At 43.5% G+C, this 143,010-nt stretch overlaps 7 protein-coding genes and 1 non-coding gene across 20 annotated transcripts in view; 4 read left to right on the top strand and 4 right to left on the bottom strand.

The window, feature by feature from the left end:
• The window catches only part of LOC120046771 (PHD finger-like domain-containing protein 5A), a 12,934-nt gene extending 701 nt beyond the window's left edge, over positions 1–12,233 (bottom strand). The window contains exons 1-2 of the mRNA XM_038992270.1: positions 12,131–12,233; positions 159–182 (exon numbers count right to left, since the gene is read on the bottom strand). Coding sequence (XP_038848198.1) covers positions 159–182; positions 12,131–12,182 — 76 coding nt within the window. The 5' untranslated portion in view covers positions 12,183–12,233. The remainder of the gene's footprint in view (positions 1–158; positions 183–12,130) is intronic.
• Positions 12,234–12,632: 399 nt separating this feature from the next.
• LOC120046770 (aconitate hydratase, mitochondrial-like) lies at positions 12,633–28,256 on the top strand. The gene is made up of 17 exons (XM_038992269.1): positions 12,633–12,706; positions 14,117–14,259; positions 14,507–14,765; positions 15,120–15,212; positions 15,455–15,613; positions 15,726–15,876; positions 16,088–16,192; positions 16,430–16,521; positions 16,612–16,717; positions 16,937–17,094; positions 17,551–17,624; positions 17,852–17,963; positions 20,133–20,414; positions 20,552–20,743; positions 22,301–22,433; positions 26,095–26,216; positions 26,410–28,256. Exons 1-17 carry the CDS (start codon positions 12,671–12,673, stop codon positions 26,539–26,541), a joined length of 2,349 nt encoding a protein of 782 aa, XP_038848197.1. The 5' UTR covers positions 12,633–12,670; the 3' UTR covers positions 26,542–28,256.
• Positions 28,257–30,428: 2,172 nt separating this feature from the next.
• Positions 30,429–34,135, top strand: LOC120045986 (calcium-regulated heat-stable protein 1-like). The gene is made up of 3 exons (XM_038990905.1): positions 30,429–30,434; positions 32,522–32,688; positions 33,245–34,135. The coding sequence occupies exons 1-3, from the start codon at positions 30,429–30,431 to the stop codon at positions 33,405–33,407; spliced, it is 336 nt and encodes a 111-aa protein (XP_038846833.1). The 3' UTR covers positions 33,408–34,135.
• A 2,911-nt stretch (positions 34,136–37,046) lies between these two features.
• LOC120046769 (heat-stable enterotoxin receptor-like) lies at positions 37,047–61,579 on the top strand. Of its 4 annotated transcripts, none has more exons than XM_038992267.1 (28): positions 37,047–37,207; positions 37,560–37,841; positions 39,323–39,435; positions 39,533–39,600; positions 41,573–41,785; positions 42,033–42,154; positions 42,325–42,424; positions 42,760–42,874; positions 42,997–43,138; positions 45,523–45,605; positions 45,688–45,796; positions 46,281–46,362; positions 46,543–46,645; positions 46,738–46,800; positions 53,494–53,565; positions 53,733–53,837; positions 53,920–54,006; positions 54,225–54,357; positions 54,589–54,726; positions 54,957–55,042; positions 55,177–55,268; positions 58,501–58,659; positions 58,831–59,023; positions 59,429–59,603; positions 59,782–59,880; positions 59,991–60,085; positions 60,214–60,290; positions 60,493–61,579. In XM_038992267.1, the coding sequence occupies exons 2-28, from the start codon at positions 37,634–37,636 to the stop codon at positions 60,719–60,721; spliced, it is 3,261 nt and encodes a 1,086-aa protein (XP_038848195.1). In that variant the 5' UTR covers positions 37,047–37,207; positions 37,560–37,633; the 3' UTR covers positions 60,722–61,579. The 4 variants fall into 4 exon arrangements, 3 of the variants coding, with proteins under 3 accessions (XP_038848195.1, XP_038848194.1, XP_038848196.1); XM_038992266.1 differs by lacking the exon at positions 37,047–37,207 and adding an exon at positions 37,218–37,258 and having other exon boundaries at positions 60,493–60,721; XR_005476852.1 differs by lacking the exon at positions 59,991–60,085 and having other exon boundaries at positions 59,782–59,955; positions 60,493–60,529.
• Positions 61,580–72,078: 10,499 nt separating this feature from the next.
• Positions 72,079–84,377, bottom strand: LOC120046768 (BTB/POZ domain-containing protein KCTD5-like). Of its 9 annotated transcripts, none has more exons than XM_038992257.1 (7): positions 83,848–84,377; positions 77,805–77,913; positions 77,052–77,143; positions 76,492–76,638; positions 75,826–75,951; positions 74,391–74,450; positions 72,079–72,216 (listed from the first exon to the last, which is right to left on the bottom strand). In XM_038992257.1, exons 1-7 carry the CDS (start codon positions 84,187–84,189, stop codon positions 72,184–72,186), a joined length of 909 nt encoding a protein of 302 aa, XP_038848185.1. In that variant the 5' UTR covers positions 84,190–84,377; the 3' UTR covers positions 72,079–72,183. The 9 variants fall into 9 exon arrangements, 8 of the variants coding, with proteins under 8 accessions (XP_038848185.1, XP_038848186.1, XP_038848188.1 ...); XM_038992258.1 differs by having other exon boundaries at positions 76,492–76,635; positions 83,848–84,376; XM_038992260.1 differs by having other exon boundaries at positions 76,540–76,638; positions 83,848–84,375.
• Positions 84,378–85,982: 1,605 nt separating this feature from the next.
• Positions 85,983–113,500, bottom strand: LOC120045985 (phospholipase B-like 1). Its single transcript, XM_038990904.1, has 12 exons — positions 113,489–113,500; positions 111,636–111,657; positions 102,718–102,940; positions 102,472–102,555; positions 102,103–102,244; positions 101,735–101,869; positions 101,252–101,396; positions 95,002–95,202; positions 94,019–94,159; positions 92,997–93,182; positions 86,332–86,438; positions 85,983–86,165 (listed from the first exon to the last, which is right to left on the bottom strand). The coding sequence occupies exons 1-12, from the start codon at positions 113,498–113,500 to the stop codon at positions 85,983–85,985; spliced, it is 1,581 nt and encodes a 526-aa protein (XP_038846832.1).
• trnar-ccu lies at positions 106,579–106,651 on the bottom strand. Its single transcript has one exon. It is a non-coding gene; the product is annotated as a tRNA-Arg (tRNA).
• Positions 113,501–122,956: 9,456 nt separating the features above from the next.
• On the top strand, positions 122,957–129,668 carry LOC120046767 (28 kDa heat- and acid-stable phosphoprotein-like). Of its 2 annotated transcripts, none has more exons than XM_038992256.1 (6): positions 122,957–123,135; positions 123,789–123,871; positions 127,351–127,428; positions 127,622–127,746; positions 128,005–128,156; positions 128,368–129,668. In XM_038992256.1, exons 1-6 carry the CDS (start codon positions 123,123–123,125, stop codon positions 128,394–128,396), a joined length of 480 nt encoding a protein of 159 aa, XP_038848184.1. In that variant the 5' UTR covers positions 122,957–123,122; the 3' UTR covers positions 128,397–129,668. The 2 variants fall into 2 exon arrangements, with proteins under 2 accessions (XP_038848184.1, XP_038848183.1); XM_038992255.1 differs by having other exon boundaries at positions 128,362–129,668.
• The last annotated feature ends 13,342 nt before the right edge of the window (positions 129,669–143,010 follow it).

The following is a 143,010-nucleotide window of genomic DNA, read 5'->3' as shown; positions in this document are numbered from 1 at the left end:
CCGTGGCATTTTGAACTGGGGTAATTACATATAAAAATAAACCATGTGTTGATGATTACTGTCTCTACTCTAGGAGTTATGAGGGTAAATTAAAGGGCAGCAAATATACCCTGTATGGGAGAAAGGGACAACATTATGTAAAACATGTTGAAACTTACATTTCTCACACAATCTTCCAATAGCTGAAAAGTAAACAATAGAACAAACAGTGAGTGAACATGAATAAGGTAGCTAGCCAACAAAGCATTGCTCCATAAAGCTAAGGGTTATGCAATCAATAAGACATCTTACTAGCTCTCAAAAACTAGGGGCTTACTGCCTTCTCCCTACAGTTATTAGCGTCGCCCACAACTGCCTCATGTGAACTACAATCCCGACGCTGTGTTTTAACATTTAGAAACATCAATAATCATCGCTTTCGAAACATATAGCGCTTGCCTTTCATCAGTGAGAAAGAGTCGCTCAATTTTTTAAATAAAAACTGCTTGTTTTCACGTGTTTCACAGATCCATCCAACAAAACTACACTTCCCAATTCACGCTTACACACAGGTATTCGGAGGAGCATACTAGATAGCTAATTAGCACAGGTGGTGGCCTCGATAACATAAACAAGCGTGTAACATGGAGATATGGCAGTGTGGGAACACTAACCCTATCAAGGTGTGTATACTTTTTTTCTTCTTCATTATTTCTCGCTGATAAGTTCCTTATGCCATACCACAAGCGATGCATGTTAACTTAAATGTTCAGACCGAGCGTCGGGGATCTTAACAAAACTCCCCACTACAGAAGACGCCTTCGTCCAATGACTCATGTGTAATGGAACTGGGAGTCATGATCAAGAGCTATTATCTTACTAGCTAGTCTACTTAACCACCATCACATAGCTATAACGTTCAAATAAAATGTTTTGTCACATGCGCCGAACACAACAGGTGTAGACCTTACCGTGAAACGCTTACAAGCCCTTAACAATGCACTTCAAGAAATAGAGTTAATAAAATTTTGTAAATAAACAAAAATTTAAAAAATCCAATCAATAAAAAACAATACATTTACATAACAGTAACGAGGCCATATACAGGGAGTACTGGTACCGAGTCAATACTGGTACCGAGTCAATGTGCGGGGGTACAGGTTAGATGAGGTATGCATAGATAAATTCCCCAGGGTAGCTGTTTAGGCCCCTTGCTATTTTACATTTTTACTAACGACATGCCACTGACTGAGTAAAGCCAGAGTTTCATGTATGCGGATGACTCAACACTATACTCGTCAGCTACAACAACGACTGAAATGACTGCAACACTCAACAGAGATCTGCAGTTAGTTTCAGAGTGGGTGGCAAGGAATAAGTTAGCCCTAAACATTTCTAAAACTAAAAGCATTGTATTTGGAACAAAACACTCACTAAACCTCAACTAAATCTTGTAATAAATCATGTGGAAATTGAGCAAGTTGAGATGACTAAACTGCTTGGAGTAACACTAGATTGTAAACTGTCATGGTCAAAACATATTGATGCAGTAATAGCTAAGATGGGGAGAAATCTGTCTATAATAAAGTGATGCTCTGCCTTCTTAACAACACTATCAACAAGGTAGGTCCTACAGGCCCTAGTTGTCACACCTTGACTAATGTTCAGTTGTGTGGTCAGGTGCCAGAAAAAAGGACTTAGGAAAATTGCAATTGGCTCAGAACAGGGCAGCACAGCTGGCCCTTGGGTGTACACAGAGAGCTAATATAAAAAATATGCATGTCAATCTCTCCTGGCTCAAAGTGGAGGAGAGATTGACTTCATGACTACTTTTATTTATGAGAGGTATTGACATGTTGAATGCACCGAGCTGTCTGTCTAAACTACTGGCACACAGCTCGGACACCCATGCATACCCCACAAGACATGCCACAAGAGGTCTCTTCACAGTCCCCAAGTCCAGAACAGACTATGGGAAGCACACATCACTACATAGAGCTGTGTTCCATGACTACATGGAACTCTATTGTACTGCAGATATGTGGTAGTGGTGGAGTAGGGGCCTGAGGGCACACAGTGTGTTGTGAAATCTGTGAATGTATTGTACTGTTTTACAATTGTATAAACTGCCTTGATTTTGCTGGACCCCAGGAAGAGTACCTGCTGCTAATGGGGATCCATAATAAATACAAATAAACTCAGCAAAAAAAAAAAGAAACGTCCTCTCTGTCAACTGCGTTTAATTTCAGCAAACTTACCATGTGTAAATATTTGTATGAACATAAGATACAACAACTGAGACAAACTGAACAAGTTCCACAGACATGTGACTAACAGAAATGGAATAATGTGTCACTGAACAAAAGGGGGGGTCAAAATCAAAAGTAACAGTCAGTATTTGGTGTGGCCACCAGTTGCATTAAGTACTGCAGTGCATCTCCTCCTCATGGACTGCACCAGATTTGCCATTTCTTGCTGTGAGATGTTACCCCACTCTTCCACCAAGGCACCTGCAAGTTCCTGGATATTTCTGGGGGGAATGGCCCTAGCTCTCACCCTCCGATCCAACAGGTCCCAGACGTGCTCAATGGGATTGAAATCCGGGCTCTTCGCTGGCCATGGCAGAACACTGACATTCCTGTCTTGCAGGAAATCACGCACAGAACGAGCAGTATGGCTGGTGGCATTGTCATGCTGGAGGGTCATGTCAGGATGAGCCTGCAGGAAGGGTACCACATGACGGAGGAGGATGTCTTCCCTGTAATGCACAGCGTTGAGATTGCCTGCAATGACAACAAGCTCAGTCCGATGATGCTGTGACACACCGCCCCAGACCATGACGGAATCTCCACCTCCAAATCCATCCCGCTCCAGAGTACAGGCCTCGGTGTAACACTCATTCCTTCCACGATAAACCCGAACATCACCCCTGGTGAGACAAAACTGCGACTCGTCAGTGAAAAGCACTTTTTGCCAGTTCTGTCTGGTCCAGCGACGGTGGGTTTGTGCCCATAGGCGACGTTGTTGCCGGTGATGTCTGGTGAGGACCTGCCTTACAACAGGCTTACAAGCCCTCAGTCCAGCCTCGCTCAGCCTATTGCGGAAAGTCTGAGCACTGATGGAGTGATTGTGCATTCCTGGTGTAACTCGGGCAGTTGTTGTTGCCATCCTGTACCTGTCCTGCAGGTGTGATGTTTGGATGTACCGATCCTGTGCAGGTGTTGTGGTCTGCCACGCGAGGACGATCAGCTGTCCGTCCTGTCTCCCTGTTGCGCTGTCTTAGGCGTCTCACAGTACGGACATTGCAATTTATTGCCCTGGCCACATCTGCAGTCCTCATGCCTCCTTGCAGCATGCCTAAGACACGTTCACGCAGATGAGCAGGGGCCCTGGGCATCTTTCTTTTGGTGTTTTTCAGAGTCAGCAGAAAGGCCTCTTTAGTGTCCTAAGTTTTCAAAACTGTGACTTTAATTGCCTACCGTCTGTAAGCTGTTAGTGTCTTAATGACTGTTCCACAGGTGCATGTTCATTAATTGTTTATGGTTCATTGAACAAGCATGGAAAACAGTGTTTAAACCCTTTACAATGAAGATCTGTGAAGTTATTTGGATTGTTACGAATTATCTTTGAAAGACAGGGTCCTGAAAAAGGGACGTTTCTTTTTTTAATGCGTTTACAAATGTAAATAGTCCGGGTGGCCATTTGATTAGTTTAGTTGTTCAGTAGTCTTATTTTTTTGGTCCTAGACTTGGCGCTCCGGTACCGCTTGCCGTGCGGTAGCAGAGAGAACAGTCTATGACTTGGGTGACTGGAGTCTTTGACACCACCTAGTATATAGGTCCTGGATGTCAGGAAGCTTGGCCCCAAGTGATGTACTGGGCCATACGCACTACCTTCTGTAGCGCCTTACAGTCAGATGCCGAGCAGTTGCCATACCAGGCGGTGATGCAACCGGTCAGGATGCTCTCAATGGTGCAGCTGTATAACTTGAGGATCTGGGGACCCATGACAAATCTTTTCAGTCTCCTGAGGGGGAAAAGGTGTTGTCGTGCCTTCTTCACAACTGTCTTGATGTGTTTGGACCATGATAGTTTGTAGGTGATGTGGACACCAAGGAACTTGAAACTCTCAATCCGCTCCACTTCAGACCCGTCGGTTTAATGGAGGCCTGTTCAGCCCTCCTTTTCCTGTAGTCCACGATCAGCTTATTGGCCTTGCTCACATTGAAAGAGAGGTTGTTGTCCTGGCACCATAATGCCAGGTCTCTGACCTCCTCCCTATAAGCTGCCTCATCAGTGATCAGGCCTACCACTGTTGTGTCATCAGAAAACTTAATGATGGTGTTGGAGTCATGCTTGGCCACGCAGTCATGGGTGAACAGGGTGTACAGGAGCGGACTAAGCATGCACCCCTGAGGGGCCCTAGTATTGAGGATTAGCGTTGCAGATGTGTTGTTGTTGCCTACCCTTACCACCGGGGCCGGCCTGTCAGGAAGTCCAGGATCCAGTTGCAGAAGGAGGTGTTTATTCCCAGTAGGGCTGGGCGGTATACCGTATTTTATGATATACCGGTATTTATGCAGGGACCGGTTAGGGTTTTTACTTTACATTCTATACCGGTATTTGAATGTTTGATTTGTTAAATGTGATACGCCACGTGTAATGTCAATATAGTTTACTTCGCTACTTGAGTCATCTCTCTCCGCTCTTTCTCTCCGTGCCACTTTCCACACAGACCTAGCCACGCCCCGTCACTTAAGGAGCGCATTTGATGTTCCTCAACTACGAGACATTTGCGTTCAGTCTGCATGGTTAATGCAGCATATGCAACAATGTTGACGACAATGCTGTTTTCACTTTGCTTCTTAATATAAATCAACTAGTGTTCTATAATGATACTATTAGTTTGTGTTTCTTATATCAGCAAACAGCTAGTTTGTCTTTTTTTAGCAAGTTGCCCTAAATCTTGTGAGACCTTAATTGTTAGCCGCTAATGCTAATAGCTAGCTAATAAATGTACTGAGTAAGAGCAAACGTAGCTAGCTAATACAAGTGATGGTGTAGACCTAAATCAGCATGTTGTTTGTGCAACAGTATCTTCTAAATCAAAAGAGGAATATGCAAAGCAAGAATATGTTAGCAACATGAAGTAGCTAAGAGAAAACATGCAATGTAGCCAAAGCTTATAGGGTCCAGTAGGAAACACTTATCAACACTTTAGTTCCTACCCTGTCACAATAACTCCTCGTTGGCATTTTAATTTGTTGTCATCTCAAACAACACTGTATTCAAAGTGCCCACAATTATATTCTAACTATAGAATTAGAATGGTCATTCTATTTCCATGATTCCAACAGTTTTGCTCTAATTCGCAAGTCAAATCACAATTGCAACATTTGGTTAAAAATAAGTTCTACATTATTTGCCCATATCGTGCAGCCCTATGTGGCAGTGTGGAAATTCTCTCAATTGAGCAGTGGTGTAAAGTACTTAAGTATTGTTTTCAAATTGTTTGAAGTACTACTTAAGGCATGTTTTTTGGTATCTGTACTTTACTATTTTTGACAAATTGTATTTTTACTTCACTACATTCCTAAAGAAAATACTGTACTTTTTACTCCATACATTTTCCCTGACACCTAAAAGTACTCATTACATTTTGAATGCTTAGCAGGACAGGAAAATGGTCCAATTCACGCACTTGTCAAGAGAACATCTCTGGTCATCTACTGCCTCTGATCTGGAGGACTCACTAAACAAATGCTTTGTGCTTCTACACCTGCATTGCTTGCTGTTTGGGGTTTTAGGCTGGGTTTCTGTACAGCACTTTGAGATATCAGCTGATGTAAGAAGGGCTATATAAATAAATTGGATTTGATTTGTAAATTATGTCTGAGTGTTGGAGTGTGCCCCTGGCTATCCGTAAATTAAAAAAGAAAATGGTGCAATTTGGTTTGCTCAATATTAATTATTCATACTTTTTGATACTTAAATGTAATTTATATAATGTACTTACTTTTGATACTTAAGTATATTTAAAACCAAATACTTCTAGACTTTTACTCAAGTAGTATTTTACTGGGTGGCTTTCACTTTTACTTGAGTCATTTTCTATTAAGGTATCTTTACTCAAGTATGACAATTGGGTACTTTTTCCACCAGTGCAATTGAGTGCAGGAAATGCAGAAATGATAAAAGTGCTGAAATTTATTTTGGTTGAAGTTGAATCAGAATGGAGAAAGACTCATTGAAATCACTTAGAATGTATGTGTTGCCACCCTAGGGTCACGAACTACTCAAAGCAAATATAGAACGTTTATTATTCAGAAACTAAAAATACCGTCAAATAGTCTTAAAAAAAAACGTGATATAATGTTTTGGCCATTTCGCTCAGCCCTAAGTCCCAGGGTTCTTAGCTTAGTGATGAGCTTTGTGGGCACTATGGTGTTGAACGCTGAGCAGAAGTCAATGAACAGCATTCTCGCATAGGTGTTCCTTTTGTCCAGGTGGAAAAGGGTAGTGTGGAGTGCGATTGAGACTGCGTCATCTGTGGATCTGTTGGGGTGTTATGCAAATTGGAGTGGGTCTAGGGTTTCTGGCATGTTGTTGTTGATGTGAGCCATGACCAGCCGTTCAAAGCACTTTATGGCTACAGACGTGAGTGCTACGGGGCGGTAATCATTTAGGCAAATTACCTTCGCTTTCTTGGGCACAGGGACTATGGTGGTCTGTTTGAAAAATGTAGGTATTACAGACTCAATCAGGGAGAGATTGAAAATGTCAGTGAAGACACTTGCCAGTTGGTCTGCGCATGCTTTGAGTACAAGGTTTTGTTCACATCGGCTATGGAGAGCGTGATCACACAGTCGTACGGAACAGCTGGGGCTCTCATGCATGCTTCAGTTTTGCTTGCCTCACAGCAAGCATAAAAGGCATTTAGCTCGTCTGGTAGGCTCGCGTCACTGGGCAGCTGTGTGTGTCGAGGCTGTGTTTCCCTTTCTAGTGCGTAATAGATTTCAAGCCCTGCCACATTCCGACGACCGTTTGAATCATACTACATCGGCTCTATCTTAGTCCTGTATTGACACTTTGCCTGTTTTATGGTTTGTCTGAGGGCCTTGTGGGATTTCTTATTAGTGTCCGGATTAGTCTCTACGAAAGCCAGGTGAACAAACAGATCACCGACCATTTCGAATCCCACGTACCTTCTCCGCTATGCAATCTGGTTTCCGAGCTAGTCACGGGTGCACCTTAGCCACGCTCAAGGTCCTAAATGATGATATAACCGCCATCGATAAAAGACCGTACTGTGCAGCCGTCTTCATCGACCTGGCCAAGGCTTTCGACTCTGTCAATAATTGTATTCTAATCAGCAGACTCAACAGCCTTGGTTTCTCTAATGACTGCCTCGTCTGGTTCACCAACTACTTCTCAGATAGAGTTCAGTGTGTTATTCGGAGAGCCTGTTGTCCTGACCTCTGGCAGTCTATGGGGGTGCCACAGGGTTCAATTCTCGGGCCGACTCTTTTCTCTGTATATACCAATGATGTCGCTCTTGCTGTGGGTGATTCTTTGATCCACCTCTACGCAGACGACACCATTCTGTATACATCTGGCCCTTCTTTGGACACTATTAACAAACCTCCAAACGAGCTTCAACGCCATACAACACTCCTTCCGTGGCCTCCAACTGCTCTTAAATGCTAGTAAAACGAAATACATGCTCTTCAACCGATCGCTGCCCGCACCCGCCCGACCAACTAGCATCGTGTTAAAGGAATTTCATTCCTGTGTATATTAACCAATTCAATTAAAACACTCTGCCCATAAATAAGAATTTGTAAGATAATTATCAGCATAAAATGGACAGATACCAGTCTTAAAATCAATCAATCGCGTTTAGTCTCGAGAGTACTGATCATAATACATTTTACATCAGGTTATATAATAAAGATGATGTCATAGGTTTTAATGTCCATCCTCCTCTCGGATACAATGGCAGTACAGTACAGTTCTCATTACTGTCTGCCACCTGTTAAACTATCTACAACCAACCCAAGGTCTTTCCCCTCCCTGGGTAGAGACATCATTCTAGCCTGTCTGAAGATAAACACATTCTTTCTAACAAGGAACACATAACAGTCAACATTATGATTATAATAAGATTCATTCTTACAGTAATATAGTAGTATTCTGTTTAGTTATAATTCTAAGTCAAATGTATACATATTTTAGTCATTAAACACAAAAATCCCGTAACACATCACTACTCTGGACGGTTCTGACTTAGAATATGTGGACAACTATAAATACCTAGGTGTCTGGCTAGACTGTAAACTCTCCTTCCAGACTCACATTAAGCATCTCCAATCCAAAGTTAAATCTAGAATCGGCTTCCTATTTCGCAACAAAGCCTCCTTCACTCACGCTGCCAAACATACCCTCGTAAAACTGACTACCCTACCGATCCATGACTTTGGCAATGTAATTTACAAAATAGCCCCCAACACTCTACTCAGCAAATTGGATGCAGTCTATCACAGTGCCCACAAAACCCCATATAGTACCCACCACTGCGACCTGTATGCTCTCGTTGGCTGGTCCTCACTACATAGTCGTCGCCAAACCCACTGGCTCCAGGTCATCTATAAGTCTTTGCTAGGTAAAGCTCCGCCTTATCTCAGCTCACTGGTCACCATAGCAACACCCACCCGTAGCACGCGCCCCCAGCAGGTATATTTCACTGGTCATCCCCAAAGCCAACACCTCCTTTGGCCGCCTTTCCTTCCAGTTCTATGCTGCCAATGACTGGAACAAATTGCAAAAATCACTGAAGTTGGAGACTTATATCTCCCTCACTAACTTTAAGCATCAGCTGTCAGAGCAGCTTACCGATCGCTGCAGCTGTACACAGCCCATCTGTAAATAGCCCATCTAACCAACTACCTACCTCACCCCATGTGTTTTGTTTTTCTGCTCGTTTAAACACCAGTATTTCTACTTGCACATCCTCATCTGCACATACAGTGGGGAGAATAAGTATTTGATACACTACCGATTTTACAGGTTTTCATTTTTTATCATAGGTACACTTCAACTGTGAGAGACGGAATCTAAAACAAATCCAGAAAATCACATTGTATGATTTTTAAAGTAATTAATTTGCATTTTATTGCATGACATACGTATTTGATCACCTACCAACCAGTAAGAATTCCGGCTCTCACAGACCTGTTAGTTTTTCTTTAAGAAGCCCTCCAGTTCTCCACTCATTACCTGTATTAACTGCACCTGTTTGAACTCGTTACCTGTATAAAAGACCTGTCCACACACTCAATCAAACAGACTCCAACCTCTCCACAATGGCCAAGGCCAGAGAGCTGTGTAAGGACATCAGGGATAAAATTGTAGACCTGCACAAGGCTGGGATGGGCTACAGGACAATAGGCAAGCAGCTTGGTGAGAAGGCAACAATTGTTGGCGCAATTATTAGAAAATGGAAGAAGTTCAAGATGACGGTCAATCACCCTCGGTCTGGGGCTCCATGCAAGATCTCACCTCGTGGGGCATCAATGATCATGAGGAAGGTGAGGGATCCGCCCAGAACTATACGGCAGAACCTGGTCAATGACCTGAAGAGAGCTGGGACCACAGTCTCAAAGAAAACCATTAGTAACAGACTACGCCGTCATGGATTAAAATCCTGCAGCGCACGCAAGGTACCCCTGCTCAAGCCAGCGCATGTCCAGGCCCGTCTGAAGTTTGCCAATGACCATCTGGATGATCCAGAGGAGGAATGGGAGAAGGTCATGTGGTCTGATGAGACAAAAATAGAGCTTTTTGGTCTAAACTCCACTCGCCGTGTTTGGAGGAAGAAGAAGGATGAGTACAACCACAAGAACACCATCCCAACCGTGAAGCATGGAGGTGGAAACATCATTCTTTGGGGATGCTTTTCTGCAAAGGGGACAGGGCGACTGCACCGTATTGAGGGGAGGATGGATGGGCCATGTATCGCGAGATCTTGGCCAACAACCTCCTTCCCTCAGTAAGAGCATTGAAGATGGGTCGTGGCTGGGTCTTCCAGCATGACAACAACCCGAAACACACAGCCAGGGCAACTAAGGAGTGGCTCCGTAAGAAGCATCTCAAGGTCCTGGAGTGGCCTAGCCAGTCTCCAGACCTGAACCCAATAGAATATCTTTGGAGGGAGCTGAAAGTCCGTATTGCCCAGCGACAGCCCCGAAACCTGAAGGATCTGGAGAAGGTCTGTATGGAGGAGTGGGCCAAAATCCCTGCTGCAGTGTGTGCAAACCTGGTCAAGAACTACAGGAAACGTATGATCTCTGTAATTGCAAACAAAGGTTTCTGTACCAAATATTAAGTTCTGCCCTTTCTGATGTATCAAATACTTATGTCATGCAATAAAATGCAAATGAATTACTTAAAAATCATACAATGTGATTTTCTGGATTTGTGTTAGATTCGTCTCTCACAGTTGAAGTGTACCTATGATAAAAATTACAGACCTCTACATGCTTTGTAAGTAGGAAAACCTGCAAAATCGGCAGTGTATCAAATACTTGTTCTCCCCACTGTATATCACTACAGTGTAAATTGCTAAATTGTAATTACTTCGCCACTATTGGCCTATTTATTGCCTTACCTCCTTACTTAATTTGCACACACTGTATACAGATTTTTCTATTGTGTTATTGACTGTGTGCTTGTTTATTCCATGTGTAACTCTGTTTTTGTTGCACTGCTTTGCTTTGTCTTGGCGAGGTCGCAGTTGTAAATGAGAACTTGTTCTCAACTGGCCTACCTGGTTAAATAAAAGTGGGGGAAAAAGTGTCCTGCTCCGTGAAAGCGGCAGCTCTAGCCTTTAGCTCGGTGCGGATGTTGCCTGTAATCCATGGCTTCTGGTCGATGCACTTATTGACGAAGCCGGTGACTGAGGTGGTATACTCCTCAATGCCATTGGATGAATCCCGGGAACATCTTCCAGTCTGTTAGCAAAACAGTCCTGTAGTCCCTGGTACATCCTGCTATAGTTTTTTTTTTATTGTAAGCAGGATTCAGGAGGATAGAAATATGGTCAGATTTGCCAAATGGAGGGTGGGGGAAAGCTTTGTATGCATCTTTGTGTGTGGAGTAAAGGTGGTTTAGAGTTTTTTCCCCCTCTGGTTGCACATGTGACCGGTGATGCCAACTTAGCAATTTTGTTGCTAGATTTAGCAACTTTTTAGACTACCCTGGCAACTTTTTTTTTCAAACAGCACCTAGCAAGAAATTTAGCTACTTTAAAAAATGTATTTGGAACTTTTAGCAACTTTTGAAAAGTGACTTAAACGCTAAAATGCACGCATTTCCCCTCTAAATTACACAAAAACGATTTTCTCTGTCACACACACGTGCCTGGCTGCAAAAGTGCATTGTGAGTGACGTCAGCAGCAGGCGCTCAGCTCGTGCACGGCAGCAGAAGGCCTGCAGCAATTTCAGCAAATGGCCTACCTGGTGCAAATCATTGTTGGCTGACTGCAGCAGCAGTAGTACGGGTTCGACGAGCCAAACCCAATGAATATAGTTGGTCAAGAATGTTTGATATTGAACAGAACTTACAACATGTCTCAATCAAAATTGTACAGACAGAAGTACAGAAAAGAGTGGGAGTCTGTACCTGAACAAATGTCAAATCATATTTTTTGCCGAGATGGCCAGTCAATTTGAGTAACGTTATTGTGTGTCTACGTAATGACGCAGTTTTACGTTATCACGCAATGACATCACCACGTCATTTAGCAACTTTTAACAACAAGTCAACCTGCCTCTAGCAACTTACCCTGAAAATGAGTTGGCAACACTGCATGTGACATACTGGTAGCATGGGTTGATGCAATAAAGTTAATGGGTTGATGAAGAAGCAGGTTACGGTCATGAACACAAGCATTTCGCTACACCCGCAATAAAATATTCTAAATATGTGTATGCGACCAATACATTTAGCAAATGAATGTGCTAACTGTTCCTATCAAGCTATCTTATCTAGCCAGACACTTTCAACAAAGGGCAAGAGCTCAGCACTTATCATTGCTTATTAGAAGTAAGTACTAACGCAATGATATGCATCAAACATCAAATAAACACCTTACCAACACCAGCTTGTTTTCTACAAAAGATCAAATCTGGATGATGTTTAGCCATTCTCGCGAACGGAGGGAATACGATAGTTATTTTGAATTTTCAACTTTGACCCACAGATACACGTGACATTTGAACTTTGTATTTCATTTACGTTTAGTTTGTTTTTCGGATCATATCATTTTTGTTTATTTCACGTTAGTTAAAATTACTATTGCTATGGACATGTCAGTGAATTAATCCAGCTAAATTCAAGGAGTGAATATTACATATGAAACGCACAGAATTCATCCCGTGGTAATTTTAGCTACATATACAAAATATTAGATTAGACATTTCAGGGTTTCATTTGTGGCAGTCATATCGCATATTAGTTAAAAACAATATATTCTATATACATCTCTGAATTAAAAATTCGAGTAGAATCTATACCACCTCTATTTCTAAAACAACTTTACACGTCCGTTCTATTTTCCTCCAAAGACACGCGACTTTGACGGCTACGAAATCTGACGTCACCTCTGCTCGACACATCTTTGTCAGTGAACAAAATGGCGACCTACTGTCTTACCGTTGCTCGGCTCCAGGTAAGCGACAGTTTTTCACTAGTTTAATTGAATTTATGTGCCATCTATGTGTTAGAATTCACTCTCAAATACAAGTGAAAGCACATTGTATGTGAATCTTATGTATAGATCTGATGTTTGTTTGAGAGAGTACGATCAAATTCTTGTCAGTCACTGACCCAGGTCATCGTGTCCTGAGTTACCACGAAGCTCGCTAGCTAGCTTCGTGAAGGAGCTCAAGTTTGTCATTGACACACAAATATGGCTATTTAAAGACACTTGTAATGTGTACAATTTGATGAATATGCTCAACTTTAAGATGTTATCGCTCTCTATGTTATTTCAACCGAGGACACGTTTATTGATTGCAAGGTTAACGCAAGGTTAGGGTACATAGCAACCACACAGGGCGCTGGCAAGCACGACGCAGTCTGGCCAGTGACCAAAACAACACCGTTAGAATAGTGTCCCCCATAGAGGTGTCATTGAAACAGTTTGTCATACAACTGTCTAAACTGTTTTTGATATTTTGTGACTTTGCTCTCAAAGCCCAAAGGGAGGGATTGGCCTTATGCTAAACTTCTTCGGCTCTTTTTACTTCTATTTTGATATGTTATAGATATTTTATTTTTATTTCACCTTTATTTAACCAGGTAGGCAAGTTGAGAACAAGTTCTCATTTACAATTGCGACCTGGCCAAGATAAAGCAAAGCAGTTCGACACATACAACAACACAGAGTTACACATGGAGTAAAACAAACATACTGTCAATAATACAGTAGAAAAAATAAGTATAGATAGGTGAGATAAGGGAGGTAAAGGCAAAAAAAAAGGCCACGGTGGTGAAGTAAATACAATATAGCAAGTAAAACACTGGAATGGTAGATTTGCAGTGGAAGAATGTGCAAAGTAAAGATAGAAATAATGGGGTGCAAAGGAGCAAAATAAATAAATACAGTAGGGGGAGAGGTAGTTGTTTATATGTGTTTGCTGTTCCTAATATGGTTTCCTCCCCATACCTTTGAGTGACAGCACCTCCTTGTCGACATGGAAAGGCAAAATACAATTTCAATGATGTATATCTCGGCTGTTGTAGTCAGGGATTTTCATTGAAGGATCCATTTAGTGCTGATTATTGACTAAACATCTGCATTTGCCAGATACTTTTCTGCCTGATATTTTGTATTTCTAATCTGTTTCACCTTGAGTTAGAATCATTCTTTATGTGCTCAACAAGAAAATCTGTCAGTTTTTACTGACATTCGTACTTGACTTTTTTCTGTTAATAACTCTGACTTTGCTGATAGCTGCTTTATTGAGGAAAAATGTACTTACTGTGATTTTTGGTTGCCCCACCTAGCTAAATCTAGGCCCAAATGATTTTGATGTACAGGTAATTTTTTCCCATGTTGAATTAACTCTGTTGTCAGCTTGCCCTGGGCCAGGGTGTGCGGCGCCTGCACGTGTCTGCAGCCTTCAATGCCAAGGCCAAAGTTTCAATGAGCCGCTTTGAGCCCAGCAACTACGTCAGCTATGAGAAGCTCAATGAGAACGTCAACATTGTGCGCAAAAGGTCAGTCTACCCCTCCACCGTTTACATTAGCATGTGTCCCTGTTTCATTCCATGCTTACAGTGAGATGGCCTACAGGCCAGGGTGCCAGTCTGTTTCTGACTTAGCCAACTTCATTGTCTTGCCAAGGCAATGATGGGTCTGTAACCCAAGTTTTTTTCTGTTCAGTGTCAGCTGTACAATTAGAGCTATTTGTAGCACTTGGCCTTTATAGTAACTTAGCACATTCTCTGCCTTCCTCCCTTAAAGACTCAACCGTCCCCTCACTCTGTCTGAGAAGATTGTCTACGGCCATCTGGATGACCCTGTGGGGCAGGACATCGCCAGGGGGCATACGTACCTACGTCTGCGGCCGGACCGCGTGGCCATGCAGGATGCCACGGCCCAGATGGCCATGCTGCAGTTCATTAGCAGTGGCCTGCCTTGTGTGGCTGTGCCCTCCACTATCCACTGTGATCATCTGATCGAGGCTCAGATCGGAGGAGCCAAGGACCTAGCGAGAGCAAAGGTGAAAGGTCAGGGAAGGCCAGAGCAGGGGATGGATACAAAAATATTTATTTAACTAGGCAAGTCAGTTAAGAACAAACTCTTATTTACAATGACGGCCTACACCGGCCAAACCCGGACGGCGCTGGGTCAATTGTGCTCCGCCCTATGGGACTCCCAATTACGTCCGGTTGTGAAAACAGCCTGGATTCTAACCAGGGTTTCTGTGGTGTCGCCTCTAGCACTGAGATACAGTGCCTTAGACCGCTGCGCCACTCGGGAGCCCCAGGAGAAGGTCGTCAGTCCTGGTGGCTGGATACAAGAATAGGGAATAATGTACCCGTAATAATATTTGGCCTTTTCTCTTGGTCCTTAGGACATTAATGCAGAGGTGTATAACTTCCTGGCCAGTGCTGGAGCCAAATATGGAGTGGGATTCTGGAAACCAGGCTCTGGCATCATCCATCAGGTACTGTAACAAGGCTACTCTGAAATGACACTGAAGTCACACATTTCCCTAGTGTTAATTGCTGGCAGTGCACTCACTTGATAATAGATAAGCTGTCCTTATAGAATTAAGTTCCTATAAAATGTTGATATGAATTTCATTATATATTCACATAAGATATTGCACCTTTTTATAATGAAGAGCAGAGCTATCTGTTTACTGTGGTAAGTGCCATAACTGACTCTTATATCTCACCCATTCAGATAATCCTGGAGAACTATGCCTACCCAGGGGTGTTGCTGATTGGCACAGACTCTCACACACCCAATGGTGGTGGACTGGGCTCCATCTGCATTGGAGTGGGAGGGGCTGATGCTGTTGATGTCATGGCTGGCATCCCCTGGGAGCTCAAATGTCCCAAGGTAAGTGCGATTCCCAGTTTATATTGAACACATTCCTTTTTCCCCAGTCCTAGTAATATAGTACAGTATGATACTACATAAACCTCACTAAACCATGTTCTCCTCCTGTCAGGTGATTGGGGTGAAGCTGACAGGCAAGCTGTCAGGGTGGACGTCCCCCAAGGACGTGATCCTGAAGGTGGCTGGGATTCTGACCGTGAAGGGGGGTACTGGAGCCATTGTGGAGTACCACGGACCTGGGGTGGATTCCATCTCCTGCACAGGTCTACTGCACACTGTATTGCTGTCATTATCTAACTAGGATAGTGACCAGCTGACCGCCACTGCTCTTTGGTCTAATGTACTTCTGTTTTTCTATTTATGGTGTGAGGAGCACAATCATCAATCGGCAGTGTTTACTATCAAGCAACATTGTAGGACATTTTGTGTTTGTAGGAATGCCCATAGAAACCCCCAGCATATTGTGTGTTTTAGGAATGGCCACCATCTGCAACATGGGGGCTGAGATTGGAGCCACCACCTCTGTGTTCCCCTACAACCACCGCATGAAGACCTACCTGGAGAAGACTGGCCGCGGAGGTCAGTCCATGTCATCAAACAAGTTTGTCTGTGTGCGTGATGTGCAATTATCTGTCAGGTGATGTGCTGAATATGTTTGTGTGAAGTTCTGGGATTGCATCCCAAAAGGCACCCTACATAGTGCACTATAAAGGGAATAGGGTGCCATTTGGGACGCCCCCCTGGAAGGTTTGTCATTTCTTTATAAGAGATGCTTGATCCATTTATCCGACCCCGTTGCCCTCCCACTCCTCTCAGACATTGCTGCCCTGGCTGACGATTATGCTGACCTGCTGGTTCCAGACCCGGGCTGTGAATATGACTCGATTGTGGAAATCAACCTGGATGAGGTGAGTCCCCTCCCCTGCTCTTTCTCTCTCTCTCACACACACACACATACATCCAACCTGACCCGTGCTATCTTTCTCTGTCCTTCCTAGCTGAAACCCCACATCAACGGGCCCTTCACCCCCGACCTGGCTCACCCCATGGCAGACATTGGGGCCACGGCAGCGAAGAATGGCTGGCCCCTGGAGGTCAAAGTAGGTCAGTGCAGTCTTCAGATCTTTTTGACCTCACAGCTGGCCACTGCGTCTCACCACCATGTGTCTCTGTTCAGACCTTAATATTAATTGGCTATAACTGTGATATTACTGTATATACTTTATCTGTCTTTAGCCTTATACACAGATGTATAGCTGTTCTATTCAATATGAGAAAGTAGACGTGCAGTGGGTGGCTGCTTAATCTGTCCCCTCCCCTCAGGTCTGATTGGCAGCTGCACCAACTCCAGTTATGAGGACATGGGCCGTTCTGCCTCCGTGGCCAAACAGGCCTTAGACAAAGGGCTGAAGTGCAAGGCCGCATTTACCATCACCCCCGGGTCTGAACAGATCCGCGCCACCATCGAGAGAGACGGATATGTGAGTCCCTGGTACCAGTAGATGGGAAGGGGATATGACCAGGGTTCGAACTGTAGGGGTGTCTGGGGTGCTGATCACTCCACCCAACAAATCAGGGCAACAGGATAACAGTTGTAAAATATTGTTGACATCCTCCTAAGTATCAAGGATGTTAACATTGGCCCAGCTCTGCTCTCTATTTTAAGGGCATCGCAAGTAGAGGGTTTGTAATTGGAGCTCTGGATGTTGAGATCCTCAGCAGGAATACTACTGCTGTGTCCTGGGCTCCTCCTGACTGGCCTACTGTTTGCTCCTCCTGACTGGCCTACTGCTAGCTCCTCCTGACTGGCCTACTGCTAGCTCCTCCTGACTGGCCTACTGCTAGCTCCTCCTGACTGGCCTACTGCTAGCTCCTCCTGACTGGCCTACTGCTAGCTCCTCCTGACTGAAGATGTATGTATGTATGTTGTTCTGTAGTCCAAGATCCTCAGTGATGTTGGTGGAATGGTCCTGGCCAACGCCTGTGGACCCTGTATTGGACAGTGGGACAGGTAATAGTTGACTTACTCATTCATGTTCATTCTGTTGACATTAATTTTGAAGTTGAAAGTCTTCTATTAAAAGTGTCTTAAGATATTGCCTGCGTATCAAATGGCACCCTATTCCATATGTAGAGCAGTGCTTTTGACCATGGCCCAAGGGCTCTGGTCAAAAGTAATGCACTATATATGGAGTAGGGTGCTATTTGGGACAGTGGTAAGTTGATGTTTCTGTTCAGGCGTGACGTGAAGAAAGGAGAGAAGAACACCATCGTCACGTCTTACAACAGGAACTTCACCGCTAGGAATGATGCCAACCCAGCCACACACGCCTTCGTCGCCTCCCCTGAGGTACTGTTAAGACTGAATACACAAACACCAGGGTTTCCGTTAAGGAAATGTGGCACCGGACAATTGACTGGCAGCATTTTAATTTAATGGACATTTGAGAAATTTACCAGACGCATATGCATTGGGAGCGTAACCTGATTAGGGCATCAATTCATGGTGCTCAGAATGACAGAAATCACATTAAGATTAGGGTTATTCCCTAACATCGAACTCGAGAACGGAAGGGTGTGCGTCCTTCTTACCAAATTCCAATGCACACTTTTCCTCAGCCAAAATGAGTCAAAAAAAGACTAATGAACTGCAAAATCACTAGCCTATGTCAATCCCCCATAGTAGAAAAGTTGACATATTCTATTGGTCAGCTTATCATTCTGTGTGAGAAAGAAATAGCTTATTCCAAACACTCTGGGACATTTGTGGGATGATACAGTGCATTCTGAAAGTATTCAGACCTCTTGACTTTTTTCACATTTTATGTTACAGCCTTATTCTAAAATTGATTAAATAGTTTTTCCCTCAAAAAAAATCAAATTTACATAAGTATTTGACCCTTTACTCAGTACTTTGTTGAAGCAACTTTGGCAGCGATTACAGCCTCGAGTCTTCTTGGGTATGACGCTACAAGCTTGGCATGCCTGTATTTGGGGAGTTTCTCCCATTCTTCTCTGCAGATCCTCTCAAGCTTTCTCAGGTTGGACGGGGAGCGTCGCTGCACAGCTATTTTCAGGTCTCTACTGAGATGTTTGATCGGGTTCAAGTCCGGGCTCTGCCTGGGTCACTCAAGGACATTGAGACCTGTCCCGAAGCCACTCCTGCGTTGTCTTGGCTGTGTACATAGGGACGTTGTCCTGTTGGAAGGTGAACCTTCACCCCAGAATGAGGTCCTGAGTGCTCTGGAGCAGGTTTTCATCAAGGATCTCTCTGTAATTTGCTTCATTCTTCTTTCACTTGATCCTGACTAGTCTCCCAGTCCCTGCCGCTGAAAAACATCCCCACAGCATGATGCTGCCACCACCATGCTTCACCGTAGGGATGGTGCCAGGTTTCCTCCAGAAGGTTCTCCCATCCCCACAGAGGAATTCTGGAGCTCATGTCAGAGTGACCATCGGGTTCTTGGTCACCTCCCTGACCAAGGCCCTTCTCCCCCGTTTGCTCATGCGGCCAGCTCTAGGAAGAGTGGTTCCAAACTTCTTCTATTTAATAATGAATGAGGCCACTGTGCTCTTGGCCCTTCAATGCTGCAAAACTGTTTTGGTACCCATCCCCAGATCTGTGCCTTGACACAATCCTGTCTCGGAGCTCTACGGACAATTCCTGTAGGACCTTATATAGACAGGTGTGTGCCTTTTTCCAAATCATGTCCAATCAATTGAATTTACCACAAGTGGACTCCAATCAAGGATGATCAATGTAAACAGGATGCACCTGTGCTCAAATTTTTTTTCCTGTTTTTGCTTTGTCATTGTGGGGTATTGTGTGTAGAGTGAGGATTTTTATTTAATCCAAAATTTGGAAAAGGGAAGGGGTCTGAAATACTTCCCGAATGCACTGTTTTCAAAATGCATACCGTCTCCAGCTCATTGCAAAGTGGTGTGACGCTGAAGTCTGCCTACCTATATGCACTTGAATGGCGAATGGGAAGCATGCTTCAATTACCAGTTGAGAAATAAAAAAACAGCCGATTTGCATTTAGAATTGTTATGCAATGCTTATAAAAGCACAACAGCAGAAAGAAATGAGCTGTTTGAGAAGCTATAGCTGTCTGACAGATTTTCCACTCATAGGCTCTATATGTTTATGCTGTGCACGTGTGATAAACACAACCACTAACAAAAATAGACACGAGCCAATTTAATTCCACAAAATTATGCAACCTATAGACCGATAAGCATGACATGTTATATGTATTTCCATCAATGAATAGGCTAAAAAGCATTATTTTGCAATGCATTTCTTTTTTTTCTGGCCAGCGCCAGTTAGGGACGTTGTCCTGTTGTATTTATATTTTTTAATTTTTTTTACAGGCTAATAGAAACCTTGACACACACACCGCTTCTTTGCTGATTCGCCTTCATACTGTTCTCACTCACTCCCATGATAGATAATGTACACTTGCTCTCACTGGTAAACACTACACACCACCAACTACTTTGTTCTCTCCTCCTCCAGATCGTCACAGCCCTGGCAATAGCAGGAACCCTGGATTTCAACCCCGAGGTTGACTACCTCACGGCCGCCAACGGAGAGAAGTTCAAGCTGGAGCCTCCCAGCGCAGACGAGCTGCCCAAGTTGGACTTTGACCCGGGTCAGGACACCTACCAGCACCCCCCTGCAGAGGGTGGATCCAAGCTGAGGGTGGACGTCAGCCCCACTAGCACCCGGCTGCAGCTGCTGGAGCCCTTTGACAAGTGGGCCGGCGGAGATCTGGAGGACCTACAAGTCCTCATCAAGGTCAGGGGTCAAAGGGGGAAAACTAGGGTCTGTTCAGGAGGGTGCAAAGTTACAGAACTTTCTGATTTAAAAATATATTCCTGGTCAAACTTACTCTTTCTCGCATTCCACCATGCTCGCTCTCTCTGTCCATCCAGGTGAAGGGGAAGTGCACCACAGACCACATCAGTGCTGCCGGCCCCTGGCTAAAGTTCCGTGGTCACCTTGACAACATCTCTAACAACATGCTGATCGGAGCAGTCAACATAGAGAACGACGGCGTCAACAAGATCAAAAACCAGCTGACGGGAGAGTATGGCGGTGTTCCTGACGTCGCCCGCCATTACAAGGTTAGCTCCCCAGATGATGAACCTTGACCCCTGGCTCAAACAACATCCTCACTTGAGATTAAAAAGTGTACCCTCCTGAGTGGCGCAGTGGTGTAAGGCAGTGCTAGCTGTGCCATTAGAGATCCTGGTTCGAGTCCAGGCTCTGTCGTAGCCGGCCGCGACCGGGAGACCCATGGCCTAGCGTCGTCCGGGTTAGGGGAGGGTTTGGCTGGCAGGGACGTCCTTGTCCCATGGCGCTCTAGCGACTCCTGTGGCGGGCGCATGCACGCTGACACGGTCGCCAGGTGTATTGTGTTTCCTCCAACACATTGGTGCGGTTGGCTTCCAGGTTAAGCGGGTATTGTGTCAAAAAGTAGTGCGGCTTGACTGGGTCGTGTTTTGGAGGACGCACGGCTCTCGACCTTTGCAACTCCCGTACGGACTCGGCAGCGATGGGACAAGACTGTAACTACCAATTGGATACCACGAAATTAGGGCTAAAAAAAAGTGTACTTTTCGCTCAAATTTCCCTTTTGAAAGTATGCTGTGCGTGTCTCAGCCCTTTTTATAGATACAGAATACCCATAAACATTTGGCCATCAGTGTATGAAATGGCAGTGAGTGACTTTAACCCTCCTGTTGTTTGTTTCATGTTAATTCATTCTGTGTTTCCGCTCCAAAATGATCGCCCCTTATAGCTGATTATAAATCCATAATAATACATATATTATCACCTAATGTTGTGTTAGATATTTTTATCAACTTAAGTTCTTGTGAACATTACAAGTTTTGAACTTCTATTTATGGCCTGTAGGCCTCATTGACCTGAGCTTATACAACTTGTTTTTGAGTAAAAAAAAGTGTAATTTATGGATTATTTTGACTATAACAAATACTCAGATTAAATATATTGTGCTATTTATCACAGACTATTTTGTGTCAAAGTTTAACAAGGACTCTCTCCTCTTCACCAGTGTCATGATCAAAGATATGTTCAAGAGCCTCACATACAGTAAATTGTTTGGTCATTGTGCTGCCACAGAATGAATTTTGAGCAAGCCTTAAAAGCTTTATATACCTGAGCTGCGACAAAAGTTATATATATTATTAAAACAATGTTGCAATTATTTGTGAGAATGCCAACGTGTGGTTCCCGTGGGGGAAAGATTCTATTGGGGAAAGGTTAACGTGGGGGTTACCATGGAAGCCAAGAAGCGGAGTGTGTGTGTGCTCAAACACACATGCATGTGGGGGTCTGGGAGTGGAAGTGTGTCCATCTGATGAATGGGCATGTGCCTGAACTCAATTTTATACACTAAATGTAGTCTCACCCATTCATTTCTAATGACCGGTCATTTTTGACCAGGAACACCACAGGTGTACAAAAGTTAAATAATAAATAAAAATGAAAATCATAAACAAATTTTGTGTGTTCAGATGCCCTGCGTGAACAAAGTCATGGAACCTTATGACAATGAGATTAATTGAACTACATTTTTCAGAGAGAACTTCGGTCCAATTTGACCGGAACACAACAGGAGGGTTAATGGTTTCCCTGATGTGTTTGATCTCTCCCAGGCCAACGGTCTGTCGTGGGTGGTTGTGGGAGATGACAACTACGGTGAGGGATCCAGCAGAGAGCATGCCGCCCTGGAGCCCAGACACCTGGGAGGAAGATGCATTATCGTCAAAAGCTTCGCCAGGATCCACGGTAACTTTAAGCACAGGCCAAAAGGGACAGAGTGTGTGTTGTGTGCGTGTGCACGCCTTTAGAACATTGCAACTACATTGCTTCCTTCCCCAAATTCATTTTTAACATCCACCCAACTACAGGGATGCACAGTCATTGCTTTTTGCCGATATTCACCGGTTTGATCTCAAAATAGACCATCCATCGTATCGAAATCAATGACTGAGCCTCTGGGCTCGGCACAGAAAGTTAGATGTATGGAACATTAATTGTACCGTTTATCATAACTTAATGAATATAATGCATCAGCGATTCGTACTTCCTGCTACTTTCTGAAGTAATGCCTGTTTATTTGCACCTACAGTACCAGTCAAAAGTTTGGACACACCTACTCATTCAAGGATTTTTCTTTATTTTTACTATTTTTTACATTGTATAATAAGAGTGAAGACATCAAAACTATGAAATAACACGTGGAAGCATGTAGTAACCAAAAAAGTGTTAAACAAATCAAAATATGAGTTTCTTCAAAGTAGCACCCTTTGCCTTGATGACAGCTTTGCACACTCTTGGCATTCTCTCAACCAGCTTCATGAGGAATGCTTTTCCAATAGTCTTGAAGGAGTTCCCACATATGCTGAGCACTTTTTGGCTGCTTTTCCTTCACTCTGCGGTCCAAATCATCCCAAAACATCTCAATTGGGTTGAGGTTGGGTGATTGGACTCCAGGTCATCTGATGCAGCGCCATCACTCTCCTTGGTCAAATAGCCCTTACACAGGTGTTTTGGGTCATTGTCCTGTTGAAAAACAAATGATAGTCGCTACAGAATGCTGTGGTAGCCATGCTGGTTAAATGTGCCTTGAATTCTAAATAAATCACTGACAGTATCACCAGTAAAGCACCATCACACCTCCTCCTCCATGCGTCACAGTGGGAACCACACATGCAGAGATCATCTGTTCACCTACTCTGCGTCTCACAAAGACACGGCGGTTGGAACCAAAAATCTCAAATTTGGACTCACCAGACCAAAGGACAGCTTTCCACTGGTCTAATGTCCATTGCTTGTGTTTCTTGGCCCAAGCAAGTCTTTTCTTATTGGTGTCCTAGTAGTGGTTTCTTTGCAGCAATTCAACCATGAAGGCAGTCTCCTCTGAACAGTTGATGTGTCTGTTAATTGAACTCTGACACATTTATTTGGGTTGCAATTTCTGAGACTGGTAACTCTAATGAACCTATCCTCTGCAACAGAGGTAACTCTGGGTCTTCCTTTTCTGTGGTGGTCCTCATGAGAGCCAGTTTCCTCAAAGAGCTTGATGGTTTTTGTGACTGCACTTGAAGAAACGTTCAAAGTTCTTGACATTTTCCAGATTGACTGACCTTCATGTCTTAAAGTAATGATGGACTGTCGTTTCTCTTTGCTTATTTGAGCTGTTCTTGCCATAATATGGACTTGGTCTTTTACCAAATAGGGCTATCTTCTGTATACCACCCTACTTTGTCACAACACAACTGATTGGCTCAAACGCATTAACCTCTCTTGGGCACGTGAGACGGTAGCGTCCCACCTCTTCAACAGCCAGTGAAACTGGTGGGCGCCAAATTCATATACAGAAATACTCATTATAAAAATTCAGAAAACAAAACATATTTTACATAGGTTTAAAGATGAACTGCTTGTGAATCCAACCACGGTGTCAGATTTAAAAAATGCTTTACGGCGAAAGCATACATTACGATTATGAGAACATAGCCCACTAAACAAATCATTACAAACAGTAGCCAGCCAGCTAGAACAGTTACACAATTTAGAAATAGAGATAAAATTAATCCCTTACCTTTGATGATCTACATATGGTTGCAATCAGCAGACATTCATTTACTCAATAAATGTTCCTTTTGTTCGATAAAGTCTCTTTATACACAAAAACCTCCGTTTTGTTCGCACGTTTTCTTCAGTAATCCACAGGCTAAAACGCAGTAAAAACAGGAAGACAAAAAAATCCAAATTGTATCCGTAAAGTTCATAGAAACATGTCAAACGATATTTATATTCAAACCTCAGGTTGTTTTTAGCCTAAATAATCAATAATATTTCAACCGGACAATAACGTCGTCAATATAAAATGTAAACAAGAAACGCACTCTCTCGGTCTTGCGCAGGAAAAAGCTCTGTGACACGGCAGGGTCCACTCATTCAGACTGCTCTTACTTCTTCATTTTTCAGAATACAAGGCTGAAACATTTTCTGAAGACTGTTGACATCTAGTGGAAGGCATAGAAACTGCAATTTGAGTCCTAAGTCAATGTAATGGCATTGAATAGAAAACTACAAAACCAACAAAAAAAATACTTCCTGAATGGATTTTTCTCAGGTTTTTGCCTGCCAAATCAGTTCTGTTATACTCACAGACACTATTTTAGCAGTTTTGGAAACTTTAGAGTGTTTTCTATCCAAATCTACCAGTTATATGCATATCATATATTCTGGGCCCGAGATGCAGGCAGTTTAATTTGGGCATGCATTTCATCCAAAATTCCAAATGCTGCCCCCTACCCTAGAGAAGTTAAGAAGGAAAGAAATTCCACAAATTAACTTTTAACAAGGCACACCTGTTAATTGAAATGCATTCTGTTTGAGAGAATGCCAAGAGTGTACAAAGCTGTCAACTCAAAGGGTGGCTAATCTGAAGAATATTAAATATATTTTGATTTGTTTAACACTGTTTTGGTTACTACGTGATTCCATATGTGATATTTCATAGTTGTGATGTCTTCACTATTATTCTACAATGTATAAAATAGTAAAAATAAAGAAACCCTTGAATGAGTCGGTGTGTCCAAACTTTTGACTGGTACCGTATGATGTGTAAGCAGTTGGCATGCATAAAAAGTCATTTCTAAAGGCTTTTCCAGAACCTTCTCAATTAAATGTTGACTGCAAAGTAGGCCCTACCTGGCAGAATGATATCATTATGAATCTGGTGGGCTTTTGTTTTGTAGACTCTCCCATCCCCAGACCTCAAAATGTCTCCTGTTGTGGACTTATAACATCCAATTTAGTTTTTCTACCTTTTTTTTGTTTGTTTTGAAAACCTGAAGGGAAAAAAACTAATTTGGCAACAAAGATTTTATAGTTCCCTATGTCTTCCTGTCGGTGGAGACATTATAATTTCATGTCATGATAAACCTTAAGCGCCTAGGCCTCCTGAGTGGCACAGTGGTCGAAGGGACTATCGCAGTGCTAGCTGTGCCACTAGAGATACTGGATCGAGTCTAGGCTCTGTCGCAGCCGGCCGCAACCGGGAGATCCATGGGGCGACTCACAATTGGCGTTGTCCAGGTTAGGGGAGGGTTTGGCAGGTAGGGATGTCCTTGTCCCATCGTGCACTACCGACTCCTGTGCCGGGCGCAGTGCACGCTGACATGGTCGCCAGGTGTACGGTGTTTCCTCCGACACATTGGTGTGGCTGGCTTCTGGGTTAAGCGGGCATTGTGTCAAAAAGCTGTGCGGCTTGGCTGGGTTGTGTTTCGGAGGACACACGGCTCTCGACCTTCGCGGATTTTCTTGTACTTCACAATGAATTTGTTTCTGTACAGGGGAAAAAAATCAATTTTGGGGGGGATCCTTACCAGTTTGCTTTCCTGCAGCTAACCTTTTTTCTTTCTTCTATCTGCAGAGACTAATCTGAAGAAACAGGGTATGCTGCCCCTGACCTTCCAGAACCCTGCTGACTACGACAAGATCCGACCAGATGACAAGATCTCCATCAAAGGACTCGCAACCTTCACCCCAGGAAAGGTGAGTGGCATTTACACCAATCTGTAGGCTTTAGTTTCAGCCCATCATGATCACATCTGATTTAACTAATCATGGTCTAAATTAGACTGTCCAGGATCCGAACCAGCCAGCTCCAGTGTTTAGGCTTGAAGTTTGTTTCCAGATAAGGTTCACCATGTATGTCTGTCTAACTTTGTGTTGCTGCCCCCTCCAGCCCCTGTCTGCAGTAGTGAAGCACAGTGACGGCAGCAAAGATGACTTCCAGCTGAACCACACCTTCAACGAGACACAGATCGAGTGGTTCCAGGCCGGCTCCGCCCTCAACAGGATGAAGGAGCTCCAGTAACTGGAGAGGGAGGAGGAAGATCTACGGATACAGGGGGAGGAGTGGAGAGGATGAGGGACACGGGTTAGGCAGAGATGGGGGCAGGTTTGCAGTGTTTAAAGACATGGGATGTGTTTCAATCTTGAACGGCTTCCTTTCCTCCTCTCCTTATGTTCGTTACCCTGATCTGAAGGTAAATGTTAATATGACTATCTGCTCCATTTAACCAATCAGTGATAAGTAGGGAAAGGAGGAGAGGAAACCATTTAAAGAGTATTGAGACATGGCCATGGTAAAGAATAAAAGCCACACCCCCTCAGATTATATGAAGCTTCCGGTCCAGTCCAATCATCAACCACTGCATGTGTCATCCGCTGCCCACACTGTAGAGAGTCCAACACAACTTCTCATATGTAAGAGACATGTCTAACCTCGCAGTACAGACGACAGGAGTGCATAGACACAGACCAGTACTACTGTACAGTTTAAGGTAGTGTGAATTGCTGTAGTAGACTCAGATACTGTATACAAAGGAAGGCTTACCGCTTTTGAGACAAACACCAACACGTTCTTCTTTGAGTGGAACGGTAACCTAACACACTGCCAACTGCAGCTCCTCCAGTTATCACAGCTGTTCAAACAGTCCATCCAAACTGTAGTCGCTCACCTGGTCTCTGAGCTGCACCAGTCTAACGCTGTATCTGTCATGAGATATCTGCTTTAGTGATTGAGTGTTTGCTTTGTCCTTTCAGCTCCATCCACACCCTGTAAGCTGCTGTTCAATTTCTTGTAGAGTCTCAAAGACTAGAATACACAGAGACTGGTTAACACACAGCAAACGGACATCTGTGTATGTATGTGTTGTCTATATATTAAATAGTGTGTATGCGTTAACTCTTCGTAACAACAGCCCCTCTCCATAACACCCCTGTGCTTTTGGATCTTACTGAGTATTACCACACTGGTCAAAGCTTCCAATATTTTAGAGTGATTGCTTATGTATTTTTCCTCTAAAAGCTTGGATGTGCATTAAAGTGGAGTTTTGCTCCTGTTTTTGTATTTCGGTCTCTGCTGGAGAAACGTGTTATTTGGACTACCAGACTCTTTCGTGCTGTCCTGTGTATTTTTGAGTGCCTTTTTTTTATTTTTGGGGGGGGGGGGTTACGTTAGGGGGCAGAGTTTGTCCTGGTCAGGGAAACTCCAGGCCCTTGTTATGTGTTTTTCATTGTGTCTTTATCACAGAAGTGAACCCCTGTGTCAAAGCTAGATACTGCTGGACCAGTGGTTCCCAACCAGGGGTACTCCAGGCAGAGAGCGATTCAGTTGGTGGTACAGTAACCGAAAAAGGTTGGAAACCACTGCACTAGACAACTCCCATTGCTTGGCAGTGAATGGGAACTATCTCAAACACACTAACTCTGCCTAGAAACATTTCAACAATGAATTACACATTTTGTATGAGTTTCTGTAAAGTTATAAACCACATTGAAATATTGACTCCAGCAGCAACTTTCTGAGTCTGTTGTGGTGTGTTCTGCTTTGTAATAATCTCCATTGTATATCATCACCACTCCCCTCCTGTCTACAGTATGAAACGTGTCTGGATCATGTATATTTAAATATTTTTTGTTTTCCTGTTTTTTTTCTCTGATGTTGAATAAATTAGTGTTATTCAGTCACGATGGGTTGTAAAATAAACTGACATTTCAATGAATATAGACCACTGCTTCTGTGGGTTAAGTTGTGTTGTCTGGAGTTTTCCTTTGTTCATTTGTGTGTGTGGGGGAGCGAGAACCCAGCAAACCAACATTTGTTCTGCAAAAGTTCCCAGAACATTTGTTAGGTTGCGGCAAATGTTTTCATAACACCAAAACTGCCCAGTCGTGCTGATGATTATAGAATGTTTGTATAAAACTTTTGCCTGATGTTGCAAGAACGTTCCTAGAACACACACTGAGTATACAATTAAGTGATAATGCCTGAAGCCGGTGTTTGGAGGATATTGGCACGGGTAATTAGGCCCGAGACGAAGTCGAGGCATCGTTCTTATCCCTTGCTTGCTAGCTAGGCAACTACGGCTAACTTAGTCACGTCAAAAAGTTCAGCCAGAATAACAGCAAAGTAGCTGCATATGCAATTGTTTAAGCTGTTTTCTAGTGACATTTATTTGGATACATCCATAACAATGAGCTAATAAGGTGCGATTTCGCCTGGCATAGAGAATGTGCTCTCTCGTCAGAACGCTGTTGTTCAGAGGAGCTAGCCAACAACACAGCTACAGTAGCACAATCACTTCAAATTGAAGCTGGAAAGACTGCACATAAGCTGTGTTTCATTTCACCTTTTTTCAATTGACCTTTTTTTTTGTATATGTCCATATGTTTGTATGATTAAATGCTGGTCAAATGTCCTATGAATAAAATTAAAATGCAGTGTGTCTATATCACCCTGTAGTGGGCCTAGAATACTAGTCTGGGTAACACCTGCCTCTCTACATCCTTGACCCAATGTTCCCACAACCTAATGAAACATTCTGTGAACCTTTTAAGAACAGACTAAATGTGTTCTGGGAACGTTCTTGTAACATCAGATGAAGGTTTTTTGCACCCTAAAATAAACATTGCATAATCATCGGCACAACGGGACAGTTTATTTTTATTTTGGGAACATATCTTTTGTGATGTCTCCACCATGTTCTCACCAGACTGTTCCCACAACCCAATGAAACATTCTGGGAACCTTTAAAGAACAGACAAGATATGTTCTGGGAACATTCTTGCAACATCAAGTGAATGGTTTATACAAACATTGTATAATCATCAGCAGGACTGGACAGTTTTTGTGTTATGAGAACATTTGCCACAACCCAATGAAATATTTAAAGAACATACAATATCTGTTCTGGGAACACAAAAACAAAATCGAAACTGTATAAATGATAATGGACCTACATTCACAGTTTTTTTTTGGACTGTGTCCAGCTCGCTAATAATCACCATAATAAAAGCTAGACAGTCAGGGAGAATCGAACATTTAAAAACCGATGGAGGGCAATTTGTTTGCAGATTTTGATGGCGAGGAAATAGAACACATTGTCAGAGCGGCCCTCTGTCCGGCCCTCGTTGAAGACCGAATGCAACATTAATTTGACTCTCTGCTCTAGAAGTCCTTATGGTCTCTTAGAGCTATCATGTTTGATTTTTTTCACTCACAGTGACTATATCAGAATCTTATCTGACTGCTCTCATACAGTTGGATGTTGTTTTTCAACAATATTTATTTGATCAGAGCTCACCGATGTTCACAATTGTTAGCCTACTTCTTCTATGATTAGGACTACTAGGAATTTATAGCCGCCTGGCCTATTACAATATACAAAACATAAAAGCACCTGCAGTCTTCATTGTGTCGGCACAGGAACCCCTGTACCCTTCTCTCTTTTCTGCTCCCTTTTCATTTTGCTCCCTAATCATCCAGACAGACCAGCTTGTGCCGCGCAGCCAGACAGCCACAAGCAATAGGTATTCTTTCCACATGTCTGTGCAGGTTTATTTTTATTTCATTATATAATTATCGTTATATAACAGTTAAGAGTCAAGACATCTGCACGTTTGACCGAAAACAGCTTGACATTTTACGGTAAGAGCTCGATAAATCAATAGCCTTTAGTTTGATAGTGCGCTTTAGGCTATATATTTTCTTATCGGTCCTATTTATGTACAATTTACCACCCAGGTGAAATGTTTATATTCTATGTAAACTGTTATCTTGATGAATCTTTTATGATGAGTAGACTAGCCTTTAATTTTTTTTTTTTTTTGTGCCGCTTCTACCTTATTTTGAGCGATCAATGTATTCTCCTGTTGTCTCAGCTGGTATGCTACACATGAGAATGTTCTGGAATCAAGATGCCAGTGGGTTTAATTTTGGGAGCGAGTGAGAGCCTAGACAACATTATATTTGAAACCGCTATTTCACAAATTAAAAACGATTAGACAAATTAAAGGCGGCCAGAAAAGAAAAGAGCAGCGTCGTGAGTGTCACTGTCTGTGTGTGTAGTGTACTGAATATTTACGTGTCTCCCATGCTGATGATGCTAATGACACGCAGCCACAGTGTCCTTCTGATTTTGGGAGGCGCAAGGCGAGTTGGGACAGCCTTTCTGTCTAGTTGAAGCCACTCTGGTCCGCCCTGGGGTTTACAGTGCTCCAAAACCACCCAAATATCAGTGTACTGCCTATAATCCCATTATCTCTTTGATAGGTTTACAGTCACTCTCACTACTTTTACAAGCGGGAATATATTAAATGTTCCTCATGAGACACATACGATTATATAAACTTTATTGTTAGATTAAGGTAGTTGTTATCAATATATCATGATGTGTCATTTAGTAGCTAATAATTCAAGTCAATAATAGTTTTCAAACGGTGTCTTTTTTCTGTGCCAAATTGTGACAGATGTGTGTACACCTTCAAGTCCTTCAAGTCAACATTGCTATGTGATGTTGTCATCAGAATAAAACCTGCCATCTTTCTTTGACACATGAATGGGGGACATTTGATTAATCCCTTTGCCTTAAATGAGTTTTGGGATAAGACAGAACACCTCCTCTTACCAATAAAAAATAAAGGATGCCCATTCCTCGTTATTGGATCATTATTGATCCCTACCACACTAAACCCTCCTCCCTAAACCCTGGTATCCACCCTGTCTCCACCCTGTCTCCACCCTGGTATCCACCCTGTCTCCACCCTGATCCTCCAGTCAATAATGGGGCAGACTCTATTCCACCATGCAGGCAGCTATATTTAGATGGTGCCACTTGTCACATAGAAAGAGAGAAAGATGGAGAAGCCCTAGGGATGCTGTCTGCTACACATTTCACTCATCTTTTACATAGAGAGCACTGACAGACATCAGCATGCAGTCTCTAAGAGTGGAGGGCTATGGTAATACATCTCAAAATGACACAACAATGCTCCCAATGGTTAAATAATGTGATATTGTCTAGGGATTCTTCAGTCAAAGAATCTGCTGGTTGCGCTGCCTCAGTCTGTTCAAAGCGTTTGACGTCTGAATACAAAATACAGTATAAGAGCAGTAACGTAATGCTACCCAGCTCTATGTGACTATCTGGGGCGGATGGGAGGGGGGTTGGTATTATAATAATGTATTCAATATTGGAGCTAAGGCTCTACTCGGCAGGGCTGGGTTATATAGACAGATATTTTCAAAACATTGAGGTCAGTGTTGGTGCTTCAAACCAAATGACGGTGTTATTGTTATTTCACTGAGCGTGTTGTTGTGTTGTTGTCCCGCCTTGTTATTGTTTTGCAGTCTTTGAGGATTTATTCATATATTTATCTCTCTTTTTCTTACACTCTTTTTTTCTTTCTCTCTTCCTCTCTTCCTCTCTTTCCAGGAAACCACCAAGCTCCTCCATTGTCCCGCCTTCCAGACGCATCCTAACAGTAATACCACCACCTCCACCACCTCCACTACCACCACCACTTCCACTGACACACCACCACCACTGACACACCAACATCACCCTTATCATGCTGGCAGTCTAGGCCTGTCTCCCAAGCTGTGTCCCACCCGAGACTGAGGCAGCTTAATCTGTGGTGGTATAAGTAGTAGTGTGTGTGATTGTGTTAGGGAGGCCTGAGAATAGTCTGCAGGGGTTAATGTTAGGGAGGCCTGAGAATAGTCTGCAGGGGTTAATGTTAGGGAGGCCTGAGAATAGTCTGCAGGGGTTAATGTTAGGGAGGCCTGAGAATAGTCTGCAGGGGTTAATGTTAGGGAGGCCTGAGAATAGTCTGCAGGGGTTAATGTTAGGGAGGCCTGAGAATAGTCTGCAGGGGTTAATGTTTGGGAGGTCTGAGAATAGTCTGCAGGGGTTAATGTTAGAGAGGCCTGAGAATAGTCTGCAGGGGTTAATGTTAGGGAGGCCTGAGAATAGTCTGCAGGGGTTAATGTTAGGGAGGTCTGAGAATAGTCTGCATGGGTTAATGTTTGTTGTTTCTCTGCTGTGTGTCTCAGGACGGTGCGGGCCAGATCAGGCCCAGTGTATAAGGGCGTGTGCAGGACCTTCTACAGGTGCCAGGGTCATGGCTTTATAAAGCCCTCCAACGGTGGAGAGAACATCTTTGTACACATCTCTGAGTGAGTGGTTCTGAAGCATTAAGATTATAATTGTATGATAAAGCAATAAGGTATATTGTGATTATAATATATGATATTATGTACAACGCATAGCGGTATAACACTTGTCAGTCCTAAAGTGTTTTGGTGTAGATTATAATTGTCAGTCCTAAAGTGTTTTGCTGTAGATTATAATTGTCAGTCCTAAAGTGTTTTGCTGTAGATTATAATTGTCAGTCCTAAAGTGTTTTGCTGTAGATTATAATTGTCAGTCCTAAAGTGTTTTGCTGTAGATTATAATTGTCAGTCCTAAAGTGTTTTGCTGTAGATTATAATTGTCAGTCCTAAAGTGTTTTGCTGTAGATTATAATTGTCAGTCCTAAAGTGTTTTGCTGTAGATTATAATTGTCAGTCCTAAAGTGTTTTGCTGTAGATTATAATTGTCAGTCCTAAAGTGTTTTGCTGTAGATTATAATTGTCAGTCCTAAAGTGTTTTGGTGTAGATTATAATTGAACCTTGAATGTCCTAGACCTAGAGAGGTCTGCAGTCTCTCATAATAATTATCTCCCTCGTTAGTATCGATGGAGAATACGTTCCGATGGAAGGCGACGAGGTCACGTACAAAGTCTGTTCCATCCCCCCCAAGAACCAGAAGATGCAGGCGGTGGAGGTGGTCATCACCCACCTGGCCCCAGGAACCAAGCATGAGACCTGGTCTGGACAGATCATCAGCTCCTAGACCTCCACCTGCACCTGGAGAGAGGCGGTGTGGGGAAGAGTGGAGGGTGGGGTTGGGGAGGGAAGGTGGGAAGGAGCCTGAATAGGTAAAGGGGAGGGAAGAGGGAGAAGTGGAGTCCAGGGTAGGGAGAGAAGGTGGGGAAGGAAGGAGCCTAGAGAGGTAAACGGGCAAGGGGAGCAGAGGAAGGAGTGAATAAGTAAAGGGGTTGGAATGTGGTATAAGGCTTAAGATGGCTTTATGTAGGTTTCAGTTGGAATGAGGAAAGTAAATTATTTAATTTTAAGAAAAAATATCAAGGTTAACTTTGATTTAAGATTAAAGGTTGATGGTTTATTTAAGATGATTTAAAATAGCAGGAGTCGAGTAAGTTTAATAAATCACTGTTATAGGGAAAACGTGAAACAGAGCATCAAACCTTCCTAAATTATATTGTTTTTATTCATACTTTTGATTGATTGATTGACTTATTTATTTTCCATTTGTTATGACAGGTGAGGTAGATGTTGTAGATCAGATTGTTTATAAATGTGTGTTTTTGTGCCAATATATACCTGGTCTAACCCATTACACAATTCACTCTGATGATACTGCCCTGGTAACGCCTACTCCTTCAGTCTAATGTTGACCAATGACCATTTATTCATCTTTGTAACAGAGTTACTGATGATTACTATATGAGGTTCAAACCCCTTTTTTTATCATTAAAACCAATGCTATCCAGATTAACAGACACGTCTTTTTGTTTTTTAAATGGACATACGCTGTTGTCAATAGTCTCACTTTCATCATGCAGTGTCCTTGTTTTAGCCTTTTGTAAACATAATTAGGGTTCCATGCATGTTTAATTACATGTTTGATTGTGACAAAAAATATATAGTAGCTAGGGTACTACATAACGCTCTTCTTCTGTTGGGAAACTGAAGTTTCACTGTGTTCAAGAGCACTTTTTCTGTTGAATCACTGGGACTAGCGGCTTGTCATTCCTACTGTATTATTCACATACCTGTGTGAACATTTGTTGATTATTTGCATTAATAAGTTAACTTGTGGTCAAAAAAAGTTTATTAGCAAATAAAAAATTGCTTATTAGAATGGTATGTAATATCGATAGTCCATTAGAGGTCAGACAAGGACAAGTAATCCTCAACCAATTTCTGAGAAATTCAAAGGTATACACAACACAGTACTTCACAAAACAGGTGAACTCTGTTTGGTGTGTCAACCTCTTTAAAGTGGGGGTGAAGTAATGGTTAAACCTGACCTGTTTTAACCCCTAATGTCATGCATCATACAGTATTTTGGACGATCCACTTTTTGGCACTGTAAATCCAAGATAGATAAGCCATGAGGACACTGATTCGGTTGAAAACACGGTATAGATCAAAATCTTTCCAGTCATTTTTTATGATGATGTCAACTTTGCTTCTGTCTAATCTATCCTCCAAACTGTCAACTATCCTCCAAGCCAACATCAAAAAGAAAACAATATCTTAATTAATTAAATAATTAAATACATACAGTTGAAGTCAGAAGTTTACATACACGTAGGTTAGAGTCATTAAAACGTGTTTTTCAACCACTCCATAAACTTCTTGTTAACAAACTATAGTTTGGCAAGTCGGTTAGGACATCTACTTTGTGCATGACACAAGTCATTGTTTACAGACAGATTATTTCACTTATAATTCAATGTATCACAATTCCAGTGGGTCAGAAGTTTACATACACTAAGTTGACTGTGCCTTTAAACAGCTTGGAAAATTCTAGAAAATTATGTCATGGCTTTAGAAGCTTCTGATAGGCTAATTCACATCATTTGAGTCAATTGGAGGTGTACCTGTGGATGTATTTCAAGGCCTACCTTCAAACTCAGTGCCTCTTTGCTTGACATCATGGGAAAGTCAAAAGAAATCAGCCAAGACCTCAGAAAGAAAATTGTAGACCTCCACAAGTCTGGTTCATCCTTGGGAGCAATTTCCAAACACCTGAAGGTACCACATTCATCTGTACAAACAATAGTACGCAAGTGTAAACACCATGGGACCACGCAGCCGTCATACTGCTCAGGAAGGAGACGCGTTCTGTCTCCTAGAGTTGAACGTACTTTGGTGCGAAAAGTGCAAATCAATCCCAGAACAACAGCAAAGGACCTTGTTAAGATGCTGGAGGAAACAGGTACAAAAGTATCTATATCCACATTAAAACGAGTCCTATATCGACATAACCTGAAAGGCCGCTCAGCAAGGAAGAAGCCACTGCTCCAAAACCGCCATAAAAAAGCCAGACTACGGTTTGCAACTGCACATGGGGACAAAGATCGTACTTTTTGGAGAAATGTCCTCTGGTCTGATGAAACAAAAATAGAACTGTTTGGCCATAATGACCATCATTATGTTTGTAGGAAAAAGGGGGAGGCTTGCAAGCCGAAGAACACCATCCCAACCGTGAAGCATGGGGATGGCAGCATCATGTTGTGGGGGTGCTTTGCTGCAGGAGGGACTGGTGCACTTCACAAAATAGATGGCATCACGAGGCAGAAAAATTATGTGGATATATTGAAGCAACATCTCAAGACATCAGTCAGGAAGTTAAAGCTTGGTTGCAAATGGGTCTTCCAAAGAGACAATGACCCCAAGCATACTTCCAAAGTTGTGGCAAAATGGCTTAAGGACAACAAAGTCAAGGTATTTGAGTGGCCATCACAAAGCCCTGACCTCAATCCTATAGAAAATATGTGGGCAGAACTGAAAAAGCGTGTGCGAGCAAGGAGGCCTACAAACCTGACTCAGTTACACCAGCTCTGTCAGGAGGAATGGGCCAAAATTCACCCAATTTATTGTGGGAAACTTGTGGAAGGCTACCTGAAACGTTTGACCCAAGTTAAACAATTTAAAGACAATGCTACCAAATACTAATTGAGTCTATGTACACTTCTGACCCACTGAGAATGCAATGAAAGAAATAAAAGCTGAAATAAATCATTCTCTCTACCATTATTCTGACATTTCACGTTCTTAAAATAAAGTGGTGATCCTAATTGTTCTAAGAGAGGGAATTTTTACTAGGATTAAATGTCAGGAATTGTGAAAAACTGAGTTTAAATGTATTTGGCTAAGATGTATGTAAACTTCCGACTTCAACTGTACATACAGAGCCCAACAGAAACATGTGATCAGATTGCTGGTCAGTAACCAGACTTAGACTTTAAACCTGCTATTAAGCATTTGCCATGATAACAATGCATGTACTGACGCACTCACACACACACCCCTAGACACATGCTTGAATGAACGTACAAACGCGCCACACACACACACACACACACACACACACACACACACACACACACACACACACACACACACACACACACACACACACACACACACACACACACACACACACACACACACACACACACACAAGCTAACATATACACACAGAACTAAGTAAACCTAATGGTCTGTCCTCTTGACTTGCCATATTGATGAATGAGATGTTTGTGCAGGTAACGAGGGAGGGGGGGGGCGTGGGAAATAAGGCCATAGCCGGACATAATGTTTGTCTAGAGGTGTGTCCACAGACAGGATGATCTACAAGGTGAGCTGTTTTGGTGAAACTCAGCTGAGAACACCTTTTGATAATAGCCAGGCATTGGTGTGTTCTGTATCTGAGTAAAGTGAGTGTGTCCATCTGTTATGACTAGGTGTGCTAAACCTGACTATACTGCACGAGGCAGTATGATTATTGTCTGACCACCTCCCTCAGGCTGTGTGTTGATTCCAGTTGTTCATTAACAGGTGAGTTAGGAAAGCACACGTGAGTTGCCAAATCTAAGAGGAACAAAGCAGGTGTGTAAATCCACATATCTTTTTTTTAAAAACAAAGCAGTCAAGAGATTTCATAGTCATTACATTTAAGAAACATTGGGACATTCTGGGAACTACATTTTCAAACTGGAAAAAGTGTCTGGGCTGAATGGAACATATGAAAGGAATATAGCGTCAGAATATTGAGATATTTGGAATACAGAATCAAAAGGGGTGACAAGTAACAAGTTAGTTTTTACTTTTTGGAATTAGTAGAACATTTCTGGCAATTGGATTTTGCCAACCCACAGCTCAAATGTCTTGTAATTGAACATCTCAACAGAATTGACAAGAGAACAAGTCGTCGAGGCTGGAAAATCCAGACTCACTTTGTGAAAAGTTGGAACAGTCCTCAGAATGGCTTATAGAGGTTTGTCGCTGTGGGTCTGCTGGCTGGTGCTGATCGTAGGACGATGCGAGGCGACCTACCCACCCTGTCTGGATGGGATTATGATGAACGTGGTTCTGCTGGATGACGACATCTCTCCCTGGAGTATGAAGTTTGTCCGTGGTGCTGTGGAGCGTGCGATACAGCACAACGCTGAACTCACCTGCTGTCCAAATGGTAAATGGAATCATAGTTGTACAACTGTAAATGAATAGTGAGATTACACAAGGTTGCTGGTTCATGTCCAACCGCGGCTGATCCCCCTTAATTGGTAGTATGCAAGCACTTATAGGGCAGGCTATAAAACAACACCAACATAGGTTTGCAGGGGTATTCAACCAGGGTACTGCAGGGAGTCTGCTAAATACACTCACTGGAGCATAGCCGCTGGAGGTAGGGGTGCAGAGCCCTAATAAATCAGAATCATGAAAGAATAATAATATAATTTTCACAAAAGTAATGTAAAGGGGGCCTTTACATCAAAAAGTGCAAAGTTTTGGGCAAAGACACAAACATCTTGATCAAATAACATGGGAACAACCATTTTTTGTGCAGTATTAATTCACCATCCTTACAAACCACTTAATGTAAATGTACGTTACTGTATTGTACATAGGCTGGTCATCTAGGTTTGTACCTGTAGACTTTCTGTCACTAAAAACAATGCACAATACAGTACTTGAGTACATTGAGACATCAAGTGGTTTGTGATGTGATGTGATGTGATGGTGTGGCTCAGTTGGTAGAGCATGGTGCTTGCAATGTAAGGGTTGTGGGTTCCATTCCCACAGGGGACCAGCATGATAATGTTGCTCTGGTTGAATGAATAGACCATTTCAGTTTTCACATATAAATAAATTGCATTTGCAAAGAATTTCCACAAGGATTATCAGATTAACTGTTTTGTACAGATCATTTTCAGACTCAAGTTACAAATGATTCGTAAACACTCAAAAACATTTAGTAAATTTTTTTAAACACAAAAGTTTACTAGTCCTGTATTAGCGGCTTCAGTGCGGGCAAAAATCCCCCCCACCCCTCGCACCCCCACCCCAAACTACTTCCTGCAGCTATGCACTGAGGTATCTGACATGGTACCAGTCGCAGCAAGTGCCGCTGGCTGCTGGCAAGCTTTCTTGACTTAGACATTCATTTTTGCCAACACATTGCTAACCTTTGTTTTAACCAGCTAAACAGCTGCTATTAGTGAACATGTGTTTGGAGATACCGTTGTAGTTAAAAATAAAATAAAAAGATATTGGTCGCATACACATATTTTTAAATGCTATTAGTCTATGTTAGAGTTTACACTTCTTCCAATTATAATGTGGGGACTGGGGAGGTTGATTCCCAAATCTATTAATAAAAAAATGTTGATTACTTGTCCTTGCCATTATCATTCACCAGATGATAAGAGAAGACGTGGGGAAAAATACGTTTTGCTAACATATGGTAGGTGTTCCTGGGTTGCTGGTTTGCCAGTTAGCCTGGGCAGGGGTCCCTGAGCAAGAAAAGGTTGAAGAGCCCTGGTTTATAAGGATATCCTAGTCTGTGTTATAGCTGTCATCGAGTGTTGATGTTCTTTGGCTGAATCACTATCTGTGGGTCCACAATCTGTGTTTTCATCATTACGGTGTATTGCCGTTGTCTTTGCCAAGGAGTGAAGCGCAACCTGACTGCCAACTTTCGAGGGCTCGAGACTAGTTTGTACAGCAAGAAAGGCTGCCGAAGCAGCACCTGTGAGGGGGTGGAGACCGTGAAGAACCTAACTGTGAGTGTTAACCAACTCACACACGCACACAGAAACACACATACACACACTGTGTCGCTGAAATATTCACATATCTAAGCTGCTTCTCCTCCTTTAGAGGACAGGGGAGGTGGGCTGTGCTCTGCTGGGGCCCACCTGCACCTATGCAACGTTTCAGATGGTTGAGTAAGTGTTGATTTGATATGATTTGTGTTGTGTTGTCGTGACACCCTATCCCTTTCTATCCCTTTTACGTACCTCTATATACAGTGGGGAGAACAAGTATTGGATACACTGCCGATTCTGCATGTTTTCCTACTTACAAAGCATGTAGAGGTCTGTAATTTTTATCATAGGTACACTTCAACTGTGAGAGACGGAATCTAAAACAAAAATCCAGAAAATCACATTGTATGATTTTTAAGTAATTAATTTGCATTTTATTGCATGACATAAGTATTTGATACATCAGAAAAGCAGAACTTAATATTTGGTACAGAAACCTTTGTTTGCAATTACAGAGATCATACGTTTCCTGTAGTTCTTGACCAGGTTTGCACACACTGCAGCAGGGATTTTGGCCCACTCCTCCATACAGACCTTCTCCAGATCCTTCAGGTTTCGGGGCTGTCGCTGGGCAATACGGACTTTCAGCTCCCACCAAAGATTTTCTATTGGGTTCAGGTCTGGAGACTAGGCCACTCCAGGACCTTGAGATGCTTCTTACGGAGCCACTCCTTAGTTGCCCTGGCTGTGTGTTTCGGGTTGTTGTCATGCTGGAAGACCCAGCCACGACCCATCTTCAATGCTCTTACTGAGGGAAGGAGGTTGTTGGCCAAGATCTCGCGATACATGGCCCCATCCATCCTCCCCTCAATACGGTGCAGTCGTCCTGTTCCCTTTGCAGAAAAGCATCCCCAAAGAATGATGTTTCCACCTCCATGCTTCACGGTTGGGATGGTGTTCTTGGGGTTGTACTCATCCTTCTTCTTCCTCCAAACACGGCGAGTGGAGTTTAGACCAAAAAGCTCTATTTTTGTCTCATCAGACCACATGACCTTCTCCCATTCCTCCTCTGGATCATCCAGATGGTCATTGGCAAACTTCAGACGGGCCTGGACATGCGCTGGCTTGAGCAGGGGTACCTTGCGTGCGCTGCAGGATTTTAATCCATGACGGCGTAGTGTGTTACTAATGGTTTTCTTTGAGACTGTGGTCCCAGCTCTCTTCAGGTCATTGACCAGGTCCTGCCGTGTAGTTCTGGGCTTATCCCTCACCTTCCTCATGATCATTGATGCCCCACGAGGTGAGATCTTGCATGGAGCCCCAGACCAAGGGTGATTGACCGTCATCTTGAACTTCTTCCATTTTCTAATAATTGCGCCAACAGTTGTTGCCTTCTCTCCAAGCTGCTTGCCTATTGTCCTGTAGCCCATCCCAGCCTTGTGCAGGTCTACAATTTTATCCCTGATGTCCTTACACAGCTCTCTGGTCTTGGCCATTGTGGAGAGGTTGGAATCTGTTTGATTGAGTGTGTGGACAGGTGTATTTTATACAGGTAACAAGTTCAAACAGGTGCAGTTAATACAGGTAATGAGTGGAGAACAGGAGGGCTTCTTAAAGAAAAACTAACAGGTCTGTGAGAGCCGAAATTCAAAACTGGTTGGTAGGTGATCAAATACTTATGTCATGCAATAAAATGCAAATTAATTACTTAAAAATCATACAATGTGATTTTCTGGATTTTTGTTTTAGATTCCGTCTCTCACACTTGAAGTGTACCTATGATACAAATTACAGACCTCTACATGCTTTGTAAGTAGGAAAACCTGCAAAATTGTCAGTGTCTCAAATACTTGTTCTCCCCACTGTATCTCTCTCACTTGTATCCAAACCAATTACTCTTGTAGTCACATTCTAATAACAGAGAAATTCTTTAAAAAGTTATCCCACTCCCTGTCTGTCTGTCTGTCTGTCTGTCTGTCTGTCTGTCTGTCTGTCTCTCACTCTCTCGCTTTCTCTCTCTCTCGCTCGCTCTCCCTCCCTCCCTCCCTCCCTCCCTCCCTCCCTCCCTCCCTCCCTCCCTCCCTCCCTCCCTCCCTCCCTCCCTCCCTCCCTCCCTCCCTCCCTCACTCTCTCCCCTCTATCTATGTGTCAGTCTTGAGGTTGGTCTGGAACTCAAAATGCCCATCATCTCAGCAGGCAGCTTTGCTCTGTCCTGTGACTACAAAGAATACCTGACTCGCATACTTCCCCCCGCACGCAAGATCTCCACCTTCTTTACCAAGTTTTGGGACTTCAACAATGATATCAAACCCAAGTGGTCCACAGCCTCCCTCTATAAGAAGCAGAACACTGAGGACTGCTTCTGGTGAGTGAGTCACTTGTGAGTCGCCTGTGAGTTCCTTTTGAGTCACAGATGTCCTGACTTGTTTGTGAATTCTTTTAAGTGTAATTATGATGGAAAAGGGTGACGGTGGATATGAATTAGATATGTGATTCTGTATGCTAATTTAATGGACACTTAGATGACTTTGAGATGATTTATTTGTGTTTATTATATTTGCTTAGATGTGATGTTGATCCTGATGTCATGGTATCTGCCCATCCCTCTCCAGGTATATCAATGCACTGGGTACAGCTTCAGCCCACTTTTCCTTACACATCAAAAAAACAAACGTCATAAGCAAAGCAGAGGACCTTAGAAAGGAATTAAGCTCCAAAAATAGGACAAGCAATTGTAAGTAAGCCCACAACATCTAACAAATCGGGAGCATTTACACATACTGTAGATAGGGCAGTGAACAGATACCAACAGTCTCCATTTCTAACATACTGTAGATAGGGCAGTGAACAGATACCAACAGTCTCCATTTCTATTTCATTGACTCTCTCCTCTTCACTGTGCAGTGTTCATAGTGTGTGGGACACCAGAAGATATCGTGGACCTGAAGAATGGAACTATAGAGGCTGATCCTAGTGTTGTCTTCATCCTGATCAATCTTTACAAGTTAGTCCTCTCTCTCTCTCTGTGTCTCTGTGTCTCTCCCCCTCTCTCCCTCGTTGTCCTCACCACCTACAACGTGTTCGCTGCTGACTACTCGGTGGGTGGAGGGGTGTGTACGTGTGTGTGCACGTGTGTGTGAGAGCATTACAGCTCTTGATTTGGGTCTGGTGAACTGCAATGCTCTCTCACTCCCCAGTCTGTTATTTGTCTTTGTGTTTTAATTTTTTCCTTGTAAAAAGTTCAGAAAGGCTTAATATTGTAATCGCCATGCTTCAGGGAGTGTTTGAGAGCACCAGTGTTTTCAGTGTCATTGACAATGAACCCATGACTCCACACAGTGATAAGTACTACACCAATAAGTCCTCTATCCCTGCTATGAAGAACGTGTTGGTTCTCACCATGCCCAACACTAGGAACTATACTGTGGACACAGACCTGGGCAACAACGTGATGGTGAGACTCCCTGCTGGGTTGAGGCCCTGTCTATCAATGTACTCTGAGGTGTCCTATTCATCCTATTCCCGATATTGTGTACTACTTTTGACCAGGGCCCAATAAATCTGCCTTCTGTCCAGATGAATGACTACATGGCAGCGTACCATGATGCAGTGCTGATGTTTGGTCAGGTGATGAGGAAGCTCTGGAACAAGCCTGAGTCTGAGCTCAACCCCATGGAGGTAGTCAACATCAACCACTTCAGAAATGTCTCCTTTGACGGTAAGAGACCAAGAAGCAACACATCAAGCTGTGTGGTCTGGCCTGGAGATGTGGCCACCTGTGTGTGTGTGTTTTGTGTGTGTGTATATATGTGTGTATTAGTGGTGCGCTGGTCAGCTGTTTGTTCACCCACACGCACCCACAATTGGTAATATCCCATCCACAACCGCCTGATAAAGTGAAAAAAAGGAGGGTCCCCACCCGACCTTAACCCGCAAATATAGAAAATGCGTTGTAGGCCACAGTCAGACACGGCGGAACAATTTTTCGACAGTGGGTGCAGGACTTATCTTGCCTAATTTATATATGTTTCTGCTTATAATTTCCGGCATTTTGGTAGGCTATTTGTTAGTCAACTTAGCTATAATTAGATATATGCAGCTTCTCTTCTGTCATTATACTGTATGTTTCCCTAGAAGACTAAATAAACCCTTAATAATTGTAAATTGATAGAATGAATGCTTCAATCTAGTTGACATCGGTAACGTTTTCTCTGTCATCTCTCCTTTTTTGGCAGAGCAAAGACGCTTCAGGGCCGGGGAGAAAATACAATAACAAAAACAAATGGGAAAGATTTTCTGTGCAAGATGTTTGAATGGTTGTAAGAAAAAAGATAATTGAAAACGACCCAAGATTTCAGTTCGGCTTGGATGCATATTTTGTGTGGATGAAATACTATCAGCTTTTATGATGCTGATAAAGACAGCACCTCTACAGACGGTCCCTAACTGCACATTCACATTCTCTCAAGATGCTGATACAAAGAAATCATATATCCACTCCTGTTCCCAAGTCAAAATTTAGATTTGGTGTGTAATTTTGCTGCAAAAAATGCTTAATTCTGCAGGAATTAATATTAAGGCTATGTGAGAGGTTATAGACCTACGGTGTCCAGATTTTTGGGGGTTAAATTGATTCTACTGGGAGTTATCTTAACCCTCGAGAGAGTGATATGTGCCCTGGAGTTAGTGTTGATAACTGGAGTTCATTGGGATGGAGTACTTTTAACTCCATAAGAGAAACCAGAGACAGGGAGTTAAAACTATCAAGTTATCCATTGATCTGGGAGGGCCCTCATTGTCATATTTCCCAGCATGCTCTGTTGCACAAATTGTTTTGATATCTGTGGTTTTGAACATTGATTGCTTTTGATCTTATGTTACACAAAGATAAGAAATGTAAATCTGTACGTGGTTGGATTTCAAGCAACCGTTAGTGAGATAGTTGTTCCAGTTTACATGGTGTAGGTAGTCTCCATCATGTGTACTTTTGGTCATACTCTGACAGTTGTGAGTGATGCAAAAGTGCTGTCTGTCTTCCTGCAAGTTGGCTTCCAACATACTGTAGGTTGGATATCACATTTCCAACCACCATATGGTGATACATTAAGAAATATTCAAATAAGGCTTTAGACCCTTATAACTCAAAGGAAGTAAACTAAAAGAGAAATGTACTCTGTAGTTGACTGTTAATTCAAAAACACAGAAAATGTGTAAAATGGCAAGGGAGTTGATTAAAAACAACACGGAAAAGAGTAAATTGGCAATTGGAGTTAAATTTAAGCAACTCTGATAATGAAAGCAAAAACCTCAATGTAGCCTATAGAGATATAAATTGAATTTTTTTCTCTTTATTCAACCCGCCCGCCACCCACCCGCCTTTCATACACACAATATTTAATGAGTCAACCCACGCATCAATAGTGTGTGTGTTCCCAATCATGTCTGCACAGAAGCACGTGCCCCCTCAGATATTCCTGTTTAATTAACATTTATTATTGTACATTTTTGGTTACTGTTTCTCTGTAATACTATTAGCCACCTATCAGTTTTATGAAATTGGCTTTAGCTAGCCCAGATAGGTTCCCAATCTCCCAACTAGCTACCAAGAAGCCATTTCAGAGGTTCCACTAGATACCACAGCCACAAAGCCATATTGTAAAAATTCATATATATATATTTTTTTGGTCTTAATTTAAGATTAGGTATAAGGTTAGCAGTGTGGTTAAGGTTAGGGTTAAGTTTAGGTTTCGGTTTAAAATCAGATTTTAAGAACAGAAATTGTAGAAATAGGCAGGGTTTAGGACTTTGTGGCTGTAGTAACTAATGATGACCCCATTTCAGTTTATCAATGTAGACTGCAGGAAAAAGCTGTTTCAGGTGTTTGAAAAATGCAGAATTCTCCACCCCTCAGCCATCCTCACGTATTTTGTGCCCCCTCAGATTTTTGGGGTGCATGACGCCCCTGTGTGTGTGTGTGTGTGTGTGTGTGTGTGTGTGTGTGTGTGTGTGTGTGTGTGTGTGTGTGTGTGTGTGTGTGTGTGTGTGTGTGTGTGTGTGTGTGTAGTTCTGTGTAGTGTAAATTGTGTATGTGTTTCCATGCAGGCATTGCAGGCCACTACAAGCTGGATGACTATGGGGACAGAGATGTGAATTTTTCTGTCATTTACACCACCACTGACAACAAGGTAGGTCAGCTATCATGTATATCATATGATTCTATTGTGTCAAAGTTCATGTTTTAACATAAGTCCTCTCCTGTCTCCGCAGTATGAAACTTTATTTATTTTCAACACCGTCTACAACTACACCAAGGTCGTTAACAGTAACCCATCATTCATCTGGGGCAGAAGCCTCCCAGATGACGCTCCATCCCAGCGTATGTGCTCAACACACACACACACACACACACACACACACACACACACACACACACACACACACACACACACACACACACACACACACACACACACACACACACACACACACGACTCAACTTGTGCATCTGAGTCTGGCTTGTTTTTCCCTAATACATGAGCCACACCCATCGTGACTGGCTTAGTTGGCAGCATTAACGGATCATTAGCTGTCATTCCTGATAGATATGACAGATATGGGACAATCCAGTACAGAACCGGTGTGGAGGGATCAAACTCCAGATTCAATGTACACTAATACCAACTCAATTACCCCCTTGCCTGAACACTCATTGAGACATTTTACAGTTCTGACACAGTTCTTTTTATTGGTCTGCTCATTGTATCATAGACGTAGTAATGCCCGAGCGAAACAGTGTGTGTGTGTGTGTGTGTGTGTGCATGCGTGCCTAGGTCTAACTAGTGCGGTGTGCCCCCCCCCAGGTCTGAAGGTGCATAATATCATTGTCATTGTCTTAGCTGTCACTGTGGTGGGGGTGGCTACCATCGCTTTCATCTTCTACAGGTAAGAGTCAACAGATAGCAGCGCAGTGTGAGAGAGGTCTCGCTCATAAAAATATAATTACTAGAACAGGGATCTGGGGTTCCAGCCATCACATATAATTTACTTGAATGGGGATCTCCATTCTAGTAATTATATTTCAATGAGGGAGACCTCTCATACTTTGCTACTATTTGTTACCAGGCGGAACAAGAGAGAGCGCCGGCTGAGGAAGAGATGGTCACACATGCACTCTGACCTCATCACCCCGCTGGAGTACAACGAACGCAGCCTGGTCTCCCTCAAGGTCAGCTCGTCATCAGTGTGCGACGACCCCTGAAAGTTAAGTCACATACTCCAGTACGTCTTCTAACCTGTTTCTGTCCGTTTGTTTGTCAGATTGACGAAGACCACAGGAAAAACACAAGTTATAACATCCACCAAGGACGCTATGACAAAAAGGTAACTCAAACTTTTGCATAAAACCACCAGAGCCATAAATATACTATACAGTATACAGTACAAGTCAAAAGTTTGTAAACAATCTTGAAAGAGTTCCCACATATGCTGAGCACTTGTTGGCTGCTTGTCCTTCACTCTGTGGTCCAACTCATCCCAAACCATCTCAATTGGGTTGAGGTCGGGTGATTGTGGAGGCCAGGTCATCTGATGCAGCACTCCATCACTCTCCTTCTATATATGTTTGTTAAAGCAACAACCACAGCTCAGGGACTAATACAGAGTCATATACAGTGCATTCGGAAAGTATTCAGACCTTTTGACTTTTCCCACATTTTGTTACGTTACAGCCTTATTCTAGAATTTTTTATTTTTTATTATTCCCTCATCAATCTACACACAATACCCCATCATGACAAAGCAAAAACATGTTTTCAGATTTCTTTTGCAAATCTATTAAAAATAAAACTGAAATATCACATTTACATAAATATTCAGACCCTTTACTCAGTACTTTGTTGAAGCACCTTTGGCAGCGATTACAGCCTCGAGTCTTCTTGGGTATGACGCTACAAGCTTAGCACACCTGTATTTGGGGAGTTTCTCCCATTCTTCTCTGCAGATCCTCTCAAGCTCTGTCAGGTTGGATGGGAAGCATTGCTGCACAGCTATTTTCAGGTCTCTCCAGAGATGTTAGATCGGGTTCAAGTCCGGTATCTGGCTGGGCCACTCAAGGACAATCAGAGACTTGTCCCGAAGCCACTCCTGCGTTGTCTTGGCTGTGTGCTTAGGGTCGTTGTCCTGTTGGAAGGTGAACCTTTGCCCCCGTCTGAGGTCCTGAGTGCTCTGGAGCTGGTTTTCATCAAGGATCTCTCTGTACTTTGCTTCGTTCATCTTTCCCTTGATCCTGACTGGTCTCCCAGTCTCTGCCACTGAAAAACATCCCCACAGCATGATGCTGCTGCCCCCACCATGCTTCACCGTAAGGATGGTGCCAGGTTTCTTCCAGACGTGATGCTTTGCATTCAAGCCAAAGAGTTCAATCTTGGTTTCATCAGACCAGAGAATCTTGTTTCTCATGGTCTGAGAATCCTTTAGGTGCCTTTTGGCAAACTTCAAGCGGGCTGTTATGTGCCTTTTGCTGAGGAGTGGCTTCCGTCTGGCCCCTTTACCATAAAGACCTGATTGGTGGAGTGCTGCAGAGATGGTTGTCCTTCTGGAAGGTTCTACCATCTCAACAGAGGAACTCTGGAGCTCTGTCAGAGTGACCATCGGGTTCTTGGTTATCTCCCTGACCAAGGCCCTTCTCCCCTGATTGCTCAGTTTAGCCGGGCGGCGAGCTCTAGGAAGAATCTTGGTGGTTCCAAACTTCTTGGGGACCTTCAATGCTGCAGAAATGTTTTGCTACCCTTCCCCTATTTCTTTTTTTCCCGTATATATTTTTGGTATTTTACCCACTTTCCTCCGAATTTTGATCTTGTCTCATCGCTGCAACTACCCAACCGGCTTTGGAGGCGAAGGTTGAGTCATGCGTCTTCCAAAACATGACCCGCCAAACCACACTTCTTAACACCCGCCCGCTTAACCAGCCACACTGATTTGGAAGGGTTGGGTTAAATGTGGAAGACACATTTCAGTTGAATGCATTCAGTTGTACAACTGACTAGTTATCCCCTTTCCTTTCCCAATGTCAGAGGAAACATTGTTCAACTGACGACAAGGAGTTGCTAGAGCGCGATGAGCCATGTAAAGCCCCCCCAGGCCAAACCCTCCCCTATCCTGGACGACGCTGGGACAATTTTGTGCCGCCCTATGAGACTCCTGATCATGGCCAGTTGTGACACAGCCGGGGATCGAACCCAGTTCTGTAATGACGCCAGAAGCACTTTGATGCAGTGCCTTAGACCGCTGCGCCACTCGGGAGGCCCACAGTTTTTTATGTGTAATACATTTGCAAACATTTCTAAAAACCTGTTTTTGCTTTGTCATTATGGGGTATTGTGTATAGATTGATGCAGAAAAATATTTATTTAATCCATTTTAAATTAAGTCTGTAACGTAACAAAATGTGGGAAAAGTAAAGGGTTCTGAAAACTTTCAGAATGCACTGTATATGTAGGTTCAAGCAACAACCATGGCTCTGGGACTGCTACAGAACCATATACACTACCGGTCAAAAGTTTGGACACACATACTCATTCAAGGGTTTTTCTTTATTTTTACTATTTTCTACATTGTAGAATAATAGTGAAAACATCAAAACTATGAAATAACACATATGGAATCATGTAGTAACCAAAAAAGTGTTAAACAAATCATAATATTTGAGATTCTTCAAAGTAGCCACCCTTTGCCTTGATGACAGATTTGCACACTCTTGGCATTCTCTCAACCAGCTTCATGAGGTAGTCACCTGGAATGCATTTCAATTAACAGGTGTGCCTTCTTAAAAGTTAATTTGTGGAATTTTTGTTCCTTCTTAATGCGTTTGAGTCAATCAGTTGTGTTGTGACAAGGTAGGGGTGGTATACAGAAGATAGCCCTATTTGGTAAAAGACCAAGTCCATATTATGGCAAGAACAGCTCAAATAAGCAAGGAGAAACAACAGTCCATCAATACTTTAAGACATGAAGGTCAGTCAATACGGAACATTTCAAAAACTTTGAAAGTTTCTTCAAGTGCAGTCGCAAAAACCATTAAGCACTATGATGAAACTGGATCTCATGAGGACCGCCACAGGAAAGGAGGACCCAGAGTTACCCGCTGCTGCAGAGGATAAGTTCATTAGAGTTACCAGCCTCAGAAATTGCAGCCCAAATAAATGCTTCACAGAGTTCAAGAAACAGGCACATCTCAACATCAACTGTTCATAGGAGACTGCGTCAATCAGGCCTTTATGGTCGAATTGCTGCAAAGAAACCACTATTAAAGGACACTGATAAGAAGGAGAGACTTGCTTGGGCCAAGAAACACGAGCAATGGACATAAGACTGGTGGAAATGTGTCCTTTGGTCCAGGGTTCAAATTGGAGATTTTTGGTTCCAACGGCCGTGTCTTTGTGAGACGCGGTGTGGGTGAACGGATGATCTCCACATGTGTATTTCCCACCGTAAAGCATGGAGGAGGTGGTGTTATGGTGTGGGGGTGCTTTGCTGTTGATAAGGTCTGTAATTTATTTAGAACTGAAGGCACACTTAACCAGCATGGCTAACATAGCATTCGGCAGCGATACACCATGCCATCTGGTTTGGCCTTAGTGGGACTATCATTTGTTTTTCAAATCAAATCAAATCAAATTTGATTGGTCACATGGTTAGCAGATGTTAATGCGAGTGTAGCGAAATGCTTGTGCTTCTAGTTCCGACAGTGCTGTAATATCTAACAATTAATCTAACAATTCCCCAACAAGTACCAAATACACACAAATCTAAAGGGGTGAATGAGAATATGTACATAAGTATATGGATGACCGATGGCCGAGGGGCATAGGCAAGGTGCAGTAGATGGTATAAAATACAGTATATAAACTTAGCAAAAAAATAAACGTCCTCTCACTGTCAACTGTGTTTATTTTCAGCAAACTTAACATGTGTAAATATTTGTATGAACATAACAAGATTCTACATCTGAGACATAAACTGAACAAGTTCCACAGACATGTGACTAACAGAAATGGAATAATGTGTCCCTGACCAAAGGAGGGGTCAAAATCAAAAGTAACAGTCAGTATCTGGTGTGGCCACCAGCTGCATTAAGTACTGCAGTGCATCTCCTCCCCATGGACTGCACCAGATTTGCCAGTTCTTGCTGTGAGATGTTACCCCACTCTTCCACCAAGGCACCTGCAAGTTCCCAGACATTTCTGGGGTGAATGACCCTAGCCCTCACCCTCCGATCCAAAAGGTCCCAGACGTGCTCAATGGGATTGAGATCCGGGCTCTTCGTTGGCCATGGCAGAACACTGACATTCCTGTCTTCCAGGAAATCACGCACAGAACGAGCAGTATGGCTGGTGGCATTGTCATGCTGGAGGGTCATGTCAGGATGAGCCTGCAGGAAGGGTACCACATGAGGGAGGAGGATGTCTTCCCTGTAACGCACAGCGTTGAGATGACAACAAACTCAGTCCAATGATGCTGTGACACAACGCCCCAGACCATGACGGACCCTCCACCTCCAAATCCATCCCGCTCCAGAGTACAGGCCTCGGTGTAACGCTCATTCCTTCGACGATAAACGCGAATCCGACTATCAACCCTGGTGAGACAAAACCGCGACTCGTCATTGAAGAGCACTTTTTGCCAGGCCTGTATGGTCCAGCGACGGTGGGTTTGTGCCCATAGGCAACGTTGTTGCCGGTATTGTCTGGTGAGGACCTGCCTTACAACAGGCCTACAAGCCCTCAGTCCAGCCACTCTCAGCCTATGGTGGACAGTCTGAGCACTGATGGAGGGATTGTGCGTTCCTGGTGTAACAGTTGCTGTTGCCATCCTGTACCTGTCCCGCAAGTGTGATGTTTGGATGTACCAATCCTGTGCAGGTGTTGTTACACGTGGTCTGCCACTGCGAGGATGATCAGCTGTCCGTCCTGTCTCCCTGTAGCGCAGTCTTAGGCGTCTCACAGTACGGACATTGCAATTTATTGCCCTGGCCACATCTGCAGTCCTCATGCCTACTTGCAGCATGCCTAAGGCACATTCACGCAGATGAGCAGGGACCCTGGACATCTTTCTTTTGGTGTTTTTCAGAGTCAGTAGAAAGGCCTCTTTAGTGTCCTAAGTTTTCATAACTGTGACCTTAATTGCCTACCGTTTGTAAGCTGTTAGTGTCTTAACGACCGTTACAGAGGTGTATGTTCATGAATTGTTAATGGTTCATGGAACAAGCATGGAAAACAGTGTTTAAACCCTTTACAATGAAGAACTGTAAAGTTATTTGGATTTTTACAAATTATCTTTGAAAGACAGGGTCCTGAAAAAGTGACGTACATGTGATATGAGTAATGTAAGATATGTAAACAATATTAAAGTGGCATTATTTAAAGTGGCATTGTTTAAAGTGACTAGTGATCAATTTATTAAAGTGTCCAGTGATTGGGTCTCAATGTAGGCAGCAGCCTCTCTGAGTTAATGATTGCTGTTTAGCATTCTGATGGCCTTGAGATAGAAGCTGTTTTTCTCCCAGCTTTGATGCACCTGTACTGACCTCGACTTCTGGATGATAGCGGTGTGAACAGGCAGTGTCTCGGTTGGTTATTGTCCTTGATGATCTTTTTGGCTTTCCTGTGACATCGGGTGCTGTAGGTGTCATGGAGGGCAGGTAGTTTTCCCTCTGTGATGCGTTGTGCAGACCGCACCACCCTCTGGAGAGCCTTGTGGTTGAGGGCGGTACAGTTGCCGTACCAGGCTGTGATACAGCCCGACTCGATGGTGCATCTGTAAAAGTTTGTCAGTGTTTTCGGTGACAAGCCAAATTTCTTCAGCCTCCTGAGGTTGAAGAGGTGCTGTTGAGCCTTCTTTACGCTGTCTGTGTGGGTGGACCATTTCAGTTTGTCTGTGATGTGTACGCCCAGGAACTTAAAACTTTCCACCCTCTCCACTGCTTTCCCTTCGATGTGGATAAGGGGGTGCTCCCTCTGCCGTTTCCTGAAGTCCACGATCATCTCCTTTGCTTTGTTGACGTTGAGTGAGAGGTTGTTTTCCTGACACCACACTCCGAGTGCCCTCGCCTCCTCCCTGTAGGCTGTCTCGTCATTGTTGGTGATCAGGCCCACTACTGTTGTGTCATCTGCAAACTTGATGATTGAGTTAGAGGCGCGCATGGCCACGCAGTCGTGGGTGAACAGGACAATGACCTAACACACCTCCAGGCTGTGTACGGGCTATTTGACCAAGAAGGAGAGTGATGGAGTGCTGCATCAGATGACCTGGCCTCCACAATCTCCCGACCTCAACCAAATTGAGATGGTTTGGGATGAGTTGGGCCGCAGAGTGAAGGACAAGCAGCCAACAAGTGCTCAGCATATGTGTGAACTCCTTCAAGACTGTTGGAAAAGCATTCCAGGTGAAGCTGGTTGAGTATGCAAAGCTGTCATCAAGGCAAAGGGTGACTACTTTGAAGAATCTCAAATATAAAATATATTTTGATTTGTTTTACATTTATTTGGTTACTACATGATTCCATATGCTGTTTCTTTGTTTTGATGTCTTCACTAGTATTCTACAATGTAGAAAATATTAAAAATAAAGAAAAACCCTTGAATGAGTAGGTGTTCTAAAACTTTTGACTGATAGTGGATATATGTAGGTTAAAGCAACATCCACGGCTCCGGAACTGATACAGTGGTCTTGTCAGGTGTATTGTAGTCTCATGTTGCCAGACTCCGTAGACTCGTCAAGTCCTTCACTTTGACACTTGAAGCAGGATCTTGAGGGAGCTGGATATGGAAGTCAGATGCATTGAGCCTACTGTTGTTGTCATGGTGATGAAGGTCAGGTGTACTGAGGCTACTGTTGTTGTCTTGGTGATGAAGGTCAGGTGTACTGAGGCTACTGCTGTTGTCATGGTGATGGAGATCAGGTGTACTGAGTCTACTGATGTTGTCATGGTGATGGAGGTCAGGTGTACTAATTCTCCTGTTGTCATGGTGATGGAAGTCAGGTGTACTAAGGCTACTGTTGTTGTCATGGTTTCAGATTGTGATCCTGAAGGAGCTGAAGCATTCGGACTGGAACTTTAACGAGAGTCAGAGGATAGAACTCAACTCGGTGAGTCATCGATTACACAGCAAGTCTGTCAATGTAGAGTAGGCTACTCAAGGGTATCAAGTATGCATTTTTATGTGTGTTCATGTGGTATCTTTTTCTTTTCTTTTGTATATTTGATTTGATTATAACTCCTATTGCTTATCATACCTATCCTTCCTGATTTACAGCTTCTGCATATTGACTACTACAACCTGACTAAGTTCTATGGCACAGTCAAGTATGATCATGGTGTGTTTGGGGTGTTCGAGTACTGTGAGAGGGGATCCCTAAGGGTGAGAAACACACACGCAAACGGCCACATGTGTGCACACACGCATGCACACACACACTTTGACTTTTCACCCTCTTCCTCAGTATGTGCTGAATGACAAGATCTCGTACCCGGAGGAAACCTTCATGGACTGGGAGTTTAAGATCTCCGTCATGTACGACATCGCTAAGGTGAGCTGGCAACAACTCTAGTCTGCTGTTGGTTTGTATGAGCTCAGAAGAACTCAAGATGACCTGTGAGATGACCTGACCCCAAGCTGGAACCTTAGACAAGAATTTTGATCTAGTCAATATTGATATACATTTCTGAAAGTGCTTCGATCCGTTTGGCAACATTGAGTCATTGAAATACAGTAAGTTGAAAGATAAAACCTCCTTCACCTCCACAGGGTATGTCCTACCTCCACTCCAGTGACATCCAGGTCCACGGCCGTCTCAAGTCCACTAACTGTGTGGTGGACAATCGCATGGTGGTCAAGATCACTGATTTTGGCTGCAACACCATTCTAGACCCAGGCAGAGGTAGGAACTATTTCTTCTGTAGGTCTAGCTTGCTAGCATAGTTAGCATTCATGCCATACACATCCCTTGAGGTCTGTCTGTACTAGGATATGTCCCCTTATTTTTTTAGCTATTTTCTTGTACCTATCCTCCCCTATCCCGTATCCCCTCACTCCATCACTCTATTCTCCATCCTTCCACTCCCTTCTCTCCTACCCCCCTCTCCTTTATCTGGCCCTCTCTCTCCATCAGACCTGTGGACAGCTCCAGAGCACCTGCGTAGACAGGGGATCTCCCAGAAGGGGGATGTCTACAGCTTTGCCATCATCGCCCAGGAGATAGTTCTCAGGAGGAGCACCTTTTACACCCAGGCCTGCGCCGACCGCGCAGGTAAGACACATTCATATATAACACTTTATATAGAAACTTGCAACAGAATCAATGCATCAGTTTCGCTATACTGTAGTCACCCTTGTTTAGAATTTGTCACTTTGATGTGGTGCTGCATTTCATTCTGGGGAATTATCGACCCCTCCTGGCCAAATGTAGCATTGTTCAGTTGAGTGCCACATAGGGTAGCAGAAAAACAAGACACAGACATGTTGTTCTGTCTTCATCAGAAAAAATGGCCAGAGTGCAATACCCCAGCGAAACTTATTTCAGACCTGATCTGAATGTTGAGACTGCAGGAGAAAAAGATTTGGAGGTAAGATTACCATTTCTTTGTTTGTGTGTTAATCATAGAGAGAGAGAGAGGAAGGAAGAACAGGCTTACAGTATAGAGAAATATATGTATAGAGATTCTAAAATCCACTTGTGTTTTTTCTTTCATGCCCACAGATGTACATGCTGATGAAGATGTGCTGGGATGAGGACCCAGAGAGAAGGCCTGACTTTAAGAAGATAGAGAGCTCACTGGGGAAGATCTTCAGGTACCAGCTACCTACTTTTATCTCTTTTTTATTGGATAGAGCTAAACACTTGCCAGGCCATTTTATCAGAAAGATGAAGAATCAAATCAAATCAAATTTTATTGGTCACATACACATGGTTAGCAGATGTTAATGCGAGTGTAGCGAAATGCTTGTGCTTCTAGTTCCGACAGTGCAGTAATATCTAACAAGTAATCTAACAATTTCACAACAACTACCTTATATACACAAGTGTAAGGAATGAATAACAATATGTACTTAAAAATATATATGGATGAGCGATGGCCGTGCGGCATAGGCAAGATGCAGTAGATGGTATAGAGTACAGTATGTACATATGAGATGAGTAATGTAGGGTATGTAAACATGATATAAAGTGGCATGGTTTAAAGTGAGTAGTGATACATTTATTACATACAATTATTAATTATTAAAATGGCCAGTGATTTGAGTCTGTATTTTGGCAGCAGCCAATCAATGTTAGTTATGGCTGTTTAACAGTCTGATGGCCTTGAGATAGAAGCTGTTTTTCAGTCTCTCGGTCCCAGCTTTGATCCACCTGTACTGACCTCGCCTTCTGGATGATAGCGGGATGAACAGGCAGTTGCTCAGGTGGTTGTTGTCCTTGATGATCTTTTTGGCCTTCCTGTGACATTGGATGATGTTGGTGTCATGGAGGGTAGGTAGTTTGCCGCCGGTGATGCGTTGTGCAGACCGTACTACCCTCTGGAGAGTTTTACGGTTGTGGGCGGAGCAGTTGCCGTACCAGGCTGTTATACAGCCCGACAGGATGCTCTCGATTGTGCATCTGTAAAAGTTTGTCAGTGTTTTCGGTGACAAGCCAAATTTCTTCAGCCTCCTGAGGTTGAAGAGGTGCTGTTGAGCCTTCTTTACCACGCTGTCTGTGTGGGTGGACCATTTCAGTTTGTCCATGATGTGTACACCGAGGAATTTAAAACTTTCCACCTTCTCCACTGCTTTCCCTTCGATGTGGATAAAGGGGTGCTCCCTTTGCTGTTTCCTGAAGTCCACAATCATCTCCTTTGTTTTGTTGACGTTGAGTGTGAGGTTATTTCCCTGACACCACACTCCGAGGGCCCTCACCTCCCTGTAGGCTGTCTCGTTGCTGTTGGTAATCAAGCCTACCACTGTAGTGTCGTCTGCAAACTTGATGATTGAGTTGGAGGCATGCATGGGTGAACAGGGAGTACAGGAGAGGGCTGAGAACCCACCCTTGTGGGGCACCAGTGTTGAGGATCAGCGGGGTGGAGATGTTGTTTCCTACCCTCACCACCTGGGGCGGCCCGTCAGAAAGTCCAGGACCCAGTTCCACAGGGCGGGGTCGAGATCCAGGGTCTCGAACTTAATGACGAGTTTGGAGGGTACTATGGTGTTAAATGCTGAGCTGTAGTTGATGAACAGCATTCTTACATAGGTATTCCTCTTGTCCAGATGGGTTAGGGCAGTGTGATTGCGATTGCGTCGTCTATGGACCTATTGGGACGGTAAGCAAATTGGAGTGGGTCTAGGGTATCTGGTAGGGTGGAGGTGATATGATCCTTGACTAGTTCCTCAAGGCACTTCATGATGACAGAAGTGAGTGCTACGGGGCTATAGTCGTTTAGCTCAGTTACCTTAGCTTTCTTGGGAACAGGAACAATGGTGGCCATCTTGAAGCATGTGGGCACAGCAGACTGGGATAGGGATTGATTGAATATGTCCGTGAACGCACCAGCCACACCAGGACGTGGCTAGGGATGCCGTCTGGGCTGGCAGCCTTGCGAGGGTTAATACGTTTAAATGTTTTACTCGCATCGGCCACGCGTTGGCCACGAGCAAAGAAGTTGTTTAATTTGTTTGGGAGTGAGGCGTCGGTGTCCGCGACAGGGCTGGTTATCTTTTTGTAATCCGTGATTGACTGTAGACCCTGCCACATATGTCTCGTGTTTGAGCCATTGAATTGCTACTGTACTTTGTCTCTATACTGACGCTTTGCTTGTTTGATTGCCTTGCGGAGGGAATAGCTACACTGTTTGTATTCAGTCATGTTTCTGGTCGTCTTGCTATGATTAAAAGCAGTGGTTCGCGCTTTCAGTTTTGCGCAAATGCTGCCATCAATCCACAGTTTCTGGTTAGGGAAGGTTTCAATAGTCATCATGGGTACAACATCACCAATGCACTTGATAATAAACTCGCTCACCGAGTCAGCGTATGCATCAATGTTGTTTCCGGGGCTATCCAGAACATATCCCAGTCCACGTGAACGAAGCAATCTTGAAGCGTGGAATCCGATTGGTCGGACCAGCGTTGAACAGACCTGAGCATGGGCGTTTCCTGTTTTAGTTTCTGTCTATAGGCAGGGAGCAACAAAATGGAGTCATGGTCAGATTTCCCGAAAGGAGGGCGGGGGAGGGCTTTGTATGCGTCGCGGAAGTTAGAGTAGCAATGATCCAGAATGCTGCCAGCTCGAGTCGCGCATTCGATATGCTGATAAAATTTAGGGAGCCTTGTTTTCAGATTAGCTTTGTTGAAATCCCCAGCTACAATAAATGCAGCCTCAGGATATTTGGTTTCCAGTTTACATAGAGTTCAGTGAAGTTCTTTCAGGGCCGTCAAGGTATCTGCTTGGGGGGATATACACGGCCGTGACTATAATTTAAGAGAATTATATTGGAAGATAATGCGGTCGGCATTTGATTGTAAGGAATTCTAGGTCAGGTGAACAAAAGGACTTGAGTTCCTGTATGTTGTTATGATTACACCACAAATCGTTAATCATAAGGCATATACCCCCGCCCTTCTTCTTACCAGAGAGATGTTAGTTTCTGTCGGCACGATGCGTGAAGAAACCGGGTGGCTGTACCGACTCTGATAACATATCCTGAGTGAGCCATGTTTCCGTGAAACAGAGAATGTTACAATCTCTGATGTCTCTCTGGAAGGCAACACTTGCTCAAATTTTGTCTATCTTGTTGTCAAGAGACTGGACATTGTACAAAGATGGTAAAATATCTCTGTAACATGATAAATGGTCAAAATGGAGTTGTGGAGATGTGAGTGAGGGAGCATGGTTATGGTTTGCAGTGCTTCAAAATAACATTCATATTTAATTACTGTAGAGCTGCACCCTTCCCTTTATTTAAGAGACATTTGAGAAACATCTCACAAGGGCAACACCTACATTGAAAAGTTGTATGTGTGTGTGACTGATCCTTTCTTCTGTTCTCCACAGTAACCTGCACAACCAAGCTAATGAGAGTTACATGGACAACCTGATCCGTCGTCTACAGATGTACTCCAGGAACCTGGAGCATCTGGTGGAGGAGAGGACGGCGCTGTACAAGGCTGAGAGAGACAGGGCCGACTGCCTCAACTTTATGCTGCTGCCTGGGTCAGTCAACACAACAACAAAAATAAACATATCCAAACACAATTCAATGCTCCTGTTGTTTTATTAAGTGCAATGTTTTGACCAGAAGGTGTTTGCCAGACTGCACAACCAGAAAACCACTTTAAGACCAGCAAATGACTTCTCTCTATCTCTCTCTTCCTCTCGCTCCAGTCCTGTGGTGCGTTCTCTGAAGGAGACGGGCATTGTGGAGCCGGAGCTGTTTGAGGAGGTGACGGTGTACTTCAGCGACATCGTGGGCTTCACCACCCTGTGCCAGTACAGCACCCCCATGGAAGTGGTGAACATGCTCAATGACATCTACAAGGGATTCGACTGCATCCTCGACCACCACGACGTATACAAGGTTAGGTTAGGGATAGGGTTAGTGTTGTGGTTTAAGTTAGGGATAGGGTTAGTGTTGTGGGTTAGGGTTGTGGTTGAAGCTAGGGTTGAGGGTTAGGGTTGTGGTTTAGGTTAGGGTTGAGGGTTAGGGTTGTGGTTGAAGCTAGGGTTGAGGGTTCGGGTTGTGGTTTAGGTTAGAGTTGAAGGTTGTGGTTGAAGCTAGGGTTGAGGGTTAGGGTTGTGGTTTAGGTTAGGGTTGTGGTTTCGGGTTAGGGTTGTGGTTGAGGCTAGTGTTAGAGTTGAACTGGAATGTGGACATGAAGCTAGGGTTAGGGTTGTGGTTGAGGCTAGAATCAGGGTTGTGGTTGAGGCTAGGGTTAGGGTTGTGGTCCAACCTAGTCCAATCTTCCTTTTTGTCCTGTGTCAGGTGGAGACCATAGGTGATGCGTACATGGTGGCGTCGGGGTTGCCGCGGCGGAACGGTAACAGGCACGCGGTGGACATCTCACGCATGGCCCTGGACATTCTGGCATTTATGGGGACCTTCCAGCTCAGACACCTGCCAGGGCTACCTGTGTGGATCCGCATTGGGATGCACTCAGGTACCCCTAGCTCCCCAAGTCCCAATCCTGAATTCATGACACCTCCCTCTCTCTCTTCTCTATATTATCAAGCCTCCTTGGTCTCTGCTCTTTCCTTCTCCCTCCTTCCTGTAACTTCCCTCACTCTTTCCCTCTGTCTGTTATCAATGCCCCTTTATGCTTGCTATTTGTTCCCTAGGCCCCTGTGCAGCAGGAGTGGTGGGGATAAAGATGCCCAGATACTGCCTGTTTGGAGACACAGTCAACACTGCCTCTAGCATGGAGTCAACGGGACATCGTAAGCAGGCTACAGGAACACTAGAGATATCCATACCAACTCTATACAAACAATTCATATCAGCTGTCATGGCAGGTGAGTAGAATACAACTCTGTCTCTCTCCATCCAGCCTTGAGAATCCACGTCAGTCAGCCCACCATCAGCATCCTACAGAGGACAGACTGCAAGTTTGAGTACGAGAAGAGAGGGGAGACTTTCCTCAAAGTATGGACATGGCACATGCTACTTTGCCATTTGTCATGATAGAATCATACAGATTCATTTGTACTGTATAGTACTCTTGTCTACTGTGTTGAATATCATAGAAGATTGTGCATGTGTGTGTATCCCAGGGTAAAAGCACAGAGTTGACCTACTGGTTGACAGGTGAAACAGGAGAGGACTACAACCTGCCAACGCCACCGACAGTGTGAGTTAACCTGCTGCTACTGTAAATGCTCACCTATAACTGTACCTCACTAGAGCTACACGTCATATTTACATCTATATTATCAACTTCTACATTCTATGTCCTTCTTCCATTTGTAGGGTAAACAGAGGTCATTAGAGCTAGATATCTAAGTAGATCTATATACTGTAATCAACTCCTATGTCCTTGTCCCTCCCTGCAGGGAGAACTGCCAGCGTCTGCAGCAGGATCTGGCCAAGATGATCCAGGAATGTCTGGACAACCGTTCACTGGGGTCAGAGGTCATGGAGAAGAGGAATACCCTGTCCATGACGCAGAGGAGGGCGGGGAGGGCCGGAGGGGAGCAGGCGGAAGAGGAGGAGGAGGAGGAGGATGACCAGCCGGCGTACCTACATCTGGCTACCGTCGACAACTTCACTACTTTCTTGTAGTTATTTTGATCAGGAGAAATATGGTTATTATTCCAATGTACGTGACCTTAGTTTTCACACAATCAATCTACATACATACATATTCCTTTTAATTAATTGCAATATATATGAGAGACCATTGTTGATTATTTTTTAACCTGAAAAATAAAAACAAGACATGATTTCTCATTTAAAAACAAATTACATTGAAACTTTATTTCTTTATGTGGTTATATTTACAGTTGTTGGAATCATTCATGTACAGCATGTTACCAAAGTAGTTGACGGGACTGAAAACATTGATCCTGTACAGCATGTTACCAAAGTAGTTGACGGGACTGAAAACATTGATCCTGTACAGCATGTTACCAAAGTAGTTGACAGGACTGAAAACATTGATCCTGTACAGCAGATTACCAAAGTAGTTGACAGGACTGAAAACATTGATCCTGTACAGCAGGTTACCAAAGCAGTTGACGGGACTGAAAACATTGATCCTGTACAGCATGTTACCAAAGTAGTTGACAGGACTGAAAACATTGATCCTGTACAGCAGATTACCAAAGTAGTTGACAGGACTGAAAACATTGATCCTGTACAGCAGGTTACCAAAGCAGTTGACGGGACTGAAAACATTGATCCTGTACAGCAGGTTACCAAAGCAGTTGACGGGACTGAAAACATTGATCCTGTACAGCATGTTACCAAAGCAGTTGACGGGACTGAAAACATTGATCCTGTTTCATTGAACCTGTAATAGTTCATTGAAGCATTACAATTCCTATACGTCATGGATGTCTGAGATGTTATAGGTGTATCTGAGTACATTGAGGCTTTAGTTGAAGGGAAGGAAACTCACACACGCTGATTTTCTACAGTGAATTATAAATGACAATGTATAATTGTCTGAGATATTTACATACTGTATAAAAAATTAACATTTAGCATGACTGGAGTTACTGCTGTACCCATGAAAAATGTCTGTATAAAGATAATGCACTGAAAAACAAAATCAACCCTGGATATTGTAACAGCATTGTATCCCTAAGAAAAACAATTAAGATCTGATCTACTGTCTGGGACAAGTTGAAATTAACTACAGTGAACCCCACATGCATATATATATACACACTTAAAATCTGTAGGTATGCATGTCTCTATACGCACGCACGCACGCACGCACGCACGCACGCACGCACGCACGTACGCACGCACGCACGTACGCACGTACGCAGTCAAAGGTTTGGACACACCTACTCATTCCTTGGTTATTGTTTATTTTTACTATTTTCTACATTGTAGAACATAACAATATTATGAAATAACACATATCATGTAGTAACCAAAAAAGTGTTAAACAAATCAAAATATTTGTTATATCTTAGATTTGCCAAAGTAGCCACCCTTTGCCTTGATGACAGCTTTGCACACTGTTGACATTCTCTCAACCAGCTTCATGAGGACAGCAGAGTGAAGGAAAAGCAAAACACCAGTCTCAACGTCAACAGTGAAGAGGCGACTCCGGGATGCTGGCCTTCTAGGCAGAGTTGCAAAGAAAAAGCCATTTCTCAGACTGGCCAATAAAAACAAAAGATTAAGATGGGCAAAAGAACACAGACACTGGACAGAGATATGGCTTTTTCTTTGCAACTCTGCCTAGAAGGCCAGCATCCCGGAGTCACCTCTTCACTGTTGACGTTTTGCAGGGACTATTTAATGAAGCTGCCAGTTGAGGACTTGTGAGGCGTCTGTTTCTTAAACTAGACACTCTAATGTACTTGTCCTCTTGCTCAGTTGTGCACCGGGGCCTCCCACTCCTCTTTCTATTCTGGTTAGATCCAGTATGCGCTGTTCTGTGAAGGGAGTAGTACACAGTGTTGTACGAGATCTTCAGTTTCTTGGCAATTTCTCTCAAGGAATAGCCTTCATTTCTCAGCACAAGAATAGACTGACGAGTTTCAGAAGAAAGTTATTTGTTTCTGGACATTTTGAGCCTGTAATCGAACCCACAAATGCTGATGCTCCAGATACTCAACTAGTCTAAAGAAGGACAGTTTTTATTGCTTCTTTAAATCAGGACAACAGTTTTCAGCTGTGCTAACAAAATTGCAAAAGGGTTTTCTAATGATCAATTAGCCTTTTAAAATGATACACTTGGATTAGCTAACACATGCCATTGGAACACAGGAGTGATGGTTGCTGATAATGGGTCTCTGTACACCTATGTAGATATTCCATTAAAAATCTGCCGTTTCCAGCTACAATAGTCGTTTAACATACATACATAAGTTAAAATCTGTCATGCTCATGCATGAGTAAAACAATTAACAAAAACCACATCCTGAGGAATACCAGGTTTTCAACTCAAGTTCTGATGTCTTGGAAAAACAGTTTGAGATTAGGCTACAAATTATAGTAGCCTCAATAAAGGGGATGTCTTCTGGTGCAACACCATCAAAACATGAGGTATATGCCAGGCACATGGCTAGACATGGAATACAGAAGAAAATCAAGTTAAGATTGGCTGGAAGAAAACATGCAACTCAAATGAAATTCAAAGAAATAACCAAAAACAGCATTCAGTAATCAAATGTCATTCAAAGAAATAACCAACAAAACTATTCAGTAATCAAATGTCATTCAAAGAAATAACCAAAAACAGTATTCAGTAATCAAAGGTCATGAAAATAAATAACCAATTACAGTATTCAGTAACAGCTTCGTAATTATACAGTCCATTGACGACTCAAACAAATCTGTCCAGAGAGTTTGTAGATGCCTCCTTGAAATCAAGGCGCCCAATAATCCATATTGCAAGACCATAAAAAATGCTCTTCCTTGATAACAAAAGCGCTTAACACCTCACAAGCGCACAAAAATGCAAGATTTCCTCCATGAAAGCTTTCAACTGAAATCAACTCAAATGGTGATCTGTGGGTGTATTGATGTGCAGAGACTAGAATCACTGTAGTTACAGTATTTGAAGGTTTGGGTGACAGGCTGTCTACTGGCTGTGAAAGTATTGGGCTACAGGTGCTAGGAGGTGATAATGGCCAGTGCCAAATCCTTTTATTTCAGTTCTGACCAGTGCATGCCGGGTCTTCTCTCTTTTCTCCTCATTAACAGTGAAATACATTGTATTAAATACATCTGAAATATGTCTCATAAAATGCTGTAATAATATACAGTGCATTCGGAAGGTATTCAGACCCCTTGACTTTTTCCATATTTTGTTACGTTACAGCCTTGTTCTAAAATGTATTAAATTAAAACATTTCCTCAATCTACACACAATAGCCCATAATGACAAATCAAAAACAGGTTTTTAGAAATGTTCGCAAATGTATTATAAATAAAAAACAGAAATATATTATTTACATAAGTATTCAGACCCTTTGCTATGAGACTTGAAATTGAGCTCAGGTGCATCCTGTTTCAACTCACCCTCCTTGAGATGTTTCTACAACTTGATTGGAGTCCACCTGTGGTAAATTCAATTGATTGGACATGATTTGGAAAGGCACACACCTGTCTATAAAAGGTCCCACAGTTGACAGTGCAAAAACCAAGCCAGGAGGTCGAAGGAACTGTCCGTATAGCGCCGAGACAGGATTGTATCGAGGCACAGATCTGGGGAAGGTTACCAAAACATTTCTGCAGCATTGAAGGTCCCCAAAAACACAGTGGCCTTCATCATTCTTAAATTGAAGAAGTTTGGAACCACCAAGACTCTCCCTAGAGCTGGCCGCCCGGCCAATCTGAGCAATCAGGGGAGATGGTTACAGGTTCTTGGTCACCTCCTGACAAAGCTCCAAAGTTCCTCTGTGGAGATGGGAGAACCTTCCAGAAGGACAACCATCTCTGCAGCCCTCCACCAATCAGGTAGAGTGGCCAGACAGAAGCCACTCCTCAGCAAAAGGCACATGACAGCCTGCTTGGAGTTTGCCAAAAGGCACCTAAAGGACTCTCAGACAATGCGAAACAAGATTCACTGGTCTGATGAAATCAAGATTGAACTCTTTGGCCTGAATGCCAAGCGTCACGTCTGTAGGAAACCTGGCACCATCCTTTCTGTGAAGCATGGTGGTGGCAGCAGCATCATGCTGTGGGGATGTTTTTCAGCGGCAGGGTCTGGGAGACCAGTCAGTATCGAGTGAAAGATGAACAGAGCAAAGTACAGAGAGATCCTTGATGAAAACCTGCTCCAGAGCACTCAGGACCTCAGACTGGGGCGAAGGTTCACCTTCCAACAGGACAACGACCCTAAGCACACAGCCAAGACAACGCAGGAGTGGCTTCAGGACAAGTCTCTGAATGTCCTTGAGTGGCCCAGCCAGTGCCCCGACTTGAACCCGATCAAACATCTCTGGAGACACCTAAAAATAGCTGTGCAGTGACGCTCCCCATCCAACCTGACAGAGCTCAAGAGGATCTGTAGAGAAGAATGGGAGAAACTCCCCAAATACAGGTGTGCCAAGCTTGTAGTGTCATACCCAAGAAGACTCTAGGCTGTAATCGCTGCCAAAGGCGATTCAACAAATTACTGAGTAAAGGGTCTGAATACTTACTGTAAGTAAATGTGATATTTCCGTTTTTATTTTTATAAATTTGCAAAACAAACTAAAAACCTGTTTTTGATTTGTCATTATTGGCTATTGTGTGTAGATTGATGAGAACCCCCCCAATTTAATCAATTTTAAAATAAGACTGGAACATAACAAAATGTGGAAAAAGTCATGAGGTCCAAATGCACTGTATGTGCCGTGTGAAAGGGAGGAACCATCATACCGCTAGCTTTGATGGGGTGGGGCCACAAAAAAATCTGAATTCATCATGAGGGGCCGCACTGGCTCGTGGGTCTGTGTACCAACATCCATGACCATAAATGCAGTCAGAACCAGCCCTAGCCTTTTGGGGGCCTCAAGTGAAATGTTGTTGTTCCCCCCCTACCTTGCGAGCAAAATATTTGAGAAGCCCCCCTCTTCAGTGGAGAGAATTTTATTTGGAGAGAGTTAATTTCCTGCAATTCTACATATTTTGCCATGGGCCGTAAAGAAAATGTTGAAAGTTTACTGCAATTCCACAGATTTTCACAAGGGGTGGAGAAAATATTTTGCTATTTTATAACTAATTTCATGCAATTCTACATGTGTAGAGAAAATGTAGCAATTTTACACCAAATGTACAGTACCTGCAATTCTACACATTTTGCCATAGGGTGGAGAGAAATGTTTGCCGTTTTTAATATGATATCTGAGTGAGAGTGAATAACTAAAATCAATGGGGGCCCTCCAATCGATAATTCGACCATGATTACTACAAATTTAGATAGCTGGCTCGACTAACTTACCAATCTAAAACATTTTGACTGTCATAAGAGAAACTGCTGATGCACTACCAAAATTCTAAAATTGCACTTGTGTAATAATTCTGAAAATGTGTCCGCAGGCTTACAAAAGGGGTCCGCAGCTGCCAGTTGCCCATCCCTGCTCTAGCTTAAAATATCATGACAACAGCCTGGCCTCAAGGTGCCAGTGCCTATCATTACAACATGAGCAGAGAACAGGGTTGCACCAAAATGGCACCCTATTCCCTAATTAGTACACTACTTTTGACCAGAGACCTATGGCCTCTGGTCAAAAGTAGTACACTATATATGGAATTGGGTGCCATTTTAGACGCATGCCTTTTTCAGGCACCTCTCTTTTCTCTTCCTGCCAAGGCCTAGAGTCACGCTGGAGCCAGGCCAGAGCGACAGGCCGAGAGCTCTGCTCTGCTGGCATGCACATGCCTCATGGAACACGTATGTTCCGGCAGGAAGCACTGTTGTGTCTGTGTGTGTGTGTGTGTGTGTGTGTGTGTGAGAGAGGGGCAGAGAGAGAGAAATATCCAGTCTGAAGCTACTTCTGAAGCCAAAAAGTAAAATACAATAATCTCTAGATAATTATGTTATATAAAGCTAAGTAAATAAGTATACTAAGCTACCAAGCTGCTAGGACAGAACAGACCTGGCTGCACTTCAATTAGCACTGAAGTGTGAAGTGAGAGGTGTGAAAACTCTTGAGCCCAACAATGGCAGGAGAGTTTCACAGCCTCCCCCACCCAAATGCAGAGACCTCTGAAGCCCTGTGGCTTATCTCTGAGACACTAACTGCTGGCTGCTACAAAGAAGGGAACACAAGCAACTTAATTTTCCACATGGGGCTCTGAGTGGCGCAGCGGTCCAAGGCACTGCATCTCAGTGCAAGAGGCATCACTATAGACCCTGGTTCGATTCCAGGCTGTATCACAACCGGTCATAATTGGGCGGTGCAGAAGGTGGAGCTGGATGGCTGTCAGAGAGCTGGCTGCTCTACAGACTGACATGAGAGAACTTAAAGAGGCACACATGGCACTGAAGGACGATGTCAGAAAGCTGAGGTGTGACACAGAGCAGGACACTCCCCCAGACATGCCAGCAGAACAGCCCACCTCAGACCCGGGCCACAACGGGACAAACAACACAGGACCCACCAACCCAACAGAACCCACCCCATCCTAACAGCCCTCCTGTCAGCTCCCCCGATAGCCCTCCTGCCCACATCCACTGAGGACACACAAAAGCCAGAGATTGTGCTCCTCATTGACTCAAATGGCAAATACATTCATACATTCACTTTTTCCCAAATACGAAGTGGCTAAACTCTGGTGCCCAAACACTAGGCATGCCCTGGAGCTGTTGTCAGAGAACAGACTAGGCTCCCCCAGCCACATCATACTTCACACGGGCACAAATGACCTGAGGGCCAGCATGAAAGGGTGGCAACAGCACTCAAGGGAGTGATTGAAAAAGCTTCTTCTACTTTCCCCAACGCACAAGTGGTTATCTCCACCCTGCTACCAGGAAAAGACTTTCACCCTGCCACCATACAGCGGGTGAATGCAAGCATTTTGCGAGACTGTGCCTCAAAACCTAGTGTCTACCTGGCCCACCACTCCACCCTGGACTTGAACAGCCTTTACGACCAGGTCCACCTCTACAAGGACGTCACCCTCAACCGTAGCCCCAGCACCTCACACAGGAGCAACAAAGCAACGGACACCCCGCCCAGACCAGCAAGACACCCTCAAAGACCTGCAAGAGCCCCTCCCGAAGGACCTGCACCAAGAGAAACCACACCAAGAAGACTTACACAAAGACCACAGCATCACCAGCCACACCCCAACCAAGACCACCCCAAGAAAAACAAGGCTACACCCTATATGCCCGCCCCTATATGCCCACCCTACCCCCGCAGCAAGGACCTCAACATGACAGCAGGACACATGCCCAGTTCGTGAGCAGAGCAACAGGCTCAACTCCCACTATTACACCCGCCCAAGCCCCATCCTGCTACCTAAGAGGTATGTATCAGATGCTCAACATGCTCTGCTCACACCTACTGTGATGGTCCGGGCCTAAACCACACAAAAACAACACTAGACACTATGGAACACAAAGCTTTTCATATCTCATCCTGGAATATACAAGGTCTGAGGTAATCTGCCTTTGACCAAAAGAACAGGAACCCAGACTTAAAAGAAATTGTAAATACAGACATCGTCATCCTACAAGAAACATGGTATGAAGGAGACAAATCCACTGGTTGCCCTCTAGGTTACAGAGAGCTGGTAGTGCCATCCACCAAACTACCAGGTGTGAAACAGGGGGATGCTAATTTGGTATAGTGCAGACCTAACCCACTCTATTAAATTAGTTAAAACAGGAAATGTCCTCGTGTGCTACCTATATCCCCCAATAGAATCCCCATACTTTAACGATGACAGCTTCTCCATCCTAGAGGGTGAGATCAACAATTTCCAGGCCCAGGGACATGTACTAGTCTGTGGCGACCTAAATGCCAGAACTGGACAAGAACCGGACACCCTCAGCACACAGGGGGACAAACACCTGCCTGGAGGTGACAGCATTCCCTCCCCCATATGCCACCCTAGGCACAACTATGACAACATAACCAACAAAAACGGGTCACAATTCCTGCAGCTCTGTCGGACGCTGTGTATATACAGTGGGGAGAACAAGTATTTGATACACTGCCGATTTTGCAGGTTTTCCTACTTACAAAGCATGTAGAGGTCTGTAATTTTTATCCTAGGTACACTTCAACTATGAGAGACGGAATCTCCATCGATAGGAATAAATGCTATCGATGGAAGGAAAATAGTGTGGAAATCTACCAAAAAACAATTAGGCAACAACAAATGAAATTGCTTCTAGACAATTTCCTGGACAAAATGTTTCACTGTAATAGTGAAGGTGTAAACTTGGCAGTAGAAAACCTAAACAGTATATTTGACATCGCAGCTTCCCTATCAAATCTACAAATTTCAAGCGAACAACCTAAGAAAATTAACAACCGTGACAAATGGTTTGATGAAGAATGCAAAAACCTAAGAAAGAAATTGAGAAATCTGTCCAACCAAAAACAGAGACACAGAAAACTTGAGCCTACGCCTTCACTATGGTGAATCACTAAAACAATACAGAAATACACTACGGAAAAAGAAGGAACAGCACGTCAGAAATTAGCTCAATGTAATTGAAGAATCCACAGAATCTAACTAATTCTGGAAAAATTGGAAAACTCTAAACAAATAACATGAAGAGTTATCTATCCAAAATGGAGATGGATAAACCACTTCTCCAATGTTTTTGGCTCTATAACAAAGAACAAACAGCAAAAACATATACATGATCAAATACAAATCTTAGAAATCAACTATCAAAGACTACAAGAACCCACTGAATTCTCCAATTACATTGAATGAACTACAGGACAAAATATAAACCCTCCAACCCAAAAAGGCCTGTGGGGTTGATTGTATCCTACATGAAATGATAAAATATACAGACCACAAATTCCAACTGGCTATACTAAAACTCTAAATATTTGGAACCAAGGACTGATCACCCCAATCCACAAAAGTAGAGACAAATTTGACCCCAATAACTACCGTGGGATATGCGTCAATAGCAACCGTGGGAGAATTCTCTGCATTATCATTAACAGCAGACTCACACATTTCCTCAGTGAAAACAATGTACTGAGCAAATGTCAAATTGGCTTTTTACCAAATTACCATACAACAGACCACGTATTCACCCTGCACACCCTAATTGACAAACAAACAAACAAACCAAAACAAAGGGAAAGTCTTCTCTTGCTTTGTTGATTTCAAAAAAGCTTTTGACTCAATTTGGCATGAGGGTCTGCTATACAAATTGATGGAAAGTGGTGTTGGGGGAAAACATACAACATTATAAAATTGGCAAAAAACACACCTTTCTTTCCACAGGGCCAGGTGGTGAGACAGGGATGCAGCTTAAGCCCCACCCTCTTCAACATATATATCAACGAATTGGAGAGGGCACTAGAACAATCTGCTGCACCCGGCCTCACCCTACTAGAACCTGAAGTCAAATGTCTACTGTTTGCTGATGATCTGGTGCTTCTGTCCCCAACCAAGGAGGGCCTACAGCAGCACCTAGATCTTCTGCACAGATTCTGTCAGACCTGGGCCCTGACAGTAAATCTCAGTAAGACAAAGATAATGGTGTTTCAAAAAAGGTCCAGTTGCCAGGACCACAAATTTAAATTTAATCTAGACACCGTTGCCCTAGAGCACACAAAAAAGGACACATACCTCGGCCTAAACATCATCGCCACAGGTAACTTCCACAAAGCTGTGAACGATCTGAGAGACAAGGCAAGAAGGGCCTTCTATGCCATCAAAAGGAACATAAAATTTGACATACCAATTAGGATCTGACTAAAAATACTTGAATCAGTTATAGAACCCATTGCTCTTTATGGTTGTGAGGTCTGGGATACGCTTACCAACCAAGAATTCACAAAATGGGACAAACACCAAATTGAGACTTTGCATGCAGAATTCTGCAAAAAATGCCCCAGATAATGCATGCAGAGCAGAAAAGACGCCGATACCCGCTAATTATCAAAAGCCAGAAAAGAGCCGTTAAATTCTACAACCATCTAAAATGAAGTGATTCCCAAACCTTCCATAACAAAGCTATCACCTAAAGAGTGATGAACCTGGAGAAGAGCCCCCTAAGCAAGCTGGTCCTGGGGCTCTGTTCACAAACACAAACAGACTCCACAGAACCCCAGGACAGCAACACAATTAGACCCAACCAAATCATGATAACACAAAAAGATAATTACTTGACACATTGGAAAGAATTGACAAAAAAAACTGAGCAAACTAGAATGCTATTTGGCCCTAAACAGAGCGTATCCAGTGCCTGTGACTGACCCAAACTTAAGGAAAACTGTGACTATGTACAGACTCAGTAAGCATAGCCTTGCTATTGAGAAAGGCCCTCATAGCTTGTCTTCTCTTGGGAGCCAGGTCTGCCTATGTGCACACTGCTCACAAAATGAGGTGGAAACTGAGCTGCACTTCCTAACCTCCTGCCAAATGTATGACCATATTAGAGACACATATTTCCCTCAGATTACACAGACCCACATAGAATTAGAAAAAAAATCCAATTTTGATAAACTCCCATATCTATGGGTGAAATACCACAGTGTGCCATCACAGCAGCAATATTTGTGACCTGTTGTCACAAGAAAAGGGCAACCAGTGAAGAACAAACACCATTGTAAATACAACCTATATTTATGTTTATTTATTTTCCCTTTTGTACTTGAACTATTTACACAGCATTACAACACTGTATATAGACAATATGACATTTGAAATGTCTCTATTCTTTTGGAACTTTTGTGAGTGTAATGTTTACTGTTAACTTATTGTTCATTATCTATTTCACTTGCTTTGGCAATGTGAACATATGTTTCCCATGCCAATAAAACCCCTTAAATTGAATTGAAATTGAATTGAGAAATCAGGGGAGTGTGTGTGTGAGTGAGAGTGAAAGAGAGAGTGTGTGTGTGTGTGTGTGTTGCTGACTGTGGCCGGTTAGTTGATGTCCGTCTTTCTTTCTGTATAAATCTCACTAAATGTCAGACACACCACAGGCCCATGTCTCACTACTGTATCAAGCATCAGACCAAACAGAACAGGTCTAAACAACAATAACAACTTACTTATGAATCATATTCCACGTGTGAATTTCATACCCTTTTTCATATTTGGATGAGGACATTGATTTGCAATGCTTTTCAACCATTGTTTTTGGTCAAATCTATTTGACTAAGATTCATTCACTGCCATGACTTCAGTGGTGATTAGAACTAAAATAACATTTAAAATGATATTTATACAAAATGCTTTTACTAACATCTGTCTCTCACATTTTGAAATGTTGGCGTGAGGGACATTTCTGCTTATGTTTCAATAATATTAGAAAATAATGTTTGAGCATTTATTGGTAGGTTTTTTCCCAAAGCAACAACAATACAAAATATATAAACAAACACATAATGGAATGTCAAGCTAAAAAAATACATATCTCTCTAGTACATCCGGGATCCATGGATGTGAAAAAGCTGGAAGACAAGCAGAGAAAAGAGAAACCATCTTTAAAGACAGATTATCATGTTCATATAACCCTTCATAGTATTGAGAAACATTTCAAGCTGTGGATCAGCTTGGATTGGACAACATGGGAAACAATCTTTTCACAGAAATGTCATGTTTGATGCTGATGGTGACGATGGTGACAGTAATAGTGTGTGTCCCCTTGTGGATGGAAAACAACAACAACATACGCTTGATTGATTAATTGGTGTTTGGATAAACATAAAATGCAGCAGCTCCACTTTGTGCAGTTTTCCCAAACTATGTCCCCTTTACACTTGTACAAGTAAAATGGTGTGTGTGTATGTGAACTGTAAAATACACTAATACCACTATAACACAAAAGGTCAGGGCTATTCCATGTCATTGCATTGGTAATGAGAGACCTTTAACTTCTTTGAGATAGGGGGCAGCATTTTCACATTTTAATGAAAAGCGTGCCCAGAGTAAACTGCCTGCTACTCAGGCCCAGTTGCTAATATATGCATATCATTAGTATAGTTGGATAGAAAACACTCTGAAGTTTCTAAAACTGTTTGAATGATGTCTGTGAGTATAACAGAACTCATATGGCAGGCAAAAACCTGAGAAAAATCCAACCAGGAAGTGGAAAATCTGAGGTGTGTAGTTTTTCAACTCATCGCCTATCGAATATACAGTGTCTATGGGGTCCTATTGCACTTCCTAAGGCTTCCACTAGATGTCAACAGTCTTTAGAACCTTGTTTGATGCTTCTACTGTAAAGGAGGTGGGAATGGGAGCTGAATGAGTCAGAGGTCTGCCAGAGTGGCATGAGCATGAACGTTCCTTTTCGTTTCTAAAGACAAAGGAATTATCCGGTTGAAACATTATTGAAGATTTATGTTAAAAACATCCTAAAGATTGATTCTATACATCGTTTGACATGTTTCTACGAACTGTAATGGAATTTTCTGACTTTTCATCTGGCCTGCGCGTCATGAATTTAGATTTTTGAACTAAACGCGCAAACAAAAAAAGGAGGTATTTGGACATAAATTATGGACTTTATCGAACAAAACAAACATTTATTGTGGAACTGGGATTCCTGGGAGTGCATTCTGATGAAGATCATCAAAGGTAAGTGAATATTTATAATGCTATTTCTGACTTCTGTTGACTCCACAACATGGCGGGTACCTGTATGGCTTGTTTTTGTGTCTGAGCACCGTACTCAGATTATTGCATGGTGTGCTTTTTCCGTAAAGTTTTTTTGAAATCTGACACAGCGGTTGCATTAAGGAGAAGTTTATCTAAAGTTCCATGAATAAAACTTGTATCTTTTATCAATGTTTATTCTGAGCATTTCTGTAAATTGATGTGGCTCTCTGCAAAATCACCGGATGTTTTGGAGGCAAAACATTACTGAACATAACGCGCCAATGTAAACTAACATTTTTGGATATAAATATGTACTTTATCGAACAAAACATACATGTATTGTGTAACATGAAGTCCTATGAGTGTCATCTGATGAAGATCATCAAAATTAATCACTAACCTTTATCTCTATTTCTGCTTTTTGTGACTCCTCTCTTTGGCTGGAAAAATGGCTGTGTTTTTCTGTGACTAGGTACTGACCTAACATAAGCAGATGGTGTGCTTTCGTCGTAAAGCCTTAACAAGTTTATCTTTAAAATGGTGTAAAATACTTGTATGTTTGAGGAATTTTAATTATGAGATTTCTTTTGTTTGAATTTGGTGCCCTGCACTTTCACTGGCTGTTGTCAAGTCGATCCTGTTAAATCAAATCAAATCAAATCTTATTTGTCACATACACATGGTTAGCAGATGTTAATGCGAGTGTAGCGAAATGCTTGTGCTTCTAGTTCCGACAATGCAGTAATAACCAACAAGTAATCTAACCTAACAATTCCACAACTACTACCTTATACACACAAGTGTAAAGGTAGTACACTTGTAGTACACTGTTAACGGGATCTCAGCCGTAAGAAGTTTTAAAGCAGGCTAGACTAGCTTAGGGGTTTGTTTGGATATTTATTATTTATTTCCTTGGGTCCAGCTCAGCCCCTTTTTCCCACACCCCATTACCGTGTGTTTAAAATAAACCTGAAGTGTTTGACGGTAGATTTAAGTTGTCTGTGGTTTTTTAGTTCTCACTTACTTTTTCACTGGGTTGATTTGCATGAGATATGTTACGGGTCTCGTTTCCATCCTCCCTAGACTGCAGGGCCAAAGAGGTTCGTAACAGGCAATTAGGGCATTGTTCATGTGAGAGGCAACCCATCTTCCTAGGGAGACTAGCTCATCATCAGAACAGCTGGGTTATGCCGCTGATCAGATCATGTCCCAGGCAGGACGCAAAGGCCCCAGAGCAATATCAAGCTCTCTGGCATCACAATTAGTATTCCAAACAAATAGAAGCCAACTTTTTTTGACGGGGAGCAAAAGTTCAAGGCCTGCTTTTTTTCTCTACATATTGTAAAAATCTTTTAAAAAATAAGTCCATCCAGTTACAGTCCATCCTTGGCCTTTGATTACTGTGTTGAGTTTGGGGTAAGGGAATGCCATGCTGTGAAATAGCCCTGGATCCCTTTTGATCACACAGTCTAATACCGCTACTCGCCACCACCAGCCAACAACACTAGCATGGATCCTCACCCATTCACGTCCTTGGAACATTGACACAAGACTGTCATTCCCTTTTGCACTCATTCAGGGTGGTATTTCTCTCTCTTCCCTCCTCCTCCTGCACCTCTGAAGCCTTCCCTCGAATAAAATGTGGAGAATAAAAAACGACAAAAAATAATGAACAGATTGATGAGTATCATGGAGAGAGAGAGAGAACATATGGATGATAGAGTGAATGTGCTTGTGAATTACATTTGGGAGATGTGTGTGTGTGTGTGTGTGACATTTGGAGTGTTGCCTCCCGAGTGGCGCAGTGGTCTAAGGCTGTGCCACTAGAGATCCTGGTTCGAGTCCAGGCTCTGTCGCAGCCGGGCCACGACCGGGAGACCCATGGGGCGGTGCACAATTGGCCCAGCGTCGTCCGGGTTAGGGGAGGTTTTGGCGGCAGGAATGTCCTTGTCCCATCACGTGTTAGCAACTCCTGTGGCGGGCCGGGAGCAGTGCACGCTGACACGGTCGCCAGGTGTACGGTGTTTCCTCCGACACATTGGTGCGGCTGGTTTCCGGGTTAAGCAGGCATTGTGTCAAGAAGGAGTGCGGCTTGGCTGGGTTGTGTTTCGGAGGATGCACGGCTCTCGACCTTCGCCTCTCCCGAGTCCATATGGGAGTTGCCGCGATGAGACAAGACTAACTACCAATTGGATACCACGAAATTGGGGAGAAAAGGGGTAAAAAATAAAATTTAAATGGACATTTGGCATGTTTGAGTGGAGAATGTCGAGACTAAGATCAAAGGATGCTGAGATCATCTTGGATGAGGAGAAATGTCACACAGGTACAGATCCATATCCTGCTACTTCAGACCTTGGTGGAAGTGAATGATGGTGATAGGTGAATGGTGTACAATGTAGAAGTATATCCATCTGACGCATGTGTACCCGTGTGTGTTTCCTGTGTGTCAGTCTCACCTTGGTCTTGTGGCTCTGTTCGGTGCCCAGGCCTGAGCCAGGTGTGTGTAGCTCCTTGGACACCACACACAGAAACTCTGCCTGGTCCTCTGTCCCATAGCTGTACGACGAACCAATGTTCACCATCTACCACACGCACAGAGAGAGAGAAGAGAAAGAGCGAGTGAGTCACACACACACGGAGAGAGGAGAGAGAGACCGAGATGGCCCCATATCACAGCAGGTAAGCCCATGGATGCTCATGCAGAGAGCAGGGACAGATGAGGACAGCTTAGCAGCACTAAAACTACGGGTTGTGAGACTGAACTGTACACCCTGTCACAGTGACGGCAATGTTTAGCATTACAGCATCACTCAATACTCTTTACTAAACTGTCAATGTGACAACATATGGTAGCTTCTATTGGAACTTCCTTAGCTCCGCATCCTTTTTGCATCTCCTTCCCCTTATGATCACTGGTCTGTGTTTGCAACACAACATGTCTGTTTAGATCAGTCTTCTTCTGAGGGGAAGGAAATGTGAAAAGGTGGCTGTCTTTGTAAGCAGATTAGGACTGGGCCTTGGTCTCTGATTGGTCTTCCTCTGAGGCTCTGATTGGCTAACAGAGAGCAGGAAAGGAGTTGATTGGTTGGGAGGGTGGTAGAGGAGCAGCGAGTCCAACCCACAGTCCAGAGCAGTCCAGTGCGGGGCTTTCTGCAGGCGCGTACGCTGACCTGCTCAAACTTCCAGCCGTCCGACATGGTGGAAACCATCTGAGTCAGCTCCTCCTCCTGGCACTGCAACACCCGGTACACATGTTTAGGAGGTACCTGCTGATAGACGGAGAGAGTAAGACAGAGTAGTCAAAAGTTGGAGAAGGTGATAGGTGTTTGTAAGGAAATGTTTGTAAGGAAAGGAAGGAAAAGGCAGAGAAAAAGAGGATAGGGAGAGCGAGAGGGGTGGTGGGTGAAAAGGAGGGGGTAGAGGGAGGCAGTGTGTGTGTAGCCAAGGGGCAGTAAACTGTATAACACAGAGAGAGGAAGATAGAGAGATACATAACAGAAATACTGAAGAGGAGACATCATGTAGACAGGACAGAGGGGATGGGTGGAATATACTAGAAAATACAGAGGGAAACATGGCAGAACTTTCTGCACAAAGCACTGGGTGCGAGTCTGTGGTTTTAACCTGTAGCCATCTTGTATTTGTGTATATCTCGGCCGCTTATGTACAGTGTGTGTTTGACCTGTGTGACTTTACAGTCCCGCTCCAGGATCCGCTCCTTGATCAGTTTGATCAGAGGAGTGATGTTGTAGAACTCAGCCTCCTCCAACACACCTGGGAGAGAGAACACACATACACACACAGAGAGAGAGAAATCAGAACCATGGACAACCAAATCATACATATCTTATGTTGATTGGACTAAATTGTTTTTGGTATCTTTTAGTTGTCACTGCCAGGTCGCAGTTGTAAATGACAACTTGTTCTCAACTAGCCTACCTGGTTAAATAAAGGTGAAATATATCTATATTTTTAAAACTGTCTTAGACTAAGCATAGGTTATTAGATGATGTTGAAATGTTTGCGACTTGGGTAATTCATGTAATTCTAAATCAATAGTTGTTTAGTGGTCCGAAAATGTGGGAAACATTAACTTGCTTGACCATGCTGTAGGTCATGTAACTGTTTGTTCCATGCAATATGCTTTGTGGACGTGGACGTTGTGGTTGAATTTATTCTGCCACTGTATCTTCTTATTGTCTCGGCCTTAGACCTATATATCACGGTGTCAAGGAATATGAACTAACAGGTTATAGAGAAAGCAACTCAATTATCACAACACATAGGTTGAAGTATGGCTTTTTTTCTGGCTTCCCCAGTGATTTTACCCACGCACCACTGCTGCATGCTTATTGCTAGTCTTACAATGCATTAAAAATGGCATCATAACACATTATGTAGTACATGTCAAAAAATACCAAACGTAATCCAGTACCTTCTTCAGCCAACTCCTTGTTGTAGACTAGTTTGCCGTGTCGCAGGTAGTTGAGGATGGGGCCAAAGTAGGTGGGGTCTCTGTCTATCACATAGGCCCCTGTCTCATCCTACAGTAGAGGAGAGAACCATAGGAATTACTAGTATGAATAGGAGATCAATATTAAGTGCTATTCTATTGCGCTATTCTAGTCTATTGGGGTTTGGTCAATATGTAGGATTGAAACCCCCTTGCGATTACCTGTTATACACTAACAGCAAAAGTCCTCTTTTGTTGAGAAGGACGATAATTAGTGATTGAGTCTCTCTTACAGCCTAGGGATTATTGGGTTAGAGAGAGCTAGGGGCTAAGAATGAAGAGAGTAGCACAGAGACATGAGAGTAGCACAGAGACATGGAGAGAAGGGAGAGAGTTGGAGAGAGAGCCTGTTACATTCACATGGCTTGGCCCTTTCTTGGCTGACGGCCTGCCAGTGCCTTTACAGCATCTCCATAGAGTGCTCCCTTCCTGCTGATTACTCAACCAGCCCCAGGCACCCATCCTCAAACACAGACACTAGAGAGAGATGAGAGAGAGGCCAAGGAGTTTTAAAAAAGGAGACTGGCAGAGAGGGATTGAGGAACAGGAACAGAGTGGAGCGAGCTAGCAGAAGAGCAGAAAGAGAGAAGTAAACTATATATACAAAAGTCTGTGGACGCCCCTTCAAATTAATGGATTCGGCTATTTCAGCCACACATGTTGATGACAGGTGAATAAAATTGAGCATACAGCCATGCAATCTCCATAGACAAACATTGGCAGTAGAATGGCCTTACTAAAGAGCTCAGTGACTTTCAACGTGGCATCGTCATAGGATGCCACCTTTCCAACAAGTCAGTTAGTCAAATTTCTGCCCTGCTTGAGCTGCCCCATTCAACTGTAAGTCCTGTTATTGTGAAGTGGAAACATCTAGGAGCAACAACGTCTTAGCCCCGAAGTGGTAGGCCACACAAGCTCACAGAATGGGACTGCGAAGTGCTGAAGCACATAAAAATCGTCTGTCCTTGGTTGCAACACTCACTACCGAGTTCCAAACTGCCTCTAGAAGCAATGTCAGCACAATAACTTTTAGTCTAGAGCTGCATGAAATAGGTTTCCATGGCTGAGCACACAAGCCTAAGATCACCATGCGCAATGCCAAGCGTCGGCTGGAGTGGTGTAAAGCTCGCCGCCATTGGACTTTGGAGCAGTGGAAACGTGTTCTCTGGAGTGATTAATCACGCATCTGGCAGTCCGACGGACAAATTTGAGTTTGTCGGATGCCAGGAGAACGCTACCTGCCCTAATGCATAGTGCAAACTGTAAAGTTTGGTGGAGGAGGAATATTGGTCTGGGGCTGTTTTTCATGATTCAAGCTAGGTCCAGTGAAGGGAAATCTTAATGCTACAGCATACAATGACATTCTAGACGATTCTGTACTTCCATCTTTGTGGCAATAGTTTGGGGAAGGCCCTTTCCTCATTCCTTAAAGAATGAGAGCCTGCAGATCAGATCAGAATGAGAGAGAGGGCGCAAGAGTGAGATGGGCCGGAGGGATGGAGGGTAAGTGAGGCACTCAGCTGAATGAAGATGAGTCTTGGGAGCCAGGCAGAGAAAAGGAGAATGGACTGTTGACGAGAGCTGGCAGACACTGGAGAAAGGAGGAGCGAGAGGGAGATAGACAAGAGCAGAGGTAGAGATGCTGGGGAAAAGGGGGCTGGGCAGGGAGAGACAACCCAGAGCAACTGCAGTTGAGGACAGACAGACAGACATCTCCTCATTGGACATGACAGTATGTATTTTTTTATATATTATTTTTTTAAATGTATTCTTTATTTAACTAGACAAGTCAGTAAAGAACAAATTCTTATTTACAATGACGGCCTACCCCGGCAAAGCCCGGACGACACTGGGACAATTGTGCGCCACCCTATGGGACTCCCAATCACGGCCGGAAGTGATGCAGCCTGGATTCGAACCAGGGACTGCAGTGACACCTCCTGCACTGAGATGCAGTGCCTTAGACCGGTGTTGTCATGTATGATGACAACACCAGAATATCTCAGTACCATTGCTATGAGTGAAACATGAACGCACATGCACACAGCGAGGGTGAAGATTAAAAATGATCTACTCTCTCTCTCTGTATTTCCTGTCCTGTTTGTTCAGCCACACCGCCACCGGTCGGCCCATTAAACAGCCGCCACGGAAAAGTCAACCCTCACCTGGTGTGTTAATCGTTTACCCGAGGAACTACACAGTTTGCCTAGCCTAGTTCCAGGTCCCTATGGGGGCCTCACTGGGCCCACAGGAAATACCTGTTAGGAAAACAGGGGTGTTTGTCTCAACACAGAGACAGACACACATATAATAATTTGACTTATTCTAAGGAGAAAACAATAACTGACACCAGAGTGAGAGAGGAAGGAGAGAGGAGTGAGACTCATGGACACTAAATAGAAATAAACAGAAACATTTACTACACAACAAACATAAGTGGATAAAAAAAAGTAGAACAATACAAACTGAAAGACTAAAAATCACCCTAAGGAAAAGCAAAGCTAAAAAGGTGTGTTTTAAGATGTTTTAAATATTTGGGCCCCCCTCAGGTTCTCTGGCAGGCTATTCCAGAGGCTGGGGGCATCATAACTAAAGGCTGCCTCTCCATGCCTCTTGGTCCTAGGCTTTGGGATAGTTAAAAGGCCAGTTCCAGAGGACCTGAGGGACCTACTGGGTACATAACTTAAAAGCATGTCTGACATGTATTGGGGTGCACAATCATGGATTGATTTAAAAACCAATAGAATAATCTTAAAATTAATTCTAAAACTCACAGGCAGCCAGTGCAGAGACTTTAAAGCCAGTGTAATGTGTGCTCTCCGTCTGGTCTTGGTCACTACCCGTGCTGCAGCATAGAGTATTAGCATAGAGTATTACCGTAGTCAAACCTGCTTGTAATAAAAGCATGGATGAGCTTCTTTGAGATAGAAACGGCCACATCTTGGAAATGTTCCTCAGGTGGTAAAAAGCTATTTTGGTCAGAATCTAAAATGAAGGGTAACATAAACTTAACCGGACCCAAAATGGAACCTGGTGGAACGCCACATGTGATATTGATTTTCTCTGAGTTATGTTCACCAAGGGTGACAAAAACACTCTTGACCAGTTAAATAGCTCCTAAATCAATTTAGAACTGGATCAGAGGCTAACCCACTACTTCAGTCTGTTCAGAAGGACATCGTGGCCAAAAGCATAAATCCAAGAGTACAAGGACAGAGAGCTGTTTGGTATCTGTTGGCTCTAAGCTCATTTACCATTTTAACTAAGGCTTTCCCTGTGCTGTTGTGGGCATGAAAACCAGATTGGAATTCTTCTAAAATACAGTTGGCACTTTAAAAAAATCATTTAGCTGTTTGAAAACCAATTTCCACAGAATTTTACTTAAGAATGGAAGGTTGGAGATTGTCTGAAAATTGCTAATAGCTGAAGAATCTAGATTACTCTTCTTCAGAAGGGGTTTCACCATAGCAGTTTTTACTGCAGTGGGGAAAGTGCCTATGAACAGGAAGTGATTTACTTTAGCTTGCACTGTTTTAAAGAAGGTGGTGGGGATAGGATTGAGAAGGCAGGTACAAAGGCTTAAGTTGTGATATCACTTTCCTGAGCATGTCTGTGTCAACCAGGGAAAATAAATCCATAGTGCCTTTGCGTGGTAGGCTAGGGCACATAAACTTCTCATCAGGTCTTGCTTGACTCATATCCAGCCTAATGTCTGAAATAAACTAACCACATATAGATGTGGAGGAGAGCAGGATTGATCAGGCCATCAATGGTCAAGAAGAGCACTCAAATTGATCTGATTATTAGTGATCAAGTTAGAAAACTAAAAGGTCACACACAAAGACGATGCGACTCATCTATTCATTGTGGCCACTGGTGCAGGAGCCAGTCAACTGACAGTACAACACTGGGTTATGCATGTGGCCAAGGGACGAGACCATCTGTAATCATAGGCTACAAAAAGACAGACAGTCACTCTGAAATTAATCATATTATATAGCCCTACTGCATTAGTGATGTACGGTATTTCATGAACAGATCAGTCACATGTTGACAACCTACAGTGCCTTCAGAAAGTATTCATACGTTTTGACTTATTCCACATTCTGTTCCACATACAGCTGGATTTCAAAATGGATTTAAAAAAGTTTTACAAATCTCACCCATCTACACACAATACCTCATAATGACAAAGTAAAAACGTTTTTAGAAAGGTTTGCAAATGTATTGAAAATTAAATAGAGAAATCTAATTTACATAAGTAGTCACACCCGAGTAAATACATGTTAGAGTCAACTTTGGCTGCTATTACAGCTGCGAGTCTTTCTGGGTAAATCTCTAAGAGTTTTGCACACCTGGATTGTACAATATTTGCAATAATAGCTCTGTCAAGTTGGTTGTTGATCATTGCTAGACAGCCATTTTCAAGTCTTGCCATAGATTTTCAATACGACTTAAGTCGAAACCGTAGCTATGCCACTCAGGAACATTCAATGTCGTCTTGGTAAGCAACTCCAGTGTATATTTGGCCTTGTGTTTTAGGTTATTGTCTTGCTGAAAGGTGAATTTGTCTCGCAGTGTCTGTTGGAAAGCAGACTGAAATAAGGTGTTCCTCTAGGATTTTGCCTGTGCTTAGTTCTATTCTTTTTCTTATAAAAAAATCCCTAGTCCTTGCCGATGACAAGCATTCCCATAACATGATGCAGCCACCGCTATGCTTGAAAATTTGAAGAGTGGTACTCAGTGATGTGTTATGTTGGATTTGTCTCAAACATAACGCTTTGTATTCAGGACATAAAGTTAATTTCTTTGCCACATTTTTTGCAGTTTACTTTAGTGCCATATTGCAAACAGGATGCATGTTTTGGAATATTTGTATTCTGTACAGGTTTCCTTCTTTTGTCATTGAGGTTACCGGTAGTATTGTGGAGTAACTACAATTTTGTTGATCTATCCCCTAGTTTTCTCCTATCAGCCATTAAACTCTAAATGTTTTAAAGTCATCATTGGCCTCATGGTGAAATCCTGAGCAGTTGCATGTTTGTAGTGACTGGGTGTGTTAATACGCCATCCAAAGTGTAATTAACAATTTCACCATGCTCAAAGGGATATTCAATGTTACCCATCTACCAATAGGTAGATTGAAAGGTTGCAAGACCGAAAGGTTGCAAGATCGAATCCCCGAGCTGACAAAGTACAAATCTGTTGTTCTGCCCCTGAACAAGGCAGTTAACCCACTGTTTCTAGACGTCATTGAAAATAAGAATTTGTTCTTAACTGACTTGCCTAGTCAAATAAAGGTAAAATAAATAAAAAGGTGCCCTTCTTTACGAGGCATTGGAAAACCTCCTTGGTCTTTGTGGTTGAATCTGTGTCTTGGTCTTTGTGGTTGAATCTGTGTTTGAAATTCACTGCTGGACTGAGGGACCTACAGATAATTGTTGTGTGGGGTACAGAGATTAGGTATTCAAAATAATGTTAAACACTATTATTGCACACAATGTATGTGACTTGTTAAGCACATTTTTACTAAAGACATTTCAGCTTTTCATTTAATTAATTTGTAAACATTTCTAAAAACATAATTCCACTTTGACATTATGGTGTATTCTGTATAGGCCAGTGACACAAAATCTACATTCAATGCAATTTGAATTTAGGCTGTAACATAACAACATGTGGAAAAAGTCAAGAGGTGTGAATACTTTCTGAAGGCGCTGTATACCTGTAGATCCACCACCCCTCTAGTCTCGAAAATCCGACCCTAGGTAACAGGTGTTCGAGCATAGACACGCTACACAGGCCTGAATGAGGCAGCATTTGCACATTCACCTGACCCACTTGTCATTGCAGTACCAGAGCCATATCCGGTGGGGGTACCATTCACTCATTCCTCTTGCCTTATCAGATTCGGATGTCATCTTGATCAAAGCGAAGACAAGCGCTTGATCAATTCTCTTCTTACCGTGTCCGAATGCAAGTCCTGTTGTTGACAGAGCCGATAGAGAAAGGAAGTCTGTTCTTTGAGTAGGGTATGCCGCGTTGTGAGGAATACAGTACCGCCGATGTTCAAACGGACCCATTTCCCGTTATTTCCCACTGTTGTATTGACTCCACAACCGTTCCCGATGCTGTGCGTTTCCGTCCCACTTGATTCGGTAGCGCTCGAGGTGGTCGTATTCTCGCTTACCTCGCCGTCTTTATTGTTATTGTTGTTGTTATTATTATTGTAGCCCTGAGGTGTCGGTAACGAGCCGACTGCTGATACAGCCTGCGGCACCGATTTCCTTTTTTCCTCCGTTGCCATTAGGAAAAATAGCAATGGATGCAATAGCGTGCGTGCGTACCCACCGCTGTTAAGGTTCCTCTCTTTCAAACGGTGTACCTCGTTGTCTCGAGCTCCGCCCAACGATTTTTATATATACACACAGAGATTACTAACAGAGGACGCTGTTTTGAAGCCAAGGCACCTTCATTTTTGTACTCCTTCACAGAGCCCCACAGTGGAGGTGTCATAACACCCACAAAACCTATCGATCAAACAGGGAAATGGTTCCAATCGTTTTTCCACCATTCATTGTTCCCATAGGGGATTTTAGAAACACTTAAAACAAGGGATGAGTTTCGTGTAGGCTTACCCTGGCGTGACGTTTCGATAACGATGTAAATCTCTCTGGCAAGGTGACTTTTATCAATATATTTGGCTCTATTTACTCTCAGATTCAAAATGCTAATTAGTATCAAAGTAAGACATCATGCAAAACTACAAATCCCTGCAAGCTCCTGCACATCATCTCTAGCTGACACCTTTGCTAACAGGTATTGTGTCAATTAAAAACTTGCACAAGACAGTTCACAGAATTGTCCATTTAAATAAATGTAGACAATTTATTCATTACTACATTTAGCTAATATTAGATAGTTAATCCAGAGATTCTTACCTTTGCCTCGATTCGGCAGTCTCGTCCAGATCATCATGTCATTTGTAGTTCTTTATGATAGCTACATTAGTAGTTAATTAGCATTTCATTTTTGGGGGGTAAATACAGGCGAATATATTGATAAAAGTCACCTTGTCCTAGAGAGATTTACATGGCTATCAAAAACGTCACACCAGGATAAGCCTACACGAAACACAGCCCCTATTTGAAGTTTTTCTAAAATCCCCTATGGAAAAAATGAATGTTGGAAAAAACGCTAGGTTTTATGGGTATTATGACTCATACTGTAGTACTCTATGGTAAAAACACATTTTGGAAGCTATAGAAATGCAATTGTTTTGCCACGTTTATTCTATTAGACACCTTAATGCATACTTTTAAATTATATTATGTGAGCTAAACATTCAAATTAAACCATTTCAGTAGTTTTTTGAGAGTTCTAATGTTACTGTCCCCACTAAAGACATGTCATTTTGTCATTGAAACATTTAATTGAAATACTGTGGAATTCCATTCATTCCTATGGAGGACTGCTTCTTCGGGGAGTATCAATATGGTGGCTTCAGAAAAAACACACAAACCTGAGAATGTTGTACAGACAACTAATTCCCTGATTATTGGCATCCGGTCATCACTTGTGGTTCAAGTCAAGACCAGGGAACTAAACTGTGGCACAAAATGAGAAGTCTGAGCTGGTATCATTGTGTGTAAATGTCAATATTGGCCCGTAGGCTACATGTTCCCCAGCCCCGACTGACACAATTTACTGGACTGCACTGTAAACATAGAACCATGTAATGACCTCTGCCTGCTCAGTCATTAACTCAGAGTAATATACACCACACAAATGAACACACATTATACAAAACTAACAATCACATAACAAAGATACAGTATAATCAGTGCATCTAACCGTTTCGCTAACAACAACAAAAAAAGACCTTGGATCAGTGTCTGGTGGCCACTTCTTCCTCTACTCCCTAGCCCCACTGTGCTTTCAGACCCATGGGTCATTTTCATTAAGCACCAAATGTAAGATAACTGAATTCAATAGAGAGAGACTACCTGGACTTGTCCAATAAGAAACCCTTATTTTCATCTTCCATTGCAAAAAAAAGTATTATGTTGCATGCCCTTATGAACACAACCCAGACCCCTCTCAGGGTTGGTATAGTGACAGAGTTGGCTTCATGGTGATGAAGCTGAAGTTATATGACTGCGGCAGACCCTTGTGGGCTGTGCTGTTGAAGTGGCTCCAGGAGAACGGAAGCAGGCCCCCCTGAGTGGTGGGACCGTTCACCGCCTCGCCTGCTAACTGACGGGCCAGGTGGAAGTCTGTCACCTAGGAGAGGGAAGGAGAGAAGATCATTAAAAATGGCCCTTTGTTTTACTTGAATGTTATTTTAGTATTGTGATGTACTGTAGGAGTATAAATTGTGCCATCATGTTCCTTTTGATATTATTTTATGAGTGAGAATGCATGGACATGGTGGTAATTGAACCCTGACCTTGGTGTCATAGCAGCCTCCTGGACGTGGTTTCTTCAGCCTCAGGTCGTTGCGACAGCAGATGGTTTTACAGGGATGGCCCTTGGAGTAAGGGTCTTTCCTGTAGTCTGGAGACACAGTTCAAAAGCACTGAGTTCAGAGGTTGGAACAGCAGGCATGACAATCTAGTAGACCCACACAGCGAGATGATCTATCCTCCTTGTGGGGTTGAATAATTTAATCTCCACCTGAATTCTCATTCTATTAATAGGGATATTATATCTCATTCTATTAATAGGGATATTATTCTTTCCAGTCCGATTACGGTTGTAGCAAAAAAGATTAGACACTACAGGGCCAGCGGACCTGCAGGCCTGGCATTGCCTGCATCTGCCTAATTATAAAATAACTACAGTTACCAACCCATTCCTGACAAAATCATACTCAAATCAAATTTTATTGGTCACATACACATGGTTAGCAGATGTTAATGCGTGTGTAGCGAAATGCCTGTGCTTCTAGTTCGACAGTGCAGTAATATCTAACAAGTAATCTAACAAATTCACAACGACTACCTTATACACACACACACACACACACACACACACACACACACACACACACACACACACACACACACACACACACACACACACACACACACACACACACACACACACACACACACACACCCACACACACAAACACACACAATGTAAGGGGATGGAATAAGAATATGTACATATAAATATATGGATGCGCGATGGCCGTACGACATAGGCAAGATGCAATAGATGGTATAAAATACACTATTTACATATGAGTAATGTAGGATATGTAAACATTATTAAAGTGGCATTTTTTAAAGTGACTATAAATCCATTTATTAAAGTGGCCAGTGATTTGAGTCTGTATGTTGGCAGCAGCCTCTCTGTGTCAGTGATGGCTGTTTAACAGCCTGATGGCCTTGAGATAGAAGCTGTTTTTCAGTCTCTCGGTCCAAGCTTTGATGCACCTGTACAGACCTTGACTTCTGGATGATAGCGGGGTGAACAGCAGTGGCTCGGGTGGTTGTTGTCCTTGATTATCTTTTTGGCCTTCCTGTGACATCGGGTGCTGTAGGTGTCCTGGAGGGCAGGTAGTTTGCCCCCAGTGATGAGTTGTGCAGACCGCACTACCCTCTGGAGAGCCTTGCCGTACCAGGCGGTGATACAGCCCGACAGAAGGCTCTCGATTGTGCATCTGTAGAAGATTGTGAGGGTTTTAGGTGACAAGTCAAATTTCTTCAGCCTCCTGAGGTTGAAGAGGCGCTGTTGCACCTTCTTCACCAGGCTGTCTGTGTGGGTGGACCATTTTTTGTGCCGTGGCGGAGATCTTTGTGGGCTATACTCGGCCTTGTTTCAGGATGGTAAATTGGTGGTTGAAGATATCCCTCTAGTGGTGTGGGGGCTGTGCTTTGGCAAAGTGGGTGGGGTTATATCCTGCCTGTTTGGCCCTGTCTGGGGGTATCATCGGATGGGGCCACAGTGTCTCCTGACCCCTCCTGTCTCAGCCTCCAGTATTTATGCTGCAGTAGTTTATGTGTCGGGGTGGTAGGGTCAGTTTGTTATATCTGGAGTTTTTCTCCTGTGAAAATTGAAGTATGCTCTCTCTTTCTCTCTTTCTCTCTTTCTCTCTCTTGTAGGACCTGAGCCCTAGGACCATGCCTCAGGACTACCTGGCATGATGACTCCTTGCTGTCCCCAGCCCACCTGGCCGTGCTGCTGCTCCAGTTTCAACTGTTCTGCCTGCGGCTATGGAACCCTGACCTGTTCACCGGACATGCTACCTGTCCCAGACCTGCTGTTTTCAACTCTCTAGAGACAGCAGGAGCGGTAGAGACACTCTTAATGATCGGCTATGAAAAGCCAACTGACATTTACTCCTGAGGTGCTGACTTGTTGCACCCTCGACAACTAGTGTGATTATTATTATTTGACCATGCTGGTCATTTATGAACATTTGAACATCTTGGCCATGTTCTGTTATAATCTCCACCCGGCACAGCCAGAAGAGGACTGGCCACCCCTCATAGCCTGGTTCCTCTCTAGGTTTCTTCCTAGGTTTTGGCCTTTCTAGGGAGTTTTTCCTAGCCACCGTGCTTCTACACCTGCATTGCTTGCTGTTTGGGGATTTAGGCTGGGTTTCTGTACAGCACTTTGAGATATCAGCTGATGTAAGAAGGGCTATATACAGTGGGGAGAACAAGTATTTGATTCACTGCCGATTTTGCAGGTTTTCCTATTTACAAAGCATGTAGAGGTCTGTAATTTTTATCATAGGTACACTTCAACTGTGAGAGACGGAATCTAAAACAAAAATCCTGAAAATCACATTGTATGATTTTTAAGTAATTCATTTGCATTTTATTGCATGACATAAGTATTTGATCACCTACCAACCAGTAAGAATTCCGGCTCTCACAGATCTGTTAGTTTTTCTTTAAGAAGCCCTCCTGTTCTCCACTCATTACCTGTATTAACTGCACCTGTTTGAACTCGTTACCTGTATAAAAGACACCTGTCCACACACTCAATCAAACAGTCTCCAACCTCTCCACAATGGCCAAGACCAGAGAGCTGTGTAAGGACACCAGGGATAAAATTGTAGACCTGCACAAGGCTGGGATGGGCTACAGGACAATAGGCAAGCAACTTGGTGAGAAGGCAACAACTGTTGGCGCAATTATTAGAAAATGGAAGAAGTTCAAGATGACGTCAATCACCCTCGGTCTGGGGCTCCATGCAAGATCTCACCTCGTGGGGCATCAATGATCATGAGGAAGGTGAGGGATCAGCCCAGAACTACACGGCAGGACCTGGTCAATGACCTGAAGAGAGCTGGGACCACAGTCTCAAAGAGAACCATTAGTAACACACTACGCCGTCATGGATTAAAATCCTGCAGCACACGCAAGGTCCCCCTGCTCAAGCCAGCGCATGTCCAGGCCCGTCTGAAGTTTGCCAATGACCATCTGGATGATCCAGAGGAGGAATGGGAGAAGGTCATGTGGTCTGATGAGACAAAAATAGAGCTTTTTGGTCTAAACTCCACTCGCTGTGTTTGGAGGAAGAAGAAGGATGAGTACAACCCCAAGAACACCATCCCAACCGTGAAGCATAGAGGTGGAAACATCATTCTTTGGGGATGCTTTTCTGCAAAGGGGACAGGACGACTGCACCGTATTGAGGGGAGGATGGATGGGGCCATGTATCGCGAGATCTTGGCCAACAACCTCCTTCCCTCCGTAAGAGCATTGAAGATGGGTCGTGGCTGGGTCTTCCAGCATGACAACGACCCGAAACACACAGCCAGGGCAACTAAGGAGTGGCTCCGTAAGAAGCATCTCAAGGTCCTGGAGTGGCCTAGCCAGTCTCCAGACCTGAACCCAATAGAAAATCTTTGGAGGGAGCTGAAAGTCCGTATTGCACAGCGACAGCCCCGAAACCTGAAGGATCTGGAGAAGGTCTGTATGGAGGAGTGGGCCAAAATCCCTGCTGCAGTGTGTGCAAATCTGGTCAAGAACTACAGCAAACGTATGATCTCTGTAATTGCAAACAAAGGTTTCTGTACCAAATATTAAGTTCACACACTGTGTCGCTCAAATATTCACATATCTAAGCTGCTTCTCGTCCTTTAGAGGACAGGGGAGGTGGGCTGTGCTCTGCTGGGGCCCACCTGCACCTATGCAACGTTTCAGATGGTTGAGTAAGTGTTGATTTGATATGATTTGTGTTGTGTTGTCGTGACACCCTATCCCTTTCTATCCCTTTTACTTACCTCTATATACAGTGGGGAGAACAAGTATTGGATACACTGCCGATTCTGCATGTTTTCCTACTTACAAAGCATGTAGAGGTCTGTAATTTTTATCATAGGTACACTTCAACTGTGAGAGACGGAATCTAAAACAAAAATCCAGAAAATCACATTGTATGATTTTTAAGTAATTAATCCTTACAAACCTCTGCTTTTCTGATGTATCAAATACTTATGTCATGCAATAAAATGCAAATTAATTACTTAAAAATCATACAATGTGATTTTCAGGATTTTTGTTTTAGATTCCGTCTCTCGCAGTTGAAAAAAATTACAGACCTCTACATGCTTTGTAAGTAGGAAAACCTGCAAAATCGGCAGTGTATCAAATACTTGTTCTCCCCACTGTAAATACATTTGATTTGATTTCAGTTTGTCCGTCATGTGTACGCCGAGGAACTTAAAAAACTTTCCACCTCCTCCACTGCTGTCCCGTCGATGTGGATAGGGGGGTGCTTCCTCTGCTGTTTCCTGAAGTCCACGATCATCACCTCCTCCCTGTAGGTTGTCTCGTCATTGTTGGTAATCAAGCCTACCACTGTAGTGTCTTCTGCAAACTTGATGATTGAGTTGGAGGCGTGCATGGCCACGCAGTCATGGGTGAACAGGGGGTACAGGAGAGGGCTGAGAACGCACCCTTGTGGGACCCCAGTGTTGAGGATCAGCGGGGTGGAGATGTTGTTTCCTACCTTCACCACCTGGGGGCGATCCGTCAGAAAGTCTAGGACCCAGTTGCACAGGGCAGGGTTGAGACACAGGTTCTCAAGCTTAATGATGAGTTTGGAGGGTACTATGGTGTTGAATGCTGAGCTTTAGTCAATGAACATCATTCTTACATATGTATTCCTCTTGTCCAGATGGGATAGGGCATTGTGATGGCGATTGCATCGCCTGTGGACCTATTGGGGCGGTAAGCAAATTGGAGTGGGTCTAGGGTATCAAGTAGGGTGGAGGTGATATGATCCTTGACTAGTCTCTCAAAGAACTTCATGATGACAGAAGTGAGTGCTACAGGGCGATAGTCATTTGGTTCAGTTACCTTAGCTTTCTTGGGAACAGGAACAATGGTGGCCATCTTGAAGCATGTGGGGACAGCAGACTGGGATAGGGATTGATTGAATATGTCCGTAAACACACCAGCCAGCTGGTCTGCGCATGCTCTGAGGATGCGGCTAGGGATGTCGTCTGGGCCGGCAGCCTAGCGAGGGTTAACACATTTAAATGTTTTACTCACATCGGCCACGTTAAAGGGGAGCCCACAGTCTTTGGTAGCGGGCCGTGTCAGTGGCACTGTATTGTCCTCAAAGCACGCAAAGAAGTTGTTTAATTTGTTCGGGAGCGAGGCGTCGATGTCCTTGACGGGGCTGGTTTTCTTTTTGTAATCCATGATTATCTGTAGACCCTGTAACATACATCTCGTGTTTGAGCTGTGGAATTGCGAGTCTACTTTGTCTCAAAACTGACGCTTTGCTTGTTTGATTGCCTAGCGGATGGAATAGCTACACTGTTTGTATTCCAGTCGCCTCGGCATGATTAAATTCGGTGGTTCGCGCTTTCAGTTTTGCGTGAATGCTGCCATCAATCCACGGTTTCTGGTTAGGGAAGGTTTTAATAGTCACAGTGGGTACAACGTCTCCAATGCACTTCCTAATAAACTCACTCACCGAGTCAGCGTATACGTCAATGTTATTGTCTGAGGCTACCCGGAACATATCTCAGTCCACGTGATCGAAGCAATCTTGAACCGTGGAATCCGATTGGTCAGACCGGCGTTGGATAGACCTAAGCATGGGCGTGACCTGTTTTAGTTTCTGCCTATAGAAGGGGAGCAAGAAGATGGAGTCATGGTCAGATTTGCCAAAGAGAGGGCAGGGGAGGGCCTTGTATGCATCGCGGAAGTTAGAGTAGCAGCGGTCCAATGTTTTGCTCGAGTGGGTGCAACAATCAATGTGCTGATAGAATTTAGGTAACCTTGTTCTCAAATTAGCTTTGTTAAAATCCCCAGCTACAATAAATGCAGCCTCAGGATATATGGTTTCCAGTTTACATAAAGTTCAGTGAAGTTCTTTCAGGGCCGTCGAGTTATCTGCTTGGGGGGGATATACACGGCTGTAACTATAATCTAAGAGAGTTCTATTGGAAGATAATGCGGTCGGCATTTGATTGTAAGGAATTCTAGGTCAGGTGAACAAAAGGACTTGAGTTCTTGTATGTTGTTATGATTACACCATGAATCGTTAATCATGAGGCATACACCCCCGCCCTTCTTATTACCAGAGATATGTTTGTTTCTGTTGGCGCAACACATGAAGAAACCCGGGGGCTGTACCGACTCCGACAACATATCCCGAGTGAGCCATGTTTCCGTGAATCAGAGAATGTTACAATCTCTGATGTCTCTCTGGAAGGCAACTCGTGCCCTAATTTTGTCCACCTTGTTGTCTAGAGACTGAAGTTTGGCGAGTAGTATGCTCAGAAGCGGTGGATGGTGTGTTCGCCTTCTAAGTCTGACCAGGAGGCCGCTCCGTCTGCCTCTCCTGCGGCGACGACGTTGTTTTGGGTCAGCCTCTGGGATTAGAACCAGAGTGGAGGTCCGAACAAAGGATCCGCTTCGGGAAAGTCGTATTGCTGGTCGTAATGTTGCTAAGTTAACGTCGCTCTTATATCCAATAGTTCTTCCCGGCTGTATGTAATAACACTTAAGATTTTCTGGGATAACAATGTAAGAAATAATACATTTAAAAAACGAATTACTACATAGTTTCCTAAGGACGTGAAGCGAGGTGACCATCTGTCGGCGCCATCTTGAGAGGGGCTGCAGCACTCACTGTTGTATCTCATGATGTGTTTGAGGGAGGCGAGGTCTGTAACCCTGGCCTGATCCCTGCGGAAGATCTTGGCTCTGGGACAGAGGTCATAGGAGAAGTCCTCTCCATGCTTCCTCCACATGACCCCGTAGCCACTCAGGTTGTAGATGTCTGCATGGAAGGGCACGTTGTAGGACGGCCAGTAGCCTGCCGGAGAGACCAGGAGAAAGACAAGAATAATGTAGGAATGGTGAAGTAGGGATATATCAGATGCTGAGAGACTGAAACAACCAACATGATTCATTGATTGATATATTTTATTTAAAGGCCCAATGCTGCTGTTTTATCTCAATATCAAATCATTTCTGGGTAACAATTAAGTACCTTACTGTAATTGTTTTCAATGAAAATGGTAAAAAAAAAAAAAAAAAAGTTTCTTTGCTAGATCAATTTCTAAAGCAAGAATTTCGCTACGACTTTCTGGGAGTGGTCGGATTAGGGAGGGGAAAACTGAAAACTAGCTGTTATTGGCAGAGAAGTTAAACTTCCTGGTGATGTCTCTTACATTAAAAAGGGAATTCTCATAATTTTCACAATTACACAGTATTATTCCAACCTCAGTATGGAAATACATATAAAACACAGGAAAACCTCTATTTTGACTGCGCTGGGCCTTTAAGTGTCACACATATTCGTGCCCAGCTGACATGGGTTTATAATACACTATTATTTCTTGAAGTAATATGCACATAAAACAATTTTATTTTACAATATACACATATAGATAATAATCATGGCTATTACAGCTGCCATTTAATTACATTAAACAAACAATGCATTTATCCTTCTCCCCCCAGGCTTTGAAAATACATTTTTGCAACATATCAGCTTGCCAATCAATGAATTACATTTGGGGGAATCATATGAAGTTTAATCCCATAAGACTTTATTAATCCTAGAGTATCAATTAGGATGGCATATAACCCATGTATATCCACCAGTTTAGTGTTATTTCAACAGACTGAAATGAGACGGTCCCTTACCCTGTCGCAGGGCCTGTGTCTGGTCAGAGTGTAGCACCAGTCCTGGTATCTGCTCTACCACAGTCAGAGCCCCATCCCTTATACTCCTCCCCAACGACACCCTGCTCAGATCCAGCACCATGTACTGGCTGTTATAGGTTCCTGAGGAGGGGAGGGGAAATGTAGTTGTGTTATTAGTTGTGGTTAACTTGGTTTGGTGTTGATTATCTACTGGTTATTACAGGTCCTTGAAATGAGGAGAAACGAGTCACCTCCTGATATGCAGTATGTCATGGCTTAGGACTGTGGTGAACACATGCACTACACTGGAGCATGCAGATACTCAGAAGAAAAAAAAGAAGGGTATTTGAACTAGGAACTGGTGAGCAGAGTTTGCATGTATACGATAATAATGGGAACGTATCAGGTGTCACTTTTTGGTTACAGTAGGTTCCAGAGACACAGAGGCTATGGCCAGTCAGTCCTCTCATTGAGAACAAGCTGTACTGTTCCTCCTAAGCAACAAGTTATGTCATCTCCTGCTGCAGTGGCTCTATTAACAAAGACAGACTACAGTACATCCTTAGAGAACAGGACGGTTCCATCATCTGTGGTCAGGAACCGTCTGTGGTCAGGGCCTAAGGCAATACATCACATAGCCGGTGTGCGCCCGAAGACGTGGACGTCGATTAAGGCTGCCCCCCACACCTCTCTGATTCAGAGGGGTTGGGTTAAATGCGGAAGACACATTTCAGTTGAAGGCATTCAGTTGTACAACTTACTAGGTATCCCCCTTTCCTTTTCCTTTAACATGCTATGCCATTTATCATACTATGCAACAATCAATTCAACACAAACTACAATCCTTAACAAGTACAGTAGCACACAAATCACAAAGGCTATCCTCACACCACACCTAAACACAAGCTCATAGGTTAGTCATGCAAGTACAGGTTATTACACAAATCACACACCACAAACGTCCTCCACACCCCAGGCATTACCGGAGTTGTACTTAGAGAAGATGTGAGCCCACTGCTCCCCAGTGCGTGCCAGGGCATGTGCCAGCCGCACCCTCTGCCAGGCCAGCAGGCTGTGGGGGGTGATCAGGGTGAACAGAGAGGTGTTGAAGACACTGTTGGTGGTCTGAGTCATCAGCAGCCCACTGCCCAGCAGGTAGAAGTCATCCAAAGATGTCAGGAAGCCTTGGAGAAGAGAGGGGAGAGGAGATAAGTGCATGGCTGGTTAGGAAAGGAGAGGGGACATGAAGTGGTGAGGACATGGGGGGGCTTGGAGTGGGATGTGGGAGTAGTATAGACTAGATCCCTTGCGCTATAGTGTAGAGAAAAAAGAAGTTGGGCTAAGGGCAAGGACATATGTGAGGTGTAACATTCCTAGCACCACAGGGTAATTAAAAATGTAATTATAATGTAGTAGAATTCAGTCCCGAGAGACTGTGGTAAGCTTGTGCACAGAAGGGCTAGATGGATTCAAATCCTAGCACCCGGATTGTATTTTAGTATTTTTTAATGTAGTGTGTTTCTGCACTGAGAGTGAGAGAACATTCCCTGCTTAACTCTAAAAATAGCACTTTTAAGCCACTTCAGTTTTAATGGTGATGGGGCCTGTAAGATAATGTATGACAGGGAAAATGGTAAATCTTCAATAACTGCACTTAACCCCCTTGACTTGAAAATGAGGAACCAGGCTACGAGTTTACATTAATCATCCTTCCGTGGCAACTGCATATTACTAAACCTCCCAATTTTCAGGACTGGTGGAGTCTGTATTGTAAAAGACTCAGGCTGCTTTTTTTCAGCCAAATTAGGTAGATGGGTGCTACACATTGATAGTGAATGAGAAGAGTTCTCCCCAATAGCATAATATCAGACAGTAGCATACTACCCTGCATCCCACTGCTGGCATGACTCTGAAGCTAAGCAGGGTCAGTCCCTGGACGGACACCAGATGCTGCTGGAAGTGGTGTTGGAGGGCCAGTAGGAGGCACTCTTTCCTCTGTTCTAAAAAAAATGTATATATATACAGTATATAGAGTCGTGGCCAAAAGTTTCGAGAATGACACAAAAATTAATTTCCACAAAGTTTGCTGCTTCACTGTCTTTAGATATTTTTGTCAGATGTTACTATGGAATACTGAAGTATAATTACAAGCATTTCATAAGTGTCAAAGGCTTTTATTGACAGTTACATGAAGTTGACGCAAAGAGTCAATATTTGCAGTGTTGACCCTTCTTTTTCAAGACCTCTGCAATCCGCCCGGCATGCTGTCAATTAACTTCTGGGCCACATCCTGACTGATGGCAGCCCATTCTTGCATAATCAATGCTTGGAGTTTGTCAGAATTTGTGGGTTTTTGTTTGTCCACCCGCCTCTTGAGGATTGACCACAAGTTCTCAATGGGATTAAGGTCTGGGGAGTTTCCTGGCCATGGTCCCAAAATATCGATGTTTTGTTCCCCTTTTGCCTTATGGCAAGGTGCTCCATCATGCTGGAAAAGGCATTGTTCGTCACCAAACTGTTCCTGGATGGTTGGGAGAAGTTGCTCTCTGAGGATGTGTTGGTACCATTATTTATTCATGGCTGTGTTCTTAGGCAAAATTGTAAGTGAGCCCACTCCCTTGGCTGAGAAGCAACCCCACACATGAATGGTCTCAGGATGCTTTACTGTTGGCATGACACAGGACTGATGGTAGCGCTCACCTTGTCTTCTCCGGACAAGCTTTTTTTCCGGATGCCCCAAACAATCGGAAAGGGGATTCATCAGAGAAGATGACTTTACCCCAGTCCTCAGCAGTCCAATCCCTGTCCCTGATGTTTTCCTGGAGAGAAGTGGCTTCTTTGCTGCTCTTCTTGACACCAGGCCATCCTCCAAAAGTCTTCGCCTCACTGTGCATGCAGATGCACTCACACCTGCCTGCTGCCATTCCTGAGCAAGCTCTGTACTGGTGGTGCCCCGATCCCACAGCTGAATCAACTTTAGGAGATGGTCCTGGCGCTTGCTGGACTTTCTTGGGCGCCCTGAAACCTTCTTCACAACAATTGAACCGCTCTCCTTGAAGTTCTTGATGATACGATAAATGGTTGATTTAGGTGCAATCTTACTGGCAGCAATATCCTTGCCTGTGAGGCCCTTTTTTTGTGCAAAGCAATGATGACGGCACGTGTTTCCTTGCAGGCAACCATGGTTGACAGAGGAAGAACAATGATTCCAAGCACCACCCTCCTTTTGAAGCTTCCAGTCTGTTACTCGATCTCAATCAGCATGACAGAGTAATCTCCAGCTGTCACGTTCCTGACCTGTTTTATGTTATTTTTGTATGTGTTTAGATGGTCAGGGCGTGAGTTGGGGTGGGCATTCTATGTTTTGTGTTTCTATGTTTAGGTCGTTTGTAATTAGCCTTATATGGTTCTCAATCAGGGACAGGTGTTTTACGTTTTCCTCTGATTGAGAACCATATATAGGTTGGCTGTTCACACTGTTTGTTTGTGGGTGATTGTCTTCCGTGTCTGTGTCTGCGCACCACACGGGACTGTTTCGTTTGTTCGTTCGTTTTGATGTAGTCTGTTCCTGTTCGTGAGTTCTTCGTGTAGTTATGTAAGTTCCATGTTCAGGTCTGTCTACGTCGTTTTGTTATTTTGTAAATTCTCAAGTTTGTTTAGTTTTCGTCTTGTTTAAATAAAAGTCATGTCGTATCATAACGCTGCGTTTTGGTCAAATCCCTACTCCTCCTCTTCGGACGAAGAGGAGGAGGAAAACCGTTACAGAATCACCCACCAACCAAAGACCAAGCGGCGTGGGAGAGCGCAACAAAGAAACCAGGACTCGTGAACATGGGAGGAAATATTGGACGGAAAAGGACCCTGGGCTCAGACAGGGGAATATCGCCGCTCTGTTGAAGAGAGGGAGGCAGCTAAAGCCCAGGAGCGGTGGTTTGAGGAGGCAGCAAGGAGACGTGGCTGGAGACCCGAAAAGCCTGTGAGTAAACCCCAAAAATTTCTTGGGGGGGGGCTTAAAGGGAGAGTGGCGAAGTCAGGTAGGAGACCTGCGCCCACTCCCTGTACTTACCGTGGAGAGCGAGAGTACGGGCAGACACCGTGTTACGCAGTAGAGCGCATGGTGTCTCCTGTACATGTGCATAGCCTGGTTCGGTACATTCCAGCTCCACGTATAGGCCGGGCTAGATTGAGCGTTGAGCCGGATGTCATGAAGCCGGCTCTACACATCTGGCCACCAGTGCGTCTCCTCGGGCCGGCTTACATGGCACCAGCCTTACGCATGGTGTCCCCGGTTCGCCTACATAGCCCGGTGCGGGTTATTCCACCTCCCCGCACTGGTCAGGCGACGGGGAGCATACAACCAGGTAAGGTTGGGCAGGCTCAGTGCTCAAGGGAGCCAGTACGCCTGCACGGTCCGGTATTTCCGGCGCCACCTCCCCGCTCCAGCCCAGTACCACCAGTGCCTACACCACGCACCAGGCTTCCAGTGCGTATCCAGAGCCCTGTTCCTACTCCACGCACTAGCCCTATGGTGTGTGTCTCCAGCCCAGTGCCTCCAGTCCCGGCGCCACGCACCAAGCCTCCTGTGCGTCTCCAGAGCCCTGTGCGCACTGTTCCTTCTCCCCGCACTCGCCCTGAGGTGCGTGCCCTCAGCCCGGTACCTCCAGTTCCGGTACCACGCACCAGGCTTTCAGGGCGTCTCCAGAGCCCTGTACGCACTGTTCCTTCTCCCCGTACTCGCCCTGATGTGCGTGCCCTCAGCCCGGTACCACCAGTGTCGGTACCACGCACCAGGCCTATAGTACGCCTTGAGAGTCCAGTGTGCCCTGTTGTTGTTCCCCGCACTAGCCTGAAGGTGCGTGTCTTTAGCCCGGTACCTCCAGTTCCGGTACCACGCACCAGGCCTACAGTGCGTCTCAGCCGGCCAGAGTCTGCCGTCTGCCCAGCGGCGCCTGAACTGTCCGTCTGCCCAACGACGCCTGAACTGTCCGTCTGCCCAACGCCGTCTGAACTGTCCGTCTGCCAAGCGCCGCATGAACTGCCCGTCTGTATTGAGCCTTCAAAGCCGCCCGTCGGTACTGAGCCTTCAAAGCCGCCCGTCTGCCATGAGCCTGCAAAGCCGCCCGTCTGCCATGAGCCTACAGAGCCGTCCGCCAGACAGGAGCCGCTAGAGCCTTCCGCCCGACAGGAGCCGCTAGAGCCTTCCGCCAGACAGGAGCCGCTAGAGCCTTCCGCCAGACAGGATCAGCCAGAGCCTTCCGCCAGACAGGATCAGCCAGAGCCTTCCGCCAGACAGGATCAGCCAGAGCCTTCCGCCAGACAGGATCAGCCAGAGCCTTCCACCAGACAGGATCAGCCAGAGCCGTCAGCGAGCCATGACCAGCCAGAGCCGTCAGCGAGCCATGACCAGCCAGAGCCGTCATCCAGCCATGACCAGCCAGAGCCGTCATCCAGCCATGACCAGCCAGAGCCGTCATCCAGCCATGAGCCGTCATTCAGCCATGAGCCGTCATCTAGCCATGACCAGCCAGAGCCGTCATCCAGCCATGACCAGCCAGAGCCGTCATCCAGCCATGACCAGCCAGAGCCGTCATCCAGCCATGACCAGCCAGAGCCGTCATCCAGCATTAAGCCATCATCCAGCCAGGATCCGCCAGAGCCAGCCAGCCAGGATCCGCCAGAGCCAGCCAGCCAGGATCCGCCTGAGCCAGCCAGCCAGGATCCGCCAGAGCCAGCCAGCCAGCCAGGATCCGCCAGAGCCAGCCAGCCAGGATCCGCCAGTCATTCTGGTGTTGCCCCTCATTCTGGTGTTGCCCCTCATTCTGGTGTTGCCCCTCATTCTGGTGTTGCCCCTCATTCCGGTGTTGCCCCTCATTCCGGTGCTGCTCCTTATCCTGGTGATGCCCCTTAATTTAGGTGGGGTTATTTGGAGGGTGGTCATTGTGAGGGGGATAAAGAAGCGGGGATTTATTATGGTGGGATGGGAACCACGCCCAGAGCCTGAGCCGCCACCGTGGACAGATGCCCACCCAGACCCTCCCCTAGACTTTTGGTGGTGCGTCCGGAGTTCGCACCTTGAGGGGGGGGTTCTGTCACGTTCCTGACCTGTTTTATGTTATTTTTGTATGTGTTTAGATGGTCAGGGCGTGAGTTGGGGTGGGCATTCTATGTTTTGTGTTTCTATGTTTAGGTCGTTTGTAATTAGCCTTATATGGTTCTCAATCAGGAACAGGTGTTTTACATTTTCCTCTGATTGAGAACCATATATAGGTTGGCTGTTCACACTGTTTGTTTGTGGGTGATTGTCTTCCGTGTCTGTGTCTGCGCACCACACGGGACTGTTTCGTTTGTTCGTTCGTTTTGATGTAGTCTGTTCCTGTTCGTGAGTTCTTCGTGTAGTTATGTAAGTTCCATGTTCAGGTCTGTCTACGTCGTTTTGTTATTTTGTAAATTCTCAAGTTTGTTTAGTTTTCGTCTTGTTTAAATAAAAGTCATGTCGTATCATAACGCTGCGTTTTGGTCAAATCCCTACTCCTCCTCTTCGGACGAAGAGGAGGAGGAAAACCGTTACACCAGCCTTGTCCTTGTCAACACTTACACCTGTGTTAACGAGAGAATCACTGACATGATGTCAGCTGGTCCTTTTGTGGCAGGGCTGAAATGCAGTGGAAATGTTTTTGGGGGATTCAGTTAATTTGCATGGCAAAGAGGGACTTTGCAACTAATTGCAATTCATCTGATCACTCTTCATAACATTCTGGAGTATATGCAAATTGCCATCATACAAACTGAGGCAGCAGACTTTGTGAAAATTCATATTTGTGTCATTCTCAAAACTTTTGGCCACGACTGTACAGTATATATATCCCAGGGCAGTGATTGGGGACATTGCCTTGTGTAGTGTGCAGTCTTTCGGATGGGATGATAAACGTGTGTCCTGACTCTCTGTGGTCACTAAAGATCCCATGGCACTTATCGAAAGAGTAGGGGTGTTAACCCCGGTGTCCTGGCTAAATTCCAAATCTGTCCCTCATACCATCATGGCCACCTAATCATCCCCAGCTTCCAATTGGCTCATTCACCCACCTCCTCTCCCCTGTAACTATTCCCTGTGTCGTTGCTATAAATGAGAATGTGTTCCCAGTCAACACACCTGGTAAAATAAGGGTTCAATACAATATAAAGCACTATATAAATTGCTTTATCAATCAAATTCAATCACTCAAGTTCCGGTACCAGGGTAGCTGCTGAAGGATATCTTGCCCGTGGCGGTGTGTGTGTCGGCCAGCCTGAAGTCCCAGTGTTTGTAGATACGCATGGTGGAAGCGTAGTTGAACCAGCTGGAGTGGGCTAACAGCAGGTTCTCAAAGCCTGGCAGAACCTAGAGAGAGAACAGGATAAAGACACCAAACACATGGTGATACATCACAGGCTTAAAGTGTACCGTCCTCACTACCTCATGTATGAACTGAAGAGAAAACTGGATCTGAGAAAGGTATTAATCCACTCCTGTAGAAAAATTAAAGCTCAATAAAAAAGGTATCTACATCATTATAAACCAATATGCTTTAACAGTGGCTGAATATCTTTTGTAGATTATGGAAATCGCATTGTATAACTCCCCTCATGGGGATAATATGCAAGTCAGCTATAAATAAACTATAAACACCACCAATCATGAGCTAAACAAACAACCAGACCTAGCCAAATTCACTTGACCTTTATGAGAGCTGAGCAGTGGCCCATTCCTGGCACAGGGCCTCGGGAGGAGTTGAAGCGTGGCGTCAGTGCTGGAATCAGGTCCAGCAGGTCTCCAACTTCATTCAGAAACTGCAGCGCAAACATGGACAGAGGCTAGGACGTGGAAAGGTGGAAGAAAAGGGTCAGTTAGGATTTGCATAAAGGATTGGGAACTGTTTTTGTTTGCAATTAGGGGTTTGTGACTATACAGATCCCATTATGTTGGTGGAAAATCTGATGGTCGCACACAGAAAATTATCGTCAAAACACAATTCCCTTCAGTTCTGACATTCAGTCCCTCACACCTTTCTCTCGCTCCCACACACACACAAAACACACACACACACCTCTCTCTGCCTGCTCTTGGCCCAGTATGCAGCTCCAGCCTGTAGCCCATCCAGTTGAGCCAGGATCAGTCCTGCATGCAGCCACAAGGGGTCACTGTTTCTCCTCAACTTCACCTGCTCTTTGGTCCAGTAGTCCTGTTTACTGTGGATCGACTCAGGTATTCAGTCATTATAATTATTATTATAGGCTTTTAATTTGTTACATTGACTGCTAAAATTGACTACATTTGACCGGCATGATATTTGATGTAAAAAAAAATATGTGATTCCGTGAATGGTGGTCCTCAAGAGCTTTCGACAGTGATTTAGTAGTCCACAGAACGGAAAAGATTGGGAGCCGCTGGTCTGTAGCATAAATGGGAATCTTACATCATGAAATCTTTCAAGGGGTCCAGAATCTTCTCATCTTTAATCATCTGAGGATATATGTTGGCATAGTGGCTAAACATTTGCCTGATGGAGAGAGAAAGCCAGGGTCAAAATTTCCTCAACATTTCCTCAAGGATTTTCACTCTCAATAATGATGTCTATAATGAATGTATAGGCGTGAACAGGGCTAAATAAAGATAACACGAACATCAGTGTCATTTGTAACAAAGCAGTGAAAGCACTCACTCTGCGGTGAGGAACCCTTCCAGATACCCAGCCAAGAAGGAGGTGGTCTCATCACTCTCGGGAGTCTCCCCATACCCTGCCCGAATCTCCAGCACCCCCCAGCCCGTCAAGAGGAGAGTGTCATTGTAATAGCCATAGGCACCCCCTTCTTTCTCCAACACCCCCTCATTCAGAATCACACTCTTCTGGGCAGCATCCCAGTACACAGTGGCCTCTTGAACCTCTACCACAGGGGGACAGGGATGAATAACACACCTTACATAATATTAGAAGAACACTCATGGGTGGTGGATAGAAGCTAAGCAAAAGTGTCTTGTCTGTGTATTCAGCTGAATGGATTGTATGGATTGAAGAATAGGTCTATTGAGCAAATGCATTGCATACAGTAGACCTATTACCAGGCAATGTTTACCTTGGAGCGGATGTTCAAATAGTTACAATGTATTTTATCAATCCATTTTACTTACTTTCACACTGTATAGAAATACTGAGGGGAATACAGAATAAAAAAATATAATGAAGCAAATAGGGCGGTAAATATTATTGTGTATGAATTTTTTGATCTGCGTCACCAAGAAAGAAAAAAAAAGTGTCTGGCAATGTAGCCTACGCACCATCTAAAATGTTCACTCTGGGGGTTCTCTGCTACTACTCGGGCGATTTATACCTATCTGACATGACATGTCAATCAAACCGTGCCACAATTCACAAGAGGTTGGACCTCTCCGATACACCTCTGCTTGCACATTTATGCAGTTTCTTGGATGCAATGAATGAACAACATACGTTTAACATAATTTGGCTAATTTATGAATATCGAAAGGCAAAGAGCAATATTGAAAAAATATTGAATGAAGACTTACGGTAAGTTTGCACGAGGGCTGCAGCCAAGACGCATAAAATAACAATTAATTCTCTCTGCTCCCCACTCAAAGCCATGTCTTAATTGATCGGTTCTAATATTAATAGAATGATACGTTTAAAGTGCATATTCTAAAGGCAATAACATATGACATTTGATGGACACTCCAGCGTCAAATTTAAGTTAAACAGGGGGAATCGACTTAAATTCATGTGCGACCTAAGCAGATAATAACCTAGACATATGATTGGAGGAACGTTAAGAAGCGCTCTTCAATTGGTTCAAGGCTACATGATAAACATAAATTATCTTTTCTAGGATGTTTGGCTACACATTTCCAACTACAATCCGATACTGAAAAAATACAGTGCCTTCGGGAAATATTCATACCCCTTGAAATTTTCCACATTTTGTTACGTTACAGCCTTATTCTAAAATGTATTAAATAAATAAAAATCTACACTCAATACCCCATAATGACAAAGCGAAGCAGGTTAATATTGTTTTTTGCAAAAATATTTTAAAAATACCTTATTTACATAAGTATTCAGACCCTTTGCTATGAGACTTGAAACTGAGCTCAGGTACATCCTGTTTCCGTTGATCATCCTTGAGATGTTTCTACAACTTGATTGGAGTCCACCTTTGGTCAATTCAATTGATTGGAAATTATTTGGAAAGGCACATACCTGTCTATATAAGGTCCCACAGATGACAGTGCATGTCATAGCAAAAACCAAGCCATGAGGTCGAAGGAATTGTCTGTAGAGCGCCGAGAGAGGATTGTATTGAGGCAGAGATCTGGGGTAGGGTACTAAAAATTTCTGCAATATTGAAGGTCCCCAAGAACACAGTGGCCTCCATCATTTTTAAATGGAAGAAGTTTGGAACCACCAAGGGCCTTGGTAAAGGAGGTGACCAAGAACCTGATGGTCATCTGTGGAGATGGGAGAACCTTCCAGAAGGACAACCATCTCTGCAGCAATTCACCAATCAGGCCTTTATGGCCAGACATAAGCCACTCCTCAGTAAAAGGCACATGACAGCCCGCTTGGAGTTTGCTAAAAGGCACCAAAAGGACTCTCAGACCATGAGAAACAAGATTCTCTGGTCTGATGAAACCAAGATTGAACTCTTTGGCATGAATGCCAAGTGTCACGTCTGGAGGAAACCTGGCACCAATACTACGGTGAAGCATGGTGGTGGCAGCATCATGCTGTGGGGATGTTTTTCAGCGGCAGGGACTGGGAGACTAGTCAGGATCGAGGGAAAGATGAACGGAGCAAAATACAGAGAGATCCTTGATGAAAACCTGCTCCAGAGTGGCCAGGACCTCAGACTGGGGCGACGGTTCACCTTCCATCAGGACAACGCTTCGGGACAAGTCTCTGAATGTTCTTGAGTGGCCCAGCCAGGACCTGGACTTGAACCCGATCGAATATCTCTGGAGAGACCTGAAAATAACTGTGAAGCGACGCTCCCCATCCAACCTGAAAGAGCTTGAGAGGATCTGCAGAGAATAATGGGAGAAACTGCCCAAATACAGGTGTACCAAGCTTGTAGCGTCATACCCAAGAATGCTTTTTTTATTTTTATGAATTAGCAAAAAAAATAAACCTGTTTTTGCTTTGTCATTATGGGGTATTGTGTTTATATTGATAGGGGAAAAAGCGATTTAATACATTTTAGAATAAGGCTGTAAGGTAACAAAGTGGAAAAAGTCAAGGGGTCTGAATACTTTCCGAATGCACTGTATATAAACGCAACATGCAACAATTTCAATGATTTTACTGAGTTACAGTTCATATGAGGAAATTAGTCACACAAAATAAATTCATTAGGCCCTAATCTATGGATTTCACATGACTGGGCAGGGGCGCAGCCATGGGTGGGCCTGGGAGGGCATAGACCCACCCACTTGGGGCCAACCCACTGGGGAGCAAGGCCTAGCCAATCAGAATGAGTTTTTCCCCACAAAAGGGCGTTATTACAGACAGAAATACTCCTCAGTTTCATCAGCTGTCTGGCTGGCTGGTCTCAGACGATCCTGCAATGGAAGAAGCCAGATGCGGAGGTCCTGGGCTGGCGTGGTTAAACGTGGTCTGCGGTTGTGAGGCCGGTTGGACGTACTGCCAAAGTCTCTAAAATGATGTTGGAGGTGGCTTATGGTAGAGATATAGAGATATGGTAGAGATAAATATGGTAGAGATAAATGAACATTAAATGCTGTGCCAACAGCTCTGGTGGACTTTCCTGCAGTCAGCATGCCAATTGCATGCTCCCTCAAAACTTGAGACATCTATTGCATTGTGTTGTGTGACAAAACTGCACATTTTAGAGTGGCTATTATTGTCCCCAGCACAAGGTGCACCTGTGTAATGATCATGCTGTTTAATCAGCTTCTTGATATTCCACACCTGTCAAATGCTCACTAACAGAGATGTAAATACATTTGTGCACAAAATTTGAAATAAATTAGCTTTTTGTGTGTATGAAACATTTCTGGGATATTTTATTTCAGGCCAGGAAACATGGGACCAACACCTGCACATCATCATCTGCACATCTATCACTCTAGTGTTAATTTAGCTAAATTGTAATTACTTGCTACTATGGCCTATTTATTGACTTACCACCTCACGCCATTTGCACACACTGTAAAAAGACGTTATTTTTTTTCTATTGTGTTATTGACTGACTGTACACTTGTTTATTCTATATGTAACTCTGTGTTGTTGTTTGTGTCACACTGCTTTGCTTTATCTTGGCCAGGTCGCAGTTGTAAATGAGAACTTGTTCTCAACTAGCCTACCTGGTTAAATAAAGGTGAAATAAAATTAAAATCTAACATGTTGCTTTAATATTTTTGTTCAGTATAAATGTTAAGACAAGATAAATAATTTACATATATTCTATCAAATGTTTGTGTGAAATCATCCACCATTGCATTTAGTTGTTGAAACTGTTATTTATAAACAATTTAATGGACAAAAATGTTTCACCCCAGATGGGACTCGAACCCACAATCCCTGGCTTAGGAGGCCAGTGCCTTATCCATTAGGCCACTGGGGCTTGTTATAAAGAGAACGGGATCTGGCCATTATATCATTAATTATCCAGGAGAAATATGACGATAAATCTGTGACAATCAAGTAATGACACTGAAGAAACTATTTCACGGGGGAAACAGTTCGATCGAAGCATTCGGTAAACAAACACAAAGTGACGCTATCACCATGGTGATGCGTTCACATTGATGGCTTATTCCACTCAAACTAAACAGCGGGGGCATTTATCAAGTGTTTACATTATTACAAGGATGAAATGTAGACTTTGTCTAACTATAAAGAATCCAATGGTATGTAGTTACAGTAAACATTCATAAAAATGCAAAGTGATTTGATATCATCCAACTCAAATGCTGCGTTTCCATTTGTAAATTCTTCCATTATTACCCGTTTAGACAAAATGGATCTGTAGCACTTGTGAAGTAACCTGCATGTCTGTAAAAAGCCGCTTGCTGGGCTAGAAAGAGAAGGGAAGCCTCTGCTAACCAAAGATAACGAATTAGCTAGGTCAATAAAAGCGTTGTACAGTCATTTAGCTAGCTATTTTAATATATGATTAAATAAACGACAAAGATAGTGGCGTAATGTTGTTGCTGTTGGTAATCTTAGCTTGCAATGCTATCGTTAGCTACGTTTCTTGACTACTATTTCCAAAGCTGCAAAATAAGAAGTTATCAATCTAACATTAATCCTCTACAATATATATTTGTCTCACAATATATAACGCAGCTGATTACATTTTAGTCATTTAGCAGACGCTCTTATCCAGAGCGACTTACAGTAGAGTGCATACATTTTTATTACATTTTACATACTGAGACAAGGATATCCCTACCGGCCAAACCCTCCCTAACCCGGACGACGCTATGCCAATTATGCGTCGCCCCACGGACCTCCCGGTTGCGGCCGGCTGCGACAGAGCCTGGGCGCGAACCCAGAGACTCTGGTGGCACAGCTAGCACTGCGATGCAGTGCCCTAGACCACTGCGCCACCCGGGAGGTTATGATGACGAAGATTCTGCTTTTTGGCAACACCTTCTGTCCAAAGAATACCCCTCGCAAGTCTGTTTCTGTCTTCAATCTTCTGTACTGAGCCTGCAAAGCCGCCCGTCTGCCATGAGCCTTCAGAGCCGTCCGCCAGACAGGAGCCGCTAGAGCCTTCCGCCAGACAGGAGCCGCTAGAGCCTTACGCCAGACAGGAGCAGCCAAAGCCTTCCGCCAGACAGGATCAGCCAGAGCCTTCCGCCAGACAGGATCAGCCAGGGCCTTCCGCCAGACAGGATCAGCCAGAGCCTTCCGCCAGACAGGATCAGCCAGAGCCTTCCGCCAGACAGGATCAGCCAGAGCCTTCCGCTAGCCATGAGCAGCCAGAGCCTTCCGCTAGCCAGGAGCTGCCAGAGCCGCCAGCCAGACAGGATCAGCCAGGGCCTTCCGCCAGACAGGAGCAGCCAAAGCCTTCCGCCAGACAGGATCCGCCAGAGCCTTCCGCCAGACAGGATCAGCCAGGGCCTTCCGCCAGACAGGATCAGCCAGAGCCTTCCGCCAGACAGGATCAGCCAGAGCCTTCCGCCAGACAGGATCAGCCAGAGCCTTCCGCCAGACAGGATCAGCCAGAGCCTTCCGCCAGACAGGATCAGCCAGAGCCTTCCGCTAGCCATGAGCAGCCAGAGCCTTCCGCTAGCCAGGAGCTGCCAGAGCCGCCAGCCAGACAGGATCAGCCAGGGCCTTCCGCCAGACAGAAGCAGCCAAAGCCTTCCGCCAGACAGGATCCGCCAGAGCCTTCCGCCAGACAGGATCAGCCAGGGCCTTCCGCCAGACAGGATCAGCCAGAGCCTTCCGCCAGACAGGATCAGCCAGAGCCTTCCGCCAGACAGGATCAGCCAGAGCCTTCCGCCAGACAGGATCAGCCAGAGCCTTCCGCCAGACAGGATCAGCCAGAGCCTTCCGCTAGCCATGAGCAGCCAGAGCCTTCCGCTAGCCAGGAGCTGCCAGAGCCGCCAGCCAGACAGGATCAGCCAGGGCCTTCCGCCAGACAGGAGCAGCCAAAGCCTTCCGCCAGACAGGATCCGCCAGAGCCTTCCGCCAGACAGGATCAGCCAGGGCCTTCCGCCAGACAGGATCAGCCAGAGCCTTCCGCCAGACAGGATCAGCCAGAGCCTTCCGCCAGACAGGATCAGCCAGAGCCTTCCGCCAGACAGGATCAGCCAGAGCCTTCCGCTAGCCATGAGCAGCCAGAGCCTTCCGCTAGCCAGGAGCTGCCAGAGCCGCCAGCCAGCCAGGATCCGCCAGAGCCGCCAGCCAGCCAGGATCCGCCAGAGCCGCCAGCCAGCCAGGATCCGCCAGAGCCGCCAGCCAGCCAGGATCCGCCAGAGCCGCCAGCCAGCCAGGATCCGCCAGAGCCGCCAGCCAGCCAGGATCCGCCAGAGCCGCCAGCCAGCCAGGAGCCGCCAGCCAGCCAGGATCCGCCAGAGCCGCCAGCCAGCCAGGATCCGCCAGAGCCGCCAGCCAGCCAGGATCCGCCAGAGCCGCCAGGCTTCGCCAGAGCCAGCCAGCCAGGATCCGCCAGCCAGTCCGGTGCTGCCCTTCAGTCATGAGCTGCCCTCCAGTCATGAGCTGCCCTCCAGTCATGAGCTGCCTTTCAGTCAGGAGCTGCCCTATAGTCCGGAGCTGCCCTATAGTCCGGAGCTGCCCTATAGTCCGGAGCTGCCACTCAGTCCGGAGCTGCCACTCAGTCCGGAGCTGCCACTCAGTCCGGAGCTGCCACTCAGTCCGGAGCTGCCAGTAGTCCAGAGCTGCCCCTCTGTCCAGAGCTGCCCCTCTGTCCTGAGCTACCCTTCTGTCCTGAGATACCTCTCTGTCCTGAGCTACCTCTATGTCCTGAATTATCTAGGGGGGACCGGTGTGAAGGTTCCTAGACCAGGGTTGGGGGCGAGGATCGCCACTCGGAGGACGCTAAGGAGGGGGACAAAGACAATGGTGGAGTGGTGTCCTCGTCCTGCGCCGGAGCCGCCACCGCGGACAGATGCCCACCCAGACCCTCCCCTTGAGTTTTTAGGGGTGCGCCCGGAGTTCGCACCTTGAGGGGGGGGTTCTGTCACGTTCCTGACCTGTTTTCTGTTGTTTTTGTATGTGTTTAGTTGGTCAGGGCGTGAGTTGGGGTGGGCATTCTATGTTTTGTGTTTCTATGTTTAGGTCGTTGGTAATTAGCCTTATATGGTTCTCAATCAGGGACAGATGTTTGACGTTTCCTCTGATTGAGAACCATATAAAGGTAGGCTGTTCACGCTGTTTGTTTGTGGGTGGTTGTCTTCCGTGTCTGTGTCTGTGCACCACACGGGACTGTTTCGTTTGTTCGTTCGTTTGTGTCGTCTGTACCAGTTCATGCGTTCTTCGTGTATATGTAAGTTCGTTTGTTCGGGTCTGTTTGACTTCGTTTATTATTTTGTAAATTCTCAAGTGTGTTTAGTTTCGTCTTGTTTAATAAATATTCATGTCGTATCACAACGCTGCGTTTTGGTCCAATCCCTACTCCTCCTCTTCGGACGAAGAGGAGGAGGACAACCGTTACAGTAACAGCATGTCCTTAGAATTGTCGGAAACCTAGGAGTGACAGGGACTATATTCTGGATTGTGGAGGTCACACATCCAACATGTCTTCAGGACTATATCTTGGGTTATTACTGCCTCTTTCTCTATTCCCTGTGGTTTTGTGTCACAGGTGAGATGATTGTTGTTATTACAATGTAATTGCTAGATGGTTATTGTTACACCAGATGCTGAATGTGACTGCAAGCTGTACTGCACAGACAAACGTCATTAGAGGTATTTAATTATATGGCTCAATAGCTTTCACAAACTGGCCAAGTCCGTGTAAACAAATTCAGTAAAGACAATCATAATCCAAAGGCTCAGTCAGTCATACATTGAGTAAGCGTTGCAGGTCAGGCTACATCGGTGTATGGGAAAACACATAGACCTTTTGACCGAGTATGGTAATGAATTGACCAAGAGTGATGTTTGAATTATTAGTCATTGTACCAGTACAGTGTGAGCCACAGAACCTTTCTTCCAAAATATATCATTGATCGGTTTGTGAGGGTTTGAGAAATGGGTCTTCTTGGCCCACTTACATACCCACTCCTTCCTCCTAGAGAGGACCATCCTCTTGAGGGACAATGGGAGTCAGTACAACCAAGAGGATGAGGGCTGGACCCCTGATGGTGGCTGGGGCTGGATGGAAGCTGGGGCTGGATGGTGGCTGGGGCTACTCATCTGTTTCGTCGTCACTGGGTTCTCCTACGCCTTCCCCAAAGCTGTCAGTGTCTCCTTCAAAAAGCTGATGAGGGACTTTGAAGTGTGCCACAGCGACACGGCCTGAATCTCCTCCATCATGCTGCCCATGCTCTATGGATCAGGTCAGAGGTCAATCATAGAGATGATACAGGGGCCTCTGAGAGCTTGAATCGTATACGAAACAAAGCTGTCAGATGTAAAAATAAAAAAATACGTCATTCAATGGGAAAAACAAAACAGAAAAGTGTCTGGGAAATGTATTTGTTGTCTGGAGATGCAAGTCTCTTGTAGTTCTGCATAATTTAATTAACAAATACACATGGCCTGTTTGTCTGTGAACGCCTTCTGCCCAGGCCCAGTGTCCAGTATCATGGTCAACAGGTTTGACAGCAGGTCGGTGATGCAGGTCGGAGGTTTGCTGGAATCAGCAGGCATGGTGGGACCTTCCTTCACCACCGCCATTAAACAGCTTTACCTTACAGGTACTTGCAATATGTCACAACTCACACCACTAATCCCTCTCTCTATCCAGCTCTAACGTGTAGCTTCCCATAGTCTGTATACAATGATTTCGGCCCGGGCCCCCAATGACTAATGCTCCGTGTTCCTCTCTGTCTTGTCCCCCCTGGGTCAGGTTCTGCTGGACCACTATGGCTAGAGGGACGGCTTTCTCATCATGGTGGACTGCTGCTCACCTGTGGGGCTTTCATGAGACCTCTGGAGAGGAGAAGGAGAAAGGAGGAGGAAACGGGAGAAGGGAAGGAACCAGCGCTGAAAGAGATGTTTCCTTCAAAAGTAGGAAAGGAGAAGAATGGAATAGAAAATCAGCTTTTGGACTTAAGGGGGGTGCCTGAACAGGTGGCTGTTGATCTTTACTGAGTGGACAAAACATTTGGAACACCTTCCTAATATTGAGTTGCACCCATTTTTCAGTCGGAATAGCCTCAATTCATCGGGGCATGGACTCTACAAGGTGTCGAAAGCGTTCCACAGGGATGCTGGCCTATGTTGACTCCAATGCTTCTCACAGTTGTGTCAAGTTGGCTGGATGTCGTTTGGGTGGTCGACCATTCTTGATACACACGGGAAACTGTTGACTGTGAAAACCACAGCAGCGTTGCAGTTCTTGACGCACTCAAAACGGTGCGCCTGGCACCTACTAACATACCACGTTCAAAGGCACTTAAATCTGTTGTTTTGCCCATTCACCCTCTGAATGGCACACATACACAATACATGTCTCATTTGTCTCAAGGCTTGAAAATAATTCTTTAACCTGACTCCTCCCCTTCATCTACACTGATTGAAGTGGATTTAACAAGTGACATCAATAAGGGATCATAGCTTTCACCTTGATTCACCTGGTCAGTCAATGTTATGGTGATTATAGGGGGACTTTACAATGATGGTGAAAACTTGGAGAAAAGTTTGGGTTATGTGAGTTAAAATCTACCGGAAAGTCACAGAGGGTGCACGGAGGGACATGTCCAAATGCTGAATTTAGGCACTTTAGCAAGTCTTTATTAATATAAAAAAATCGGATTAATTGAATTCTCAATGTGGTCTATATTAAAGGGCACTTCATTAAATATAACAGGCTTTTAAAAATTGTATATTGGTGCACAATTTCTACTTAAAATATCAAAGGGACGCAAAAGGCACTCATTTCGTGGAACAAGCCAGTAATTCGTGGAACAACCCAGTAATTGTTATGGCTCTAAAATAACTAAATACGTATTCTGCTCTGAATGGTTTTTCATTAAGCATTAATATTCTACATACATTCTTTCAAACCATTATATATTTTAATATTCAGTATTAATCAGTTAATAGTGGAGGAGGCCAATTAAACATGTCAACATTCTGTATTTATGCTTTCGTGTTTGTCCATGTACCTAATCTTGGTTAACCTCAATTTTATTTGCGTAGTCTGTCCAAGAGAGATTATTCTACCTGGCTTACAACTGGCTAGTTTCAAGTGTTAATGTCACATGCACAAGTACAGTGCTGCTGCCTTTCTTGCAGCTCGAAGCCCAACAATGCAGTAATAAATATCAATGCAGCACTAAAAATAACAAGGTAGGAAAAAACACACACAATAAATAGAAATAAGAAGATGAGAAAGTAAGAAGCTATATACAGGGTCAGTAGCGAAATACAGGGTCAGTTCCAGGGTCAGTAGCGAAATACAGGGTCAGTTCCAAGGTCAGTAGCGAAATACAGGGTCAGTTCCAAGGTCAGTAGCTATATACAGGGTCAGTTCCAAGGTCAGTAGCTATATACAGGGTCAGTTCCAGGTTCAGTTCCAATACCATATTTACAATATGCAGGGTTACTGGAGTGATAGAGGTACAGTGCCTTTAGAAAGTTTTCATACCCCTTGATTTATTCAACATCTTGTTGTGTTACAGCCTGAATTCACAATACCCCATAATGACAAAGTGAAAACATTTTTTTGAAATGCTTGCCAATTTATTGAAAATGAAATACAGAAATATCTAATTTACATAAGTATTCACTCCCCCGAATCAATACATGTTAGAATCACCTTGGCAGCCATTACAGCTTTGAGTATTTCTGGGTAAATCGCTAAGAGTTTTGCACATCTGGATTGTACAATTTGCACATTATTCTTAAAAAAAAAATTCTTCTAGTTCTGTGAAGTTGGTTGTTGATCATTGTTAGACAGTCATTTTCAAGTCTTGCCATAGATTTCAAAGCCGATTTAAGTCAAAACTGTAACTCGGACACTCAGGAACATTCAATGATATCTTGGTAAACAACTGCAGTGTATAATTTGGCCTTGTGTTTTAGGTTATTTTCCTGCTGAAAGGTGAATTTGTCTCCAGTGGCAGTTGGAAAGCAGACAGAACCAGGTTTCCCTCTTAAGATTGTGCCTGTGCTTATCTCTAGTCCGTTTTTTTAATCAAAAAAACTCCCTAGTTCTTGCCAATCTGTGCGCGGGGGCGCGAACTTCCTACAGGACTGGTGCGCAGAATAAATGCTATGCCATGCATAGACGCAAGAGATTGAACATTAGTTTGCACTATATAGATAAACGTTTATTCTGTGATCGAATCAATATTATATCAGCCCCTTTTCAATGGAACAAACCAAAACACATAACTTTGCAAGATTGAGTCAGATTTTGTTGTAGGAATAGCCAGAGCGCAAAAGAGTAGAATTCTGTTGGCGGGGGTAGTTTACGAGCGGTGAGCCACATTTGTTGATATTCTTTGCTAGTTAGCGAGTTATTAGCCCAGTTATACATAAGTATAGGTCAGTAAAGGGGAGTTACAGCTTCCTACAAGAGCACAAAACGTGTAGGCTAGATTTCAACTCTTTGAAAAGCCAGTCTTAAGGTAAACAGCTTGTCACTGAGTTCCCTGAATTCCTATCGGACCTTGTAGTCATAGCAGATAATATTAACATTTTTGGTGACTTTAATATTCACATGGAAAAGTCCACAGACCCACTCCAAAAGGCTTTCGGAGCCATCATCGACTCAGTGGGTTTTGTCCAACATGTCTCTGGACCTACTTACTGCCACTGTCATACTCTGGACCTAGTTTTGTCCCATGGAATAAATGTTGTGGATCTTAATGTTTTTCCTCATAATCCTGGACTATCGGACTACCATTTTATTACGTTTGCAATCGCAACAAGTAATCTGCTCAGACCCCAACCAAGGAGCATCTGTAACGGCAGCCTTCCTCCTCTTCACGAGAAGAGAAGGTGTAGCAGGGATCGGACCAAGACGCAGCGTAGTTTGTGCTCAACATATTTAATAATGACGATAAACGTGAACACTTAACAATTACAAAATAACAAAATGTGGCAAACCGATACAGTCCTAGCTGGTGCAGCGAAAACACAAAGACAGGAAACAACCACCCTCAATCCCCAACACAAAACAAGCCACCTAAATATGATTCCCAATCAGAGACAACACAAAACACCTGCCTCTGATTGGGAACCATATTAGGCCAAACATAGAAACAGACAAACTAGACATACAACATAGAATGCCCACCCAGCTCACGTCCTGACCAACACTAAAACAAGCAAAACACACAAGAACTATGGTCAGAACGTGACAGCATCAAAAGTCGTGCTATACATTCTCAGACAACCCAAAGATTCCTTGATGCCCTTCCAGACTCCCTCTGCCTACCTAAGGACGTCAGAGGACAAAAATCAGTTAACCACCTAACTGAGGAACTCAATTTAACCTTGCGCAATACCCTAGATCAGGGGTGTCAAACTCATTCCACGGAGGGCCTAGTGTCTGCAGGTTTTTGGTTTTTCCTTTCAATAAAGCCCTAGACAACCAGGTGTGGGGAGTTCCTAACTAATTAGTGATGTTAATTCATCAATCAAGTACAAGGGAGGAGCGAAAACCCGCAGACACTCGGCCCCCCGTGGAATGAGTTTGACACCTGTGCCCTAGATGCAGTTGCACCCCTAAAAACTAAAAACATTTGTCATAAGAAACTAGCTCCCTGGTTGTTATGGGATTTTTATGAATAAATGACTAAAATATGTATACATTTGACTTAGATGTTACTGTATGAATGAAACTTATTATAATCATAATGCTGAATGTAATATGTTCCTTGTTAGAAAGAATGGGTTTATCTTCAGACAGGCTTGAATGATGTGTCTACCCAGGGAGGGGAAAGACCTTGGGTTGGTTGCAGATAGTTTAACAGGTGGCAGACAGTAATGAGAACGCTAACTATACTGCCATTGTATCCGAGAGGAGGATGGACATTAAAACCTATGACATCATCTTTATTATATAACCTGATGTAAATTATACCATGATCAGTACTCTCGAGAATAAACGCTATTGATTGATTGATTTTAAGACTGGTTTCTGTCCATTTAATGCTGATAAGTATCTTACAAATTCTTATGTATGGGCAGAGTGTTTTAATTGAATTGGTTGATAAACATATAGGAATTAAATTCCTTTAACACTGGTATACAGAAAATACCCGAGCTCTGAAGCAAGCTTCCAGAAAATTGGAACGGAAATGGCGCCACACCAAACTGGAAGTCTTCCGACTAGCTTGGAAAGACAGTACCATGCAGTATCGAAGAGCCCTCACTGCTGCTCGATCATCCTATTTTTCCAACTTAATTGAGGAAAATAAGAACAATCCGAAATGTATTTTTGATACTGTCGCAAAGCTAACTAAAAAGCAGCATTCCCCAAGAGAGGATGGCTTTCACTTCAGCAGTAATAAATTCATGAACTTCTTTGAGGAGAAGATCATGATCATTAGAAAGCAAATTACGGACTCCTCTTTAAATCTGCGTATTCCTCCAAAGCTCAGTTGTCCTGAGTCTGCACAACTCTGCCAGGACCTAGGATCAAGGGAGACACTCAAGTGTTTTAGTACTATATCTCTTGACACAATGATGAAAATAATCATGGCCTCTAAACCTTCAAGCTGCATACTGGACCCTATTCCAACTAAACTACTGAAAGAGCTGCTTCCTGTGCTTGGCCCTCTTATGTTGAACATAATAAACGGCTCTCTATCCACCGGATGTGTACCAAACTCACTAAAAGTGGCAGTAATAAAGCCTCTCTTGAAAAAGCCAAAACTTGACCCAGAAAATATAAAAAACTATCGGCCTATATCGAATCTTCCATTATTCTCAAACATTTTAGAAAAAGCTGTTGCGCAGCAACTCACTGCCTTCCTGAAGACAAACAATGTATACGAAATGCTTCAGTCTGGTTTTAGACCCCATTATAGCACTGAGACTGCACTTGTGAAGGTGGTAAATTACCTTTTAATGGCGTCAGACCGAGGCTCTGCATCTGTCCTCGTGCTCCTAGACCTTAGTGCTGCTTTGATACCATCGATCACCACATTCTTTTGGAGAGATTGGAAAACCAAATTGGTCTACACGGACAAGTTCTGGCCAGGTTTAGATTTTATCTGTCGGAAAGATATCAGTTTGTCTCTGTGAATGGTTTGTCCTCTGACAAATCAATTGTAAATTTCGGTGTTCCTCAAGGTTCCGGTTTAGAACCACTATTGTTTTCACTATATATTTTACCTCTTGGGGATGTCATCAAAAACATAATGTTAACTTTCACTGCTATGCGGATGACACACAGCTGTACATTTCAATGAAACATGGTGAAGCCCCAAAATTGCCCTCGCTAGAAGCCTGTGTTTCAGACATAAGGAAGTGGATGGCTGCAAACTTTCTACTTTTAAACTCGGACAAAACAGAGATGCTTGTTCTAGGTCCCAAGAAACAAAGAGATCTTCTGTTGAATCTGGCAATTAATCTTGATGGTTGTACAGTCGTCTCAAATAAAACTGTGGACCTTGGCGTTACTCTGGACCCTGATCTCTCTTTTGACGAACATATCAAGACTGTTTCAAGGACAGCTTTTTTCCATCTATGTAACATTGCAAAAATCAGAAACTTTCTGTCCAAAAATGATGCAGAAAAATTAATCCATGCTTTTGTTACTTCTAGGTTAGACTACTGCAATGCTCTACTTTCCGGCTACCCGGATAAAGCACTAAATAAACTTCAGTTAGTGCTAAATACGGCTGCAAGAATCCTGACTAGAACCAAAAAATTGGGTAATATTACTCCAGTGCTAGCCTCCCTACACTGGCTTCCTGTTAAGGCAAGGGCTGATTTCAAGGTTTTACTGCTAACCTACAAAGCATTACATGGGCTTGCTCCTACCTATCTTTACGATTTGGTCCTGTCGTACATACCTACACGTACGCTACAGTCACAAGATGCAGGCCTCCTAATTGTCCCTAGAATTTCTAAGCAAACAGCTGGAGGCAGGGCTTTCTCCTATAGAGCTCAATTTTTATGGAATGGTCTGCCTATCCATGTGAGAGACGCAGACTCGGTCTCAACCTTTAAGTCTTTACTGAAGACTCATCTCTTCAGTAGGTCATATGATTGAGTGTAGTCTGGCCCAGGAGTGTGAAGGTGAATGGAAAGGCACCTGGAGCAACGAACAGCCCTTGCTGTCTCTGCCTGGCCGGTTCCCCTCTCTCCACTGGGATTCTCTGCCTCTAACCCTATTACAGGGGCTGAGTCACTGGCTTACTGGTGCTCTTCCATGCTGTCCCTAGGAGGGGTGCGTCACTTGAGTGGGTTGAGTCACTGACGTGATCTTCCTGTCCGGGTTGGCACCACCCTTGGGATGTGCTGTGGCGGAGATCTTTGTGGGCTATACTCGGCCTTGTCTCAGGATGGTAAGTTGGTGGTTGAAGATATCCCTCTAGTGGTGTGTGGGCTGTGCTTTGGCAAAGTGGGTGGGGTTATATCCTGCCTGTTTGGCCCTGTCTGGGGGTATCATCGGATGGGGCCACAGTGTCTCCTGACCCCTCCTGTCTCAGCCTCCAGTATTTATGCTGCAGTAGTTTATGTGTCGGGGGGCTAGGGTCAGTTTGTTATATCTGGAGTACTTCTCCTGTCTTATCCGGTGTCCTGTGTGAATGTAAGTACGCTCTCTCTAATTCTCTCTTTCTCTCTTTCTTTCTCTCTCTCGGAGAACCTGAGCCCTAGGACCATGCCTCAGAACTACCTGTTATGATGACTCCTTGCTGTCCCCAGTCCACCTGGACGTACTGCTGCTCCAGTTTCAACTGTTCTGCTGGGGCTATGGAACCCTGACCTGTTCACCGGACGTGCTACCTGTCCCAGACCTGCTGTTTTCAACTCTCTAGAGACAGCAGGAGCGGTAGAGATACTCTTAATGATCGGCTATGAAAAGCCAACTGACATTTACTCCTGAGGTGCTGACTTGCTGCACCCTTGACAACTACTGTGATTATTATTATTTGACTATGCTGGTCATTTATGAATATTTTAACATCTTGGCCATGTTCTGTTATAATCTCCACCCGGCACAGCCAGAAGAGAACTGGCCACCCCTCATAGCCTGGTTCCACTCTAGGTTTCTTCCTAGGTTTTGGCCTTTCTAGGGAGTTTTTCCTAGCCACCGTGCTTCTACACCTGCATTGCTTGCTGTTTGGGGTTTTAGGCTGGGTTTCTGTACAGCACTTTGAGATATCAGCTGATGTAAGAAGGGCTATATAAATACATTTGATTTGATTTTGATTTGATTTGATCATTGCTTTGCACAAAAAGGGCCTCACAGGCAAGGATATTGCTGCCAGTAAGATTGCACCTAAATCAACCATTTATCGGATCATCAAGAACTTCAAGGAGAGCGGTTCAATTGTTGTGAAGAAGGCTTCAGGGCACCCAAGAAAGTCCAGCAAGCGCCAGGACCATCTCCTAAAGTTGATTCAGCTGCGGGATCGGGGCACCACCAGTACAGAGCTTGTTCAGGAATGGCAGCAGGCAGGTGTGAGTGCATCTGCACGCACAGTGAGGCGAAGACTTTTGGAGGATGGCCTGGTGTCAAGAAGGGCAGTAAAGAAGCCACTTCTCTCCAGGAAAAACATCAGGGACAGACTGATATTCTGCAAAAGGTACAGGGATTGGACTGCTGAGGACTGGGGTAAAGTCATTTTCTCTGATGAATCCCCTTTCCGATTGTTTGGGGCATCCGGAAAAAAACTTGTCCGGAGAAGACAAGGTGAGCGCTGCCATCAGTCCTGTGTCATGCCAACAGTAAAGCACCCTGAGACCATTCATGTGTGGGGTTGCTTCTCAGCCAAGGGAGTGGGCTCACTTACAATTTTGCCTAAGAACACAGCCATGAATAAAGAATGGGTTGTGTACAGCTGCAGCGATCGGTAAGCTGCTCTGACAGCCAATGCTTGAAGTGAGGGAGATAAGTCTCCAACTTCAGTGATTTTTGCAATTCATTCCAGTCATTGGCAGCAGAGAACTGGAAGGAAAGGCGGCCAAAGGAGGTGTTGGCTTTGGGGATGACCAGTGAGATATACCTGCTGGAGCGTGTGCTACAGGTGGGTGTTGCTATGGTGACCAGTGAGCTGAGATAAGGCTGAGATTTACCTAGCAAAGACTTATAGATGACCTGGAGCCAGTGGGTTTGGCGACGAGTGTGAAGCGAGGGCCAGTCAACGAGAGCATACAGGTCGCAATGGTAGGTAGTATATGGGGCTTTGGTGACAAAACGGATGGCGCTGTGATAGACTGCATCCAATTTGCTGAGTAGAGTGTTGGGGGCTATTTTGTAAATGACATCGCGAAGTCGAGGATCGGTAGGATGGTCAGTTTTACGAGGGTATGTTTGGCAGCATGAGTGAAGGATGCTTTGTTGCGAAATAGGAAGCTGATTCTAGATTTAATTTTGGATTGGAGATGCTTAATGTGAGTCTGGAAGGAGATTTTACAGTCTAACCAGACACCTAGGTATTTGTAGTTGTCCACATATTCTAAGTCAGAACCGTCCAGAGTAGTGATGCTAGGCGGGTGGGCGGGCGGGTGCGGGCAGTGATCGGTTGAAGAGCATACATTTAGTTTTACTAGCATTTAAGAGCAGTTGGAGGCCACGGAAGGAGTGTTGTATGGCATTGAAGCTCGTTTGGAGGTTTGTTAACACAGTGTCCAAAGAAGGGCCAGATGTATACAGAATGGTGTCGTCTGCGTAGAGGTGGATCAAAGAATCACCCGCAGCAAGAGCGACATCATTGACAGAGAAAATGAAAATGATCATTGACAGAGAAAATGATGTATACAGAGAAGCGAGTCAGCCTGAGAATTTAACCCTGTGGCACCCCCATAGAGACTGCCAGAGGTCCGGACAACGGGCCCTCCAATTTGACACACTGAACTCTATCTGAGAAGTAGTTAGTGAACCAGGCGAGGCAGTCGTTAGAGAAACCAAGGCTGTTGAGTCTGCCGATAAGAATACGGTGATTGACAGAGTCGAAAGCCTTGGCCAGGTCGATGAAGAAGGCTGCACGGTACTGTTTAAATGTGTAAACATTTCTAAAACATAATTTGACATGGGTATTGTGTGTAGGCCAGTGACACAAAATCTACATTTAATCCACCACAAAATTAGGAAAAAGTCAAGGGGTGTGAGTACTTTCCAAAGGCACTGTAGATATGTATGGGGTAAGGTGACTAGGCTTCAGGATATATGATAGAGTAGCAGCAGCGTAAATTATGATTGTGTGTGTGTGTGTAGAGTCCGTATAAATGTACTGTATCTTGTTATGTTATGTGTGTGAACAAATTATGAAGTGTTTGTGTGTGTGTTGGAGTGTGTAGAGTCCTGTGAGTGTGCGTAGAGACAGTGCAAAATAAAATACAAGGGGGTCAACTTAGATAGTCCGTGTAGCCATTCTGTTAGCTATTTAGCAGTCTTATTGCTTGTGAATATAAGATGTTTCTGGTGAACAACCTGGTCTCATAGACTAGACGTAACATAGTAAATGGAAATACGGAACACTCAAATTTGTACGATACGTTACATTTGGTATGGTTACATAAGACAAACCTTACTTCAGGTAAACCCAAAGGTTGTGAGTTCGAATCACATCACATAAAACTTGAGCATTTTAGCTAATTAACGACTTTTCAACTACTTACTACTTTTTAGCTACTTTTCAACTACTTCACATTTTAACTAACCCTTCCCCTAACCTTCACCGATTTAGCTAACCCTTCCCCTAACCTTAATTCTTTAACCTCTAAACTTAACCTTAACCCCTAGCCTGGCTGAAGTTAGCCAGCTAGCCACCTGGCTAGAATTTGTAACATATCATACATTTTTGCAAATTTGTAACATATTGTAAGTTTTTGAAAAATGTACATATTGTACGAATTGTAATTAGTAACATATCATCTGAAATGGGTGAAGGACATCCACAAATTAATATATACCATATGAAACGTAACACATCATACTAAATCAAAACAAATTTTATTTGTCACATGCGCAGAATACAGCAGGTGAACAACAGGTGAAATGCTTACTTACAAGCCCTTAACCAACAATGCAGTTTTAAGAATATATATATATTTTAATTAGAAATATAACAAATAATTAAGGAGCAACAATAAAATAACAGTAGCGAACCTATTTACAGGGGGTTCCGGTACAGAGTCAATGTGCGGGGGCACCGGTTAGTCGAGGTAATTGAGGTAATATGTACGTGTAGGTAGAGGTAAAGTGACTATGCATGGATAATAAACAGAGAGTGGCAGCAGCATAAAAATTAGGTTGGGGTGGGGACAATGCAAATAGTCCGGTTAGCTATTTGATTAACTGTTCAAGAGTTATGGCTTGAGGGTAGAAGAATTTAAGAAGCCTTTTTGACCTAGACTTGGCGCTCCGGTACCGCTTGCTGTGCAGTAGCAGAAAGAACAGTCTATGACTAAATGGAGTGTCTCCGATTTACATACAGAATAATACGAAATGCTCTGAGACCAGAATGCAGTGCCTGGTGTCAGATTTGATGCACCGGTACCGCTTGCTGTGCAGAAGCAGAGTCTATGGCTCGGGTGGCTGGAGAATTTAACAATTGTCTGGGCCTTGCTTTCACACCTCCTGATATAGATGTCCTGGATGGCAGGGAGTTCGGCCCCAGTGATGTACTGGGTTGTCCCCATCACCCTCTGTAGCACCATGTGATCGTGGGCAGTGCTGTTGCCATACCAAGCAGTGACGCAGCTAATCAAGATACTCTCATTGGTGCAGCTGTATAACTTTTGGAGGATTTGAGGGCCCATGCCAAACCTTTTCACTTCCTGAGGGGGAAGAAGCACTGTCGTGCCTTATTTACAACTGTGTGAGTGGACCGTTTTAAGTCCTTGGTGATTTGGACACCTGGCTCTGGCTGGCTGGTAAGGTGCAAAATGTTCTAATTCAAAAATGACCGCCACATAAAAGAATTAGGGCGGTGCTTACTAAAGCAACGCACTTACAGATATGTGTTTTCATTGGCTATGTTTACTTTCCGTCCATTCTGCATGTATTTTGGTGATATGAATGGTCTGTTGACAAGCCTGTCAAACTTCCTGTCTAGCGATTGGCTGAATATTGCATCATCACAGCCTTTCACTCTTGTTGCTCTGAAGCGGGTAAAATATTGTGCACTTGTCCAGCAGGAGACAAGTATTTTCTTGTGAAGGCCTTTTCTTTGGAAAATAAACACTGTTTTGCTGGAAACAGTGAAGTGATTTATTTTTTAAATACATTTTCTGTGTTAGTTGTTCAAGTTCCTGTACCAAATATGCCAAGAGGCGGTAAGTATCAAAAGCTGTTATTTTTGCTAACGTTCCAAATGTAGCTAACGTTAGCTAGCCTTACAACGGAACATTACCTTAAAAGAAATATAGCTAACTAACGCTAGCTAGCGACTTGGAAGGATCTGGCAAAATGTATGTTTTGTTGAGTATCCCCGTTTCGTGAGAACTGACATAGCTTGCTAGCCACTAGCCATAGAGAAGCACATTGACACCTGGCAACTTGACTTGCCAGAGAGCCATCTAGCTACAGTAACTTAGTTACTGTACGCTAACGTTAACCATGTAACGTTAGTTGTTAGCTAGTTAGCTTGCTAGCTGTTAGGCTACTGTCACTAGCTACCTAGCTAATGTTAGCTAAACTGTTCAGCTGGCTAACACCATGTGCACCCGTTTAATTTCATCCATTTACGTTCATGTCAGTATCATGTTTCTTGGCAAGCATTTACTGGCACCCCTGATAGTAATGATATGTGGCTAATGAGTTATGCCACAATGTATCCAGGCAGCGAAGAAGTTAAATCACTTTTATGGATTGGATTCTGACATCTGTAGTTAACCATGCCGCAGTGAGTAAACGTCATATCTGACTCATCTCTTGTTCTCTGTTATCTCTACAACATGCCACGCGCTCTCTCATTTGGGGTTTTAAGGTAAAAAAGGTCACAAGGGTCGGGGAAAGCAGTTCAGCAATCCGGAAGAAATCGACAGACAGATGAAAGCACAGAGAGAGCTGGTGAGTAAAGGACCTATGTCTCAGAGACGATATCAAGTTTTTGCACCTTTGTGATTAACATAGCTCTAGACCAGTGATGGGTAACTTTGATGGGGGCGGGGGCTACAATACATCTGAACTCTGCATGAGAGGCCGCAGTGGCTTGCGGGTCTGTATACCCACATCCATACCCACACATTTGATTTATTTTACCTTTATTTAACCAGGTAGGCTAGTTGAGAACAAGTTCTCATTTGCAACTGCGACCTGGCCAAGATAAAGCAAAGCAGTTCGACACATACAACAACACAGAGTTACACATGGAATAAACAAACATACAATCAATAATACAGTAGAAAAATCTATATACAGCATGTGCAAATGAGGTAGGATAAGAGAGGTAAGGCAATAAATAGGCCACGGGGGGGAAGTAATTACAATATAGCAATTAAACACTGGAATGGTAGAGTGTGCAGAAGATGAATGTGCATGCAGTCCTAGCCTTTCCCAAAATGGGAATAATATTCAAATCTATTTTTCTTGTACATGAATGAATAAATAAAGCCTACATGTCAAAGTGTAGGTGATTTGCATGTTTTCCAGGGGTTGCGTTAGAGTTCATAAATCTTCATTTTCAAAATGCAGACCATAAAAACAATCTGTTTTAAACCATTTCACCTGTGTTTTATATCTAAAGTAGTGTGGGGTTTTTTGTTGCTTCAATAGTGATCAGGAGTATAGTTCAACTATAGTTTTCATTCACAGAAAATACATTAGTGCAACACACTTGGCAGAAAATAGCTTCATCTTTATCAATGACAATGAAGTGCAACGCTATTTGGCTAGCAGGAAATTAGCTACCAATGAAAAAGGAAGGTATTTTTTGCACAAATGATGCATGGCCATCATATTTCTAATGTTTATCATAGAAAGAATGTAGCCAGCTACATTTACTAATGTTTTGCTTGAAGTTAATCTTGCATTTTACCTGAGAAAAGTACCACAGAAATATAGCTATACATCAGTCAGAGCGCTGTCTGCTGATAGAATGCCCATTTGTGAAATCTCATCAGAGTGTAATTGAAGCACAAAATTAGTCTTATGCCAAGAAGAAATTACAATTGGAAGCATTTTAGATATGCGTTTGCAAAATGCAGCAAGAGATATATTTTTTTTAAACACAGAATTCTGTGTTAACACGACCCCTGTTGGCTACAGCCTCGTGTCCAAACCAATGCTGACATGAGGGGGGAGTCAAACTTTAATGAAACTTTTAATTACATAAATATAGGCTAAATGCCAGTCATTTTTGACAAATAATGAAGGATATTTAACGTCTAAAGGCTTGATTCTGACGACATACTCAAGGCACAGTTCGTTCAGATCAAATCATTAGACCGGAGAGTGAAGGACAGTGCCCGTTGCGCACCGGTCATCACCCACCTTGAATCTGAGTGGAGGCGGTCAGCAATTTCAAACAATTTAACCATAAAAGTAATTGTTTAAAACCTGGAACTTTTGTCATTTTATGAAACATGTCTTACCTTGTTTCAAAGTAGCCTATACAAAATATGACCATAGAAATGTTGAGGGAATTATTTTAAGAACACTTGATCTCATTGAAACCAGCATTTTTCTCATGTTCTATTGGGTTTTCATATCAATTTTATTGCAAAAAGGAATAATCCTAGTCATAATAGTAACCCATTCTTATTGATGCATCTAGATCTCCCCTCTTTCTTAATTTCTAATGGAAATCTCTGCCACATGAAACCACTCACACGTGCGGTGCGCTTTTAAGAACCGTGTTTTCAAGATAATTGCATTTTGGATATTTACACGTAGCGTACAGCCGTGTGTGCATTGAGTTTATAGTTTTATTTCTTCATATTATCAACATTTTAAGCTAAACGTTCTGTTACATCAGCCTCATTGCTTATTTGTTTTTATTTATGTGCAGTAGTTGTGTGAATTCTGTCGTCCCAGAGTCTGTTTTGAACTGTGTAGATATATTTTTTGTAATCCCAGGGACGACGGGACTCCCTTAATTTCGAGCCCTAGAAGGAATTATTGTATATAAGGCTAAAAGTATTTGGATTTAATGTTGCAATATATTTTATAGGCTGCAAATGGTGGCCAACCATCCTCCAGGACATCCTTAAAGGGGCAGTGTTTTGAGAAAGTCTTGAATATGCAAAGAAGACAATAGATAGTGTAGCCTACATTTTTGTCAGATTCTCTATGGTAAAAAAGAGAGTAACGCATTTTATTTTGTAAATTGGTTCCTTGCATCATATAATGATGTAAAAATTGTGTTACAGACCAGAATATATTTTTGGGGGTGGTGACTTATTGTCCAAAGAACAAATGAAGTTGATGTATTCTGCTATTCTAACTCTCAAAAGTAAGTTGAGAGCCCGACTGAGTTGCCCCATCTCTGCTCTAGACAGATCCAGTGGTGGAAAAAGTACCCATTTGTCATACTTGAGTAAAAGTAAAGATGCCTTAATAGAAAATTACTCAAGTAAAAGTGAAAGTCACCCAGTAATGTACTACTTGAGTAAAAGTATTTGGTTTCAAATATACTGAAGTATCAAAAGTAAATGTAATTGGTAAAATATACTTAAGTATCATTTACAGACAGCCAGGGGAACACTCCAACACTGACATCGTTTACAAACATAGCATGTTCTCTTGATAAGTCTGTGAATTGGACCATTTTCCTGTCCTGCTAAGCATTCAAAATGTGAAGAATACTTTTCGTTGTCAGGGAAAATGTATGGAGTAAAAATGACATTATTTTCTTTAGAAATGTAGTGAAGTAAAAGTAATCAAAAATTATTATTAAAGTACAGATACCCCAAAAATGTACTTAAGCAGTACTTTAAAGTATTTTTACTTAAGTGCTTTACACCACTGGACAGATCCATGTATTTTTATACAGGGTTCTAGCTTCAAGTGCAGGGAGAGATATGACCCCTGGGTTTACATTTTGGAAGGTGCTGGTGTCTTAGTTGCAGGTGAAACTCTGAAAACAAGGAAATATTCAAAGATATTCATCCACTTTTTGTACCGAGTAAGAAATGCCTCCTGCATGTGTGTAGATATTTGTGTTGTTTGGTCACACAGTGTGCTGTTATGTTCTTCTACATGTGGCACTTACAAATGACTAGTTCCATCAATGACGTTGGGAAATGGGAGATGTCCATCAGCTAAATGGCAAGGGAACTCTCCACTCGGTGCAAAAATTGGATTTAACATTTTTTAGAATATTCTCTGGTTTTTGGAGTTTCCCCTGCCCCCCAAATTGAGAATGAAGGCGGTATTGTTAAGGTTGGTTGGTTGAAAATGTGTTTACCATGCTATAGCCCAGCTCCTTGACCTCCTGCACCAGCTAATTCGGCTAGTAACATTGACATATATACTCCAAGGTATGAGAAATACATTTTGAACACGATGGCTTGAACATGATCTAACAGGTGTGTGTGTGTGTGAGACAGGAGGCGAATGGCGGGGTAGAGAAGGAGGAGGAGAAGACATCAGGATCTGACGACAGCAGCAGTGAAGAGGAGGACATTGTGAGTGAGGGCGCTCCTTTTTAATGTCTAGTTCTAGGCCTCCCGCCAAGGAATTAGAAGTGTTGATGTGGGGTTTTACTGAAAGGCTTGTGAAGATTCTCCTACTCACTTTGAAAGTGTTACCTGCCAACACTACTGTAGTCAGAGCTGCACTGTTGACTCTGTTCAATGTCTTGACGTTCTGTTATTACAGAACAAGAAGAAGAGTGGAGTGGAGGGATTGATCGAGATAGAGAATCCCAACCGCATATCGCAGAAAAGTAAGAAGGTGACCGAGCTAGATGTCAACGCACCCAAAGAGCTGTCACGCAGAGAGAGGTGGGTGTCCTTCAAGTCTCAGGCCTATGCCTAAAATTAAATGACTGAAGGTAGTAATTTCAGAGATAACCCGTTTTGACTTGGAAGCGTTTGGGTTAGTGAAGGTCTTGGGAGTAGGTGTCGGCAAGAAGATTTATTTAATGTCCACTGCAGCAAGCCCAGTTAACATTCAGATGGAAATGATAACAGCAAATGTGCTGGGGTTGTTAATAGACCTTGGACTTTTTGATAGCAGGACTTTGTTACGCTCTGTCTCAGGGAGGAGATTGAGAAGCAGAAGGCAAAGGAGCGCTACATGAAGCTGCACCTGGAGGGGAAGACGGACCAGGCACGGGCCGACCTCGCCAGGCTGGCCATCATCAAGAAGCAGAGAGAGGACGCGCAAAAGAAGAGGGACGGCCTCAAAAAAGGTGAGGGATTTACTGTGCTAGTACTTTGTGCTGTAAAGTCCGATAGGTATTGGTATTTCTCTATGGTAAAGAACACTGCTTAAGTGGTTAGTCTGAGACGGCCATACAGGAACTGTTGAGTTCATTCAGACAGGCTGTGGTTTAAGTGTTACTCCTTTTTAATTCAGTGCCTAACGGACTGTGTCTTTATCTGACGATTTCCTAGAAAAAGAAGCTGAAGACTCCAAGTCCAAGCGTTAGTCCCCTGTCTCCCGAGGACTTGGCCTGGCAAACGTTCTGGGGAGGCTGGAGTAACGAGAGAAGATTGTAGGAGGGAGGGGAGGGGACCAATACGAGGGTTGTCGGCTCAGGGGTACCGTGTGCTTGGGCTCCTGCCCTTCATCTCTGATGAGGGAAGGGTGTGAGCTGGGTGTTTTTGGAGGACACGGGAAGGGGGGGGGGCACTTTGGGTACGCCTGTTTAGTTTCTCTGAATAATGTGAGGTTACAACGGCAGGTGTTCTAGTGTCTTCACTCCTCCCCTGTGTTCTTATTCTAAAGCTGCTGGAGATCATTCTTTAATTTTTACATTTTAACACTGTTTACTTATGAATGGGAAATGTTGGGATGATGAGGGGTTTGTATACCTTCTCCTTCATCTAACCTGTTTTAAGGTGAATCAAGAGGAGGTGATTGGGATTGAGGAACACTAGTAAGATCCATCTTATATAGGAAGTCTTTGCTCTCTTTATTATTCTCTTGTTCTGGCCTTTGTCTCTACCGGCTGTGTCTTCATTCACAACCTGACCATTTTAAAGGCCTTTGGCCGCAAAGGAAAGATGTTGGAAAGAGCTGTCCCAGAGGCAGTAGTGTCTGACAAAACATACGTCAAGGAATCAATCAGCCTTTATGCCACTTATCTGTAGACTGTTCATTTCCTGGAGCTTTTATTCTGTTGAATGTGTTGGTTTTTCTACCCAGACATGTTCAGCTGTTTGAGCTGTCACCTTGCTCTAATTTCTCATTAAACCACCTGGCAGTGTAACATCTTGTAAAAAAGTTATATTGGTATAAAACGGGGCATAATGATATTTCACAATAAAAATTAAGAGCATCGCTATAGCCTCCTACTGTATGTATCTTTCTCAGCACTATGGGTCACTATGGCTTTCTCTTGAAAGGGACCATTATTTTGTTCCCTTTGACAGTTTACACAAGACCAAGTCAATGGTCGTGTTCCCCTGCTCAGACGTTGCATGCATCAGCCAATGGTTGCGTGCCAGTCATGACGGTGCTATGCTGTAGCGCAATGGTTGGAACCTGATATGCCTTTAACAGGAAAGCAATATTCTCTGAATGGAGGTTGTGGCGGAAACTAATTTCTCTCTTGAAAACATACAGTATATACAAAGTGTTTTAATGTTTATAAAAAGGACTCTCCAGGACTGAAAGGATTGGTCGGATAATTGGTTGACTCGTCTATTTGAATTAATTTGTTGTATAGAAATAAATACATTAATAGATGAATGAATAACTATTTGAATTGGTTTTGATTTGAATGGACTTACACAATACATCCATGGTATAGACCTGTGGTTTCCAACCTTTTTCAGTTACTGTATTACGGTGGGAACCGCTGGTCTATACCACAACATATGACATTTCAGAAGTTGTAGGCCTATGTACATTTGATGGTGGTTGTTTTTAGGCCTGTACACCATAGTATAGAAGTTTGTCCTTGCACCCCACCAAGCTTTTCAGACAAAAGATCTGCTTTGGCTTCAAACGCTGATGTGAAGGCTCTGATAGATGGTGTGAAAAACGCAGACTCCACGGCTTGGCTTCTATGGTGTCGTGGAACAGGAGTGATGACACACAAGATTATGATACTGTAGTGCAGGGTTTCCCAAACTGTCCTGGGGCCTCCCCTGGGTGCACGTTTTAATTTTTGCCCTAGCACTACACAGCTGATTAAAATAACCAGCTTATCAAGCTTTGATTATTTTAATCAGCTGTGGGCAGCTGCAAGGGTAAAAACCAAAACATGCACCCAGGGGGGGGGGGGGGGGAACTCCCCACACCTGGTTGTCTAATTAGTAAGGAACTCCCCACACCTGGTTGTCTAGCTCTTAATTGAAAGGGGAAAAAACAGCAAACACTAGTCCCTCCATAGAATGAGTTTGACACCCCTGCTGTAGTGGATTTGGGGGACAGCACTGATGGTCTCTATAATACATACAGGTCCAACACATTATTGTATGTATATGGGCTGAAGATTGTTGCTCATTCTTCATTTTCAACACTTCACCCATCACCCCATACCTATAACTAACAATTTCACTGTTGCCACCAGGCTACAGTATTTGAAAAGACCATAACTGCCAATCTGCACATACACCTACATGCAACTTTACTGCTATTGTAGATACACTGGAAATGTTTAGAACTGCATGCAATCTACACTGCTCAAAAAAATAAAGGGAACACTAAAATAACACATCCTAGATCTGAATTAATGAACTATTCTTATTAAATACTTTTTTCTTTACATAGTTGAATGTGCTGACAACAAAATCACACAATTATCAATGGAAATCAAATTTATCAACCCATGGAGGTCTGGATTTGTAGTCACACTCAAAATTTAAGTGGAAAACCACACTACAGGCTGATCCAACTTTGATGTAATGTCCTTAAAACAAGTCAAAATGAGGCTCAGTAGTGTGTGTGGCCTCCACGTGCCTGTATGACCTCCCTACAACGCCTGGGCATGCTCCTGATGAGGTGGAGGATGGTCTCCTGAGGGATCTCCTCCCAGACCTGGACTAAAGCATCCGCCAACTCCTGGACAGTCTGTGGTGCAACGTGGCGTTGGTGGATGGAGCGAGACATGATGTCCCAGATGTGCTCAATTGGATTCAGGTCTGGGGAACGGGCGGGCCAGTCCATAGCATCAATGCCTTCCTCTTGCAGGAACTGCTGACACACTCCAGCCACATGAGGTCTAGCATTGTCTTGCATTAGGAGGAACCCAGGGCCAACCGCACCAGCATATGGTCTCACAAGGGGTTTGAGGATCTCATCTCGGTACCTAATGGCAGTCAGGCTACCTCTGGCGAGCCCATGGACGGCTGTGCGGCCCCCCAAAGAAATGCCACCCCACACCATGACTGACCCACCGCCAAACCGGTCATGCTGGAGGATGTTGCAGGCAGCAGAACGTTCTCCACGGCGTCTCCAAACTCTGTCACGTCTGTCGCGTGCTCAGTGTGAACCTGCTTTCATCTGTGAAGAGCACAGGGGGCCAGTGGCGAATTTGCCAATCTTGGTGTTCTCTGGCAAATGCCAAACGTCCTGCACGGTGTTGGGCTGTAAGCACAACCCCCACCTGTGGACGTCGGGCCCTCATACCACCCTCATGGAGTCTGTTTCTGACCGTTTGAGCAGACACATGCACATTTGTGGCCTGCTGGAGGTCATTTTGCAGGGCTCTGGCAGTGCTCCTCCTTGCACAAAGGCGGAGGTAGCGGTCCTGCTGCTGGGTTGTTGCCCTCCTACGGCCTCCTCCACGTCTCCTGATGTACTGGCCTGTCTCCTGGTAGCGCCTCCATGCTCTGGACACTACGCTGACAGACACAGCAAACCTTTTTGCCACAGCTCGCATTGATGTGCCATCCTGGATGAGCTGCACTACCTGAGCCACTTGTGTGGGTTGTAGACTCCGTCTCATGCTACCACTAGAGTGAAAGCACCGCCAGCATTCAAAAGGGACTAAAACATCAGCCAGGAAGCATAGGAACTGAGAAGTGGTCTGTGGTCACTACCTGCAGAACCACTCCTTTATTGGGGGTGTCTTGCTAATTGCCTATAATTTCCACCTGTTGTCTATTCCATTTGCACAACAGCATGTGAAATGTATTGTCAATCAGTGTTGCTTCCTAAGTGGACAGTTTGATTTCACAGAAGTGTGATTGACTTGGAGTTACATTGTGTTGTTTAAGTGTTCCCTTTATTTTTTTGAGCAGTGTATATTTAACCAGTGGTGTGTCCAAACTATAATATAAGCCTATGAAAAAAGGATAGCTAGGATAGATGGCTGTTAAATCGCCACTCACATACCATCATTATTAGATTCAATATGAGAAGTCCTAACCAGATGCCAAAAATGTTTCCTCTTCTCACATCATGATTCGATGTGTGCTGTGGCAGGACTGCTTCCTTTTACAGAAGCGTAGACAAAACAGAATCCAGGAGATGTCAGGTGGCCCAGTATTAACCCATAATATCACCATAGAGAAAGACATATTTAGATTCTCCTGTAAAGTAAAAGTATCATGCATGTCCTCAAGTTTTCAGGAAGGATTAATGTTGACAAAGAGGCCTCTATTCAGTCATGCATTTTAAAAAGAAAATGTTACGTGTCTGTCTTTTTACTACCACAATCTACTGCTGTATGTATGGTGCAACCTCAACCAACACATACTCAGTTACAGAGCCTTCAGAAAGTATTTATACTCGTTGACTTATTTCGCATTTTGTTGTGTTATAGCCTGAAAATCTCACCCGTCGACACACAATACACCATAATGACAAAGTGAAACATGTTTTTATACATTTTTGCAGATGTATTGAAAATGAAATACAGATATCTCATTTACATAAGTATTCACACCACTTGAGTAAATGCTTTGTAAAAACACCTTTGGCAGCGATTATAGCAGACTTTCTGGCTAGGTCTAAGAGCTTTCCACACCTGGATTGTGCAACATTTGCCCATTATTCTTTTCAAAATTCTTCGAGCTCTGTCTTCTTGATAAGCAACTCCAGTGTAGATTTTTGCCTTGTGTTTTAGGTTATTGTCCTGCTGAAAGGTTAATTAATCTCCCAGTGTCTGGTAAAAAGCAAGTTTAGCTGAACCAGGTTTTCCTCTAGGATTTTGCCTGTGCATAGATCCATTCAGGATAAAAAATAAACAGAAAAACTCCCCAGTCCTTAATGATTACAAGCCAAGCATACCCATAACATGATGCAGCCACCACTATTCTTGAAAATATGGAGAGTGGTACTCAGTAACAGTTTGTATTCAAGACAAAAAGTTCATTGCTTTGACACATTTTTTGCAGTAATACCTTAGCATGCATGTCTTGGAATATTTTTATTCTGTACAGGTTTCCTTTTCACTCTGTCAATTAGGTTAATATTGTGTAGTAACTATAATGTTGTTGATCCATCCTCAGTTTTCTATCACAGCCATTAAACTATGTTGCAGTTTTGAAGTTACTAATTGGCCTCATGGTGATATCCTTTGCGGTTTCCTTAATTAATAATTACTGCTTTTAAAAATGTTACCTATCTACCAATAGGTTCTCCCTGCGAGGCATTGGAAAACCTCCCTGGTCTTTGTTTTAAGTTTTAATGTCACATGTACAAGTACTGTGAAAGGCCATTCTTGCAAACTCAAAACCCAACAATGTAATAATCAATAATGTATTACTAGAAAGAAACACACGAGAAATAAGAATAAGAAATATGAAGAACACAATAAGTAAGTAAGCATACTATATACAGGGTCAGTTCCAAAACCATATTTACAATGTGCAGGTTATTGGAGTAATGGAGGTAGATACAGTTGAAGTCAGAAGTTTACATACATTTTAGCCAAATACATTTAAACTCAGTTTTTCACAATTCCTGACATTTAATCCTCATAAAAATTCCCTGTCTTAGGTCAGTTAGGATCATAACTTTATTTTAAGAATGTGAAATGTCAGAATAATAGTAGAGAGAATTATTTATGTCAGCTATTACTGTTACTGAGTACCACTCTCCATATTTTCAAGAATAGTGGTGGCTGCATCATGTTATGGGTATGCTTGGCTTGTAATCATTAAGGACTGGGGAGTTTTTCTGTTTATTTTTTATCCTTTCATCACATTCCCAGTGGGTCAGAAGTATACATACACTCAATTAGTATTTAGTAGCATTGCCTTTAAATTGTTTAACTTGGGTCAAATGTTTCGGGTAGTCTTCCACAAGCTTCCCACAATAAGTTGGGTGAATTTTGGCCCATTCCTCCTGACAGAGCTGGTGTAACTGAGTCAGGTTTGTAGGCCTCCTTGCTCGCACACGCTTTTTCAGTTCTGCCCACACATTTTCTATAGGATTGAGGTCAGGGCTTTGTGATGGCCACTCCAATACCTTGACTTTGTTGTCCTTAAGCCATTTCGCCACAACTTTGGAAGTATGCTTGGGGTCATTGTCCATTTGGCTGACCCATTTGCGACCAAGCTTTATCTTCCTGACTAATGTCTTGAGTTTTTGCTTCAATATATCCACATAATTTTCCTCCTCATGATGCCATCTATTTTGTGAAGTGCACCAGTCCCTCCTGCAGCAAAGCACCCCCACAACATGATGCTGCCACCCCCGGGCTTCACGGTTGGGGTGGTGTTCTTCGGCTTGCAAGCCTCCCCCTTTTTCCTCCAAACATAACAATGGTCATTATGGCCAAACAGTTCTATTTTTGTTTCATCAGACCAGAGGACATTTCTCCAAAAAGTACGATCTTTGTCCCCATGTGCAGTTGCAAACCGCAGTCTGGCTTTTTAATGGCGGTTTTGGAGCAGTGGCTTCTTCCTTGCTGAGAGGCCTTTCAGGTTATGTCGATATAGGACTAGTTTTACTGTGGATATAGATACTTTTGTACCTGTTTCCTCCAGCATCTTCACAAGGTCCTTTGCTGTTCTGGGATTGATTTGCACTTTTCGCACCAAAGTACGTTCATCTCCAGGAGACAGAACGCGTCTCCTTCCTGAGCGGTATGATGGCTGCGTGGTCCCATGGTGTTTATACTTGCGTACTATTGTTTGTACAGATGAACGTGGCACCTTAAGGCGTTTGGAAATTGCTCCCAAGGATGAACCAGACTTGTGGAGGTCTACAAAAAAGAATTCTAAGGTCTTGGCTGATTTCTTTATATTTTCCCATGATGTCAAGCAAAGAGGCACTGAGTTTGAAGGTAGGCCTTGAAATACATCCACAGGTACACCTCCAATTGACTCAAATGATGTGAATTAGCCTATCAGAAGCTTCTAAAGCCATGACATAATTTTCTGGAATTTTCCAAGCTGTTTAAAGGCACAGTCAACTTAGTGTATGTTAACTTCTGACCCACTGGAATTGTGATACAGTGAATTATAAGTGAAATAATCTGTCTGCAAACAATTGTTGGAAAAATGACTTGTGTTATGCACAAAGTAGATGTCCTAACCGACTTGCCAAAACTATAGTTTGTTAACAAGAAATTTGTGGAGTGGTTGAAAAACAAGTTTTAATGACTCCAACCTAAATGTATGTAAACTTCCGACTTCAACTGTATGTATAGGGTTAAGGGAACTAGGCAACAGGATATAAGATAAACAAAGTAGCAGCAGTTTGTATGTGATTGGGTGTGTGTGTCTGCATGATTTGATTTGAGTTTGTGTGCATGTGTGTCGTGTCAGTTTAAATGTATGTGCATGTTATGTGCGAGTGAGCAGATGATGGAGTGTGTGCGAGTGTGTATGGCCCTGTGAGTGTGCATAGAGACAAAAATAAAAAGGTCAATGATGATACAAGGTTAGCGCCAATAGTCCCTGTGGCTATTTTGTTAGCTATATAACAGTCTTATGGCATGGGGATAGAAGCTGTTCAAGGACCTGTTGGTGCCAGACTTGATGCACCGGTACCACTTGGCGTGCGGAAGCAGAGAGAATAGTCTATGGCTTGGGTGGTTGGAGTCTTTAATGATTTTCCGGGCCTTCCTTTCACACTGCCTAATATAGATGTCCTGGATGGCAGGGAGCTCGGCCCCAGAGATGTACTGGGCTTTCCGGACCACTCGGTGTAGCGCCAATGTGATCGAGGTCGATGCCATACCAGGCAGTGATGCAGCCAGTCAAAATGCTCTCAATGTTACAGCTGTAGAACTTTTGGAGGATTTTAAGGCCCGTGCCAAACTTTTTCAACCTCCTGAGGGGGAAGAGGCGCTGTTGCCCCTGCTTCATGACTGTGCGTGTGTGTTTAGACCATTTTAAGTCTTAAGTGATTTGGACACAGAGTAACTTCATGCTCTCGACCTGCTCCACCGTGGCCCCGTCAATGTGGATAGGGGCGTGTTCACCCCCCTGTTTCGTGTAGTTCACGATCAGCTCCTTGGTCTTACTGACGTTGAGGGAGAGGTTGTTGTTCTGGTACCACACTGCCAGGTCATTGACCTCCTCCCTGTAGACCGACTCATCGTCAGCGGTGATCAGGCCTACCACCGTCGTGCTGTCAGCAAACTTGATGATGGTGTTGGAGTCATGCGTGGCCACGCAGTCGTGGGTGAACAGGGAGTACAGGAGGGGACTAAGCACGCACCCCTGTGGGGCCCCTGTGTTGAGGATCAGCATGGTGGAGGTGATGTTGCCTACCCTCACCACCTGGGGTTGGCCAGTCAGGAAGTCCAGGATCCAGTTGCAGAGGGAGGTGTTCAGACCCAGAGTCCCAAGCTTGGTGACAAGCTTGGAAGGGAGCGTTGGAGCCTGTGTAATGATTCCACCTTATTCCTATATTGTCCTTTTGCTCGTTTGATGACTCTATGGAGGTCATAGCGGGCCTTCTTGTACTTATTTCTGTCTTCGGCCGTAGCCTCAGGGTTGTTTACGATAGCCATGTGTGTGGTATCCCTGTCTTTTAGTTTAGCACCAACCTTGGTGTTAATCCAGAGCTTTTGATTGGAAAGGCAGCAACACTCACCGTGGGGACAACAACGCCGACACATGTTCTAATGAAGCCGGTGACATTGCAGATAATTACATTTGTGGGGTACAGAGATAAGATAGGCATTCAAAAATCATGCTAAACACTATTATTGCACACGGTGTGAGTCCATGCAACTTATTATGTGACTTGTTAAGAAAATGTTTACTCCTAAGTTGATTTAGTATTGCCATAACAAAGGGGTTGAATACTTATTGACTCAAGACATTTCAGCTTTTCCTTTTAAATTAGTTTGTAAAAATAAACATAATTCCACTTTGACATTATGGGTTATTGTGTGTAGGCCAGTGACAAAAATCTAATCCATTTTAAATTCAGGCTGTAACACAACAAAACGTTGAACAAGTCAAGCGGTGTGAGTACTATCTGAAGGCACTGTAAATAGGCAGATTACAATATCTAGATGGATATACATCTATGACTCAGATAGATATTACATAATGTTTCACATTGTGATATTGGGGGAAAAAACTCTTCCCCCTGCTGCTGCTTCAGTTGAAGCAACTTCCTCTTCTCTCAGACCTGTGTGACAGAGAGGCGGTTGAACAGTCACATTTCCGAAACAAGAGCGAATACTGCTGGATGACAGAGCCGCACACTCACAACACACACAGAAGAAAAGCACTTGCAGTGGTGCTTGCTATTTGAAATAGTACAGCCACTGACAAGGTGATACCTGACTGAAGTCCTGGCTGGAGTTCAAGACAGAAGGATAGTTTGTAAGAGGAGGGTTGACTCCTGTGCGACAATGCTGAAATCATTCAACCTCTTAAAGCAGTTAGGATCTGTGGGGAAGTAAGTACTTTCATGTGCCATTTTGGACTTTTTGGGGGGGGATTGTAAATGCTACAATAGCCTATTTCTGTTGATTATAGTAGTTTAGTAGCATACTACACTAGTTATTACAGAAAATAGAGCTAACAATATAAAATGGGGAATACAATCATGAGTTAATGTACTTCTGTAACCAATGCTACATGTATCAAGTTTTGTGACAATCTAAACTCCAGTCTGGTTCTAAGTTTTAGTCTTATTTTCACTGTGAGCACCTGTGTGTTGAAGGGAAAACCTTTAGACAAGCTTTTGGAGAGTGAGGAGTTTATTAAGAAGAGTCAGCTGAGTTCTGCTTAGGACAGGGCATCTTTGGTGTCTGAAGAAAATCTGAGTTTGTTATTGTCATGCCATCCTTAGTATGAAAGTAAGAAGAACAATGTTAGGAATCAGACAGACAGGTGAGAAAAGTGGATAACTGTAATGTTTAGTCTGGATGAGTGAGAGATCAGTCATAACAATGAACAGTTGTTTTAGATAGTGTCATGGGCGAGATGACAAGTGCAGTGTGTTTAAATCATGTTTTACTTTGTGTGTGGCCTGTGACATAATGGGTTAAAGTGTAAAACTTGAAAGCACATCCCCGCCCACAAGATATCCCATGTATCTCAAAAGTCAACTGTGTCCCTGGCTGACCTAGTAATGTGACATTTACAAAAGCCAAATCTACATGTGTATGTAGTATATTATGCTGCAGATTAGCTGAAATATGTCATTGGACACCCACGTTGGGTTATTGATACCCACGCTATCCTGGCTGAGAGCTGAGGGTGTCTGCAGCAGGTTGCCACAGACCATGGAAGCTGTGTGTTTGCAGGCCTCTCTTCCACTGACGTGTTTTCAGAATATTGACAAGCCCTGCTAACTAACAGGGCGGCTGCACCAGTAGAGAGCCACTTTAGATGAGCAGCTACCTACACTCATCTGACTGACTGACTGACTGACTGTAACCGTAACTATCAAGACACGCACACAGGCAGACACCTATGAACTTTTGTTTAGTTGAAGAAAATAAAAAACTGTTGGAAAATGCTTGAATGTAGAAATACTAGAAATATGTAAAGTGTCCATCTGGTGTTGTAACAGGAAAGTTGAAATGAGAGTGAGTGACACAAAAGAGGGAACTTCCTCTTGATGTCATAGGTACTTTCACAAAGATGGTGGGAATATCTCCTGTTATAGATTTCAATCAAAAGACACAAATTCACATGTTTAGGTGTGTCCCGATCGTCGTGGTAATCATACTCGGACCAAGGCGCAGCGTACGTAGAGTTCCACATGTTTATTAAATGAAACTCACAAAAACAGCAAACGAACCGTGCAGTAAATGCAGTGCTCCCAGGCAACTACACAAAAAGGAATAAGGAATAAGGCCTGTTTTTCTTTTGAAGCCAGAAGGAGGCTAGTATCAGCTACATTTATGCCTTTACTAGACTATGGGGATATTTTATATATGAATGCTTCCGCTCAGTGTTTGAGATCAATTGACACTCTTTACCATGGCACTTTGAGATTTATTTTAAACTGCAAAACCCTTACGCACCACTGCACTTTGTATACCAGGGTTGGCTGGCCTTCTCTAGTCACTCGTAGGCTCAGTCACTGGTATACTTTTATTTACAAAGCCATTTTGGGTTTACTACCTTTTTATTTGGGCATTTTTATTGTTCAGAAATGTGGTGGGTACTCTCTTCGTTCACTGGACTTTATCCTGCTAACTGTTCCAAATGTCCGAACTGAATTTGGTAAAAGGTCTTTTATGTACTCTGCGCCATCGTCTTGGAACACCTTACAAAATCATTTTAAACTGGAAGAACTTGTCCCGATTGGTGTTTTTAAATCTCTGATGAAGGATTTTGAGGCTGATTCCCTGACCTGTCAATGTTTTTAATTTGCTGTTTTTGATATTGTTATACTCTTGTGAATTCATGAATGGTTTTTACTAGATTACTTGTAGTTTTTCATGTTGTCTGTCTGTAATTTTTTGTAATGACTTGGTGCTGCCTATCTTGGCCAGGATGCTCTTGAAAAAGAGATTTTAAATCTCAATGAGCCCTTCCTGGTTAAATAAAGGTTAAATAAATAAAAAATAAAAAAACAAGATCCCACAAAAACCAGTGATGAAATGGCTGCCTAAATATGATCCCCAATCAGAGACAACTATAAACAGCTGCCTCTGATTGGGAACCATATCAGGCCAACATAGAAAATATTAACCTAGATAGGAACACCCCCCCTAGTCACACCCCGACCTAACCAAAAGAGAGAATAGCAAGGCTCTCTATGGTCAGGGCGTGACAAGGTGCTAATCATGTGACCTAGCTGTGACCTGGGTTGGGGTTCAAAGCTACACTGCAGCTGTTTCACTGCTATCAATCACACTGCTCTCTATGAGCCCGATTCAGACTTAGGAAATGTATGCCTTTCCTATGCACTTCTCAGTATTTGGTATTCAGATGTACCTTCTGCAGGCGCATAACGGGCTTTGCAGGCGTGGTTCCCCTGCGTGGGCTGAATTAATTTAATAAAATAGCTAAAAACACTCCCACTTGTTGGCCAACAGATTTTCTCATGGAGTTTTCATTCAATAGAGTTTTCCGTACATTTATCTTAAGTCATCCCTTTAAATAAGGTGTACCTTTACTTATAATTTTGTCGATAGACTCACTAGAATACATGGCGAGAACGGGTTCAGAATATAGGGATCAATGACAGGAAGCCAATTAAATATATTCTTCTCTGTTTCAGCACCAACTGATTTAAATAATTCTGATCTTGTAGATTATTTCTGCACATTTTAGGGTAAGGAAAGTATGTATGACTCATAAGAAACAGGGTTGGAGAGCCTTTACGCACTAAATATATTGATGGATGAAAAATACAGTGGTTGAACAATAGTCCTACAAATCTACCCTAATCCTCACTAATCATGGAACTGTATGACAACAGTCCAGTCATTGTGAACCATGCGCCAGGCTCCGGGTTTAAACTGCTATGTGTAGTCTGAGTTCCATAATTATTCAAATAGGCTACAGGTCCCAATTTATTGCACAAAGTTAGCCTAATATTATCCTGTCACGAACTTCAAAATGAGCAGACCAAGGCGCAGCGTGCATTGAGTTCCACATCTTTTTAATACAAAGTGAAACTAGAAACAAAAACAACAAAACTGACAAAGAACGTGACGTCGTAGTGCCCAAACACGCTAACACAAACAATATCCCACAAAGCAGGTGGGAGATAGGGCTTTCTAAATATGATCTCCAATTAGAGGCAACGATTGCCAGCTGCCTCTAATTGGGAACCATACAAAACCACCAACATAGAAATACACATTCTAGAACACCCCCCTAGTCACACCCTGACCTAAACCACTATAGAAAATCCAAGTGCTCGCTATGGTCAGGGCGTGACAATCCACTAATGCTAGCGACCCCAGGAACAATTTACAAGGCCGTGACAGAAGACAGAAAAGTAAACGGAATGGAATGGAATTATGCAAAATGTGGGATACAAATTGAAGAAAACTAACACTTAAGTGACAGTTATAAATGTATGTGGGTATTACTGACGTAGATCCCGATAGCGGCTAATATTTAACATGATACAAATTCTAAACTAAAACTGAGAAAAGCCCGACATACAGTACCAGTTAAAAGTTTGGACACACCCACTCATTCAAGGGTTTTTCTTTATTTTTACTATTTTCTTAATTGTAGAATAATAGTGAAGACATCAAAACTATGAAGTAACACATATGGAATCATGTAGTAACCAAAAGAGTGTTAAACAAATAAATATGTTTTATACTGTATTTGAGATTCTTCAACGTAGCTACCCTTTGCCCTGATGACAGCTTTGCACACACTTGAAAGTTTCTTCAAGTGCAGTTGCAAAAATCATCAAGCTCTATGATGTTTTTGGCGCTCATGAGGACCTCCACAGGAAAGGAAGACCCAGAGTTACCTCTGCTGCAGAGGATAAGTTCATTAGAGTTACCAGCCTCAGAAATTGCAGCCCAAATAAATGTAACAGACACATCTCAACATCAACTGTTCAGAGGAGACTGCGTCAATCAGGCCTACATGGTCAAATCGCTGCAAATAAACCACTACTAAAGGACACCAATAATAACATGAGTAATGGACATTAGACCGGTGGAAATCTGTCCTTTGGTCTGATTAGTCCAAATTTTAGATTTTTGGTTCCAATAGCCGTGTCTTTGTGAGACGCAGAGTAGGTGAACGGATGATCTCTGCATGTGTGGTTCCCGCAGTGAAGCGGGGAGGAGGTGTGATGACATGGTGGGAGCTTTGCTAGTGACACTGTCAGTGATTTATTTAGAATTCAAGGCACACTTAACCAGCATGGCTACCACAGCATTCTGCAGCTATACACCATCCCATCTGGTTTACGCTTAGTGGGACTATCATTTTGTTTTTCAACAGGACAATGACCCAAAACACACCTCCAGGCTGTGTAAGGGCTATTTGACCAAGAAGGAGAGTGATGGAGTGCTGCATCAGATGACCTGACCTCTACAATCACCCAACCTCAACCCAATTGAGATGGTTTGGGATGAGTTGGACCGCAGAGTGACGGAAAAGCAGCCAACAAGTACTTAGCATATGTGGGAACTCCTTCAGGACTGTTGGAAAAGCATTCCAAAGCTGTCATCAAGGCTACTTTGAAGAATCTAAAATGTAAAATATATATTTTGGTTACTACATGATTCCATATGTGTTATTTCATAGTTTTGATGTCTTCACTATTATTCTACAATGTAGAAAATAGTAAAAATAAAGAAAAACCCTTGAATGAGTAGGCGTGTCCAAACTTTTGACTGTACTGTATAATTGAAGCATTATAAAGCGCACAAATCAACTTTCTCTCTCTCAAATTCAAATTCAAATTCAAGCTGCTTTATTGGCATGAAAAACATTGTGTCAATATTGCCAAAGCAACAATGTATACAATATACATTGTAATAAAATTATAAACAATGACAAATAATAATATAGAATGGCAGTAAATAATAATACAAAATTAAATATAAAAATAGTAACAATAAAATGGTAACAGTCAATAATCGAATGTAATGTAATAAAAAAATGAAACTATAACTAACTTATAACTAAATAACGGTCATCTTCACCATTACATTGGTACTACAACTACTATCATCATTACCACTACTACCACCACCACCATCATTAAACTGCTATCATTACCATTACCACCCA

Source organism: Salvelinus namaycush, chromosome 4, assembly GCF_016432855.1.
Source record: "Salvelinus namaycush isolate Seneca chromosome 4, SaNama_1.0, whole genome shotgun sequence".
Classification (NCBI taxonomy): domain Eukaryota; kingdom Metazoa; phylum Chordata; class Actinopteri; order Salmoniformes; family Salmonidae; genus Salvelinus; species Salvelinus namaycush.
The sequence above is the reverse complement of the archived record's forward strand: the minus strand, read 5'-3'. Positions and strand labels throughout refer to the sequence as shown.

Excerpts from the sequence above, each read along its gene's own strand:
- LOC120046770 (XM_038992269.1), top strand. The coding sequence starts at position 12,671 with ATGGCGACCTACTGTCTTACCGTTGCTCGGCTCCAG. Across the intron at positions 17,964-20,132 it reads CCTTCGTCGCCTCCCCTGAG|ATCGTCACAGCCCTGGCAAT; the intron begins GTACTGTTAAGA and ends CTCCTCCTCCAG. Across the intron at positions 20,744-22,300 it reads ACGTCGCCCGCCATTACAAG|GCCAACGGTCTGTCGTGGGT; the intron begins GTTAGCTCCCCA and ends GATCTCTCCCAG.
- LOC120045986 (XM_038990905.1), top strand. Across the intron at positions 32,689-33,244 it reads ATCTTTGTACACATCTCTGA|TATCGATGGAGAATACGTTC; the intron begins GTGAGTGGTTCT and ends CTCCCTCGTTAG.
- LOC120046769 (XM_038992267.1), top strand. The coding sequence starts at position 37,634 with ATGGCTTATAGAGGTTTGTCGCTGTGGGTCTGCTGGCTGGTGCTGATC. Across the intron at positions 53,566-53,732 it reads AGAGGATAGAACTCAACTCG|CTTCTGCATATTGACTACTA; the intron begins GTGAGTCATCGA and ends CCTGATTTACAG. Across the intron at positions 53,838-53,919 it reads GTGAGAGGGGATCCCTAAGG|TATGTGCTGAATGACAAGAT; the intron begins GTGAGAAACACA and ends CCTCTTCCTCAG.
- LOC120046768 (XM_038992257.1), bottom strand. The coding sequence starts at position 84,189 with ATGGCAACGGAGGAAAAAAGGAAATCGGTGCCGCAGGCTGTATCAGCA. Across the intron at positions 77,144-77,804 it reads CAAGGAGTTGGCTGAAGAAG|GTGTGTTGGAGGAGGCTGAG; the intron begins GTACTGGATTAC and ends TCTCTCTCCCAG. Across the intron at positions 74,451-75,825 it reads AACAGAGCCACAAGACCAAG|TCTAGGGAGGATGGAAACGA; the intron begins GTGAGACTGACA and ends TTGGCCCTGCAG.
- LOC120045985 (XM_038990904.1), bottom strand. Across the intron at positions 102,245-102,471 it reads CCCTTGAAAGATTTCATGAT|TAAACAGGACTACTGGACCA; the intron begins GTAAGATTCCCA and ends GTCGATCCACAG. Across the intron at positions 86,439-92,996 it reads ACACATCATGAGATACAACA|ACTACAGGAAAGACCCTTAC; the intron begins GTGAGTGCTGCA and ends CTGTGTCTCCAG.
- LOC120046767 (XM_038992255.1), top strand. Across the intron at positions 123,872-127,350 it reads TGAAAGCACAGAGAGAGCTG|GAGGCGAATGGCGGGGTAGA; the intron begins GTGAGTAAAGGA and ends TGTGTGAGACAG. Across the intron at positions 127,429-127,621 it reads GCAGTGAAGAGGAGGACATT|AACAAGAAGAAGAGTGGAGT; the intron begins GTGAGTGAGGGC and ends CTGTTATTACAG.